A 119300-nucleotide genomic window follows, 5' to 3' on the forward strand; every position below is an offset into this window, starting at 1 on the left:
TATGTGCAAGATGTCCCAAAAAGTGGAACAAGCATTTATTTCTTTAACCATTGCAATTAGACATATGCTTCCAATTACAAAATGTATGAAAACATTTTAGCTCCGGTAGAACGACAAAATAAAAAAAAATTACAAATGTTAAATTTAATTAATTATTTAATTAATGTTAAGTGTAATTTCAGATTATCTTATTTGTACCGATTCTCTATCATCCTTGGATTCTCTGAAGTGTATTTCTTCGTCTAACAACATAATCGTTGAAATCCAAAAGCAAATTAAAAGCCTGAAAGATAAAAATATCTCAATAGTTTTTGCATTTGTTCGTGGACACACGGGCATTTATGGAAATGAGCGGGCCGATTGGCTTGCTAAAGCTGCCACTAAGCGCAAAATCGACATTGACGTTAATATTCCTAAATCTTGTTACAAGAAGATTACGAGAGAAAAAATGGTGGAGTCTTGGAATCAAAAATACCTCCTTTCAAATAAAGGGAGCTTAACAAAGAAATTTTTTCCATCCATTAATAAGAGACTGTCATGCCATCATTTTTATACTAATTACAAAATAACCCAATTTCTAACTGGTCATGATAACTTTAAAAGTTACTTGTACAAATTTAATTTGTTTCCGTCATCTTCCTGCGATTGTGATATTGGTGGGGAGGAAAATGTTGAACATGTGCTCCTTCTATGTTTCAAGTTTGTCAAAGAAAGACAGATCCTAAGACTGGCTCTTAAGATCATGAATTTAAATTGGCCTACAGAGTTTCACCAACTTATTTCCACTAGAAGTGCTTTTGAAAATTTCTGTAAATTTATTGTTGACATATGTAATCCTTCATAACTGTTAAAGTTTCTTATTTTTCTTTTTGTAATGTGTTACATACTTACTTCTGTAAGCCCCGTGTGATACTTTGTGGTGCACGGGGGATTCGTAAATGTTCAATAAAAAAAAATGTTACATTTGTACCTTTGTATTGACCTCTATAGTGAAAAAGTGTCAATGAGTAAAAAAGATTTTCTGAAACTCATCAATTAAGAACAAAGTTTCGAGGATATTTCATGTAGAGGAATACGATTATCCGACACAGGGGAAACAGCTAGTATATTCGCACTAACATGCGGCTACTCACTACTATCTTCAACGATCATGATACCCATATTTTCAAGGCTGGAAGGAGGGATTTGCTATTGAAGTATATTTGGAAGAATGCTAATTTCCGCATTTATTTCAATTTTTGTCATTCTTACATTGGGCCTCTTCCTATCCGCTTCATACAGCGGAATTCTTTTACAGAGGTGACGGGGTTTTGCTAGTTCTGGTAGAGCAATTTTACTTGTAGCGCTTTTTCTTGAAGCATAGATATGATATGTAGATAAGCAGCTAATGTGCAGATCTCGCCTTCGTTTTATCCAAAGCAGAATGATAATAGACAATCGTTGTAACGCAAAGGATGTTGCACATTTTCAAAATATGCAAATAAATGTCACATATTATAGTGCCATCTATTGGTGGATTCTAATCCTAAAATTGTTTATTTAACAAAAACGTCAAGTGCATTATTTATTGAATTATCTGTCTCTCAAATTTTATTTCATTTGGACTACCGATAGAAAACATTCTAGAACCATCTGAAATAGGAAACTTATTTCTTGCTAACATTATGTAATGCAAATATACAGTAATTTATAATACATACAAAAAAATTTAGATTAAAAATTGATTATAAGAACGTACTGATCTTTAATCCTTATTATCTATTAATCACATTGTGATTAAAACCTGTGCTGCCCGAAGGCATTCAGGAAAAGTTAAATGACAGGCACTAAGACCGCAGTGAAGCATCACAATGGGTGAAAGTCCTAACGATCCTCCTAATGTTTGTAACTAGCCAAATACAAACTCTACTCTATATGCCTCGGCGTCGGTATGGAGGTAGCTCAATCATACCAGTATTACGCGCTCCAGGGAAGCAAGAACCAGCAACACAACAGGATCTTCTCATTCTCATTTCTAAGATGCCCCCAAATGCGATATTTTCCTGCAAAATACAATTCAGAGGCATTTATACCACGTAATCTATTTCCATTTTATCAGACATTAAAAATGATAATCTCAAATGCAATTTACAGTTTAATTGTTTCTACATTATTTTGTAATTCTCCATTTAATTTTCAAGATGCTACTAATAATGAGACAACTTTAAAAAAATGGGTACTTTAATAGAAAAGTACTCTTTATTTATGTACCATTCAAATATCGGTGATACGTTGCTGTTATTAACAATAATATAGAGATTTTATTTTTAATTCAATCTTTTAAAAATTATTCATGATTTCCATTTTATGTGCTCCTATCAATTAATTTCTATTAATTTGATTTATTGTGCGGTGGTCTTCATCGATTTTGCTAAATAAACAAATATTATTTTTCAAGAATACATTTTTATTAAATTATTTACAAAATTATAAAATTTGCTAAATCCGTGGAGTAAAAAAGGCACCGGAAGGAAGTTTTTTTATTTGGAGGTGGGGTCGCAGAAGGGAATGTAAAATTTATAAAAATGTAGCTCTTAATAATGGAGTGCAGATGTGGCAGCTTTGTCAAAGACACGTGCACATGTCCTATTTCGATTCTGCCCTGATACTAAGTACAGAATCCAAGTACAGAATAATAGTTCTTCAAATGCTTTCTATAACCTATAACCACAACAAATTTATAAATACAATCAAAAGATATTTTCATATAACGTTGCGAATCAAAAAATAATGCCACTTGTAGTGAATAGCTTATAAGCCAGTTAACAGCTACACTACACGAGCAATTGCTTTTGTAATGCGGCCATGTTACTCGGCTGCAAACCACAAGGTCCCAGGTTCTATCCTCGCTCATACCAATTCGCCATACTGGTGACCTCAAACGATGAACCTTCAACCTTCGTACAGCTGTTGTGGCGCCATCTATCCACAGAAACCAAAGTCGTCAGAGTCACTTGACGCAGCAACACAAAAAGGCCGTAGCAACACAAAGCCGTGAGATTCACTTGGCGCAACAGCAACCACTCACCCACACACACTCGCCATAACGCTTGGCGCTACTCAAATGGGTACAGGAGCATTAGGCTCAATAGCTAATACATCACCACTCAACAGCCATATCGTTCGTCTCACTTCCGACTCACTGGAGGGAGAGTCTGTAGGGTATCGGAACATTTGCGCTCGGTAAATCATTCCCTACCCCTGTTGCTGTCATAGGCTTACTGGGATTTGGACCTTTGGCAAGAAAACTTGGCGCGGGTGACGGTTTTTAGTTTTCTATAGCTGCATTTCCGGTCGGGCTTATTGGTGATAATGGAATGGCGATAATTTTTGTAAAAATTTTATTTGATCTTTCATTATGAGATCTTGTACATACATTTATCTTATTCATATATCTTGCAATAAATGATAATTAATTCTATTATTAATAGAAAAGTAAGACTGTTTTTATCAGAAAAATAAATAGCGGAATTAAATGCATTTAAAAAGAAGTAAGATATAAGAGAATCTATAACTGTTTTATTCACTAATATTTGAACAATCTCATATTTCTGAATGAATTTTCTTCAAAATCGCTATTATCTTTACTCATAAAAGGGAAAAAATGTATGTGTATGTATATATATTACAATAGTTCACTTAGAAATTTTATGTTTTTAATCTCAATAGTACTCATGTTTTATGTCATAAAGTAAAATTGTCTTAACATTTATTGAAATTAGATTCGTAATGGAAAAGAAATTTAAGTAAAAAAAATGTACATAAGTGGATTAATTTGATCATGGGATTCTGATAATTATCTGCCAGTTTTATATTATAGATTTCAAGAATTCTTTTGCCTTTTTCTTTCAATACATTAGTTTGGAAAAACCTACTTTTGTTTATTTCAACTCCCTTTTTTGTTAAATATTCTTTTCAAAAATATTTTAAATCATGTAAATTCTATTTACAAAATTAGTTCTGCTTTTATACAAAGAAATGTCTTATATCTGATAAATAATTATATTTTACAAAAAAGATAAAGAAAATAGATGCCTAGAGAGGACATTTTCACGTACGAAATTTGAATACTATATCTTTGATAGAATAGGATATCTAATGCACAAGGAATTGAATTTTTAGGCTACGACAAGACATAAGTTTTGACTTCAAATTCATGTTTTAGTGATACAACTATATCAATTAACAACAACAAAAAAAAAATCTAACGGAATTGGCCAATAAATAGAATGATTAGTGCGTTCCACATCATTTTATATATTTTGTTTCCTTCGTAATTATATTTATTGGTTAAGAAAAAAAAATTAGTTTGATATTGCTTACTTTAATGGGAGTATTTTCAAAATAGTAGAAATAAGGGAAGTTTGTCATATTTGAATCACCAAAATAGTTTTTAATGAAATCTGACAGAAAAATAATTTCAATAAAGGAAAAACAGTAAATTTTTTGTAGTTTATTTACTTCTAAAAATGTAATAAACACTCTGAGAAATACGCTTTAATGTTGAAAAAAATATAGCCTATTAAAATTCTTTCATCGGATCAATTAAAGAAAATGATTCCACAAATTACATCACTAATTTTTTTAAGCTCAATAATGGAAAATAGGTTGTGATTTTCAAGCTCATATCAGCATATAAAATCTGAACTCACGTTTGATATTTTATGAACGATATCATTTCCTTTTTTATTCGTTTGTTCCTCAAGATATAAAAGAATACAGCCTTAATTTTTCTATTGATTGGTGGCTTTTTATATTAATTATTATCTTTTTGCTTTAGACTTTTCCAATTTCAATTAATGATAATGTTTATAACTGCTTTCTGAGAGCTACGATAGACCTCTTCAAATTCAGGTAATAATTTTAATTCCAATTTAAGCCCTTTTTGGAGGACCTCCCCCCCCCCAAAAAAAAAAGAATAACCTAACCTTATCTTTAAAGTATTTGAATAAAATTATACTATAATATGTACTAAACTGTGGTCAATAAAATTTACTCTCAAAGGATATAACATGCTTAATTTCAAGCGGTTGAAATTCTATCTTTACTTTGATAAAACATAACATTTATTAACTTTCATTACATTTTTTTTAAAAATAGAATGATATTCTATTAATTAAAGTGCTTAAAAATTGGTTCCAAATTAACACCTTCAACACCTATGCAGAATTACATTAACTTAATAATGCTTGAGCATATGTGATTGAGTTCATGTGACATGAACTCAATCACATATGCTCACATATGGCTTTTTGAGTTAGTCAGCAAAGATTTATCAAATATCTATTCATAAAGTTAATTCATTTCTTAGTTCAGACATAGTGCCAATAAAAATTAACTGAATCTATCGTTACCATACAATATACTTTTGTAGAAAATGAGACCAACTCAAGGACTTCTAAAAACGGCAGTTGTAACATATGAACAGAAAACTGCGAGTGATGATGAATTTCTTGCACAAAAAAATTGTCTTCACTTTTCCAAACGTGAGATTTTTTCAAATTAATGTTTCTATTTAGATTAAAGCAACATTCGTCTCTCCAAATAACATTTTTCAGAAAAAAAAAGTTTTGATTTTGCATTGCAACAAAAACAATACTTTTCTTGCTGAGTATTCCAGTAAGTCTCTGAGATGGTTTAAATGTTCAGTTCCCCAAGTTTCTCTTCCCATCTTTATAAAGACGATAGTGCAACTTCCGAAGAGTGAAAATGAACAACATTATTATTATCAATTTTTTTTAAAGCCGTAATGACTTGATGATGTACTAATTGCATTCCGAAATAAACGCTTTCTTCCACATTTGTGGCCAGTCCTTCGAAATTTAAAACTCAGCATATACCTACAAATGTTCTAGATAGAAATGTAAAATTTTGTATAGATGAAAATAAGAATCAATATATACTAATTCACTCTTGAAATTATGATAGATATAAAAAAATTTAATTTTTGCAATTTTTGTACAATTGCCTATCTTATTTAATGAAATTTTGTAATTCGAAGTATGTTTAGATGCAATATTTAAAAAAAAAAAGTGACTTTAGAAACCATGCTTACATAGTTGTGAAATTAGTTTTTATCTTAAGGCCTAATATTTAAATATTTACCATTGTAATTTCAATTTTGATTACGATAAAGGTCCAATCTATATAAATCTATACTTTTGGCAAGAAATTCAGGGGCGAAAAAAACAAAAGAACGAATAAAATATAAAGTAATATATTTTTTTAGCTTTCTTTCGTGCATAGATTTAAGACAAATTGAAAATTAGTAATATATCATTGGCAGCGCTTTTAAGAAAATAGGCAGAAATTTGCTACTACATTACTTGCGAATACAATTTAAGCTCATGATACTGTATTTGAGAATTAAACGTTTTAATGTAGCACGTTTAGATGTTGCATTTAAATTAATTATCAACATTTTCTTATTGAAAATGTTTTTTTTTTCTCCTGAGAATTAACCAGCAGCTGTTTTTAAAATTATTAATATGATTCCTATCATTTATTTTAGCCAGCCAAAAAGCTTATTTTTGGCTTTATAAAAAAAAAAAAAAAAAAAAAAAAAAACTTATTTGAACAGTTTTAACGTAAAAAATACATTAGCTCATTTCAAGTATCAGTTTGTGGAATGTATATACATAAAAGCATACATATAGAAGGAATTAAACATTATTTATATCCATTTAAATTTGAATTTAAAGCCCTTTCTATGTATTTTTTTTTTTTTCATTTTGTTAAATAAAGTTAAAACGTAAGAGATATAAAGATTAAATCCTCATAAAACTAAAAATTATAATTTATTTTATTAGATTAAATTTGTATTATGCACATCAGAGTTATAATTTTTATAAATGTCTTCCGTGTGGGAAAATTATAAACGTATTGCTTTTAATAAATACATTTTTAAAGCAAATTTCTCACACTTTATATTTATTATATTCAACACTCGTTTGAAACGTGGTAAGGTCATCAGCATTTTTCTCAAGGAAGTTTTGTTTCGTTATCAGAGACAAGGAGTATCTTTCTCATTCATAGTGAGTTGATTTCCATTTGGCGTACATTGTAAAATCGCCAAATCTTACATGCAAAGATAAAGTTTATAATGTGGTAGTCTTTCTTGACACTTGAGCGGAAAGGGGGAAATTTATCGAGCGCAAGTGACATAGATCCGTCTGTAGTGAATAGCTTATAAGCTAATTAACAGCTATGCTACACGAGTAATTGCTTTTGCATTGTAGTCATGCTACTCGGCTGTAAACCGCAAGGTCCCAGGTTCTATCCTCGCTCATACCAATTCGCCACACACTTATGAAGTCAGAGAAAACATTAATCCCAGTAGAAAAAAAGCAAAAAATCTCGATTAGTTACTAGATATTTTGCTACTTTTTTAATTTGTAAATTTTAGTGTAGTGAGTGGGATTAATTATATCTTGAAGCCGTTATGATGTAGAGCTAAATTGGCATAGTGGTTAAAGAAAATCTTAACATCTCTATATTATCAAAGTGCCTGTAAATGTTGAAATTTATCAAATGGTTATTTATCATTGAATTTTTTGATATTTCTTATTATGGTCTCTTTCAGAAATTTTAATATTTTTAGAAAGAAGTTAAAATGTAAAACATAATTAATAATTGATCAATATCACTTCTACTGTCATCAGTAGAAAATGTAAATATAAACATGAACATGTGCTTAGGTGTTTGTTGATCCGGAAAATATATTGCACGTCCCTTTGAAATAAATAAGATTTATAATACTGATCGTTTTTGTTATTTCTGAGTATGCATGGATTATATTTGTAAATGAAATTAATAATATATTAATTTCGGCTTAATCTCTTTTTGAAAATGGCAAAACTTCTGGGAAGAACCTTTCGTGCTAGAAGAAAGAAGAAACATGACATTGCTACTACATCTGAAAATGATAATTCAGCTACTCAAAAGTTCAATTCTTTGTGCAAATGGATGGCAGAAAACGGCTATAAATCTAAGAAAAAACTAAGACCCAAAAATTTCCCTGGTATGTCTTTATAATTACATGATTCTTATATTTAACATTTGAAAATGTAAAGCTAGAAACATCAAATAAGTTAGCATTCACTTATAATTTATTATGTTTTTTACAAATATAGTAAAAATAAAAGGATATAATTCTTTTTCAATGGCAATAAAAAAGCGTCAAGAAAATATTTCGTCAAATTATAAAAATATACTCAAATGCATATATATATATAAATCACATGCATAATTGAAAGCAACCAAATAGGTGAAATTTTTCTTGACGCTTTTTGGTCGTCTTATAACCAACAGACCCAAAAAACTACAAGAAGGAAATTCTTATAAATCCCTTTTTCATTTATTTTACAAATATGAAGTTTTGAAATTTTTTAATATATATTGATTGTTAAGCTGTTGAAAAATGAAACTTCCTCATTTCCTTGAAAGTAGTGATTACCAAACGTAAGCGTTGGCATGAAATATTACTTGCCTATTATATGATATAAGTCAAAAATGTCCCACAATTAGTAACCTTACTTTTTAAAATGCAAGTTTTACTTCCTAAAGGTGTGTATTAGATAAAACTTGACTTTGACATGTTAGTGGATGTGAAATCAAAACTGTATAATATCAGATCAATCTTCTTTAGAAGTTACGAGGTGAATGTTAATCAGTATTTGCAGATCTAACTGCATTTTGCTCCTTCATAACACTAAATTTGTCTATTGCACAATATTTATCAATAATAAGGAGTAAGGTTAAAAAATGTATTTAGTGAAATATTATCTTATTTTTCTAGCTGTATTATTTCATCATTTCTCTAAAATATATTTTACGTTCTATGTTTTTCTCTCTCTTAACAATTCATCTTTCTGAGATTGAAAGTCAGCCACCATCTATAACAAGTTATTGCTGTCTTAATAAGAACAGAGTGTCCTAAAAATATAATGTCATTTTACATTTTATTAATATTTCAAATTTTTTTGAATATATTTTTATAAATATTTCAAAATAATTAAAAATCATCTTTTTTTTTTTTAACAGTATTATAAATAGCAATCATCGTTTCTGGATTTTTAAATGAATAATTTGCAAATTTTTTATTTTTAAAAAATATATATATTTATATTGTCTCTTTTGATGCAAATTGTATTGATTACTAAAAGCATCTGAGTGAATTCAAATTATTTAATACAAATTATATTATTCCAATTTATAATTTAATATTTAGACTTAAATTCTCACATTTTGGTCTTTAAAATAAGCTGTAAGTGTAGAAGTAAAATTTTATTTTTGCAGTAAAGAATTATAGCTAGCTAATACACTTTGATCATAGGAATCATGTTTGCAAATTACAAACAATTATACAAATTCCATAGTTTCCATACACTATTCGATCTCCATAAAAAGCAACTGAAATTGATATAATATTATTTTTATCATTCCTTGCACATTATATGCTTTTTTTTTTTTTTTTTTTGCTACAATCAAAAAAATATTTATAAGGTATTAGTAATCAAAAAAATGCAATTATCATGAGAGCATATAATCAAATTTTGCATGGATGACATGCTCAGACAGGTACGATAGAATCATATGATTTGAATGTTTGTGTACTATTACTATTACATTTGCAAAGTTTAACAATTTATTTTCTGGAGAATGTGTAGACAAAATCATATTTGCTGATTTAGTCATCAATTTAGATCATGTTTGATGCCCTATACTTTAATATCCTACAAATAACTTACTTAATCTTCTTATCTAAAGTATAGACATGATTCCTGCTATATGTTTGCCTGTTAGCGATAAAGTATATTTAACATTTCAAGCACAATTGAGGCCACAATAGAAGTGTAATGAAAATTTCTTTCATCAGGATTGTTGATTTAATTTATATTTTAGCTGCTGTTTCATCCTATATGCTCTTTAGGAGGGTGATTCAAGTGTGTGTAACGAAATGTAACATTCAATCAGCCCATTAAGGATAGTCCTAAGGAGCAGTACTTACATTTTTACAGTCCAGAAAATGAGAAAAAATTTTTATAATGAGTGTTGCCAAAATTCCTCAGGTTATTGTCCTCTGGTGATTACTGCAGGACAATTTGAAATCATATATATGATAAACATGAAGAAAATGCTACAAGGAAGCCTTGGTGTAACCATCTATTATCTCTATGAGAGGCAGCTCATGTAATGTAGCCATTAGTATATTATAACTGTAACTTATCTTACACTTCATTGTGATAACTTTGACATAATTTTTTTAATTAATTTCTAATTATTTAACTATTAGTCAATAATATTTATATCAGGTCAATTTTAAACAAGAAATATAACTCAGCAATTATTAATTTTTAATTAATTTTATTAAAAATTAATAAACAAATTTAAACAATATTTGACTTAAATTTGAAAAGGTTTGTGTGCATGGCTATAATCAATCTAACTGGAATCCCATAATTGATTTGCTAAGAAATTTCAAGAAATCCTTGAGTCTTTGGGCTCTTTTGAAATTGGTAAGTTTAAAAAAATTTATGCATGACCAAAATGCATGTTTTAAAATCTAGTCCTACTTTAACATGTGAGGAAAAAAAACCACACAAGTAAACAATCACCAGTAATCATAAAGTATTACAATTCACAATTTATTGAAAAATATTTCTTGAAACATGTTATAAGTGTAATCAGATAAATTTTTATAGAAAATATGCACAATTCAACCTTTCTAGAAATTATGAATTGCCTTTGCTATGCATTTTATATGTTTTATTTCAAACTATTATGGTCTATTTCATCATTTGTTCCTTAATTTTTGTAACTAAATCATATGAAAAGCAAATAAAAGAATTTGCTGAAGCATGATTTATGTAAAGTTGCTTAAGGAAAACAACAATCTTTGTTTAATTATAATATTTATTTTTTTATTTACAAATATTATTGTTTACGTTCTATTATATTTTGCAGATACTGGTAGAGGTTTAATGACAGAAGAAAAAATATGTTCTGGTGATATTATAATTTCTATTCCTCAAAACTTGCTGATAACATCTGAATTAGTTTTAAAATCAGAACTTGGAGAATTTTTTAAACTGTAAGTTTTTTCATTTATTTTTTTGTTTGTTTGTTTGTTTGCCTGTTTACATTATTTTTGCTTAACATAAAATGCTGGAAAGTTTGGTATTCAGTACCTAAAAAAATTAAATTCTTTATCTTGTCTATATTATTATTCTTTATCACTTATCTATATTATTCAAACTGACTTTAACATTTTATTTTATTTATTTCTAAATGCATTTTTCTGTCATTTTTGTTTCATTGCAAGATATACAGATGGTTATATATAATAATAATTCTAAACTGCCATTGTATTCATAGCAGAAATAAAGAAAAAAATGTATATTAAAAATACATATATTAATAAAAAGAGAAATTTAAATATTGATTATCACTGCTGTCACATTTTTTAGAGAAATATCTTTATTATTACAGATATTCTCAATAGTTTTAGATCTTCTATCAAAACTTATTTTTTCACAATTAATCATCGGCATGCAGTTAATATGCAAGTAACAGTGAAGTAATGAATAATTTTCTGTTTTCCAAGGCCCCATATTATCTAGCTATGCAAGTGAAATAAATAAATATTAAAAAAAAAAAAAAAAAGGCTTTAAAAGAATTGTCTATGAATAGAATTGCGCTGAAGAAACTTTTTCATAATGCATTTGTTGCTTGTAACAGTATAAATTACAATAATTTTTTAGATTTGTATGTCATTTGCATGTTTACGCTAGTACATTTTAAAGTATAATAACATGAAAGTACTGGATTTTTAACTGTTATTGTTTAAACTCCATGCCCTTGCAGAACTTTTGGCTTAACCGCATGTTATTAGTGAACATAGTTAAAAGATTAACATGATGTCTTTGGCGAATAATCGTTGGTTGCTATAAATAAATCATCTGTGATTATTTTATTGGCAGTTAATCATGGGTATGTAATTACTAAATTGTTTCATTTAATTATCCCCTACTTCCATTTTATTCATGACTTTATGCTCTTAAAAATTGTTCAAATTGCCTTTATTATTCTAAATTAAAATATTTCGGAATAAAACGAAAAAATATTCACAGTTTTTGAAGTATATTTAACTTTTTAAGGAATTTTCTTTATTCTTATAATGGTTATATCATAAAACATAATTTGCATTTTCTAGGTACTGTCCAAATGCATCAGGCCATCAGATCTTAAGTGTGTTTCTAATGTTTGAAAGAGCGAAAGGGAAAGCATCAATCTGGTATCATTACATTGAATCAGTACCAATGTCATATAATATTCCAGCATTTTATGGACCCCAGTGCTTATCTGTGGTGCCTCCTCTCATTTATGAACAAACTTTACAGCAAATAAAGACAGTAAAAGATTCATACGATCAGTTAAATCTGATTTTAAATCATTTAGAACATTCATTTCCTTTCACCCATGGACAAGTGAATTTTGATGTGTTTAAATGGGCTTGGTGCACTGTCAATACCAGATGTGTTTTCATTGAATGCTTTAAGAATGACTGTGCAGGAAAGTCCTGTTTGTTTCATCTTGCTTTGGCACCATTTTTGGATTTATTAAATCACAACACTGATGTACAGGTAAATATTTTTCACTCATTAATGTAAAGGTGAGCATCAAAATCTATTTTGTTGTGCCAAAAATATTAATTAGAGTTGTGATAATTTAAGATCCTATGTGCCACATTTTACAGGAAGCTTCTAATAGCAGAGTTAATCCTTCCAAGTCCTAAGGAACATATGCACCAAATTTCATTCAAAGCCATCCAAGGATGTGGAATTGTATATGGTTCACACAAATACATGGACATTAATTTTATATAAGTCAATTGTACTGCAATGCATATGAATAACCTAGATAATGGGATTTTTTTTTCTAATTAATTTTGAATTTGAGTATAGTCAATAAAAATAATAGCAAGATTTTTTTTTTGTTTTGTTTTGTTTCATGTAAATTTTAGTTAAAGAAATTACTAATTTTTTTTATCTTAATTAAAAATTTAAAAATCAAAATTATTTTTTTTTCATTCTTTATTCTGGATCAGCTATAAATTAATAACAAAAGAAAAAGAAAGAAAGAAACAAATCGTGAAATTGTAAGATTAAAATAAATAAATACAAAGAGATGCTGTTTTAATACTTATTTATGAAACTATAATGAAGTTTTCAATTTTGTCAACTATATATATATAATTGAGTTTCCGTTTGTTTGTTTGAAACAAAATTCCACTCCTTGAAGGATTCAAATAAAATTAGCATCTAAAAAGGTGAACCTAATGGAGACGGAGGGGTAAAGAGGATTTACCCCCCACCCACCCACACACACCCATTTTTTTTCTATCATAGTTTCTGAATAAATTACCGCTCAAACGTTATTTTTACATGGCCTTAAAATTTAAAAAAGTAGTTTTATAGTAATCAGCTTTATTGCCGTAGTATTTTTCTTTGGGTTTTTAATCATTTTTTCAAAAATAATATAAAAAATTCTATGTTTATGTTACATTTTTTTCTTCAGATAATTTTATTTTTACTTTTAATATGTAGAGTAAAAACAAAACTTTTAAACTACAAGTGCAGCAATTAAAACGCCGTTTTTAAAATTTTTTGTAATTTTTTAATCTTATATTTTAAAAAAAATTCATGTTTTAGCACTTTTAAAACTTGAAATGCATCCAGTAGGCATATCATCTATTTTTTTAGCTTCAGTTCACTAAATAAGATTTTTTTTAAATAGATGTGTTAGTTTTGATTGCATTATTATGTGCGAAATGGCGGAACAAAAATATTTCGTTTATCCCAGAGCTTTAGAATAATAATCATTATTAATTAGGATTAAGGTTCTGAAAACCCTTAAAAATTGAATAAAAGAATTTAAAAAACGGTTAGACATAAAAAAAATATATATATTTTGCTTTTTTTTTTCTTGCAACTAAATACAACAAAAAAAGGAGGCGTAGCCCCGATACTGCAGCTAACGATGAATAACAGAGCAAGCTTATTAAATAGTCAAAATATGCGGTTGCATAGAGTTCTCGAACATTTTTTTTTCGCTGTTGTTAATTTTTAATATTGCTGTGGTGGTTAAAAAATTATGTAATTAGTTGTTTTATTTACATTTAATTATTAACAATTGAAGTATTATTCTAGGAACATTCCTAATTATTTATTATTTACAAGTTTTATAATATGTTGTTTTATAATTCTAAAAAAGCAATACATAGAATAATTTATATATATATTCTTTCCTTTTATTCAATATTATTCAGATTGTATTAAGAAAGGTTTTGACTTTTGCTATTTTGTTTAGAATTATTTTTAAATTGCAGCTGTACAATTTTTCTATACGCGATATATCAAAAGCAACTTTTTAAGCCAACAGGAGTGGTCTCACCAAAACTTTCTCGCATTTCTCTTACAAAGGTGTTATCCCAAAGAACGTCTTGCATGGAATTGGCATACAATAGTTACGAAATATTAATTGGCATGAATTTAGCATTTTTATTGAATCTATCGTGTCATCCTTGTTGAGTTATTTAGCGATTATTCCCTGCCGTGCGATTAAGAACATCCTAAAATCGAATCTGCATTTTAGATGCGTTTCTCCCAATCGATTGAGACAAAAATTTGTGTGAATCTACACTTGTAGACAAAAGATTCCGCACCACATTTTATATGTTTAAGTCGTTGCTTTTTTGTTTTATCGCTTTTATAGGCTTCTAAAACCAAAAGATGGTCAACTCCTCATAGGATTTGCTCAAAATTTCATAGGTGTCTGCATTATAGGTTAAATATTTGTACCGCATTTTATCTATCTAGCCATCTTTGTTTTGTAGCCATCATGTGATCTTACATTCAAATAACCTAACTTCCTCTTAGCAAATTTTGCTCAGCATGTGATAGAAATCTGAATATTTGGTATAAAGATCGTATACCAAATGTCATTCGTCTAGCTCAAAGCATTAGTGAGTTTTTATCACAGGCAGACAGACGGATATTTTCTAAAAATGTGTTTTTCGAACTTAGAGAGGTCTAAAACATGGAGATTCATCAAAAATTTCGAGTTCGAATTTTTTTCGATGATTACTATACTTTCTCTGTACTACGTATACGAAAAAGTAAAAAGTGATCTGCAGTTAAGCATTTTCAGTTTGTTAAAATTTATTGCTTAAAACTGCATAAATAAAATTTAAATTTAAATTAAAGAAAAATATTTGGGATTTGCATTATATAAGGGGCCCTAGAAGACTTAATACAACCCTGACGGATAATGTAATGTGATGATGTAAATAACATGTAATAATTAGAACATGTAATTACATTATTTAGGAACTATTTAACTCATTGGGCCCTCTATCCTTAAAGAGCAAAGAGTACTTGTAGATATTTACGACCTCCAATTAATTTGGCGAGTTTTAGATTACACCAAGATACTCAAGCTCCATTATACATAATACAACCATCTTGGCGATATTTCTTGTTTGCTTGGCGATTAAACTCAGATGCTGTAAATATCCACAAGTAGCAAGCTAACAACCGCAACGTAGAAACTGAAAGAAGAAATATAGATATTCTTTATAGTGTTTTGGGGAAAGAAGGAGCGGCATTTTGATATATATATATATATATATATATAAATTTCTTAATTTTAAAGTCAAATATGACGAGTGGTACTTAAAAACTGTTGTGATGCAGATACCACTTAACTTCATTTTTGCAAAGTTTATTGATATTTTGCATTTTATCTAAGAAGATGAATTAAAATTCTTAATTGTTGGTCGATATCTTTTGGTAAAGTTGATTTTAATAATAAAAAAAAACATTATATATAATGGTATTTCTTAATTTAATTTAAATCCTAATTAGTTTCCTGTTTTTCATCTTAAATTAGTCCATGCTACTTTATTCTAAAATTGTCTTTTATTTCCTAATCCCAAATCCCACCTTTTTTTTTTTTTTTTTTAAATTTAATTATTGCCAACATGCTCTCTAAAAATTTCTTTTTCTGTGTCCACTTGGACTAGCTTGATCGCTTTATTTCTTGATTAATAAAGAATGATTATGATGATTTTTACAAATGAGAATTCAATGACGAAGAAGGAATTTATATTACGTGAAGGTGGACGGTTGATGTTGCTCAAAGAATCTTTTCCACCTACGCGTGGTACATTGGGCATTTGCAGATGAATTCTTCTACACAAGAATTTTTAATTTAATTTAAATCCTAATTAGTTTCCTGTTTTTCATCTTAAATTAGTTCATACTACTTTATTCTAAAATTGTCTCTTATTTCCTAATCCCAAATCCCACTTTTTTTTTTTTAATTTAATTATTGCCAACATGCTCTCTAAAAATTTCTTTTTCTGTGTCCACTTGGACTAGCTTAATCGCTTTATTTCTTGATTAATAAAGAATGATTATGATGATTTTTACAAATGAGAATTCAATGACGAAGAAGGAATTTATATTACGTGAAGGTGGACGGTTGATGTTGCTCAAAGAATCTTTCCCACCTACGCGTGGTACACTGGGCATTTGCAGATGAATTCTTCTACACAAGAATTTTTAATTTAATTTAAATCCTAATTAGTTTCCTGTTTTTCATCTTAAATTAGTCCATGCTACTTTATTCTAAAATTGTCTCTTATTTCCTAATCCCAAATCCCACTTTTTTTTTTAATTTAATTATTGCCAACATGCTCTCTAAAAATTTCTTTTTCTGTGTCCACTTGGACTAGCTTAATCGCTTTATTTCTTGATTAATAAAGAATGATTATGATGATTTTTACAAATGAGAATTCAATGACGAAGAAGGAATTTATATTACGTGAAGGTGGACGGTTGATGTTGCTCAAAGAATCTTTCCCACCTACGCGTGGTACACTGGGCATTTGCAGATGAATTCTTCTACACAAGAATTCCAGTTTCGGCCTTTTTCAGAGGATCATCTCTTCTCGAACTCTGGTCCCACCCTTCTCGGCGGACGTCCCTCTCTCCTCTCTGCGAACTTAGAACTCTGCCCTTTAGCTGCTGGCTATCACCAGAAGAATTAATCTGCTACGCATATTAGTATTCATTATTTATTTAAGAATCTTCTTTTCCACAACTTTTTGAGTCAAACAGTTTGAGTTATAGTATAATGAAACTATTATTGTTGATCCTTATTAATGTATGCATACGTTTCTAATTACTTATAATATAATTTCATTGTCATAATTGTTATTATTTTCAATATTCTTAGGTCCAGGCTGGCTTTAATCAAGATAGCAAACATTATGAAATAATAAGCTTATGTGATTTCAAAAAATATTCTCAAGTTTTTATAAATTATGGCTCACATGACAATCGTATGCTACTCCTTGAATATGGTTTTGTTGTGCCATATAATTACAACGACAATATACCTTTTACAATGGGTAAGTACAAGTTCTATTTTAATATTGTCACGAAGATGAAAAGAATAGTAACACTATATCAAGTTTATGAGCTTTAACTCGTAACATAAAGATATGCGGACTCCATTCCGCATATCTTTACGGAATAATCTAGAATTATAAAGATTATAGAAAGTTCTAGAAGCCTCTAGAACATTAACAAATGAATAATAAGAAATTCAAATTAAAGTTCAACCTTTAAATTAATGTGACTTGGCTTGGTTTCGAACCCTTGACCTTGTGCTTTGCAAGTGCATGCTTTACATCTGAGCCACGTTGACTATGTGCAGATCTTCCTTTTGCGACAATATTTTATATATTTTTCAATAGTTCCTTTCTAAATTGCAATTTCCTTTTGTAATACATTTCATTTTATGTAAAATCTAAAATAATAAACACCTAAGATACTGTCATGTAGATAAACCTTGTGTTAACTAGAGTCAAAGATAACACTCGCTAATCTCAGCTCGAGACTTTATTTAACACTTTCGCTGCCACGACTCGCACCCAATATTCGGGTCTTCTATCTAGTTAGATGGCCCCTTCTTTGCTATCTCCTGACTGTAGTTGAGAAGGGTTCATCTAATAACATAGATGGTTTGTACAATTACATATTATCTGTAACGCACTGGCGCGTCATGCGGCAGTCAATATGTTAAGGAACTAAACCTTACATCTGTTTATATCCACAGGACGAAAGAATCTTCCAGATTTAGAAAGATGCAGAAATTATAAGAGCATTCTAGGACAAACGAGAAATAATAGGAAGTAAATCAATAACAAAACAATTTTTAGGCAACTTGCCTGCAGTCAGATACGAACTTGCGAACTGCCGCTTTCAGTTCATAGCATTCTACCACTGAGCCATTCAGTCCGTTACCTTACAATATTATTGCATAATTGACCAGTCTGAGTTCCAATAAAAAGTATCACATGCTTACAAAAGAAAAAATAATTGCCAATTAAATCGAAGTACCAGCGGAAATGGTCTCCCCCAAACTTTCTCGCATACTTTTTAGTAAAGATGTTATTCCAGAAAATGCCTTAAGAATACAATAGTCACGAAATATTAACCTTTGGCGTGAATGTAGCATTTTCACTTATTCTATCGTGTGATCCTTCGCGAGTTTTTTCGCATTTAATCCCTGCTATGCAGTTCAAAGTATCCGAAAATCGAATGTGTGTTTTAGAGCGTTTCTTCCCCATTCGACTGAAGATAAAAATTTGATTCACACATACACTTGTAGCTACAAAATCCCATGCCAAATGCAATATATTTAAATACGTTGCGTTTTTGAGTTGTCACGTTTACGTGTTTCAGAACGCACAGACCGACAGACGGTCTACCCCTTGTATGATTTAGCTCAAAATTTGTTAAATATCTACACTGTAGATGTTAAATATGAGTATCGAATTTTATCCATCTAGCTCTCTTTGCCTTGTAATTATCATGTTAACTTGAATAGCCGGACAGACAGACTTCGTATAAACTAATTTTGCTCAAAATTTGATAGAAACTAGAAATTTGGTGTTGCCACATACTACCAAATATCGTCCATCTAGCTCAACGCGTTTTTGAATCATCTTTGGCGCAAACAAACGGACATTTTCCAAAAATGTGTTTTCCGAACTCAGCGAGGTCCAAATCGTCGAGATTCGTCAAAATCTCGAGTTCGAATTTTTTGGCGATTATTGTACTTTCTCTATATTAAATATACTAGAAAATAAAAAAATAAAAAATACTGGCAGAAGATAAAAAAATTCAGATCATTGTTACTTATTAAATTTCCTTTATTTTGATCAGCACAATGAGAAACAGGTGTTGAAATATTGATTCATATAAAGACAAGGAAAAAAATTTATTTATCTACCATCTCTTCTATGAGCAGCTTTCTCATTCATTTGCTTATCGAAGGCAAAATATCTTAAACTATACCTCCCTCCCCTACAATGGGGCAGCGGTGGCCTGGTGGTAAGGTCTCGGCTTCGGAACCGGAGGGTTTCAGGTTCGTGACCCGATTCCACCGAAGAACCGTCGTGTAAGGGGGTCTGTTGCACGTTAAATCCGTCATGATCAAACGTCCTCCCGCTGGTGTGGTGTGGAGAGGGGGGTGCCAGCTCAGGTGTCGTCTTCGTCATCTGACCGCGGTTCAAAGTTACAAGGTCCGTCCTAAAATTGGCCTAGTGTTGCTTTAAAGCGGGACGTTAATATTACTAAACCAAACCAAACCAACCCTCCCCTACAAGTGGCAAGTGTGAAAGAGTTTCTGTGCCATGGAAACCTCGACTATTTATGCACTTGTTCCAAATTTATTGGTAATCATATAATTACGTCAGCCTTTTTATTTTTTATGAACCAAAAATAATGGATAATTAAAATTTGCCAAATACAATCATGGTAAATAAGTAAAAGAATTTTTATTTAAAAAAAATGTCTTTTACAATTGACAATAATTTTCATTTTAACAGCAATTTTTTAGAATATTGTGATTTCATGATCAATAACCATGTGTAGGGATTGCAATATCGGACCAAAAGTTCAATACCGGTATTCGGTATTTTTTAGATCTTAATACCGGTATTAGAAATTTTAGAAACAAAAAAGAGAGAAAACACAGGTGTTTCTTTGTTTTATTTGCCAGTTTTATTAGAGAGTGTAAATATCACAAAAAATAACTTATAAATTATAACGGTTTATAAAGAATCACAAAAAAATAAAGAAAAATCTTATTTATTTAAATCAGAAAAAAGTGTAAATATCACTATTCAGTCTATGTTACTATTACAAATTTTTTCATTAAGCCTGGAACGTAATTTTATGTAAAAATGACCAGCTGTCGAAAACTCTCTTTCGGGATCTACGCTAGTTGGTGGTCTGTTAGCAATGCTTTTTCCAATTATTTATCTATAAATCCCTCATCTTCAAATAAATCGATTTCTCGTCGGATGGTTTTGAATATAGCTGATTTCTGTATTTTGCTTTGTTGAAATTTTTTTTATCTATCGCTAATTCTAATTTTTGTTCAAGAGACAATTCATTTTCACTATCGACATTAGTGTCGTCATAATCTTCGATAACTGTACCGAATTTTTCTGATTGTGGATAAAAAAATTTAAGAAAATTTACTATAAACTTGATCAGATTTAAATTGGTTAGTCTCTTTTCTTCTTTTTCATTTTCATTAAAATCATTATAATTATGTAAATATCGTACGACTTTCTATATTACTAATTATCTGTAATGTTTACGTCTCATAAAACCGCGAGTCTTCATTGTTAAATGTAAACATCTACTCCTTTCATCTTTCCTCTCACCCCTATTTTCTCAAATTAAACCCATCCGTCCTAACGCATGCTCAAAAGCGCGGAAGGTTTTACAATCCGTTGTCACAAAGTATTTTATCACTTCCCTTGATTGTACAATGCAACTTTGTATTCACAGTCTAATTAATTTCGCCCGTTAGGGAGACATAAAAACAAAAACGTATACTATTTTGCTATGTTGGCGATCCCTGTACATATAGTGGAGACAATTTAAAAAATTTCTAGTAAATACCGAAAAACCGGTATTTAAACTTGTGAATACCGGTATTACAAAATTGTACAAATGGCTCAAAATACCGGTATTCAGTATACCGGTATTGCAATCCCTAACCATGTGGTATGGTCTCTGTTGAGATTCTTAAAACAACAAGCAGTAGTGTTCTACCCGAAATTTTCTTGTATTATCGCTATTAAATGTAGTTGAGTATTATTAACCCCTTGCCATTGGAGAATATCAGTTACATGAGTGCGATATTTGGAAATTTGTTTAGCGATAGCTTTTTAATGCTCAAACATCAGGACACGGAATGTATATTTTGAACTTCTTCATTCCGACAGATTGAAATTATAATTTGACATAGAGTTGCAATTTTAATCACAAAATCACATACCAAATTTCATATATTTAGATCATTGCGTTTTTGCATTATTACATTTACATGCTTCTGAAAATGCAGACAGGCAGACGATGAATTCCTATCCAAATCTGTCAAATATCTACACTTTCGATGCTAAATCTGTTATCTTTTTGTAATTATCATGTTGACTTATAATTTGGAACAGCCAAACAAACAGACATATCCTGATTTGTAGAAATCTGCAAATTTGGTGTTAAAACCGCATACCAAATTTCATCCGTCTAATTCAGTGTTTTTGAATGATTGTGCTCACAGACCAACAAGCAGAAATAATTCCTAAAATGTGTCTTTTGGATTCAGGTAGGTCTGTCAAAATCTCGAGTTCGAATTTTTCGCCAACTACCATACTTTCTTTTTCTATACTTTGTGTGCGAACATGTAGAAAGGCAGTAACAAAGATACATCTAAGTTTTATACATTTGAAACAGCCATTTTTCCGTCAAAGAGCTAACTTTGTATTTCTTTAAGGCTTATGAACTATCTGTCAGACAGTTAACGTTATGATAATTAGATTTTGAAAGAGGGGGGAAATTCAAGAGCCTGCACGATTCAGATGTTAAAGTAAGTTTATCTTTGAATTTAAATAATAAGAAAAAGAACTGATTTTTAAAAAAATTGAAAATTGAATTTATTGTCTCCATTTAGTTCATCTCTCGCCCTCTTCAAAATATAAAATTTTTTATCTTGTTGGATCTAAGATAAAAAGATTTTAAGTACTAGCTACTTTAATCCATTTTTATATATGCAAGACATTTTTAAAAATTCCCAAAACATATTATTCTAATAGAAATAAGAAGTACTCCTTTTTTTGACTTTACTGTACCTCACTAAAATTCAATTTAAGAACATACCTCCAAACCCACCTCCTTTTTTTTTTTTCTTTTTTAATATCCATTAGCCTTTATTTAAATTCTTAATAAAACATGCATGGTGTTTATGTATTAGAGAACTGTATAGAGTTCAAATTATATGTACAAACATCCATCATGTTTCGATCTCCCCATTACATATAGAATTTATTAGATCGAAAAAAAAAATCAATCTCTATTTTCAATTTTATTATAATATGCTTTTTCTTTTTTTCTTTTTTGCAAACGATATTATTACATATAGAATTTATTGGGCCATGAATGAAAAAAAAATCAAAGCCATAAAAATCATTCGCAAAGTTTATTTTTAATTTATTATAATATATTAATATATACCTTTTTTCCAGTCGATATTATTATTATTACATATAGAATTTATTGGGCATTGAATGAAAAAAAAATCAAACTCAAAGTTTAGTTTCAATTATTATAATATATTCTTTTTTTTTTTTTTTTGCAGACGATATAATTGCTGCTTACAAAAATTGCCAGTTTTCCTCGCACTCTCTTAATACCAAATTGCAGTTTATTTTACAGAATAACCTTAACAAGTAAGATATTAAATGCTTTTTTTTTATTTTTGTAATTAGTAATTTCTAAAAAACTAAATTTTAAAAACGTTTGAAAGAATAAAAGCTGTAAAAAAAATCAAAGCTTTAAAAAATTTTGAATAATATTTATTGATGTATACTCAAATGCAAATATAATTCAGCGGGAGTAGTCCACCCGAAACTTTTCTGTTTACTCTAATTAATGTACTTGTCTATTACTAGCCGCATGCCATTGGCAAAACATTGTTAGGGAAAAGCGTAATAACTTGTGATCTTTGACGATTTTTCTTTTTTTTTACGGCTAATTGCTGGCATGCGGTTAGAAGGTTAGATAAGGACAAGAAAACCGAATATGCATTTTGGATGCCTTTTTTCTGACCGACTAAAACTAAAGTTTGTCACAGAAATACAACTGAAATCACAAAACATTTTATTTGAGTCATTACATTCGGGGATTATTGCATATGCATACTTACGACGCCGTTAAAAGACGGTCAATCTTTTAACAGCGAAGTGAAATTTAAGCAACAAAGTAAAAATAAATAAATAAATCTGAAAAATACATTTTCCAACTTTAGACCAACTCTATTTCAAGTCAAGGAAAGCTCATAATTTAATTGAAAATATATCTGATAATTTTACAGATAACTCCATGAAACTTTTTCCTGTCTTTTTATTATGGTAGAGAGTACATTTTTTAATGATTTTTTTTGTCCGATTTCCTTTATTTTTTAGTTATTATCATGTGAGAACATGATGTTGTTTTGGTTAGGGAATTTTGAAGCTCGAAATCGCGTAGACAATAAATAAAGCATAAATCGCAATTTGCATCTATTTTTTTACCTGCTTTTACCAGTATTGCTTTATTATTACGTATGCTTCTTTGACAGAGATGCGTTTTAAAAAAGTTGAACTATGACATCATAGATGTTATTTCATCTCAAAACGAGCTCCAAAACTTTATTTGCCAGCTAGAAAAATTGAAAATGAAAGTTTAAAAAAATTATCATTATATATATAGAAAGAGAGGGGGGGATAGAGAAATCTCGTAATTGTTTCAAACCGGTTTAAACTGGTTAATGACTTAATTAACACAAATAATGCCTTAAAATATAATAATGTTCTCACATAACTTGAAATTTGCGATCGTGTATTCCATTTTAATATATATATATGTAACAAATTCGCAGCCTGTCGGCTTTTTAATATGTAACATTATTTGTTGTGAAGCATGATGCAGTTTGAAGACAGTGAAGATACTTTTAATTTTTGTGACGTCGTTTTATTTCATTTTGAAGAAGCAAGCATATGTACAAGCGATGAGCACACAGAAAAGGAATGAGGGAAGAGCTCTTGGACATTTTATCCCTGGTCTTATATAACCTATGATTTTGATAGGGAAAATATTTCTTTACAGTGCTAATGTATTATGAGATTTCGATAGGGATTTTCATTACACGGGTGGACAAGGTAGGGGAAACACAGGGAGATTTTAAAAAAGAATTTGCCTGATCAGCGGTATTATATCTCTTCACGCGTAGTGTGGGAAAGTTAGTTTTAGCTGATTCAGCAGTTTAACAAAGCTTCTCTTGAATTAATTAAGTAGGGACAGTGGAATTGGATCACGAAATAAGAGAATAATTTAGAATAATATTACTATGGGCTAAATTAAGATAAAATCTTGAAAATTAATTAAATTGAAATTAAAGTTTAAAATATCATTACATATATATATTGTAATTTTCTTATTTCGGGGCCAGAGGACGCTGTAATTTGCCTTAATAAATTCAGTATAGTCACTTTGCTGTAGGTACACGTTACTTTACATGTTACATATGAGATGCCGTTTTTGAATTTAAAGGCCTTTATTGATCATCCTATATATATATTAATTCCGAAGAAAAGACACTAAAACATAGAAGCTCTGTGCTACAGTATCTACTTCTTGAAAACAAACTTCACATTTAGGTCATGTTAAAAAGTTCAACAAAAAAGAGCCCGAGATACACAAATTCATGATTAATATTAATGTATCTTTATTATAAGACGACCAGCCGGTTCGCCAATCTTAATGCTCGTTAAAATTTTAATAATTAAATATTTTATGTAATCTCTACTTTAATAGATTCTTTATCAAAATATTCTAAAATTTCAAATTTTGATAGTCATATAATTCACTCATAATATTATAAAGGCCTTCAGTCATAACGTGATATGTATCTCTCTAATTTTCTGTTAGCTCTCGTAGAATTTATGCTTTAAATTAAAGTGGAAAGAATTAATCTGCAATTACTATAATAATATTTTTTACTGAAACAAAGCATTTTTTTATAATCTGATTACTGAAAATAGAGTCACTCAGCGTTTAAACTTTATGGGCACTAAAGAATATCTTTTTTAATTTATGTAATATCTCAAGAAGTTTTCAACAAAATTTTCTCAGATTTATCATGAGCAGATCGATTAATTAAGAATGTTTAGTTTTTAATGCATCAAACACTAAGAAAATAAACAGAATCGTTTTAAATATTCGGCCGAAAATATGTTAAGCTAGCCTGTTTAGCGTGGGGGGGGGGATGAAGCCTTACTCATTTGGCGGTGGTGAAATGAAAATTTTTTTGGAGGGAAAGTTAGTTTTTAATTAATAATTAAAATTCTAATTAAAAATTCAAAAAAAGGGGCCCCAGGTGCACATTCCCGACCTCTAAGGTATGCATGTGCCAAATTTGGTAGCTGTAGGTCGAACGGTCTGGCCTGTAGAGCGCCAACACACACATCGAGGTTTATTATAAGTATAGATTTTCTTTATAAAGTTTATTTGATTTTTATAATAAAATTTTAAAATTTCTGTATAAACATAAGTTTTTTTTTTTTGTATAAAGAAATGCTTTATAATTTGCACTTAATTATCTATTATTAAAATATTTTTTTTTCAATTACAGAAGTTTAATGTGCTCATGTGATGGCTTAAGCTGGAATTTGAAAATCATTCTAAAAATTTTAACAACAGATTGCCAAGTCAAGTAATTATCAATCATTATTATTCAATAAATAAAATGATTATATTTTCTCATTTTAAAACAAATAAACAGTGAAATATATGATATAATTTATGTCTCATGATAAGGAATATTAGATTATATCCTGTTTACTTATATATAAAAAAAAGCTTTTCAATTAAGAATAAATTAATTGCTTAAAATACTAAAAGTGTCTTCAAATTTCAATATATTCAACTAATACCTTCAATAAGCAACTTTTCATCCAAAATCTTACATTTTAAAAAAAAAGGCCAAAGAACCAATCCCCCTTCCATAACCATTGTACTGATTTGGTCAATTTTTATTTTAGAATGTCACCCGATAATCATCAAAGATCCCCTGGTCTCTACTAGTGCATTTTCAAGAAAATTCCTAAAAGTATTACTTTCCTGTATTAAACTATAAACAATAGGTTTTATTTAGTGATTGTAACTGGGTGATTTTATCAAATATCTTGTGTACTAATTTTTATTTCATATGAAAGTTCATGACTACTAAATATGCAATGAAGAGCCATTTGCCCATCTCTATTTTTGAGTGATATGTTGAGATAAATTAGAGCCAACCATCGGACCGATTTCACCAATTTGCAAGCACAGTCAGAATGCTCTTTCATTATTAACCCTTTCTAGGGCCGTGGGAAGTATGCTTCCCACTAAATTTATCAATCTTTGCATGAAATTATGTATGTTGGCATAAGTTCTGACAATTTTTTTTTTACAAAGACAGAAACTTAGATACTTCAGTTCTTCCCTTTTCCCGAATTCCTTTTCTTATTCTAATTTCAAGCCTAAAAATATTTTAACATAATATGACTAGAAAAAAAAATGGTCTTTTAAAGGGTTAAACAATTATAATTTATATTAGTATTTTCATTTACATAATGTACTTTATCAAAAACAGTCGACATATTTACAATATCCTTATTGTAGTCAATGAAGATGGCTAGAATTAATAGGATTAATTTAGTCATATCAATCAACTTTAATAACTCCATTTTATCAAAATTTTCAAGAAAATGGAAAAATTTGTAAAGTTGCTTTAGAGTTGAAATTAGTTTTCATTGATTTGGAGAATTCTGTCATTGGTTTCTCCCCCCCACTCCATCCCTCTACAGAGAGGTTCTTTATTTATTTATTTCTCTTAAAAATTAAAAGTGGAGGAAAGCAGGTGACCCTTGATGCCATATGAAACGTAAATGACACAAATGGTTGGGGCAAGGTAACTGGGACATTTGTTTTCTTTGTCTTTTAAATATGTAGATTGAAATAATTATACAAAATTTCTATTAGCTACAGAAGCTTACATCAGAATGTAATTTGTTTTAGAATGGGAAAGGAAAAAGGTTTTAATGTCAATAATATTTTCCTTTTCTTCTTACAGATTCCAAAAGCTGAATATTGATAGTTTCTTACAGCCTGAATTAGACAATGACAATTTCAACAAAATATGCACAGATCTCTTTAGAACAAAACTTAAAGAGCTGTCATATAAATCAAACTTTACCGTTGAATATTCTGATCTTCAACAGCAAATTTTACAACTTCTTACTATAACTAAAGATATTTTAATAAAAGCTATGAGATAATTATTGTTTATGCATATGTATGTGTGAAAAATTATTTTATACGAAACATTTTAAAACAACAGTACTGAAATACAGATAAAAATGTTTATACTTTTATTAAATAATTACAACATATTACACATCACAAACTAAAGAATAAACTAAAACATTGAATTTAACAACAAAAATAATAAATGGGGAAACTCTTTTCATAAAAATAAATACACATTTTTAAGGAAGATCTTTATAAATAATTCATATTAAGTTTAGAATTTTTCAGTATCTTATCGAAGCCCTAGCCAATAACCATTTTTTTTTAAATGATCGGCAAAAATTAACTAGAATTTTAACAATCAACAGAAAACTCAACAACAAATAAATTATGGCTTAATAACATATTTTTGAACACTACTTGGTGATCACTGAACAGTAAAATTTTTCACATTTTGTTTTTCAAAAGAAGTATATTGACATATCAGCAAAGATTTCTCTACGAAAAATATAATAATTATTAACATAGTTATAATACTTTGATACTGAACTACCCTTAAACAGGACACTTTGTTTTTCAAACCAAACTGCATATCCAGAAAAGTACATCTTGATAATGCAGTATTTACGATACTACAAACACTTGAACATACAACACTACATATATTTAAATAATATGTAACAGTCATGAAACGAAAATAGTTTAAATATGCCCTCTCATACACATGAATATCTTGCACAAACAAACATAGCTTAATTACCCAAATAAAGCCCTCTTTACAAAACAAAAAATAATAAACTAACAAAAGAAATGCACACTTGAAACTCTCTCATAGACTTCAACTATGTTATCGACGATTAGAATCTGAATTTGCAGAGCGCATTTCACGGGCTGCCCGGTTCCATCTATAAGCACGCCCTATAAAGAAAGCTTTCATGAGAAACACTGGACAACAAAAAATAAATAAAACATAAGGAGTGTGGCAATTAAGATTAGGTTAAAAACATGATGAAATTTTATTTTTATTTTTTTATTTTTTAAAGTTTTAAAAAATAAGTATGTTTTTGCCTCTATGACAATTAGAATTCATGTTATAGCAAACTATTGACACATAAGTGATGCTTATTTATAAGCATTTATAAACTTTATATGCATTTTCTAAAGAATGAGTTTTTTCATAATTTTATACTATATGAATATCATCTTATCTCAAAAAAATAATCAAGGTATCTTAATGAAATTTATAATTAATGGTTGCTATGCTATGCAGGATGTAATGAGCAATGGATTTGAAGTTGAATGCTTTAAAAAGGGATTTATGATGGTTTAAATGTAAATATTGTTGAAAAAATTCTAAAATTAGACAGATAATTTCATATTACATGCAAAAATTTTATTTTTGAATACAATTCTTGGACAATATTTAGTTGCACTCTAAGATATGTTATACATGTAATGTTACAAAGAAAAATGAAAAACTACAACATTTTTTTTAAGAACAATCCTAGTTTTTGTAAATAAATGCTAAAATTTAAATTAAAATATGCTTCTTCAAAAACTACATATTTATTCAAATAATTTAACTTTTATTCATTATTTTATCCTAATATTAATAAAAAAGTCATATAAATATTTGGGTTTTTTAGGGGGGGGGGTATTTTAATGGAAAACTAGATAATATCTAAAATAATCTTAATACTACAGAATGATTAGAGTTTGTTTCAGTCTCCCCCATATACAAACTGCTCATCATTTAAGCAACTATTTTAATCTTCATACTCAAAATGTCATAATATGCGAGTGATTTATTCATATTTTAATTATTGTATCTACTGTTATGTAAGAGTGACAAAATTGGGCTTTTAAAATCTTGATAATTATTAAAGCATGAAATTCTAACGAATTTTTTAAAATTCAAAATATTGATAGGATGTATTGGGTTGGCAACTAAGTGATTGTGGATTTTAAATAAGAAGGAAAATTCAAAATTTTTGCTTAAAAATAAAACTTTACTCAGTTAGACATTGTCCACCTTTGTCAATGAACTTTTACCACCTGTCAGGCAGTGTCATAATTTCATGTTCATAAAACTTCCGATTTTTGCACAAAAAAAAAAAAAAAACACCCGAATTAAATGCGATTTTACATCATGAGTGTCATTAAAAATTTTATCATTTAAGGATTCTGCATGGAACGAAATAAATGGTAATCTGAAAGAACAAGGTCAGGGCTATATGGTAGATGTGACAACACATCCCAGCATAGTTCCAATAATTTTTAGCGAGTGACCAAAGATATGTGGGGCTTTGTATTATCATACTGGAAAACAACATCTTTCAGATTTGCCAATTCTACCTTTTCTTGAACTGCGTCGCTCAGTTGATGAGTTGTTGAATGTAACGTTTGAATTAATTGTTTGGTTTCTCAATAAAAGTTCGAAGTGCAAAATTCCTTTATAATCCCACCAGATTAATGGTTTTTTTTTTGGTTTTTTTTTATGAATCTTAGCTTTTTATATCGTCTCAGCTGGTTCATCTTCGATCCATGATCTTTTCTGATGTACCTTGTTATATCCACTTTTTGTCACCAGTAATTAGTTGTTAAAATTCAATAAAATTCGTTGCATTTCAGACGCTTATCACAGATACTACTGTGTCAGAACAAGCTGTTTTAATATTTTTTTAATGCATGTATGCAATACATCGAGCCTTTCTGCAATCTCACGTGCTGTGCTATGATATGAATCGATAATAGGCTTGATATGGGTCTCAATAATTTCAACTGGCCGATCAGATCGACACTCCTTTTTCAGTGGAAAATCACCGGTACGAAATTTGGCAAACCAATTTTGACACTGCCTCACTTCTTTCAAGGCTTCATTCCAATATACGGCACATAACTTCTTATGTGCTTGCGATGGCTTATTACCTTTTCGGAAAAAATACAATAAAATATGTCTGAAATGCGCATCTTGCTCTTTTACCTTTAAACTGGGATAAAAAAAAATAACTAAACAGGAATAATAATTTAAATAAATAACTTTAAACTGGAAACTAAATAACTAATCGATACAATATTTTTTCCTAAATTAAAGGTGAAAGTCCAAACAATAAGAAAACAGTATAAATTAGGTGCTTTCAACAAGTTGACAAAACTAAAGAGTCTGCTTAAACTATCCTGACAATATCCGCAATGACTTAGTTGCCAACCCAATACACGTGTATACATAAAAACATATGCATATACTTTCAATTAATTTTGACAGCAAAGAAAACAGGTTATTATTTTTAAATTTTATTAAAAATTAATTTATATCTTTACATTATTAAACAGAGTCAGCATTAAAAAAACTATAGCTCACTTTAATTTCATTTTTTTAATTAAAGGATGATTTTCAGGAAATTGTTGTATCCATATTTTTCTTTGTTGAGCAAATTCAGCTGGATCAGTAAAATGCTTCAATGCAAATCATTGCTGTTCTTTAACCCTTCAAATAAACACACAGAATTTCATATTCTGCATTTGCACCTGAATAAATTGAATGATCAGTTGCCATCTATAATTATATGGGTGCTGTGATCTGAGCAAAATTTACCTCACTATAAATATTCTCATGCAGTTCCCTACCCTAAATGAGGTATATTCTGTCACTAACAATAGGTTTGCTACTAAGAAAATATCACCATTATTATATCTATAGGAGAAGCAAGAATTACCATATCAAATTAGATGATTCTCATCACTATATCTAAGATGCATCATCATAGAATAATCCTTCAAGTATTACAATAAATCCTGAAGTATGTTAAAACATACACTTAATGCTGTGTATAAACATCGTATTGACAATGTGTATTAAACAGATTTGAAGATGATGTATTACTAAAAGAAAAAAAAATGGTCCAACTATTCAATGTAATATTTTTTAAATTTTTATTAACTTGGATTTTAGACACAAAGAAAGGATTTTTGGGCACAAAATTTCCATGTAAATTCTTATTATGAATAAATATTGCTCCATTAAATTAATGCTATACGATTAAAATGATTAAATTAATGTAATGATTAATTAACATTCTGTCATTGTTAGCGCTAATAAGTCAGCAAAATGCTCCGCCTACAAATTTTGTAGCACCATCAAGTGGCCAAATGATATAACCCTTCAGTGTGTGTGTTCCCGAGAGTGTGGAGTGTTGAAAATAAAGCAATGGTAATGCAATCCAAGAGTTCATGTTTGATTTATATGTGATTGAGTTTTCTAAAAAACTGAGCTATCATGGGCCAAAACAGTCATAATACCATTCATATAATAAATTTCTAATTGCTGTATTTGATTTAAAAGTCTTATGAAAGATAAAGACATCCAGAAATCTAGGACACGATGACATTAATTGATTCTTATCAGCTTCCAGCCACTATTAGATACTGTGAACATACATAAATATTTATGACTATAGTAATGCAGTACATTGTAACTATTACCTGCATTTGAATAACATGAAAATAAATGAATAAAAATTCTAAACATCTAATTAGAATAAATACAGATTAGAAGACACATGCATACTAGAATTGTTTTAAATTTTCGAAATACTCTTCTAAAACAATGGTATATTCAGATCATTTTAGGGTATTTAAAAAATATTTCACATTGATTCCAAACTTAACATATAATACAAACAAAAGGAATAAAATAACATTCACATTATATGCAAAAAAATCATAAACATAACTTTATTAGAAGCGCTGGGATATAAATGTGTTATAAATGCACAATTTTTATTATTGAACCATTTATATAGAAAAGTAATTAAAAATATTAGAAGCGTTGGGACATAAATGTGTTATAAATGCACAATTTTTATTATTGAACCATTTATATAGAAAAGTAATTAAAAATCTTGATATTAACAAGTTATCAAATTAACATGCACATTTTCACATAATTTTTTTAAAATTTAAATCTACTAACCTGTTCGCATGTAATTAAGTGAAGTAAACATTCGAAACATAAATGATGCCGGAACAGTAATGGTATCTTTTGTCTCCTCCAGCATTATTTCATTGCGTCTGATGAGCTGAAAAATAAGTTTTAGAATTTCATATTCTAAACCATAGAAAAAAAAAACTATATATTTTAATAATAATAATTTATAACTAATCATTAAAAATTATAACTTGAAATCAGCATATTGTTTTGTTTTCTTTTTTAATTTATCAGTGTATAAAGCAAACAAACCTGCATAAATAAGCTGTGGATGTATTTGGGGAAATATTGTAAAAGAATAACAAAATTAAATTGCTTGTTTTTATTTAATTAAATACACTGGTTTATGATGGGCCTTTTAAAGGAAATCTTAATAAATTACAATTTTTCAATACAATTTTGTTTCCCATTAGAACTTTTGGATCCCAAATTGGTATTTTATCAAATATAGGCAATTATTAAAATTTGCAGTCACAGACCCTTTATTTGTTCCGATTTTAAAATTTGTAATGTATTATGACAATCTTTTAGAAATCAGAATCATAATAATTTCATTAACATAAAAAATTTTTAGTTTTACGAGTGATGATAATTATTAATCCTTTATTATACAAACGCTCATACTGGGCTCAGCAACTGCAATTGTAAATCACAGCAAATTTTATTAACATAAAACAAGTTTTATAATGTAAAAATAAACTTTGTTACACTTAAAAAGCAGAAATAAAACATTTAACAACATTTAAATACTGCTTGCTACATAATTATCAATAATTCTACAGCAAATATATTATTAATGATTCACAAATGAAATAAAAATAAACAAATTTGTACCTCTCCTGCTTTTTCTTCATCAAAGAAAGGCTCTTCTCTAGTAGGAGCCCATAATTTAATGTCATAATCAATGCCGCTTGATGCAAGAACTGAAATGCAATACAATAAATTCATAAATTACTTTTTAATTAACATAGCAGATTATGAAATTTGAATAATGATACTAATACTAGTCATTTAACACAAAGAATTTTTTATACAAAAATATTATTTTAATATTTAAGTATTTTTTTATACAAAGTATTTTTTTAACATAAATGTTAATCCTGTTTTAAATACTAATTTTTTTTAATATTAACAAATTACTTCATTAATCAAATAGACTTTGAGATGATAAATGTTAATAAAGTATAAATAATAGTATAAATTAAGATAAAATGATGTGATAACAAAATCAAATGTTATATTAAGACATTATTAAAAAATAGTATTAATTTTGTATGTTTATTTTTCATTAAAATGTGATATTATTCATTACGTGATGAACCATAAACAACAAAAACCGGAGAAAAAAATAACTGAAAATAATCGCTATAAAAAGAGCAAAAGAATTTTTTTTTAATAACTGCAAATGATGCATTAAGGTTTAAATTCTGTTAAATAACTTCAATAATTCTTGAATATGTTAATTCATATTTGACTCCTTATCAACAAAGCAAAGTAGTGAAACTTTTCTCTGCGGATTCTTGAAAAAAGTATTTCAAACAGTTTAGTAAACAATTGATTTAAAATCAAGGGGGGGGGGGAGATAATTTGATCATTCTTGTTTTAAATTAGAGATGAATGATTGAATTATTATTTTTAAACTAGTTATTATTAAATTGGGTTATTATTATTATTTTTTTTTAAGTTTAAGAAGATATTGAAATTAAAATACTAGATGAGGGAATTTTAGTATAAATTCTTAAATATTTTTTTAGGGGAGGGATTGTTTTTTTAATTTCATAGAATTTAATAAATTACATTAAACATTCAAAACACATTTCACTAGAACAACAGTTGTTTGTTTATTCGATTACTTATTTTTTTTTTCCTTCCAAATAATCATTAAAAATGATACTATAGAACAGATATGTTGAAAAGAAGTCACAAAACAACACAAAATTTTGAATAAAACTTTTTCTAAATAAATTTTTAAAATTCAATATTCCAGGTGAATAATTAAGATGTTAATTTTCACAGCTGTAAATGAAACAGATTAACATTACAGACACATGAGCACTTCCTTCTTTTGTACTGCAACAAATAACTTATCTGAAATCTTCATCATACATAAATTTTATAAGAGATACACATTATAATATGTTAAATGTTCATTTTTAGTTATTAAAATTTAATCAAAATAAATCTTGTGAGGCAAACTAGCAAGATTCATTTTATTCATTATGCTAGACAATGAAAATATAAATATAAAACATTTACTTGGATCAAATGGGTGTGGCTGCAAGCAATTAACAACATGGTGATCAGCCTCCATTAGCATCACTAATTCAGTAGTATGGCGATCCCAGATAAAAATATGGCCACAATCTGATCCACTCATTATAAAATTATCACCCCAGAATGTAGACTCCTTAATCTGAAATGTAAAATAAAATAATTTTTAAAATTCATTTAATTACTGTTTTAATAAGCAATACTACAAAATTTTAATATTAAAAAATGTAGCTGTTAATAACCATGATAAATTTACAATCTAAATTTTGAAATATATATAAACTGCTTTTGCAGCAGTTAAATATATCAGCAGAAATTAGAAAGGAATATTTTGATTTGAGTTCAAATCTTAAAAATCAGTTCTATATGAATAATTGACAACACAATTTTAAATTTGTATCCTAATTTCCAACTTAGTTGTGCTCATTTCTTTGCATAATAAATGAAAACTTTAATGAGTACAGAAAACTAATTTTTCTCTACACAGAAACTATAAAAGAAAAAAAATGCTAATACTTGATAATCTGAAATCTACCACAATTAATATAATGTTAATGTTAATGTTTGTTAATTTTCCATACTTCATTATAAATTCCAGTTGTGAGGCAATTTAATAATTATTATTCAGTGAAGTTTGGCTTAGTAAAGTTTGACTACAAAGAATATTAATTACCATAGTTCTTGCATTTCTATGACCAGTAAATTTCTTTTTGACTCTTGGTTGAGTAACAAATGACATGTGAGCTTCCACTTTCCTTAGTTCTTCATTGGCAGCTTTGACTTCACTGTTTAGAGAATCCATGAAACGAGATGAGATTCTATCAATGCTACGCCTGTTAAAAATTTCTCAGTCACTTATTTAAAAATGTGTATGAATCCTCATAAATCAGCATTATTAAAACATTAAAAAAAAAGTGTTTTCTAAAGAATACCGTGACTTAAAAAATAATATATAGCCATATAAGTTTATTGCCAAATAATTCAAAATTCTATTCTACAAATATAATTGTTGGATTGCAGAAATTTTAAAATTTCAGTTGTTATAAGGCATGCTGCAATGAGTGTTTACCATAATTTTTTGTTTTTTTTCATGAATTTGCTAAAAGTCAATTAGTTAAGACTTTATATTGTTTATTCTGATTCAAAATGGAATTTATCCGATTGAAAAACAGATTAATGTATAGTAATTTTAACAATGTAGTGAAAAAGAGCTTCTTTTGCAAGGTGCAAGTTCTAGTCATGTCGTGTGCATCTGAATAAAGATTATTTTGCACTAAATTTATTAAGCATTGATTCAAAATTTCAATAAATGAATTCAAGGAGTTAGGTGAGAAATGAAATTCTACAACTGACAGAGAGGAAAATGTTGAGAAAGCAACCGATATTCTATATAATTAGTGCAAGCCTTTAAAGAAAACATGAGATGTTGTAATCAGTGAGATCAGTAAGTGCCAATGCGTTCATATTGAACATCCCTGAATTTTTGGTATTCATGGTTTGGCAAAGTAACAGCGATTGATCAACCTAGATACATTTCTCAAACAGAGCCATTTAAAATTCAGATATTCTTTTGTAGATGATCTTTTATTATTTATTTTTATTTAAAGTGAATACAAATAGTGCTTTATGCCAATTTAAACTAATAAATATCACATAATATAGTTACATTTTAAATTAAAGCTATTTAATTCAAGATAACTCATTATTATAATATAATAATAAATAGCATTTCTCATAAAACAACAGCACTGTTTCAATCAAATGTATGAAATTATTTATCATGCTGAATTTTTTTCATTTATTTGTATTACATACAGAATAAATGTTTTAACAGAAATGATAAAATTAACCAGAAATTGGTGTCAAATTAATATCTTTAGATAAAAAACAATAATTTGTTATAAACATGTTTCTAAATATTATTTATTTTAAATATAGTTAAACCATTATATTTTTAAAATACTAGCGGGTCCAGGGCTGCACGCAATTTCCTCCTCAGACTATACTTGTTTCTTAAGGAATTATAGATACAAACAGACATATAATTTAAATGGTCTTTCCAATTAAATTCTATTTATAGAACAACAAAACATCACTTGATAAACACTCTGGATATCATCACAAATCATCCTTTAACTAATATAAATCATATTTACAAACTTAATGGTGATCCCACTTTCATCAAGATGATGGCATGTTTTGTTGTCTGCTTTACCAGCAGATTAATCATGTAATGCACAAGCCAACTATATTTTATTTCTGTGTTGACGAGATTTATATATATATATATTCCATTAATTAAAAAACAAAAACTTTCCTTTCTTAATTTTTTTGGTTACCATGCCAGGAATCAACCCAGGCTGCCTGATGTATTGCCTGTATATTAATATATATCTTGTGAACACAGAAAAAAAAAACAGTTAGCTAGTGCACTGCATGATTAATCCACAGGCATGAGCCCCCAGCTTAAACTGCAACATCATGACAACATTATAATATCTAAAATAAATATTAAATTAATCATGCTAACTGTAAAGTTCATACTATTAATTTCCTTTTACCTTCTACTTCCACTAGCACGTGAACTTTGCCTAGACTCATCATCACTGTCTACATCCCATGAATCCACTTCCATCATCAACTCCATTTCGCCATCATCCACTTCTCCTGAACTTTCAGCCTGAGCAGAGCTGGAACTTGAATGGGCAAGAGATCGAATGTTGCTGATAATAGGCAGCAAATTCTGATTGGGTTGAATTGACTGCATCCCAGCTTCAGTATCACTTTCAGAGCTGGCATGATCTGGTTGTGCTTCATTTGTTTGAGAGGTTTCAGGTGGTGGGTCGGAAGTCTAAAAAGGAAAATTATTTATAAATATAAACAAATTTTTAAATAAAAAAAGTCAAGTACTTGTAAATGAATGGATATGTTTAAATATCAAATAAATGTTAGCTTGATTTCTTTTACTTAAAGACAGGATGTGAAATTGCTAAATTAAAATGGCATTTTCATATTTTTTTTTTATATTTTATTAAAATAGTTAACAAATTTAGGATTTGTCCTAATGCTCTATTCAGTTTAATATAGTTTTGGTTATTATACAACTTACCTGAATGATAAACTAATTTTCACAAAATCTCCACCAGTTTAGTAATTTTTAAAAAAATTATTTCATCACTTTCAAGCTAAAGTTTTTATAAAATCATCAAATCAAAATATATAACTTAGATTTAGTTTTAATAAAAAATTATTTTAAAAACATTGTGAGACATTATAACTTTTTGCCTAATGCAGGGAGAAATGAACGTTTTTCTTGATTTAAACAGAAATATTTCTTTAATTTTAGCTTTATTTTCCACTTGCAATGGATATATTTATAGTAATTAAATCTTCCAAAACTAATTTTTACTAATCATTCAAAAATTTTGTGTTTATTATAAGTTTCAAAATTTATTATTATTGAATTTTTTTAAAAAAAATCTTTCAAGTTTTGGACTACCCTGAATCCATAAAATACTGTCTATATATCTACCAACAGCAAGGTGCACAGTAAGCTGAAAGGAAAATTCTGGCATGTAGCCATTCCTTACTAAGAAAGTACCAGTTATGTAAGAAATTTTGTAAACAGGCTATCAACATGATTGAATGAATGAGAATAGGATGATTCATAAATACAATGAACAACAATGGAAATTTGTACGGATAATTTTATTAAAATGGTAGATTAAATTTTGGTCCAAACCTATTAATGAGAAAAAATTATTTTTCTAAAAAGTATACACAAGCATTTTTTTTTTTTTTACTTAATTTAGAACAAATTAAATTAACAATATTTTTATATACATGTAGCTATTTGCTAACAGAAAAAAATTATATTTATCAGTATTTATCTATAGAATTTCAATCATTTTTGACAAACGTATTTAATATAAATTTAATTCTTGTGTTCATTTGCCAATTATCCAATAAAAATCATTTAAATGCAATTGCCTGTCAGTGGCTATAATTAAAACTAAATTTTTTCAAAGCATACAAGCATCAGAGAAGAAAAGAAAATATGTACTTTTCAACATGTACTTTAGCAATCAATATTTATAAACATAAAAAAGTACATAAGAAATTTTAAATAAAAAGAGGCTATTTTAAATATTTTCAAAGTATAGTTTTTCATCAAAATCTTGATTTTCAATCAATAATTTTTGATATTTAGCAATTTAATAATTTTTGGAGCAACACAAATCATTTATGATAACATATCTGCCTTTTCTATGTATAGAAGTAATGCGAAAAAATAAAAGGAAAATATTTCAAAACATTTTTGTGGGGGGGGGGGGGTAATTCTGACAATATGCCATTTTAATTAATAAGACATTTGAAATCAAATCCTTCAAAATCACAGATCTGTACCTACTATTCATGAAATGATAAAGCACCCAGCAATGAAGAATCACTTAATTACATTAAAATGTTGTAAATAGACAATATGCAATACATGTAACACATAACACAACCCAAAATCCTACAACTGTGCCTGAAATTAATGCTAATATATTATAAATCAACACAAATAGTCAACTATAGATAAAAATTAAAAATTTTCTAATCATTCCATTAAGCTGAAAATAAAATTCAAAAATATTTCTATTTAGATTTTAAAAAGTCATGTTCAAAAAGGTAGCCGAAAGAATACTTTGGTTTAGCAAATTTATGCATCATAATTGCATTAAATTATTTTGGTGAAATTTAAGCCTGGATTTAAGTCAGGACAATTTGAGCAGAAGTATTACTTTTTTAAAGCATGCCACGTTTAATTTTAAAAAATCCTTTTATAAAATTCAGAATTTACAAACAAACAAAAAATTAAGAATGATGAACAATAATAATATATAAATTATTCAGGCTGTACAAGTCGAAGAATTTTCTATGTTTTTATCTGTAATATTACAAAACCTAAAATAACAAACCTCATTTGGCTGTTCTTGGTTGCTTATATCAGTAGGAAGTTCTGGTAAATCAGATAAAGACTGTTCTATCCATTGTCTCTCACCAGCAACACTAGAGTTGGCAACATCCATTGTTATTTGGCCACTACTCACACTTTGACCAGAATAATGTAAGTTCACCATTGGTTCTGTGTTATGCCTGGTGAAAAAAAAATGAATATAAAACAATATTTTAACAAAACAAATAAAAAAAACATATCTCAAGACATTTTCAAAATTTCAATAATAAAATCAAAATTTAATTTCTAAAATGTATTACAAAATACAGGAGGCATGGACACAAGACAGAATTTATTTTTTAAATGATTTATTTCTCTTTAATACAACAATAACAAAAAATCTTGGCAGTAAGATTCAATATTTATTCTATTTACTAGTTTTTTTGTATGTGATTAATATTTATTAAATTATTGCTTCTATTTTTACACTGCTTCTTTGCTGAGCAAAAAAATCTAAAAGTAATTGCAGGTGCAAAAAATAATGCAATTATTCATTGAATAGTGGTTGCAATGATTATTTTCAAAAGGAAATTTTGATGTATCTTCTCCTTTATCTTGAAAAACATGGTTAATAGCATGATGTTGAAAAACGATAGGAACTGAAAATCGTTAAAATAAAGATATTACAAGAAGACATTCAGTCCTTACTTTAACTATGTGCAAAAACCATATTTTACATGTCTAAGATATTCATCAAAAAGGAAGGGGGAAAAAACAATTAAAATTTCAAATAACTTTTAAATTTTATTTTTCTGCATTTGCAATTTTACAGCAGATTATTTGTAAATAAATCAATCTATTCTCAATAATAATAACACAAAACCATTTTCAATTTTAAAACGCATGAGCATTTATTTTAATATAGTCATAAAAATAATATAAGAAACATTACTATGAAGTCTTATAAACAATGCATATTACTTCATATTAAAAGTAGTGGTCATTATTTATGGTTAAAATTAAATAAGTTTTCAGACATTCAAAAAATGAATGAATCTATGGAGAAATTAACTTTTATTTTAGTTATAAATACAATCCTGTAGAAAACATAATATCTTTAATAAGCAATAGAAATAATGGCCATTTGTCCACTGGCAGTAGTAATTCTTGCAATCATTTCACACATTTATATTATTTTGCAACAGTTTTCACTTCCTTACTGAGATTTTTGCAATATTATGTAATTAAACATAAAAATAATTTTTAATCTATCCTAAAATCTCAGTTTGGTAGTTAATACCTATCAGCATTCTGTAGAATCTTAAGTTCAAAGAATTACTTAAGGTTGTTTCTTGTGCTCTTCATTGCTGAAAAAATCTGTTAGTTTCCAAGTCAAATTGCTGTGCAATAATCATTTTGATTTAACAAAGTTGTCATTCAAATCTGGGAGAAAAAATTCCTGTACACATACTCAAGACATTATACATTTTCCCCTTGTACATATATTTAAGATATGAGAAAATGCCCGAATAATACTCATTTGCTAGTTATAATGGAATATGGTTTTAAGGAGTGGAAAAAGCAAGGAAAGTAAGCAACAATTTAACATTATTCGAATTTATAGCATAATACAAGAAGGTTTATATTTACATACAGAAAAAAACAATTTATCTTTATTTATTATCTAGAATTTAGCAAGACAAAATTTATAAATTAAGGAGGGACAGATATATTATCTCTCATGCTCTTTAATTGTAAGTCACACAAAATTAAGGACGCGGGTGAAATAAAGTACAAACATTTTTGTTATAATACAAATCATATAATAATTACTTAATAAAAAACATTACAAAGCAAGATTTTTATTTATTTATTTTGCCATTTCAAGTATCAATCTCTACAACTTTTTCAGATATGTCAGCCATCAGTTTCAAGAAGCTAATGGACCCAATCCGTAACCATACAGAGGTACAACATTTCTCTATGGTTTAGTGATATAGTATAACTTCTGTGCGACATTTATCAGCTATTTTGCTTTCAGAGAACGTATGTGAAAATATTTCTGATATATCATTGAATGAATAATACGACAAATATGACACAGGTTTTAATGATTATTCTTGAACTAAAACAAATTCGAAATCAGTTTATTTTCAGACATTAAATTTGACGTTTTCGGATTTGACATATCATTCCTTTTAGATGCAAAATCCAGCCTCAATGATGACTCTTTTGAACTGGCATGCAGTCTTGTTTGTTTCCCTCTTTTGGCATGATTAGTAAGTTCCAGTTTTCCCATATTACTTAGACTTATTATTTTCTTACAAAGAGAAAAATATGCAATAAATGAATTTTGCGGAACTTCTCGAACCCATTCAGCAAAATCAGGATTGATTTTTTTCTTTTTTTATCAATCCAATGTGTATTACATACGGATTTTGAGCAGCTCATTGATTTAAACATATCCCCTAATCTACTTTGAAACAAACCATTCAATAAGTTTACGTTTAAGTGACTAAGCCCTAACGCGATGCCACAGCAGATTGAATGTTCCGGCCACGGAAATATATTCTATTCTTTCAAGCAATCACATGTCTCCCACAAGCTCATTAGCTGTAATTCAGGATTTTCATGGGAAAAGAACAACTGTCTCACAAATTGAAAATAGTACAATCCATACAGAAAAAAAGGGGGGGAATGGTGAATTTCCTGTGAATCGGTATGCTTTCGCTTTTGGAAGCTGTAGCAACGATCTTTTATTCTTGCAGTCTTTAGAAATCAAAACTTTTTGACAGGAAAAAAAATAACAAAGAAATTTAAAATTTCCAGTCTTTTCCCTGTTTTTATGAACATATTCATATTTCCCTGTATTTTTCCCGATATTTTTTTTTTGGGGGGGGGGGGATTTTTAAATTTCGTGTGTATTCTCGGTTTTCTCTGTTCTCCCAGTGGCGTGACAACCCTGTTTAACATTTGCAAATATTCCTGTTAACTATATGTATTTAAATGCTCATTTCATTTCTATTTAACTCAATCAATTTTCTACACAAAGATAATCACTCCCCACAGAGAAAATTTGACTTTGAAAAACATTTCTAAATTAGTAGACCTGAACTGGAAACAAAGCATTTGATTATGTTAAAATGCTGGAAATTTAGAACTTAACATTATAAAATAATATTAAGAAAAACTGAAAGGCAGAGGTTTTTAAAAAATACCTTTGCCCATATTGCACATTTCTAAATTGATCTTTTTTGCCAACAAAAATTAGTAACTGTAAAATATGCCAAAATATAATAAAATAAGCTCATTTTAGAAAAGTTTAAAATAGCAAAATTAAATTATCATAGAATATATATATATAATGCAATTAATTATTGCACAGAAAATAGTATAAAAACCTACTTTTCTATTAAATCCTTTCTTCTGGATTCCAATTTTTTTTCAATGCTTTCAAAGTCAGAATCGTTAGACATATCACATAATATTTGTTCTTCATTTACATTATTTACATTGCTATCACTAGCACTTGGTTCAGATTTATTTACATTATCAAGAATATCTTCAGTATGAGTTGATGTACTAGGTTCAGAGGTGGCACCATATGAATCATTTGTGGGTTTATCTTCTACAAAGGCACTGCTTGTAGATGGTTGGTTAATGTCTGTCTTTTTAATGCATTTGTTTTTTGCAACAGGTGACTGGTTAGAAGGGTCAGATCCTTTTTCAGGTTTTTCTTTTCTTTTGGAAGGAACATCGGGGTTACTTTCATTTGAACCACTAGCTCCTTCCATTGCATGATCTTCTGCAACAAATAATTATAATAACTGAAAGTGCAATGATGTCTCAATAATAATTTTTTTTAAAAAAACATATAAGGTAATTTAAGACTTTTGTAAGGATTTTAATATGCAAAAGTACTTAGCAGAAATCACCATAAAAATGATAGAAAGCATTTTCAACCAACGAATGTATTAAAAACTCAGCCATCATCACTTCTGGTGAGAATATAGATGAGACTTAAGAATACAAATAAAACTCTTGATACAGAAATAATACCATGCATTAAGATAAAGTATTGCTATATCTTGTACCAATTGTCATAAATGGAGACACAAATAATCATACAAGTACCTTGAATTAAAATATTTTAATGTACAGCTAAAAGCCACAAATTTAAATACATGAAGAACTAAGCATATATCACTTCAAGCTTGAGAAGTCGGTACACAAGTTATAGACTTCTCAAGGCTATACCATATTCAGCTGCTCCATCAACTTTGCAAATTTGAGTTTCAGAGCAATAATCTACCTTTTATAACCTGAAGAGATTTGGCCTACCTTTTAAAATCTCATGAAATTTCTGGATACTCTCTTTGCCTCCAGAATCGAGTTTTGCCAAGCCTTAAGACCTTTCATTTCCTAAATTTTGTAGTGAAATTGAAATTATCACAACATTACTGCCCTATTCAAAGATTGCATATTGTTACAGATTTGTAATATTACTTCCCAACACGGTTAGTCCACTAAAAAATCTTTGCCATTCATTAAGTTGAACATTTTTTACCCAAAATGATGTTGCTTCTCAAACATGCCTCCAGAAATGAGCATATTGATTAGGCCAGAAACACAAATTACTTAGTCCCATAATAAAAGATTACAGGGCAGATGAAGGGGTCTGCTGAAGAACACTGCTAAAGCAGTGCAGCCAGTTGCTTTGTAGATTAGGAAAAATAACAGTGCCCATTTATCTGATTCTTTGAAACAAACATTGACAAATAATAGAGAATAGTTTAGTTATTCCTTTATACTATGCTATCTGAGTGGGAAAGTAACAGAGAAGTTGCCCTATTTTTTTAATAATATCATAATGATAATATCATTAACAACATCATATTGAGTTCTAAATATGCTGCTGGTGTTTGCTGGTCAAAATTTAATAATTTGGAACTAGAATGAAAAACTCCATTTTCTAGATTTACTGAAGAAGCATTTGAACAGGCTTTCAATATTATAATTTTCTTTCACAACTTCCACTATATCTGTCTTAAATTTGGCTTGCATATTTAATCTTTACTTCATCTCTTTTCTTTCAGAATTTACCTTCTGTTTCAACTTCAAATTCCCCTAGTTCAACTTTCATTTACTGCAAAAAGCAAAGCCAATTTTTTTTTTTTTTTAAGTTCTATTGTTGATTTCAACCTGTCTGGTTAATATCGCAGTCATCAATTGTTATCTGGTTTCCCTTTTCTTGTCCAGCTTTCATTTTCTTCTCCAATGCCATCAAAGCCAACAATTTTTCCAATTTATCCTCCAGGCATCTGAACACAGCCATTCACAGAAAAATTCAAAACCACTTCCTGACACTAGTTGATGCACCATCTAATATCTTTCACTCGTTTAAGAAGACACACATCATCATGTAGGTTCCGTATTTAAAAATAATTCAGTTTAGAATAAAATATGTTATAGTGTAGTATGTATATATAGCTTTAACATAATTGCAAAAAGTGTGAAATGCAGATATCACAGAGTTCACTAAGCTTTGCTGCAATTATTTATTTGGCCAACTCTAAATTAAACTCAAAAACAATTGCCCACCTTTTATAGTTTGGTGAAAGCTTTTGAAAGGTCAAAGTTTCAGAAAATTTTTCCATATTTCCAGAATCAGGCTTCACTTAGTATCAAAACCTCATATTTCCCAATCAAGAATTTGGAATCTAGTCTTCAAATCCAAATCACTGAAACTATATATATTAGTTTCCATATTCTCTCTTTCTATATATATATATATATATATATATATATATATACACACAAGAAATTGTCATATATTGTATGGTGATTTGTGCCGGACAAAATGTATTCTATTACCTCTTAAAGTTCATACAAAGAGTTTTGAAACACCCTGTTTAAATTATTTTTTAAGAAAAAAGAAATAATGTTTGTTTAAATTATTAAATAATAATTATTCAAATTACTTTTAATAAAAAATAAATAATGTTAATTAATCTTAAAAATAAATCAACAATTCTGAAAAATATAAATAGAAACATTAATTAAATTTTGGAAATTATTTTTAATTGCTTCATAAAACTTATTCTCTTTAGGGGGGAGGAAATATTGTTTAAAAATACAGAACACATAAAAAAGATAAATCTGTAATATATTCACAAAAAAAATTGCATGCAAAATAAAATTATTTTAAAATAATACTAAAACTAACTTCTATAAATAACACAAACTTTATTTTATAACAAGCATTATAGCAAATAATCAATAAAAATATTAATAAAAAGAACACATTTATTTAATTAACAGATTAATTCAGATTCAAAAATCACATTTTTTAGCAAAGGTAAACAAAACAAATTAATGCCAGCTAGAAATTGTTATCCTCTCCATTTTACTATTGTGCTCTTAATTAATTCAATTAATTATCATTCATTCCAAATATAAAAAGCAATAAGATAATAAGTATTTAATTACGTGTGTTGCTTTAAAATAACAACAGTTAAATATCAAAGTGAATTCAATACAATAAATAAATCATTTTTTGTTTTCTTATTAAAAATAACAATAACCTAGCATTAACTCTGCTTTTCTTTGTTCTGCTTTATTTTGCTATTCAACTCCTAAAACTAGAATTAATAGTTCTCATTCAAAATAGTTCATTTGTCATTAATATTTGATCTTTTTTAGTTTTTTTCTCTGAATAATAAAACAAGAACATTTTTGTCTTATTATTCAGTTGTTATAATAATTATTTTAATATCATGTGAAAATGTGCTTAGTTTGTCAAAAAAGCATCATAGCACTTCTTACTGCTTGTAATTATAAAAGTTAAATTTAAGGAAAATATATTAATCAATTCAGATGTACATCCACTTTAGAAACATATACAATCTGTAATCACATAAGGAGCCATCTGTATATTTATACTTGCATAATCTACTACTTATGCAACAGCAACTCTCAATTTTTCATCTCTTAAATGATTCTGAATAATGAGAAATTTTCAGATATAAACTTTTAAATAATCAGAATTATATTATATATATATATATATATATATATATATATATATATATATATATATATATATATATATATAAAAGAGATGTTGAATCTTTTTCAATATATACAAACATAACAAATAGATCTCTCTATTAATACTTTCACCATTCATATTATTATTTCAAAGATTAATGCTTTAAAAAAATCACTATAAAGAATAATGAGATATGACTAAATAAGAATTTGAAATGCATGCTTTTGCATGTTCAATTACATAGAAAATTAATAAATAGTTAAATATATATGGGATATATTGTTTAAAATAATCAAAAACTGAATAAGTTTAGCAATTAATATTGATAAACATTCTTAAACCAAAAAGCTTTCAGAAAATTGAAAAATAGTTACTTATTCGAAACATTCCTTTATAATTGAAACATAAATAGCATAGTGATTTATATGTTCAAGTTTCCACTAAATGGTATTTATAATCCTTTTTAAAAAATGGTCTATATTTTATCCCATTGTATCAGAAAGATTATTAAATCAAAACAATTGTTTACTGCAACATTTTTTATTATATATTTATTTTTTAATTGAAACATAAGTTTCAATTTTTACAAAAGACATTTTATCAAAGCTTCAGGACATTGTTTTAATCACATAAAAGAAGCTTTAGTATTTAATTCATTCATATGTTCAATTATCTTTTATTAATGCAATATAAATTTGTACTTTGTATAGAATTTTGCTATTATGGTTTTTCATTAATTGAAGATTTCACAAATCAATTCTTAATCTAAAGCAATGCTGAAAGACATGTTTTCTTTTCCATTTCATTTTACAGATTTTTTATTAATTCCTGCCGGAGAATTCTCTGGTTAAGTTGAGAGAATGCAAACAAAGCAAAAACAATTCTGTTAAGAAAGCTTTGGTTATTGCTACATATCTTAAAAAGTATTTGACGAAATTGAATAAAGTGAAGAACATTGATACTTTGGCTCTTGCTTTTTTCATTGGCATCAAAATATTTGTGAATTCTTATTTATTATTATTTATTTTTTTACATTTACTTTATATTTTAAAATACTTTTATATTTTTATATGATACTTTTATATTAAAACAGCAAAACGTTTAATGTATTAATGTAGTAATGTTTAAACGTATTAATGTAGAATAAAAATTATTCTCAAAGATTCATCATGCCTCAAAATATATTGAATTAGATTGGATTGGATACTAGGATTTTTTGGTGCAATTTTGGCTATGAAATATACTGAAAAAATTGGAACTTCATTTAACATTCTGAAATGGAAATTTTAATTATATACAATGACTCTTTAATTTTTGGCTTAAAATTACAAAATGCATTTGAGCTATTTTTATTTGTAGAACTTGGATATGTTTTCAAAACTGAGTGTTGCAATATGGGGAAAAAAAATGAGGAAATTAAATATGAAGATGGCTCCTTATATAAGAAATTTCTGTATTAGGCATTTACAGTTTTTAACTGTGCAATAATTAGTTTGGGAATTATGAGTAGTGTCTAGATACTTTATTGATGGATTGTTACTTGAAAAGAGAAATTATGTAAACAAAAAGAAAAGAATCTTATACATTGACTTACTTTCCTTGTTCCAAGAAATTTAAAATCTGGCACAGTTCTCTAGAAACTGTACTTAGAAGAGTGGGTTATTATCAGTAAGTAACGTTTTCTGTCTGGAAATATCCCATTTCTATAACTGCCAAAGGAAAATGTTCCAGGAAAAAATTGGCAAGTAAACCCAGATTGAGTTAAGTTACAAAAGGAGTAAAAAGTTTGAAAATTAAGTATTATGTTGAAATAATGCCAAATGTGAAGAGCATAATAAGAAAACAAGGGCATTTAATACAAGATATTAAGCTACTTGATACATTTTTGAATAATTTTTAGTAATTAAAATTATTTGATGATAAATAATCAGATATGACATCTTTAATTTTATTTATAAAAATATCACAATACAATTTAAAAATTAATTTGAATACAGTAAATTTTACTCAAAATTGTATAAAGCAGATAGGTAAAATAATAAAAATATTCTACTCATCTATTTTTTCTTTTTAGCAAAAAAAAAAAAAAAAAACGCTTCTATTTTCGTATTTGATGTAACATACTAATTGAATATTCAAAATAATTACTATTTATTTTTCTAATGCTAATTGCTTTGAAATCTAGTTCTAGAATTGATTTAATTTCTCACTTAAATCAAATTCCACCACTATTTTGCTTCGGTCTTCACAAAAAGCATTCCAAAAAGTGTTATTGGCATTAATTGTAACACTTTTTCCAAAAAGTTTACACTTGACACCAGCTTCCATTACAGTAAAACCTCAATAATTCTAACTGATGGGAATTGTAATAATTTCATAACCATAATCACACCATAATCAAAAACTCAATTAATATAGACTAAATTTTAAATCAAGGCTTCTTTTATTTTGATAAAATTGTTAATTCGTAATTATAAAAATACGACTTCAAATACTACCATGCATTAATATTTTAACTAAATATAATTAACTACTAAATTAACTAAATATAATCAAACTTCTAATAAGATAATTAATTAATAATAAGATATATAATAATTAAGGATTCTTTACCAATGTTCTCAAAAGAATATGTTTCCTGCTTAATAATGTGACACAACTTATTTACAATACCCCTTTTTTATAAAAATACTTGGAATTTGCAAATACTTGCATTTGTACTTTGTATAGAATTTTGCTTTTATGCTTTTTTATTAGTGTTGAAGAGTTTAAGAATAGAATTATGCTTTTATTGATTTATTCCAATCTAAATAACTTTTTTGAATTATAAAATATCACCCTTCAACAGAGATTTTTTACTAACCTAAACACTGTGAAAATTGGTGCCATTATCAACTTTGGATCACTTTTCTGAAAAATTCATTGGCATTATTAGCTCTACTAATAATAAAGAAGAATCTGTGTTTCTGTTGGTTGACATTCGACAGTACCGAATTATTACCATTAGAACTATAGCTATCAAATTTGCCACAGACGTATTTTAAGAATGGGAATGTGCATCTCAGAATGAGTATCTTAAGATTTTTAATAAGATTTTTAATTTAATCTTTATTTTGATGTTTGTTTCATAATAACCCTTGAAAGAATATTATTATAAATAAATAATTTTTACAGCATTTTAGAATTTAAAAAATTGTCTTTTAAATGATACCAATTACAAATAAATTGCCATGCATGTTCTTGATGAGTTAAGTTTATTTTCTTATTTAATTAAATTTTCTTTGCTTCATTTTCACCAATAAAATAAAATTTCATCATTTTTGTTATTTTATCAAATATTTAATCAAGTGATTTTCTTCCATTTTTGAAAGCTAAAGTAGATAAAATTGTGCTTACTATTTGCAAAATTTATATGCAGAATCAAAAAGTAAATCTCCATTTCCACAAATGACAACAGGCAATTAGAAGTAGATTATTTAGATATTTAAATTTTTAATGCTACTATCTCATAAGACTTGACTCCATTGGAATAGTTCAAATGCACAATAGCTGAAACTTGCATAAAATTATTAAAATAATATACTTTAATGTTTGCCCCAATCATTGCATGAAATTACTTTGTTGAAGGAATCATGATCATCAATACATTATTATGAAAAAGAAAAACAGTTGATTTCATGGTACCAGCATATTTCAAAGAAGTTCTCAGTTAGATTTTAAGATAATAACTCCAAAAAATAAAAAAATAAAAAGTCACTAACTATTTAATCTTATAAAATAAGATTGATTTCATCAATAACAATAAAAATTCAATAAATACTCAAATAATTAAAGTAAGAATATAAATAATATTTAAATATAAATAATATTAAGATATAAATAATAAAATAAAAACTTAAATAATTTTTTTTAAACTTTAATCACTGAATTTTATTTTATTAAGACTTATTTCATCTGCCCCCAAAACAATTAGTTTTTAAAACATCCAATGGAAACTTATATTAACCTGCATCCTCATCAATGGAGTCAGAAACAGCCTCACCATCTCCATCTTCTGACTGAGACGAAGCATGAGATGAAGCTGATGATGAATGAGATGCTTCTGATCTAGTTCGAGCTTGGCTTGTGTTTAACATCCTTGTCAAAATGTTAGTCATTGTGCGTACAATGCTCGACCTGGAGGAAGTAGCTTCTTCTGAATCTGCAATTCAATAATGTTAATATTTTTAGAAAAAAATATTTCAAAAAAAATTATCACTCAAATGCTTATAAAAGCATATTAATAAAATAATCATCACAGATATCAAATTTAAATATATGTTTAAGAAAAATTCTTTATATTACGGGACATTCTTATTTAGCTTCTTCTAAATTGCATTTTAATATAGTTTGGAAATACAAACTATTGTTCATAATAAAATTTTGAAAAATAAAAAAATATATTTTTCCTCATATTTTTATATCTCATATAAGTTTAAAGAAATTTCAATCATTAAATATAACATACCTATTCTGTATACAATTGTGGTTAAATCAAAAATTAAACCAAAATTTCTTTAATTATTATAATATAAAGAACAAGCCATCAAACCTGTTTTTCTTTCCTGTAAAAACTGCTAACTAACTAAATAAAAAATAGCACTACTATAAATAATTCTATGACTCAACAAAGATAAATACAAAAAAAAATCACACCATCTCATATAAATATAGTACATGAAGTGATTTGATTTTTTTTATCTTATTAGGTGCATAAATATGATTCTGTTCTTTTTCATTTTATAAAAAAGGTGTTTGTTTTAAAAATTGAATATTGATTTATTCAAAATATTTATTCTCTGAAATTACAAAATTTGTCCATTTTGGGGAGGAGGGGGCAACAAACAAATTTCATTAAAAAAAGTTTGATTGTTTAAATGCAATACAATTATCAAGCCAGTTTTTGATAGTCATTTGAAAATTGAATACTTCTCCTAATTTGCATGCAGAAAAACATATAACAATATGAGGGAATAATATCTGATGAATATAATGGATGGAAACACAACCCAGTGATATATTTTCAAAAATTTCTTACACTAGTATGAGAACATGTGGATGAATACTGTCATTTCTTTTGTCATATTATGGATGCTCCTCCTTCATTTCAATTGTAACTAGTTAAATCACCATTGAAGGTTTCATAAATAATGATTCCAAATCAACAACTTAGGGTGGGGGTTTTTTTCCCCCTTTTTTGTATGTTTTACCATGCTCTTAGTCATGGGTATTGAAATCATTAACTCTCCAAAATCATTTTTTTTTTTTCACGTTGTATTCATTGGGACATGATCACCATAAATGTTCAATACAACCAAAATGCTTCGGCTGCAATTTTCTTTTCAATGAAATGGAAGTTAAAAAGTAATATAACTTCCGTCTTTTCAATTCCTAAGATAATAATGGACGTAATAATATATAAGACATATTGATATATTAGCATTCTAGAACACATTAGACTAGACCTTACTACCTAGACATAATAATATACAAGCAAAAGATAATAGTTGAATATATAAAATCTATCAATAAAATTTTTCTGATTCATTTCCCCATAAGTAATACTATTAGTGCCCTCTATTAAAAATGGGGAGAAGCATATTTAAGCTCTTAATATATTAATAAAGCAGTAAGCCAATATAATCCCTATTTTTCAAATAGGTAGTTGAAATATTTATTTTAATATGCATACTAAGATAGAGAAATATGTATACTTTTTGAAAATTCTTATTTTCTTTCAATCACAATTCATGTAAACAAAGGTCATTCTTACCTCTAGATTCAGCTTCAGGTCGAGCATTTGGCCCAGTGTCAGACCAATCGCCTCTTATTCTTAACCGCTTCATCAATGGTCGTCCCCGAAAGAATAAACCAGAATCCTATTTAAAAAATTTCAGGTTAGATTAGTATACAGGCATGCTGTGTGTGATATTTTATTGCACGAAAAGAAAAAAACAAACATGAATATTTTCCTCAAATAAAAAACTATAAGAAAGATCATTTTATTTATAGTTAGAATTGTAAACAGCATCATAAACAAGGAAAACAGTAAATTAGATTTCAAATACTCAATATGATTTGAAATATGAATATGATTAACTTTGTTTCAGGTTGTCTGAAATTTAATATAAAATAATCGTTTATTTGTTGACGATTAAGGATAAAGCAAATTAAATACATTAAGAACACAAAATAAAAAACAAAGAAATATTGCGTAAATAAATATTACAATTCCATTTTAATTAAATTAAAATTAAACACTAATTTAAAGCTTTTTAAAAATGAGTTAATTCAAGAGAATCAAGGCAGAACAAACATTTCAACATACATTATTGTTGAGAAAACTTAAACATATGAAGAATAAAAAATTTCATAATTTTGAAATCTACTAATTAGCTAGTGTGCATAGCTATTAATATACATACATTATTTGAATCACTTGAGCAGCCTTCTGCTGAAAGAAACCTAGGTTTCTTTTCAAGATCGTCCTGAAAAAAATTATACCATTTCTATATTTTAGTATTATTTTAAATTATATATAAAATTATGAAACATAATTTTGAGAATGCGGTGAAAATTTATTCACAGCAAAAATAATTATATATCTCTACAAATAATAAAAATAATAACAAAATAAATACTACTAATAAATAATAATCTTATAATAAAAGAAAGTAGTAAACAAAAAAACTGATAAAATGATGTGTTTCTTGTGTATGTTGGTGTTACAAACCATATGATCTAGTAGTACTACATTTGACATACAGATACACTTTAAAGGTTAAAAATAAACACCTCTGAGCAATTTTTAAAAATCTTAATCAATTAAAATTATGCAAAATTCCATCATTTTTCTGCAATAATTCCAAAAAAATATAACTGAACACAAATGAAATTACATATCATAAAATTTTAAAAATAATCTCTTTAAAGATATAAATTTAGTTCAGCAATTTTTTTTTCATAATTTCTGACAATTCTTTGAAATACTACTTTGCATAATTTTCAGCAATAGATCTTCAACAATTTGCTGCACAGAAATATAATTACTTTTATTGTTCCAAATATTTAATCACAAGATTTCTTTCCATTATTGAAGACCAAAAAAGAAGGATTCTGTTTAATAGTTCCATAGTTTACATGGACAGTAAGAAAATGAAGTTACAGTACTCTGAAAGTCAGAAGATAGATTAACTGTACAGTTATATTCTATGATGTCATGGAACTTTATTAAAACTGTTCAATATATGTAACTGTTCAAGTTATATATATGTAATTTCAAACCAGTTATAAATATATATATAACTGGTGTTATAGAATATAACAGTTATAAAACTATTCAAATAACTTTAACATCTGAGACAATTTATTGTCTAAAAATAATTTCTTGGGGGGATTGGAAGCATTAAGTTAAACATAAGAGATTTAATTAAACACAACCAATATTCCACGGAACAAATTCGTTGCCGAAGATTGTCAATGCATATATAGGCATGTAAATGCGCGCACACACACACATTATCTAAAAACAAAAGATGAAATATATTTTATGTTTTATCATTTTATTTAATTAGAATTTAAAAATAAAAATGCTTATTATTCTTTAAATATCTGAAAAAAATTTATTAAACAAATTTTAACAACAATTAATAAAAAAATTAATTGCTCTCAATCATAATAAATAGAAAATTACATACTCTTATATCAAATAAGTAGATGTAATCAGATGAATAACTGACAAGCATTTCTTGCCCATCTCCACTGTAACATAATGAAGTTATACGCCTACTCTGAGTAAATTCTGGAACTGTGAAGCATGACATCAATGCTTGAAAGCCATTGCTTGCACAAAAACCTAATGAGAGAGAAAAAAAAAATCTATCATATATATATACATATAAAATGTAAAACATATATTTTTAGGTAATTTCATAGCTGAAGAGAGACACTTTGAAATTTTTAAACTTGTCGATTCATTCCATCCCGAGATTCATACTTTATGTCAAAGCAAGAAGAGACAAAATACATCAGCCCAAAACACAAAAGAGCAAAAGAGTATTAAAAAAAAATTTCCAGTGATTTTATACTATGAGATTCTGATAAGGATTTCCTTGACACATGCCAATTTAGGTAAGAGAAATATAAGTATCTTTTAAAAGAATTTGCTTAGCATGACAGATTTTAATCCCTTCAATCTGAGTATGGGAATTTGCTGATTAAAGCAGTTTTACATAGCTTGCATAGGATTTATTAAATTAAAAAAAGGTGGAATTGGATGAAGAAATAAAGAGACTATTTTATAATGAAAATATGGGTTAAATTAAGATAAAAATTAAGGAATTAATTAGGATTTAGATTACAATATATATATATTCAATTTTTATGATTTTTAAAGCGAATTATCTTCCAACCACTTGAATAAAAATTATAAAAAAGTATTTCTGAGTTACATGGGTAAAGGGCATCTCAAAGACTAATTTATTTAACTTTCACTGAACTGTGTGAAGTTACAATATCATCTGAAACACACATAATTAAAATAAATGCTTGTTCGGCTAAATTTAGAGCAAATTCCCTTTTGAAGATATACAAGCTTCTAATAATTTCTATCTGTTTTGTTGTACAAAGTGTGCCATAGATTTGACAAAGAACTTTTAAAAGAAGCTAAAATTCCCATAAGCCATCCTGTATATTCAATGATCCATTATCATATTAAGTATCCAAAAATAAGAATGGAGCTAAGCTGGTAGATCCTTAGGTCTTTTTTATGTCTATTCTTATATATCATAATATGCAAAGTTTATAAACAACAGAATAATTAAGTCTTAAACATATGTTATTTTAAGAACTAGTACTAAAAGTTATCATATTAATTTTTCTATATGTAGATTATATCAGAATTTACTATTGTAGGAACACTTCTTTTATAATGACAAATTTTAATTCAGCAGCATATAATTTACATAAGCTTTTAGTAAGGTATAAAATATATATATATATTTTTTTTTATTTCTAAAATTTTACATTTAACTTAAACAATTGATAGTTAAAATTTAATTTCTCTAAAAAATTTTAATGTTAAAAGAATTTCAAATGTTTCAATCGATTAAAATCTTTTTTTTTTTTTCCCTCTCTCTCTCTCTCTCTCTTTATAGTAAAAAAAAAAAAAAAAAAAACTTGTTTTAGTCTCAAATAATTTACACATACATCTAACTTAAAGACATAAATAAAAAGTAATAAATGAAAGAACTTTTATTCCATACAGACAGTTATTTGCCATTTTTTACTTCCAAAGTAAAAAAACTTCACATTTATTAAAAACATGATTATAAAACTTATTCTATTTTTCAGATCGTTAAGAAGTTTGCAGTTTCCTGAAAATCTAAGGTAGAATACATTCCAAAAAAAAAAAATGTAGAATTATTTTTTAAGCACTTTTAGACAGTCATTTGTTTATACCAATAAATTTATCCAATCTAGAAATGCAGAACAGAAACCAATGTCAGCCGGAATATGAAGATCAAATGTGATACAATTAGACTGTTCAGTATTTCACTCTTTTCATCATTGGAAGACAAAATTGAATTGATCAAAAACATACAAAATACTATGTAGAGAACACAAAACTGCAAACTGACAAATCTATTCCTCCTACATAAACCAAAAAGCATTCCATCCTTTCCCCACTCAGTCAAAATATAAACAAAAACTGGAGCAAAATAAATCGCGGTCCTTTAAGTGGCCAATCCTGCTATGTTTAAAAAAGGCCAGATGAAGTAAAAAAAGAAAAAAAAGATCAAAACCAAACAGGTATATTGAAAGTCAACACTCTGTGTGATATACTTCAAAATTATATCTGATTTCAATCACTATCTCGTGTTGTTTAAAAATCCAAATCGAAATCGTAGATGCATGATCATGGGCCAATAGAAAAGAAAAAGCTTCTCTCATATGATACTGTGAGCTGTGAAGGAACAATTGCATGATCATGTATATTTGATCATCATCCTGAACGGGTTAATACATTTTAAAATAATGAAGAAAACAACCTGAAGCATTCTGAGTGCTCAGCATCCTGCGATCAAATATCCGGACGGAGGCATCAGCACAACCAACAGCTAGTTGGTAGGGTGTCAAAGGATTCACAGCTAATGATGTTACAGGAGATTGACAATTTATCAGAATATCCTAGATAGGAAAGAGAAAAATACTCAGATTTCCTACATTCATGAGAATTACAATAGGAATAAGTAAAAAAAAGAAAATTTTACACAAGCAGATTGAATCCCTAATGGTTATTATATGAGCATAAAATTTTGAACAAAAGCAGCTTAATACCAGTTTATTTTCTATAAGTTCAAAATTATGTTTCTGTTAGGAAACACTTCGGTTAGACTAAAATGATACTACATATTTCATTTGCAAAATATAAATACATAATAGAGTTGCATTATAAAATGCAAATTACTTTTTCCATCAATTTTATAATTTTAATTTTACGAAAACAATTCAAGCATATACAGGATGCCCCAAAATGCTGTTCACCAACTTTAAAGATAGGTTAAGGCATACAGAATCAAATCATTTTCGCAATAAAATATAGGGCTAGAAATGCCAGAAGGGAGGGGATAACTATACATGGAGTGCTTTCATACTAAATTAAAAGGGCATAGAAGATAAAAAGTGCATTATTGATTTAATGGAATATAAATTTACAATAAAAATAACAGCTTAGTTGCATAATGTAACATTCATAACATATGTGATAATAGTCAAATAATATATAACGTCAACAGCAAACCTTTGAAGTACTTAAAGAAATGTTTAAAGAACTTGTTGTCTAATGTTATACATGCTTTGAATGCAATTATTCATTCACCTGAGTTGCACTCATTCATGAATTTCTGAATTTTGCAGCCTCAAGTACTCTTTATAAAGAGATCTCTACATTAGGTCTTTTGATAAATTCTTTTAAACCATTAAGCTTGCACTCACTCCCATCAAAAAGGCAGTAGTTTTGATTGATAGCCTACAAAACCAGTTTGAACTGCATTCTGATGCTTCTCTCTCCTTGGCACAGTTCGTAACGGAACAGCTAGAAAGTTCCTATTCAAAATCACATGCAAACGACTTAGCTTCGGTTTGGCCAGTAGAGGTCATGGAATTCATGAAAAACCTCAAGTCAAACAAATCGCCAGGATTGGATCAAAATTAGTAATCACATGATTAAAAATCTCCCACCTAGGTTTATTTTATACTTAAAGTTTTTACTAAATAAACTGTTATTTTATACTTAACGTTTTTACTAAATAAATTTACTAAATAAACTGCTGGAAAACAGCTGTGATTGCCTCTGTTCCACAAACTCTGATTTGTCATTACCTCAAAATTTTCGTCCAGCTCACTACTTAGTAATTTGAGCAAAATTACAAATCTGTGCATCTCAAATGCTTGAATCAATTTCTCAGTTTCGAAAATCAGCAAACAATACTATAATTTCTGACCAATTCAGGTTTAGAAAAAATTTGTTGTTACTAAAAAAATCACCAACTTATTCATGTTACAGAACTGATTCATGATGGCTTTGTGAAGTCTGAAACAACAAGTGCAATTTTTCTGGACGTAGCCAAAGCCTTTGATAAAATTTGGCATGAAGGGCTCTAATTCAAGTGCACGTGACTTGGATTTCCGGCACAATTTGTCAACATTTTACACTCATACCTATCTTCTTATAATTTTAAGGTATGAGTAGACAGTATAATTTTGTCCTCCAGACCAATTCTGAGCAGTTGTGCATAAGGACATTTGCTCTCTCTAGCGCTTTTTAACATTTATGTTAATGATTTACAGAGAGTTAGGAATTGTCATTTAGCAGTTGAAGACTATACCGCTACTCTTACACAGCATAGGGATCCACAAATAGTCACTACACTATTATAACAGAATGTGATCCTTTAACAATGTTGGCTCATCGGCTGGGAAATAAAAGTCAACCCAAATACATGTGCATGCCTCCTATTTACTAAAAAAACTGGTAATTCCCAATCTAAACCCTTCCAAATTTATGATCAGTTTGTCCCCTTTATAAATGAGTACAAATACTTTATTATTATTTTTTTTATTGAACAATTATAAATCCCCCGTGCACCACAAAGTATCACACGGGGCAGTGCAAATACTTAGGGTAAGTTTTAGAGGCTAAGTTAAGCTTTAATAGTCATATTAAAGTGGTCCTCCTAAAGCTATGAGTATGAGTGTAAACAGTTTAACTGATCCATGAAGTAAACTTCGATTAGGCTCAAGCTCTGCTCTACAAAGCTTTTTTAAGACCAATGTTGATGTATGCCTCCCAATTTTTTTTTTTTTTTTTGGGGGGGGGGGAAGGTTCATTTCCTCCCAGAACATTAAGAAGTTGCAAGTTCTCCAAAATAAGCTTCTAATGAAGATTGTTAATACACTCTGGTACATTGTAAGGAAAATACTTCATGATGACCTTCAAATTCCCCAGATTTGTAACAAGTTACTTCAAATGCCAGCATAAGATCCGTCTGTAACCAGCTCTAGAAAAAGACCTAGTACTGCAATTGACAATTCTTACATTTCCATTTGTAAAAGGATTGAGAATTTACCATGTTATCAATCTCGTGGATTAAAATCTCTCAAAATTATTCCTGTTTCGGCCTAAGATAGCTACGATGAGCTACACGCATGAAATTTCTGGATTTTTTTTCAAAAATAACTCATTAAAATAGTTAATTCAGTCCCCATAGTAAAAGGTGCATGCAACGTTATTCCATTCAAGTTCTCTTTCCCCATAAATAATCCAAATATTATTTTATATTAATAATTATATCATAAAAATATTAACAATTTTACCAAATTTCATGACGTTAGAGCTTTATGCACTCGTCTAACTAGTTTCAATCAATTTTAATCTTTCCCTAAATTTACAAATTATAATTTACTATTCTAAATTATGATGTGAAGGTGCTCATAACTATTTTGTTACACTGTAGAGCTCTGAAACATCACGATATTGCCGTTTCATATTTCAATTTACTCTAAACTCAATCACTATGTTATTTATTTATTTAGATTACTTTTTTATTTTAGTAATATTTTTGAAGATGCCATTTATTTGTTAAAACTCATGACTGCAAAGCATCCATGTTTGCACACAATTTGAAAATTACATTTGAAATTGAACAATTATACTTGACAAAGTATTATTATCCTAATATTTTATAATTTGAAGAATTTTTATTTTTTCTTAATTTTAACAACTTGGCTGAAAAGATTTTAATGAATTGCCTTCTCAGCCCTGTGGCCCTAGACTAGAGCCTAATCTAACTAATTGGAAATCCACTACTGATTGTGCTATTGAAAATTTGTAATCCATTAAATTTATATTATACATTTATCTGGTCCATTTTCTTTTTCTTTTAATTCATTGATTAAGAATTCCTTGTCAACAAGCCCTTTTTATATTTCTGAGCCCAAGCTCTATTGAAAAAATGACTTACTTCAGTACACTTAAAGTTATCCTTAAAGTTCACAAACTCTCAGAATACCCAGTATACAATGTAGTTTTAAAAAAATGCATATTAAAAAGAATTTTTTAAAATTATTTTTTTTAGTCAATTAGCATAAGATGTACCATCAAAAAACTCCCAGTACTTGGCCAGAAAAACAATTCAACCCATACTAGCCTCAATTTATCTTAGTTTTTCAGGGAAATGCTGTTAAAAAGATGTTATAGCGTTGTTTAAAAATATGAAGATTATATTACACAAATTCAATCCACATAAATAATAAAATACAAAGATTCCACTCCAAAAGATTCCAACTTCCTTCATGTAGGATTCATCCCAAGTTAAGAAGTTTTGATCTAAATGGATCATTCTATTCTTAAATGTTTACAATATTTACACATATATACAAAAACAAAGCACTGAGACAATGCTTACATCTTTACAGTCCTCTTTGCTACAGGAAGTTTTAGTTCTCAAATCAAACCATCGCACACTTCGATCCTCTCCACAGGACAAAAAGGTGTTGGGATCGTTTGGAACAGTCATTATTTCATAGGCTGTTCCTCTATGACAGTTGAATTTGTTATTTAAGCTTGTTAAAGGTCTTTCCAAATCAGAAAAAACAATAATTCCATCACCAGAACAGGAAACCACCTACACATAAAATAAAAATTAATTAACAACCTATTTTTGTAATCAATTTATTATTAAACAAAATCTGTCATATATTTAAAGAATAAGCAGTTAAAAATCACACAACAGATATTGACATCTGCTAATAACTAAAAGAATGAAACTGATCTTTTCACAACAGAAAAGATACTTACATGTGAATCGCCAGTATTTGGCAGAAATTTAGCACTGAATATATTAGCACGGTGACCAGTAAGAATATAAGCTAGGACCTGAAATAAAATATATATTATCAATAACAATAAATGTATCAGTTATTTACTTAATATGAAGTCAGAAACAATATAGTCCACAAAGAATAGATTATTCATATTAACATTACAAGAAAATGCTTGTGCCATTATTATAAACCCATAAATTTGACTGCAAATCAAGAAATATGTAACATATATGGTAAACTTTGGTAGATTGGTAATTTTATATATTAAAAGATATGAATTATTTTACTTTCATAAGTTATTCAGTATTGTGGTGCTGAATAGCTTATGAAATTTTATTAGCACATAAGGTACTTATTGTAATTTTATTAGCACAGAAATTTGGATATGTGCATGAACACTGGTGATACATATTAAAATTATTGTCAATAGACACTTATTCACAAAACCCTTCAGTTATCTTCAAAAGAAAGTGGTGGGTTAATATGTTGAGTTCAGCTTACAAATAAATTTATTATGTTACCAAATATCAGAAGTAAGTCAATCTCTCTCTCTCTCTCTCTCTCTCTCTCTCTCTCTCTCTCTCTCTCTATATATATATATATATATATATATATATATATAAAACAAAGTCGTAAATCATGTTAGTTACACCATTTATAACTCAAGAACAGATGTAGCGATTTTAATGATATATATATTATATATTGAATTCGTCTCAGCCCAGAATAGTTGAATAACCATTAAAATATCGCAAAAGTTTACGGGGGAAAAATTAATCTTGATCTTAAGGTATTTTTTTGGGAGTTGGTAACAATGCAACAACTGTCAAATAGTTCAAAACGACTAACTAAATGATTTGTTTTGTTTTTACCAATTCACTTACCTTTTTTAAGATATCCTTCACAAAATAAATAAAAAAAATATAATTGAAAGCTCAATAAAGATAACAATACTATTACCATACAGCATTTTCTTAGTAAACTGTTAAGATAAATAATCGCAATTCATTCAAAATGATAATTATTAAATATCCGTGTGCACGCCAAAGTATTTTTCAAACTTCTTAAACAAAAAGCAGAATTTCAGTATGCTTTATAAATCAGTGATCCATTGAAACATGTGGAATTCATCATATTCAAATAAAAAATCTTATTTCCTAGAAACTTCTCCGCACACAGTAATAAAAAATTCAAACATAAGATAATAATATTTGATCTGTTGCAGCGTATCAAATTTATTCTCCACGTTAAAAAAAATTCTGGAAAGTGATATCCTTTTTCTGAGAAATGTTTCTGGATAGGATCATAAATAATTCAAATATTTGGCTTTGAAACGTTACAATTTTAAAATAATTGCCACTACTGAAAAGGAAACAGTTAATGGTATAGTGTGCACATCATTTCATGCTGCAAGTCAAGAGCTCAATTTTCTTGAAAACGATAAGCATTGGGACACGACAATTACTGAAGCAACTATTTCTGAATCTCCATGTCAGATATGCACATCATTTGCTATCATCCTTTCGACATGCTTCCTATCCAATCCACGTGACCTGTGGAACAAATACAAGGATAACATGTCAGAAGACATTTTACATCAAATTCATGTAAGTACAAGAATTCTCGATATTGAGGTAAATGAGGAGATGCATAACCAGGCTTTGCTGTTGATTGAAGACATGTGTTACCCTAAGCGCAGCAGTTTATTAGTGAAGTTAGGAATGCCAGCACCAGATCATGGAATGAACAATGCATTTAATTGAGAATTGGAACGTAAATGTGGTCGACATGAATTAGACTAATCAGTTCAAATGAATGTACCCCTGCTGAACTCCTAACAGAAGGAAGTGTATGATACATTAATGAAGGCAACTGATGATGGAAATGGTGACTTATTTTTCCTTAATGCCCCTGGTGAAACTGGGAAGACATTCCTCATATCATTGATTTTGGCCACTGTTTATGCGAGATCGAACATTCCAGTAGCAGTTGCTTCTTCTGGCATAGCGTCCGCATTGTTGGAAGGATGCGGTACGGCTCATTCAGCGTTAAAGTTGTCATTGAACCTACAAAATTCTGGCAATAACATTTCGAAAACAAAGTGGCATGTAACATTTTGAAACAGTCCCATATGGTGATTTTAGTAGCATCTAAAATCACCATATGGGACGAATGCATGATGGCGCACAAATACGCACTGGAAGTACTGGAGCGGACATTGAAAGTTCTGCGCAATGACTAGAGATGCTTTGGAGGCGCAATGATTTTAGTGTCTGGCAATTTCCGCTAAACACTGACAGTCATTCCAAGTTCGACTGCTGCCTATGAAATAAACGCTTGCCTCAAATCCTGAAATCTGTGGCGCTATGTGAAGAAACATCAACTGACAACAAACACGAGAGTTGCATTGCTGAACGATCCATGTGCTGAAGATTTCTCCAAATAATTATTGACCATCGTTAACAGCTGTGTTCCTGTCGACGAATAAAGTAAATTGATTTCATTTCCTCAGAATTTTTGCAATTTTATTTCGTCGAAAGATGAGCTCATCAACAAAGTGTTCCCGAACATCACTGGTAACCACAAAAATCACAAATGGTTGAGTGAGTGAGTAATTTTGGTGGCTAAGAACAAAGATGTGGATGACTTAAACTTCATAATTCAGAATCAAATCGTTGATATTCTGTATTCATTCAAATCTATTGACTCTGTTACAGATGAAGATGAATTCACCAACTCTCCATCTGAATTTTTAAACTCCTCAGATGCCCTTGGCTTACCATCGCACAATTTATAGCTGAAGGTTGACTCGGTGGTCATGATGCTTCGAAACCTAAACCAACCAAAACTGTGCAATAGAATGTGTTTGGTGATTTAAAAAAAAAAAAACTGATTATTAAAGTGATTTATGCGACTATACTCAAAGGAAAATTCAAAGATGAGGAAATTCTCATTGAGAATTCCCCTGACCCCAAGCAATATGCCCTTTGAGTTTTAACAAATTCAATTTCCAATTCATGTTGTATTCGCGATGACAATTAACAAATCACAAGGCCAATCGTTGAGTGTTTGTGGTCAGAATCTAGAAAACCCATGTTTTTCTCATGGTCAATTATATGTGTCATGTTCACATGTTGGTAAACCATTCGCTTTATTTGTTCTTGTACCTGATAACAAAACAAAAAATGTTTTATATCAGAAGGTGCTTGACTCAAGAGAATAAACCCAAATGTATATATAAATTGAATAAAGAAAATTCTTTCTCACAAGCCATTGTAATACTTATTTTGTAGTTTTATTGAATTTTTTTTTTTCCCTTATATTATTATAACAAGTCAAATATGATTAAAATCGGAACAGCCGTTCTTGAGTTGTAAATGGTGTAACTAAACTGTTCATAGATTGTTCGGCAGTACAAAGTTTGCTGGGTCAGCTAGTCTTAAATAAAAAAAAGAAAAATGGAAGCATAATATTATTATTTTTAAAAATGGTATCAGCAAATTAAATAGTATACTTAGAATGGATGAAATCAATATAATAGTAAGTAATAGTATTATTAAGATTAAGAAATAGTACAATTAACAAAGTAATAAATAATTAATTAGTAAGCCAAATAAGAGATCTGAATGGGTTTGATTTATAAATAAAAATATATAAATTTAAAAACTTTTTCTTCATAAATAAAGAAATTACAACTAAAAATTCATTTTTAAAAAGAATTTCATAAAGTAATGAGAAAAACTGAAGAAAAATCTTACTGTATAGTCATTTCCACGAACAATTGATAAATGTTGATCATCAGAGCCTGACAAAAGGTATTTTCCAGTATCATTCCAACAAATACTGTTCACCTAAAATTAAAATATTTGCTAAAAATAATTATATCATTAAAATAACTATTTTATTTATGTGCCAAAAGAATGTTCATTCTATGGAGATGCGAGAAAACAAAATAATAATAATAATTTAGTTTATGATAATACTTATTCATAAATGCAAAGACAAATTTATGAGCTTTTGAAATAAAATATTTTAAAATGATGTTTAAAGGCTAACATACAATGTGTAAATTCATATGGCATTTATATTATTTTATTGCATGGATGATTATAAACTCTGCAAAATACTCAATTAGATTGATCATTGGGAAGATAATCATTAGAGCTACAAAGTCTAGCATATAGTCACGGGTACTAGATGCTCAACAAGAAAAGGTTTTCAAAAATCTTACTTAGTTTTTAATTAAAAATTTTAACAATTTTCCTAAATAAGTATATAATGAGAAAAAAAACATTTTATATTATTTTGAAATTTAAATAATTAACTTTTTAGTGATGTCAATATGATTTCTAACAATTGTTATTGAATACATATAAAATAAAAAATTTTATGCACATTAAAGGTGGTATAATTAAAAAGATAGTTTAAATTAATAATTAAAAAAAATAGCTTGCATCAGCAACAAATGGCTAAAATAGTTATTCATGATGATAATTGAACATGAAACAGTTGTAAATAGATAATTGACAATGTACTTAGAATGAATAAATAATAAATAAAAAATAATAATTTAAGGAGAGCAAAAGTACTTTTTAAAAATAATTTTTAACTATAGTCCACCTCACGATTGTTGGCGTTCGTCTTCAGACAAGTCCATTTCAAAACCGGTTGGAAACAAGAGGAGCCAAGGTTGCTATAATCATGCGTTGCCGAAAGAAGTTTCCTTCGTGAAGGGTCATTATTTGTTTACGACAGGCTTTGCGAGTGCCTTGCATTTATTGTTGCTTTTCTGACTTCTTATATTTATAAACTAAATCCATCTAAATATCAGTGCCATAATGCCTGGGAATCGCATTGTTTCCAAAGAAAGGAAAATAATTATGAATGTTTTGAGGTATTTTGAAAATGAATGTTCTCAAAACCAATTAAATATCCCACTTTGTCAACCGATAAAAAGAGCTGCAGAAGCGACCGGTGTTTCGACTAGAACTGTAAATCGTATAAAGCGGGAAGTAAGGAATACTGGCGATGTAAAGTCTCCCTCGAAACGAAGACGCATCGGAAAATTAATTTGTTCTACCAGTTTGGATGATTTTGACTTTTGTGTTATTAGACAAACTGTCAGCAAATTTTAAGCCAGAAATGAAGTGCCTTCTTTACGAGCTCTTCTGCCAGCTGTTAAGGAGAAGATCAATTTTCCCTGGAAAGTGGAAACACTAAGACGTGTTCTACAGAAAATTGGATTCAAATGGAAGCGATCAGTAGATAAAAGGAAAATTGTCATGGAAAGGCCCAACATCATGCAATGGAGGTACAGGTATTTAAGAGATATTAAAAAATACAGGGATAGCAAACGAGTGATTGTCTATTTAGATGAAACTTGGATAGATAGCAACTTATCATTTGGGAAGTGTTGGCAGCTCGACGAGATTGGAGCTGTAACCAAACAAACTGCTGGGAAACATTTGATAGTTGTTCATGCAGAAAACCAGGATGGTTTTATAGAAGGAGCAAGCTTAGTTTTTCAGTCCGGAATAGCCAAAGGAGATTATCATGGTCAAATGAACTATGATAACTTTTCCAAGTGGCTGCAAGAAAAGCTTCTTCCTAATATTCCACTACATTGTGTGATTTGCATGGACAACGCTTCTTATCACACAAAAGTGTTAAATCCTGTACCTTCTAAATATTGCACAAAGAAAAAGTTATCACAATGGTTAGAAGAACGTAATATTCCATTTGATGTTAATATGCGTAAGCCTGACTTATAAGATTCAGTTGCATCCCACGCCCCTCCATCCAAGATGTTTTGGGTGGATGAAATTTTAAAAGCAAATGATCATGATGTCTTAAGAATTCCGCCATATGATTGTGATTTACATGCCATAGAAATGGCATGGGCATCCACAAAAAGATATGTGCGGGATAGAAATGTGAATGGCGAGCTCAATTTAACAACGCTAAGAGATCTGACCATAAATGGACTTTTAAACGTGACAAAAAATGAATGGAAGAGTTTTTGTGACCATGCAAAAAAGGTTGAAAAGAAATATTGGGAGATTAACAATCTAGTTGAACAAACTATCGATGAGATTACTTTCGTTGTATGGGATGATTCAGAAGCAACTGTCTCTGCCGATTCTGATTTCGAATATGACAGCAAGTCCACCTTAAGCGGCACTGAAATAATATTCTAAACACAATTTCTTTGAGCGCTTCAGTAATCTTGTCAGTAAGGAATCCGACTAGTCATTAATTCCATAAATTCTTCAGAGATTTTCCTTTTGTGTTCAAATCATAACTCCTGCATTAACGTTAGTTTTTTACATTAACATTAAATTTACATGTTTTTAATACTTTTTGTTATACATCTGCTTCATCAACATTCATCTGCTTTGTGGCTTTTTTTTTCTGCATGATTTGTATCCTGGTTTTTCAGAATATATAACTTTCTACATTGACGGTTCTTATGATGCCTAAATATTTTTGATGCTTCAATATTATAAATTGTTAATATTCAAATTAGAAATTCTTTGTTTTTCATAGAATTAAGACAAAAATATCTCTGAAAAAATTATTGTTTGATAGCCAATGCGTAATAACATGAAATTTCATCTGGCTAATATAAAATTTGATTAAATAATATTGAATTTTATTATATGCGATAAAGATTTTTCTGATAACTTTTTATCTATGAATCTGCATGTATGAATTTTAGTATGTGATCTTTATATTAAATTTGCAGATTTATAACAACTCTGAATTAATTCCCATTCATGAATCACGGAAGTCGAAAAATTGAAAATGTAGAGAAAAAAAGCTTTGGAATTTTGCAAAAATTGAATTTTGCATTGCTGAAGATTTGTTCTCACTAACTGCTTGTAAAGCACTCTTCGAACTTTTGAATGACATTAGCACTTTTTAAGTTATTGTGTTAAAATCATTAAGGATTCAGTGATTGGATATATTTAAATAATAAAAACAATTCAGAAGTGAATACAAGTTTTAATTTATAAATCGAAAAACCAAAATATATTCTAACTATAGGCGATGTATTGACATGATTTTAAAAGGATAAAGAGAAAAAAATTTGAATTACCAATTAATTTAATTAGCTAAGTGTCACTGTAAATTAAATGCCTGGAAAATTTAAGAAAACTGAAAAATATCCGAGTAATTTTTACAATTTGAGGGATATAGTATTGAAATTTTTTTAATGGCATGATAATAAATAATAAATAAGCATTTCCCATACCATGACAGGTTTCAAGAACACTATGCGATCTTCCCTCTTAATTTCAGGGTAAAGTAACATTTCATTGCATTCGTAATTTGCATTGAATCGGCGAAGCTAATATAAGTATTATTTTCTAGCCGACATTTAGTAATTGAAAATTTGTCCAATTTTTCTTATTTTGTTGCAATCAATTTAAGCTTATACAAATCAAAAATTTGTATAGTTTAAAGACAATAGAAACGACATTTATGTACTAAAAATTAGAGAAGCAACAGCTTTTTCTTTCAATTAAATTATTTCAATAAAGTTGCAACACATATTTAAAAAAAAACCTTGAATTACTTTTCGGAAAGAGGTACTTGAGTATTTCACAGAGTACTTGAGTATTTTACTGTTTTCTCTTAACAATGTAATCGTATTTATCCAAATGCCATCGAAATTGCAGAATAAAATATCACGTTCGAGTTCCTTTCAAATATTACCGATTTGAAGCCATATCTAGGGGGAGCGGTGTCACCCTTCATCTCCTCCTCTCACTAAGTTCCACTGAATCTATATAAAGTCTGAAACTGTATGTACAAATACCAGCTATCTTGATTCATTATAGTAATGCTGAATTAATTTAATCTCATGATAATTAATTAATTAAACCATAAGATAAATGATTGATTCAGCCATATAACTGCAGTATTATTTCTTTTACGACTTTTTATTTTCACAAATATCGTATCATAGAAGTTGAAAAAAATTTAACTGAATACTCGAGACAAATCCCCCCACTAATGCGCCAACTATGTAAACCTTGATTTTCCGCTTGCTTTTATGGCCCTCCCCATTTCCTGCTAATTCGATGTTTCCGACTCTACTGCCGAGCGCCAACAATACTGAGGTGGACTATAGCATTCTTTCTAAATATTGTGTGATGAAAAATCCTTACACAAAGAAATAGTTTCAGCAGTTTAAATCATATCAGATAAACCAAGCCAATAACATAAGCTATCTAGCATAATTTGGGATAGAGGTTGAAATACCCATTAATAATATTTTTCCTTTAATTTATAGCCCTTATTTGGAGCATCATATTAATTCTATTTTGCAAGGAAGAATAAAGTTTCAATTTATGTATGAACCAAAACTAAAAGTTCGATTACTACATTTTTTTAATCTCTCTGATAAATAATTTATCAGAGAGATTTTTAGAGAAATCATTACTTACGCATCCATCATGAACAGGTATTTTTCTTTGAAGTTGTAATTTCTGAACAAATTCTCGACTATCTGAAAGGAAAAAGGATAAATATAATTATATAATAATACAAGTATCATAATAGAAATAAAAAAATTATTTTAAGCACGATTCAAATTAAATTTCAATATTGTAAAATGAGATTGCAAATTTCATTTTTGGGAGGAAGGAGAAAATTTCAAGATGAAATAGACACTCACGATCCAAGTCAACCCATATTATGAGACCCTTCTTTTACTAAACTGCACAATTATTTTTACATTTCAATAAATTTCAATTAAAAAATTTATTGCTTACTTTAGATTATTTTTTATTTTAATAACTTAATTATAGTTACCCCATTTGTACAAAATATTTAAGCAGATACACAATGTTTATAAAAATTCTTACAACAAAGTGAACCTTAAAAAAAAGAAAGAAGCCTGACTAATCATATTTGACAAAGTATTACTCTAAAAATTTTTAAATAAATAGAATTTGCATTTCTTAAAAATTGTTTAATTTATAAGCAAGGCATTTTTTTAAATAAAACATGCAACTGCATAGTCAGTAATACAATACTACACAAAAATTAAAAGGATAATAGAATAATAATATGAAAATGTAAAATATTTATTTTAAAATTGTTTTTAAAAAATACAGACTTATAAAAAAAATAGATGAATACAAGAATTTTATCAAGTACTGCAGATCACAAAATTTAGTTATTTGAAAACAGTAATGTCCTGCAAAACATATTTGAATATTTTGACAGAACTTGGAAATATTCATAGAATAAGTAAAATTTTTCTAATTTTGCAGACGATTTATCAAACAAAAAACACAAATTATATATATAAAATTTTACCAAAGATTCTTATTTTAAAAATTTATTATCTAAAATCAATTTTTTAAAAAAAACATTTTTAGTATTGTGAAATTTTTTCTGACATATTTAATAATTATTTTATAACAGGAAAAATTTATACTTTTTAGCAAACAGTAAATCTTTTTATTTGTATTTTTGCAATTCACTGGATGTTTAATAGTGAAATAAAATGTCATTTTGCTTGTCTTCTTGTAATAATATTAAGATTTTATTACAATTTCCGATTATAAAATGAGCATTTTTCCAATGCGAAAAATTTATTTAACAATTTTCGGTGTATTAAGGGGGGGAGGTATTAAAGGATGGAAAATTGAAAGGAGCACCATTCAGTTTTCATCATATAATTTATAAATAATACAAGAACCAATTTCTCAAAATATATCATAATTATTAAATAAGACAAACATTCTTAGGTCTTAAGCTTATTTATAAGTGAATTAAACTTTTGAGTGTTGCAATCTTGACAGATACGCACTCCATAGCAAGAAGAAAAAAAAACAAAAACGAAAGTCTTGCGCAAACGAAACTTTTATCCCCCATAACAAAGAAATACAAACTGATATTATTAAACGCACTTTGACAAAAAAAAAGATATAAATAAAAAATATCTAAATTTTAAAAAAATATTTACTTTTGGCTGCATCAAACAACTGATATGGTGTTGTGCGCCCATAAGGCATATCCAAAATGCAGGAAAATAAATTTTTCTTGTTCATATTTGCAACAAACTTAGGTATCACGAAGAAAGAGATTACTACGATTTTTTTCAACTAATTAAACAAAACAGTTAGCCTGGTGAAGAATCTCGCACAATTTTTGATAACTCTTTGTTTATAATTCATATCTTAAAGTAGGAAACCCAAACTTTATTTAGTAAACAAGGCACCAATGTCAACATTTCTGTCTCCGGCCTTTTAAACTATTCACTTCATTTCAAGTATTAAATTTTGCGATTTTTAGGGTTACCATATAAAGGTATTTATCGCTTTTTAGAAATATAGAGAATCAGTAATATTTTACAATTATGAACCATATTATGATTTAAACATTTATGACAAATTCATAAGTATATTTTAAAAAAGATAACGAAGAAATTTTAAAAATAGTTCAATCTTTTATTTCTGAATTTTTGCAAATCACCGTGTTCTTGTGTTTGGCATCACTAAATTTCATTCTTTCCTCAATTCGCAATTTGGTTTCAGGTTTCGCAGAGTTTATAAATATAAAATTAGTAAAATAAGGTAGGATTGCGGAATCTTTATATTATTTTTTTTTATAATCAAATAAAAAGCGCAGGGTTATTTTTCTCTGGATTATCGTGGATTAAGGTAAACTTATTTGCATTTCATTTTAAAAATACTCAATCTATTTAAGACATGGAAATTGTAATAATTTTATTTTTAGTCTGCTCCACATGGCATAATTATTTTAAATTTTTTGGAACTGAATTATTTGAGTAAAAACTTGTGCACTTATTAGTATTATTTTTGTTTCGAAATTTTACTTTATAAAATTATTTACTTCGCAATTTTCTTTTGTATAACCAATTTTCTTGCATAACCGCTAAATTTCATTGAAATCAATGTTTTTTTTATGCCAACCATTGTAGCTTTTATTTCCTTTTTAGTTACTTTTTTTTTAAATCTTTAAAAGCCTTTGCTTCGATATAAATGAAGATGCCAAAGAAATGTGAATGTATATATACATTTTATATGTGATATGAATTTATGAAAACTCTTGTGCTATGCTGAATCTGCTTTAAAAAATTTTTTAAAAAAACACTTTAAATTCTGTTTATCTATTTCATTAACAGGTATTCATTTTTAAGGTTCTAAGATTTATTTAACCTTGCAAATATAATCTGTTTGAGTAATATTGTGTAACAAGGTTATGTTGCATGCATGGGTGATTTTCATAATAATAATGTATTTAAAGAATTATGAATTTTATTTTCAAAAATTTTCAAAAAACACACAATTTTCAAAAATTGTGTGTTCAAAAAAAAATTTTATTACAAAATCTTGTATTAGATATAAATAGTAGATGGCAAAATATACTGATACTAGTATTTCATTCTAATTTTATTTCTCAATAAACTTATCTTAATATATATGCTTTAAGCCAGTGTCCAGTAAGTTTTTTCCCCTATTCAATTCTGTATATTTATTTTTGAAAAAGAAAAACAAAAAATATTCCATTTATTACTCTCTTCTTGAGGGCCATGTGATAATTCTGTATTAGAATTACCTTTCATCTAAAGCTAAAGGCAATCTTGGAACTCTTTATAACTGGCTTTTATAAAATTAAGAATCAAATGAACACAGGGAGTATTTAGAGGATTTTCCTGCACTTGTATGTAATTGAGGTAAAGATCGGTAACCTGCTACTACAGAGCCACGTTTTTTTTTTTTTTTCTTTTTATATGCTTGTGGCGGTTTTTAAGTTTGTAATTAATATAAATTATTAAATTTATCCAAACAAAAATTCTTAAATAACATAATACTCTTATTTTGTATTAAATGTATATTTAAACTCTATATTCATTTTAATTAGATAAATATTTGAAACTCTGTAATATTATTTGACTAAAGAAAAATGATAATTTATAAGTTTTTTTTTTTTTCATTATTCTCTTTTCCTTATTTTTTTCCCTTTAAGTATTATATTTTGTAATTATAATTATGACTATTGAATCAATATGTTAAATAAGTGAATTATTATATATATTGTATAAGTACTTTTATACAAAATAAAAAATATATATATTCTTAATTTTTGCAAAACAAGCAAAAGTCCTACATTTAAACTCAGCTTTTAAAATGTATATTTTATCATTCAAGCTGCTGATTTGAAGTTTTATTAATATTATTAGTAAATATAATTTTGAAAATGGCTCTTTACAGCAAAAAGTTTACTTACTTTTAGTGCAGAGGTTTGCGAAGAATCCCTCGTATGTTTTTTTTGTAATATTACTGTAATAATTATATTGAAATTTTATTTATATATATACATTAATTTCAGGGGATTTTCGGGTCACGAGGGGTCAATACTGTTGGACAAAAGTCTGGATTCCTCACAGAAAAAATCCCTTATTTTGAATCCTTGTCTGAGGGTGACCCTTGAGAAAGTCTTCAGGCCGTATTCTTATTTTATTTGGTTTAATTTTGATTCTGTTTTCCTATTAACTTGGTTTTTATTATTAATTATATATATATATTCTTGCATACATAGAGGAAGTATTGTAATTGTTCGCCAATACCATGTCGGGCATTTTATGCAGGGGGGGAGGGTAACATCTTTATTAGGAAGTATGCAAGAAAGTTTTGGGGAGACTATTCCTTCTGATTTAGGTTATCCTGTAAATAAAGTAATGCTGCATACATTAGAATAATTAAAAAATAGCTAATTTGTCACAGTATAATGTGATCAACCAGTAAATTTGAATCCTTGTTAATTCTCTTTGATATTTGTAGAGCAATTTTAAGACTTATTGATCTTTAACATCTTATTGATTCTATGATATTATTTTTCATTTTATTTTGTAAACTTCTCTCTGGTATTTTTTTCAACTTTTTTTTTCTTTTTATTTTAGTATAAATATGGATGCTTCTCAAGAAAATCAGGTAAGATTCTTTTTTTTTTATTTAAAAAAATTAATTTATGTCAAATGTATATTTATTTGTTATGTCGAATTGGCTACATTCAAAATTGTGTATATATTATTAGTTACATATTTGATAATTACTACATTTGAAAATGTGTTTAATATACCTCACTTACTTTGTCTAATGTGAACATATTCAAAATTATATTTCATCATAATATTGCATAATTTTATCTGATGAGATGAAAAACAATATTACTGTTTTTTTGGTATGGGAAAGAGAGTTGAAAAGGAGTGTGATCATTGACTATGATTTGATTGGTGTGACATCCTATCATGTTGATGGCTTCCTGCGGCATGTTTCACTTAAATTATTTATTGATACATATTTTAGTGTTAAAATATACATATCTATGTTTTTAAGCTTGTGAGTCTTGTCTATGTATGCTCATCCAAAATAAATAATGGTGACTTACTAGCATTCCTTAATAACCTAAGGCTATATGGTATAAATAGTATTGAAATGAAAGGCTTCATTAAAGTGAAATTAAACTATGAAGTCTTATAAGAATAGTAATAATTGCACATGAATATGACTGCATTAAGGGAACCATTAATGGGTATCCTTTTCTTCATTGTTTACTTAACAAATATCTTTATTTCTTATTGTTCATGGATTTTTTTATAAATCATAGTAAAGTAATTAAAAATATATATTCATCTATGTTTATTTAATTTTATGTAGATATTTATCAAGATCCTGTTATTGTTTCAGTATGCTTTAAGATCTATTTATCTCTCATTCATTCAAGTAAGAAAGGGAAAACGAAAATACTTACAGTTTAAACATAGTGTATATAAATTTTTTGGCAGGAACATATAGCTCCCAAATCATATCCATGTAGAATTTTTATAAGAGTAGCAATTGCAAAAGAATTTGAATGCATTAGGGAAAAACATTACAAATAGGAATGCTTGTGACATATATTTATTCTTGCTTTCTCAGGAACTGCTTAATAAATCAATATCTTTTATGACAGATAAGTTAAAAAATATTTTTGAAAGAAGTCTCATCAGTAATTTTGGAGTAATAAGATTCATTTGTTGGATTAACTAGGCATAAAGGTTGCATATTTTGACCAGAATGATTTCCACATTTCTTTGGCTTCAGTTAATTTTTTAGTGTTACTTAAAGCATTAATAAACTCCGCAACTTAATTGCAGGAGAAAATGAAAATCTTACATCCTTCTTATATACTACTGTTGTTTAAGTGTTGCCAGAAAGGAACCTTCCATTAAATTATAGGTCTTTATATTGGTGATGATAGGCATATTTGTTCTTTGAGAAATCAAATTTGAACATCTTTTGCAACATTTGTGCATTTTGTAAATTTAGCTTTTCTTAACAATGATAACATGCAGATTTTATTTTAGTAAAATGTGTGTTTGCATCTTGTCTTTCTCCATTCATTATTACAGGATAATTACATTTTTGAATCTGTATACTTTATAATTATTATTATTTTCTGAACAACCTAAAAGAAAAACAAATCTTTAAGAATAAAAATATTTGTAAATAGTAGATCTGATAGTGAAATTAAAATGTATAAAATGAAGCTTATTCTTAAAAATAACTATGTCCATTTAATTTGGATATTCGTCTATTTTATTTTTAGATATAGACAAATAAAAATTAATGAAAATCTTATCATTTTATTAGTTTTTTTATAACTTTTTAAAAATATATCTTGCAAACTATATTTTATAAGTTTCATATTAATTTATTTTCCTCATATATTTTTATTTTTATCTATTTAGAATATTGTATAAAGAATTCTGTAAAATTAATTAATGTATGTTTTTTTTTCTGCTTTTAAAAAAAAATCAATATGAATCTCTTTCCTAGAATAATGCTGCCAATGTAGACTCTGGAGCTCAGTTGGAAACCATTACAGAACCTGTCCAAGAATCTATTGAAAATAAAGGAAATCAGGCTGAAGGCAAAAATGAAAATTCTAAAACAGATGATGATTATAATGATGATTCATTAGATGACATCTGTGTTATAGATGCAGCAACATCAATACTTGATGAAACTTTTTCTATTGATGATCCAGACTTGGTTATTCCTGACCATATAAATGATGCTTATAAAGATATTATGATTGTTTGCAGTACTACTGCACAGAACATTAGAAAAACTATCTCAGAAGTTTTGAGTTCTCGGGAAGGAGTTGTTATAACTGAAGTAGATCCAGCAGCTGAGCTGGAGGAAAGTTTAAATAAGAAAATTGCTGATTTTGAAAAAATTGTTAGTGGATCTTTTGAATCGGATGAAAAGGCTGAGGCAAATAGTGGAAACTCAATTCAAGATAATAATAATATTGAAATTGTTTCAGAAGAAAATAAGGATCCTGCAAATGTTGATGTTAATTCTACAGAAATTAATGCTGAAAAAAGTTCTGATATTTCTACAGAAAGCACCAAAGTCACTGCTGATGTTTCAAACAATGTCACTGTTAAAACAGATTTAAAAGATTCTGTTTCAGATGATAAGAAGAAGGAAATAATTCCTGAAGCACTTCCAAATAATACAAAATCAATCCCAGCAACACAAAATCAGGCAAGTTTGAACTCTAAATTATTTATTCTAATTTTTTTTTTTTTTTCCCTTCTTCTTTTAATTGTAAGTAAAGGAAATGAAAAATTTTGCTAATTAACATTTTTGATGAATGTCATAGCTGTATAATAGTTCTGTGTTCATACTTTTAAAAGATATAAAGTTGCTGTCAGGGGTGATTGTATTCAAATTTTATTTGAAATTTCAAATTTTCAACTTTCTTAAATCTGCAATTTCTAGTTTTTTTTTTTTTTTTGAAATTCTAAAATATATTAAGATATTGTGTAACTTTATATCAAGTTCCACATTGAATTCAAATACTTGTCAGAGCAAAACTATAAAATTTCATTTTAAAATACGCATGTATGAATATGTACTGCATCTTTTTAAATTATTCAAAATTGTTTTGAATTTTTTGTAATCATGCTAGTTTTTAAAATTTTTTAAATGGAGCCACAATCATCCCTGATTTTTACCATTAGCACATTGAGCATGTGCTAATGATCAATGTGCTGGTCAATTACCATGCTGTATAATGATGAAAATAAATCCGAATTTCTGTGTAATTGGATCATTTTTTTAAAAGATGTGGAGAGTTGAATAAAATAAGCTAGAATATTCTTGCTATGACTTTAAAGCGAATTTAAACAATAATCCAGGATTGTTTTGCATTCAGGAAATGTATAATCTTTATTTCAAAATTCAATCAGTCTTTAGAAGACTTTAAAAAATTAGAGAAATGGGGAGTCTTGCAGATTATTTTTGATTTACTGATGGAAATTTTTTCACTAAAATGTTTATTTAAAAAAAAAAAATTTGAGGCAAAACATTATTTCTTTAATCTGAACAGCAATAGCAAATAAAACTTGCAAATAATTTTTATGTTTAAATGCAATATTATTTGTTTTGGTTATTTTAATTTTGTTTTTTTAATGGATTAAAGGGTTTTTTTTTTTCATGGAAAGTTAATAAAATTACAATATTTATTCTATTTAAATTTTTATCCATTTGGGCAAAGTGAAGAAATTTTGATTTAATGAATGGTGATTATTTCTTCTAAAGATTTCTAGATTTTAAGAGAAAAGAATTTTGTAAATAAGAATATCTTTTTGCAATATTTTAAACATTTTGTAGAATTTTTTTTACTATCCCATTTTTAATATAAAATGTTGTTTTAAAAATTAAATTTGAAATCAAAATTGTGTGTTACTATATTTTATATTTAACATAAACTTAGTTACAGATCCAAGATCCTTCTTTTGGAAAAAATTTAATGAAAAGTAATCTGAAGATTCTTTTATGTAAATATGTAATATATTTACATAAAAGAATCTTCAGATTACTTTTCATTAAATTTTAGAATATTCAAATACTACGTATTATGTAAATATAAGTACCGTTATTGAATATTTAATTTCATTAAAATAACTAACAATTACTCATTAAAATCATAAATAAATATTGAAAAATTTTCTTGGGTTATGTTTATTTTATTTGTATATGTTTGTGTTTTATATAGCTTCAGTTTGATTAATTCTAAAGAAAAATGCTTTAGGAAGGGTTTTCAATGATATTAAAGATGCTTTTTGTGTGAATTAGTTCCAAGTTAGGACCTTCCAGCATTTTCTATTTGGAAGAAACTGAAAAAACAAAACTTACAGTATATTCCCTATGGAAATATCTTTCTTCAACAGAATTTGTCCTGAGCCAAATACAAAAAAAAAAAATGTATAAAAGCTCATGATCCTTAGATATGTCTTAAGTCAATTGCCTTTCATTTCTCTCTTTCTCTTTTTTCAAAAAAAAAAAAAAAAAAATGAAAAAGAAAAAAAAACTTTTGTTTGTTCTCTTCTAAAAAATCCTGTGTCAGAGGTTTCTAACTTCAAACCACTTAATTGATATTTTTTAAAAATTATTTACTAATACTTATGGCTCTCATTAAGACATTAATTGTTATCTACCCCCTTCCTCTCAATTTTTATAGATTTTGCTAAATTCTTTAACATAGTCTCAATAACAGGAATCATTTTACCAATTATCAGAGCCAATTTGATAGTTTTGTCACTTCAAAATATAACTGTTCTTTTATCGGCTTGCAAAATGTCAAAATTAATTAATGATGGTAATTCCGGAAATTCGACCAGTTGATAAGTTTGGGAGCTTTAGCTTTCATCTTGCTAAATCTCATGGAAAAAGATGAAAGAAGAATTTTCAAACAGTGAATGAATGGTTTTGAAATTTCTCTCATATATAGATAGTAGTTAACAGAAGGGCACCTCTCATTTATATGATATTCATATCACTATTGGTAACATTAATATAAATAAAAAAAATTGTCAAAATTGGTATAGTGTTTGTACCTGGAGAAATAATCCTTTAGGTTTTCCAATTATTTTAAATATGTTGGTTGTAGACAAACAAATGATCATCAAAAGTGGCTTGTAACATTTATTTGAACATGATTGTATGGTATTTTTTTTATATGTTCTCACTAATGCTTCTATTAAAATATTTTCTTTGAGCAACTAAATAAAATTTAATAAGCTGACAATTAAATTACTGTCTTTATGTATCAGTATCTATAAAATATCTGTTTTATTTTTTTAAAAATGTATTTATATTTTAAGTATAATGAAATTAAATCACAATGTTGCTGTTGTTACATTAAAAGAATTTTTATTCAACATGTTCTTGTCTTTATATGATTTAAAAATAAGCAAGATGTTTTTATCATTTTCCAGTCATCCGATTCCCTAAGAGAAATGCTTAAGAATATATCTATTGAAGAGGAAAAAGTCTCCAAAAAGCAAAAAAATGTCAACTCTAAAAAGAAAGGAGAAAAGACTATTGGTAAAAATAATTAATTACTATAATAATTAATTTTTGTTTTTATTCTCTGATTTAGTTATGTATATATGTGTTGAAATTATATATATATTTTTCCCTTCAGATCAGATATTGAAATCACTAGGGAACGGAACAGCTGAAGAAAAGCTACATTTATTATGTAAAAAGCATTTAGAAGTAACAGAAGAACTTCGTTTGCTGGACCCGAGATTTAAGCAACTAGAAAGACAGATTATTACTCAACAAAGAGAAAAAGAACAGTTGCAAGCAGAAAATAATCGACTTATACTTGCCAAGTCAAGATTGGAAGGCTTATGTCGAGAATTACAAAGACAAAGCAAGGCTATTAAAGTAAATAATGCATTAATCTCTTCTTGTTTTCTATTAATAAATATGTAATTTTGGCAAAATACTACAAATCTGCTCATCATTGTGATCTGTTTTTCTTTAGTTTTTAATGTTAATTTAATAGATTAAAATTTCATTCTAAATTTTTAAAAATAAATCGAATTATTACGAACTGCTTTCAAATGATGAGGATGGCACTTGAAACTTCATACTTTCCATCACTCTCCAGCTCTACAGAAATGAAAACATTTAAATCTCTATAGTTTCAGCTTTTCCCAATTTTGCAAAAGGGGAGAATACAGTACACTCCCGATTATCCGCGGAATTGGGTGGCGCGGCCGCCGCGGATAACAAAAATCGCGGATAATCCGAAAAAAGCTAAAAACGGGTATAGCAAAAAAGAAAACAGTCATTCCAACTTTGAAAAATCGTTTTATGTACAATAAAACTTAAAATAAACAGCAGGAAATGTTTAACTAACGCTTAATATTTTAGTATATCACTCAAAACTAACCTAAAATGCATTTTGTTAATGAAAACAGAAAAGTGCTTAGTATTTACGAGAGGCGTCAAGGATACACAGAAAAATTAATACATATGTACTGTTTTAACACTGTAATGTATTATGTAATTACAAAAGCATAACTGTAAAACTGCACCTTTATAAAAAAATCAGTAAAAAAAAAAAAAAAAAAAAAAAAAAAACTTTGTGCGGCAGGCGCGGATAACCCGCCCGCGGATAATCGGGAGTCTACTGTATAATAGTCTGACCTCCATAAATTGATAATCAAATTTTCTAAAGAAAAAAAATCCAATGCTTTGAAATTTCCTTATGATTAGACCAGTCCCTTACATGTTTCTTTTTCTTATCACTTTTACCCATTTCAATATTAATTCATAGACCTTGCCAAGATTCTTAGTATTTAAATTATATCTTATCTATGCCAATACTTTCAAAAGTTTTAATAATTAAATCACTTTTTTTTTTTTTTCAAAATTTTTAAAATGTACTTTTTGTTGTTATTGAAAAATGTTGTACTTTTTGAAAAAATTTTCTTTTTACCTTGCTTCTTGCATTATTTCTTGAAGTGAATTTCTTTGTCACAAAGCAAAGTATTTAGCAACCACATTCACTATAAAAGATTTGAAGCAAAAATTTCATTCAAGTTAATAAAGGAACTTGTATGACTTGTAGAATCTAAGAATAACATATGACTTAACGCACAAAACAATATGCAAAAATTGAATGTCTTAACAGGCGATGTTTTGAGAAGAACAAGTGAAGAGACATGACATCACGTGCATGCATGATTGATCTATTGAGTATCAGTCTGTATTGAGTAGTTATTTAAAGTGGATCAGTATTTCTGCATGGGAGAAACAGGCCACATAGTGTTGTTGAACATGACTTTCAAAGATTTGAATAAGTTCCTGTGAACTTTCATTGATTGAAATTGTTTCTCTGACAAATATTATGGGGCTAAATTTTACTGGCAAGGCCTTCGATGAGCTTCAGAAGAATATAACTAGAACCACAGAACTTATGGAATGCATTCTGTGTTGCAGCAAAAAAATTGCAGATGAGATTTGATAAATCATTAAGCAGATTTGGAGAAATAGTAACACCAACAGAGCAACAGCCATCCAATCATATAAGAGAGTTGCTAAAAACATTGGGAATTGTGTTATACAATGAAATCCATCACCCTAATAAAGCAGTAATACTGTGTCTCATTTTGTCAATTTTTGAAATGTAGCTAAAAATACATATATCTTTAGACAACTTTCTTGTAAAAAATAAAAAATGTGCATTATAAATATTAAATTACATAATTATAATTTTTTAAATTTTTTTTTCATAATGCAACACAGTGTTTTGTTTTACACAGATAGTTGTATGTGGGGGGGGGGAGTTCCTCTTAATGAATATTTTAAATTACAAGTAAAATTTGGGTGTGATTTATGTTTGTTAAAAAAAATTCCAGTGTACTTTTTTGCAATTAGCTTTCTAGTTTTCTGTTTAATTTCTATTGCTATGGAAATAGGTTAAATAGTTCTTTTTATTATTATTTGAGTTTTATCAGTATCCTTTCTTAAGTATGAAATGGTGCTTTTCACTGAAGTTAATATAGATAAAAATGTTATATGAAATGCAGAAATTTATTTTCTAATAAAACTTTGATGTTCCTGATAAACTGAGTATTTTATGAAATTCAAATTTTTATTTTATACCTATGTTATGTCTGATTTGCTTGTTTCAGAAATTTTAAGGAAAGTTATTTGCATATTTTATTTCTACTAAAAAAAAAAAATTCTAAGTATTGTTTTACAGAATTGCTATCTCAAATTTAGTTATTAAATTTGACTCATTAAATTTAATTTTTTTAAATCTCATTTTGGTTTTAAAAGTTTATTCTGTGTTTTGGATTATGCCTAAAGTAAATTTGAAATTATACTGTAAATTAATTCCTTTGGGGGAAATCAATAAGAAATTTTATTAACTGGTAATTTATTATATAAAAAATTGCATTTTATTCTCATTTTATTTTATTTTAAAATAGGAAGAAAGTTTGCTTCGCATCAAGGCAGAAGAAGAAAAAAGGAAAGAAATAGCTAATAAGTTTCAGTCCACTCTTAATGATATAAGTGCTTTAATGCAAGAAAATTCCAAGAAAAATGTTACGCTGAGACAAGAAAATGCAGAATTAGCTACTAAACTAAAAAGTTTAGTTGACAACTATGAAGTTTGGGAGCAAGTAAGAATTTTTTTCATATATAGTTAAATTTGCATGTATATGAAATTTCAAATTAAACTCCAAAAATATAAATAACTTTTGAATTATCAAATATATATATATATATCTTGAGATAAAGGGATTTTGAAAATTGCAATGTGTAATATATTTAATTCTATGAAGGTGATAAAACTTTTTTGATTATCGAATTTTTGCTTTAAAAAAAAATATTTTATTAACTAAAACGGGCTTGTAAATAGACCAGAATTCAATTAAAAAAATTAAACATGCATGATTAATTGTCAAATCCAAAGAAATAAATGCTATAAAATTGCAATTTTTTTAATTCTATTTTTAGCTTAAGTGATATATGTTTAGAATTCTCTTAATTAATCTGTTATTAGTAATTAAAAAATAATTAATTAATTGAATGAAAGTTTATCTTGCTTAATCTAATGTATATTTTTTATGTCAGAATTTATTTCTGCATTTGGGAAATTTAAAGAAAACAGTTTTTATAAATTCATGTCAAATTACTTGTATTTTTTCAGCATATGTCCAAGATTGTTCAACAGAAGGAATTAGAAACTCAACTTGCTAAAGCAAAACATGCCAAAGTTAATTTACTCTTAAAGCAAGAAACCGAAAAGTTCCTTCGAGAAAAGCAAGCTCTTCTAGAAAACTTAAGTGAATTACAAAAACGGTGCACCTTACTTACAACAAATGAGTTGCAGTTACGAACTGAATTAGGTGATTATACCTCAAAATATGAAGAATTTCAAAATGTCCTCAGCAATAGCAGTAAGGTTTTTGCTACTTTCAAGAATGATATGGAGTCGGTAAGTTTTTTCTATCATCAGTCTCTTCAAAATAGTATGTTTGCTTTTAAATATTGCTTTGAAGTTATATATTAACTATTGTGTAATACATCCTTCGCTAGGATTTAAATATGTTGTTCCATATTTCAGACTTCCAAAAAAATCAAGAAACTAGAAAAGGAAACAAATGTATACAAACAAAAATGGGAAAGTAGTAATAATGCTTTATTGGAAATGATAAATCATGTAAGTTTTTTGTCAATTTTATGAAAAATTTTCTTGTTCAACATTTTTAGTATAGTATATATCAATATGATTGAACATCTCACATTTGATCATAAATTATATATATCTTTCATTTATTTTATGCATACTTATTATGAATTTTTTTTTTTTTCATTATGAGAAAAAAATTTGTTTTTTTCTTATTTGTAATTAATTTACTGCCATTTAATAGCTATAGTGAAGTTAAAAAGAAATAAGATTCTTTCTGAGATGAAATTTTGCTTTTGAAAAGGAATTCTGCTAATGAATCTTTAACTCAATTTTAATGCCAACCATAAGCACTGTTTCAAATCATATATTTTTATTTTATTTAGTTGACTAATATGTAGCATATAGATAATGATTGCAGCAAGATTACTTGTAGATGAATCTTTCAGTTATTCTTATTTTGTAAATGATAAAGCATTCTCTTGTAAATGTTTTTATTATTATTATTATGTATTATTCAAATATTTTCTGGCAAAAATAAAAACATACAGCAAACTGGGGTATATAGTTGTATGTTAGAACAAAAAGAAATTAAATTGAAAACTTTTCTTTTATTAGATTCTTTTTAATGGAATAGACGTTAAATGGATGACTTTTATTTTTCTAATTTTCTAAGAGAAATACTTTTCTATATTTTAACATAATACTATTTACAGAGTGGCATATTATCTGTAAACTACAATGATCGTAATGCAAAAATCATTCAAAACAATTTTCATGGCAAAAAAAAGTAGGTGAGCTACTATATTTCAATCCATATACCTAGTCCATTAAATTTGATGCTTATCTCAAAAGAAGTTTTGAATTTATAATTAGGTTTTTAATTAATTTGAAGATTAATGAAATTTTAATGGGGTTTTTTTGAGGGGGGGGGGAGTTCTCAAATAAAATATTTTTATGCTAGCATTCTTTTTGTAAAATAGGGCATTAAAAAAATCATTATATACAGATTGCAGTTGGCAATGTTGTGAAGACTAGCACTTTATCATGTTATATTTCAAGCTAGAGATTAAATTCTGCTTTAATTCATCGTCAACACATTCACTTTCTTTAATCTAAATATCATTATTTATATTATATCTTGCTGTTTTATTCTAGGTGCAGAAATTTAATTTATTCTAGAAGTACTGTGATAAAATTTTAATTTCAGGAAAATGCATGAAGCCAAGATTGAAAAATATTGTTTCTCTGTCCGTTTTCTTAAAATCCTCTAATTTGTGAAATTGACAAAATTTATTTTACTATATAGTATATAATTAATATAGTGCTATTTTATTTTAGAAAGAGAAACAAGATAAGGAGTTTGCAAATGCTCAGCAGAGAATAGCAACTTTAGAAAAACTCTGTAGGGCATTACAAGCTGAGAGAAATGAACTGCGGAATCAACTTAATACTCAGAATGCTAGTAAGGGTTTTTTTTTATTATTATTATTGCTCCCAGTACTTTAATTTGTTTTTAACTAGCCACAACAACTGGAATTATTTTATATGATTTGATTATTCAAGTATTAATTTAAATAAAGAATAAATTTTATAGTGCCTCGATTGTGTTCTGTATATTTATTTTGCTGTGTTTGTTTAAAAAATTGTAGAATAAATAAGGATTGCTTTTCTGCATTTTATGCTATATACATGTATATAGTATGATAAGTGAGAGCATACACCTTGTGATTTTTCAGAAATTTTAATTCATTTAAAATTAAGCTGAATTTTATGCATTTCTAAGTGCCAAAAAATGTCTTTAACTATCCAATTTTATATTCATGCAAATATATCATTATTGTTGCCCTGAAATTCAAACCATTTCCATTATGGCAGAATATATTTGATTGCAATATTTCTTTCCATTTGTGAAAAAAAAAAAAAAAAAAAAAAAAGGATCATATTTAATATCTGAGTAATTTACAAGATGAATAAAAAAAAAAAAATTAATTTACAATACCTCAAAATTTAGAAGTCAGATGAATTGCACATTTATGTTTTTAAAAGTACTTTGATGTCCTAGCCTTGATTTCCATTAAAACAGTTCATGTATTCAATAAACAGAGCATATGTAAGACAAAATAACATGGCTTTAATGAATGACAATTTAATGAAATCGTTTACATGAAAATATATCTAAATGATTTAGTTGAAATTAAATGTAATCAATATCCATTGTGAACCATCTGGTCAACACAGGTTGCAGGTCCTTGGGTAATTTTACTCTAGCTTGATGCTTGACTAGTGTTCAGCTGACTACTCCACTACCACTAATGAAGCAATATTGACCGGAGCTCTAGCTTGACTCTGAACCAAATGGAAATTAAAGTTCAATGTCATGGGAATTATTATTACACAATTCTAATAATATCACTTGCTGCAAACATTCTGTTTTTTAGCATCTTTTCAGTTTCACTTTACTTCTCTGTCTAAATTCTTATAATCCAATATTAACATACAATGCCACTGTTGTGATACAAAATAAATGTAAAAAAATCATTGCTTTTTATTCAGATTTTGCTTTTATGTTTAATTTAATTTCTGTTATTGGAGGCTTTTGATTTCAATGATGTTCATCACATCTGTGACCGCACTAATTATGTAACTCTAATTCATAATTATTTTCTTTTCTTAAAATGATAGTCAAGAAGTGAAAAAGTTATTAGACATTATTGATACTATTTGATTGATATATTTTGTTAGATAATAATTATAATCTATATCCTTTCTGTTTTATAATCTTCTTTTTATTTATTTATTTTAAGATTCTGAATCTGCAACAACTCCGGATGTGCCTTCTCTTACACCTGAAACTGGAGTTGCTTGATTACCTGTTCCTACTGTTAAACTGTTGTAAAAAGATGTGTTCTTTCTTTTATTTATGAAATAAGCGTGTGCATGTGTTTGTTTGTTTGTAGTTGTTGTGTGAATATTTAAATAATTAAATATGACGGATTTGATGGTTAATACCAATATTATAACAAGTTTTTTTGTTTTTTATGCTAGTCTTATCACTTGAAACACAATAAGGGTTCATTTTGTGTATTTATGCATTTTGAATTATGTAAAATAAAATTATTTTCAATTGCAAAAACAAAATCTTCAGATTTCATTTTTCAAACTTCGAGTGATACTAAAATCATATTTCATGTAATTGTATAAAAGAAGTTTACTTTTTTACTTTTATTTGAATAGTTGTATTTTGTGCAACTATAAAAAAAGTATTGTTTTATTTATGCATTTAAAGAATTCTGCTGGTCAGAGAATTTGTGTTTTTCAAAATCACTTTTTTATGTTTTTCCTCTGATATCTTTCTCTACTTTTTGAAACTTTAATGCTTTATATTGATTGCTTACTTTTATATTCTTCAAAATTCGTTTAAAAAAAATTTTTTTTTGTCTTAGTCTGGTTTATTGATATTAATTTTCCCATAATATTTACTAAAACTTGTATAAAATGTTAAGTATAATTAATATACAATTTTAAGAGTAACATCAATATTGTTACTTTGAACATAAAAAAACCCAGTAATCTTACATTTGATTTAATAATTTATTACAAAAGAGTCTGTATAATTATAAATTTCAAATGTAACTAATAATGTCTATATTAGTTATTTTTATCCATTTAGAGAAAAATGACTTTTTTTTAAATTCAAATCAAATAACCTCAAAAATTTCTGGTTTTATTTTTTGAACTTGACTTACAAAATGTTAATTGGAATTTGATGCAAATTTGTTTAACACAGCTAATTTTTACTTTTGCAATTTTTTGATTTTTTTTGGAAATCATTAATGAAAGAAAATATTTGTTTAATGTAGAATAAGAATAATTTTTAAAAAGTCTTGATATAAATAATTTTCAAAATTCTATCATTAATGAACTTGATGGAAAATATTTATTTTTTTGACAAATTTTGAAATGCGGGTTTTAATTCAGTGAAGAAAATGTTATTTTCAGGACTTCATTTATGCATAGTTTGATAATTTTTGTGAAATATATATTGTTTAAAAATATTTTGTTATTTTCATCGACTATTGCTAATGTTTTATGGAGTTTAACTTTTAAAATAATTAAGGAATCTCTTATTATTGCTATAAGTTTCTTAGTGGATTGTTATGTATTATTTATTTGTAATAAAATTTGTGACACGAGAATGTATTGTTTGCTTTTTCCTACTTTTAAAAATTAAACTTTGGTAATAATGAAAGCTTTTTTTTATTTGAAAAACAATTTATCAGATTTGTACTATAGTCTGTATTTTCTGTAGGCAGTTCAAGGTCACATTTTCTACCTCGTTATTGGTTGTCTAGTATTAGTAATGCAGTAGAAAATGGGACCTTGAACCGCCTACAGAAAATACACAGACTATAACATTATTAAAATGCAATGCTAATACTTAGAAAAAAAAATTTTTAATTAGTAGCTGTGTTTTTGATTTACTTTTGAGAATGATATTTATATCAATTTCAAAGTCAAATTTTTGTTACAAATAATGTCCCTGCAGACTAAATAATTTTAATTGCAAATTTGAAGAAAAAAAAAAAATATCTACCCTGTTTACTCTTTAAAAAAACATTAATTTTCTAAAATACAAAATTGAAAGCAAATACACATCTTTGGCACATTTATTGAACAATGAATTTAAACCATGCAGGAAAAAATAACTTAATATTTAATTTTTCCTCTTAAGAATATCATAATAAAAAATACACGTATTGATTATAGTGGTCATAATTAAAGCTCATCATTTATTTAGGAATAAAATCATTATCTATAGTTCTTTTTATTGGAAATCCATCAAAGTGAATGATTTAATTAGTTGAACTTAGAAAATTTATTTGCAGAATGTAAAATTAAGAAATGGGAATTAGTATGATCAAATTGCATTACTATTATATTTGATGAAATTAAAAGGAGTTTTAACTTTAAAGAGCACAGTTTAGGTACATTGAATTAAGTAATTTTGGAGTTTTCATTTTAACTGTTTCGGCATTCAGAAGTTTTCAATCAACAAAAACATATTGGTTTTAATATTAACAATCAATATGTTAGTCAATAATATATTCAGTGTCCTGACGTTGTTAATGTTATGTTGTTAATTATCCTCATATAGGAAGATGATTATCAGATTGTTTATTTATTTCTAATTTCAGATATTCTTTGAAAGTGCCAGCTGTGGGGGATAAATAATGTAATATTTTAAAAATTCTTTTGGAAAAATGTTTCTTTTTATATAACTGAAAATATTTAAAAGGTCAAGAAGGGTGTTTTTGTTTCTAGTATAAGATTTCTCCCTCCCTCTCTTTATTTGTTTACTAAATTTCTAATATTTAATGTAATAACTTTTTTTGTTCAAATATAAATAGAATAGTTTTTATTCTTATTCATTGCAAACCCAAGGTAATTGCATTATTTTTTTAATGTACAAAAAGCATTATGTAGAAGATTATGGAATATATATTAAACTTTTTTGCATGTAAAAGAACATTTTATTGAAATATCCATCATAATAACTTGTTACTTAAACATCAAATGTTCAATATGCCTTATTTAAAAAAGAAAGTTGTTATTCCTTTTGAATCTTTTGGGAGACATATTTTATATGGTGCTTGCCAACCAGTTTTTTTTAAGTACTATTCAAACACCATGATCTTCATAAAATTTATATTATATTCTGATATTCAAATACATCTTAGATGAACTTGTTTTTTTATTTAACTTTAAACTAGAAATACGGATGTTTTTTCCTCACATTTTTTAAAGAAAATCATTAATTAAAAATTACAATTCAAATATTCAAACAAGTCCTACTTGTCCTCTTGTTTATATGATAAAATAAGAAAATATATGATAATTTCCACCCATAATATTCAGTTAAAATCAAAACAATATGATTAAAACTGAATATTTGGTCGATCTTGAATGGAAAGCAACTAGATTTTCTGTTCGAATCCAACATAATTGATTACATGTTTAATAAGATGGCACATGAAGTAACTGATATTTTGTATGTGTTCTTTCTATTATTCTTCGCCGTCATTGTATGCTTAGTTTAGAAATTCTTCTTTAATTAAGTTCCTGCAAAAAGTTCTTCTTTATCATCATAGTACACTTTGCAACCCGGACACAGGCGATGAAACCATGATTTCCTTCGTTTTTTCTTTTTCTTTTTTTCGGGTTTATTGTCAGGCTCTTGTGTGGAGTTTAATGAGATTTCTGTGAAACTGGAACTTTCAACCAACGTTTCATTCATTTCATTATCCTTATCTAACCCTAAATTTTTTGAAAAATCCTCATTAGTTTGTTCATTGTTTATTTCCTCATATTTTAATAATACATCTTGAATTGTTTGAAAATCACTTTCTGACTTTTCGTATTCCATATCTTCCATTTTGATTAACTTAGCCTCTAATGGAATTGATTCGTTTTCTGTCGTTCCATCTGGGAGTGGAATGTCCTCGTTTGGAAAATATCCAGAGATTTCACATTTGGTATTTAAATCCAATCTTTCCATTATAGCACATACAGAAGAATTCCTTTTATTGCACTTGAAAATATCGGTCTTATTCCCTAGACTTTCAGCATTTTTACTTTCTGATGTATTTCCTATTTTTATTTCTCCATTTTTAGAGCCTTTTTCAATATCAAACTTTTCTGGATTAAATGTTAATGTATCGCCATGGTAGAATTTTGCATCTTTGTTTAAGCTTTCTGTTTGACTCATTGCTCTTCGTTTTTGAACATCTGAACACATTTTATAACTTATGGACAAAGAGGAATTTCTTTGCCCCAAGTAACTGTCACTTTTGTTAGACAGGAAAGACAATCCGACATTAATGTCGGATAAAAAGCCAGGATGATAAGTTAGAGATTTTGCAAATAATAAAAGGCCTCTTTTTAATGGACTATAAGTGTCTTCTGTGAGTGAATTGTTCGTTTCTGAATTCTCCGCTTTCTGTAGGGTATCGCTTAGTTCCGATTCATTGCATGAAAAAGAATATCCTTCCGAAAATGAAAATGGCTCTATTCCAGCTTCTTCGTTAATATTTTTGTCTCTGTTCATTACACAATATGATCTTTCGGAATCTTTTTCTGTGGAATTAATTAAAAATGCGTTACTAGCGTCAGATGAGACAGTTATATGGCTATACCATGATCGGTCAGAGAAGCTCATTTGATATTGGTTGAGTCCAGGATCACTTTTAGCAGAAATACAATGAGAAATTGATGAATTAATTGTCGAATCGGAATGACTTCTCCGAAATTTGGTATTACGATTTTTATAAAAGTTGAAACGTGTTATTTTGTTTATTCCTGGATCAAGCAAATAGTAAGCTCCGGTTCCATGGTTTTCTGTATTTGATAAAGAGATTTGGTTAAAGCTACCTTTAATCCAGCTACTGTCACTTAAGTTCTGATTACTTGATTCCATTTCAAAATCTGATTCGCACCGTTCATTGCCTTCGTCGGATTCCCAGTTACTTTTCTTGATTTCTGGTAATAAATTATAATTAATTTCTTTATTATCCGTCCTTATTTCATTTCGCGCCGTTACGATTGAATCGCCTGATGAAGAACTTGATGACGTAGAAAGTTTATTCGTTTTAGCTTTAAGAATGTACTTCTCAATTATGTTCGCATTGTTTCTCACAGAAATTATGCTCTCTGGACTTTCGTCATTTAGAAAAGATTTTTCGTTTTGTTTTTCCTTTTCTTCATTCTGAAACATTCCGATACAATCACCAATTGAATATTCTAAATTCGAAGAAAGCTTATCGATCTCCTTTGCATCATTCTTCTGAATTTCCCAGAATTCTTCGTTGGGAGTTATGTTCGTGAAAGAATCGCAATTTATTGCAGCGTTTTCGTTTTGCATTTCAGTGTGTTTAGATTCATTGTCGGAAATTTCTTTTACTGGTAAGTTATCATTATTGTTTGATGAGTCAGGTATATCAGAAGAATTTGAGAGGTACATTGCATTATTTAGCTTGTGTTTATTTCTATCTATTTCGAAGCAAAAATTATTTTTAACTATTTTGGGTGTATTATTTGTATCTTCAAACGACTGTTTTCCAGCCTGATTTGTTTCTTGGATATATTGTTCCATTACTTTATTTTCAAAATTCCAAGCTTTTTCTTTCTTTATTTGCTTATCAAAAGTTTCATTATTTAAGATTTCTTGATTGTTTTGCTTATTACTTTGTAAGGAATTATGAAACATGCCACTTCTTGAACTGTCCTGTTCATTTGAAACGTAATTGAGATTGATAAATTTGTTCCATGGAAAATGCATCTTCAGATTATCTCTGTAACTATCAATCTCATTCGAGCGCAGCAATACTTTAGAAGAATCGCAAAGGCTTTTATTCTCAAATTCATCCTCTTCTGGTGAGTAAATTGTTTGAGGAACATAGAATTGCCATAATTTTCCAAAGCGCCGATCTGTTCTACTCCATGATCTTTGTAGAAAAGAGGAGACAGCTGCTATTTTAGCTGTGCACCTGCTTTTTGGATCTAAACAAAGAAATAAAGACAAAAAGTTTTGGAAAGAAATGAATGCATTCGAGGTAATGAATGATCCTCTATTAGCTTCAATGAGAATACCATAATGGAGATTTGCTACCCTTTGGAGTAATTCATCATTGCTACATGTTTCTGGCATAGCATGCCCTGTAAAGATTTGAAGCATCATCACACCACATGCCCACATTTCTGCAGCTATTGCATTAAAATTATTGGACGAATCGCTAAGTTCTGGAGCTCGATATAAGGAAGGGACAGCTACATTGCATTTCATAGCTCTCGCAGCTAAAGTCAAGCAACTAAAGTCACCAATGACAGCTTTATCTGTCTGACTATATATGAATACATTCGCATCGTTAAGATTCATTAAACATAAACGTTTGTCATGTAAATAATCCAAACCCCATAAAACATCTTCTGCATAAGACTTCTTTCTTTCAAAACAGTTCGGAGCCCGAAGGAATTCATCCTCGTGAATAATATCTCTTAAACTCTTTTCTAATACGATTGACATGTAAACACTCACCTTTTCGCTAATTGACACGACATCGAAAAGTGGTGCCAAGTTTTCGTGCTGAAGTCGTGGCCAATGATAGGCTTCTCCTTCTCTGGGTGATGCTACTAATTTGCCAGAAACTTCGCGGCCATTTCGGACATCTTCAAATATAATATTAGTGATAAAATTTCCAGTTGCTTTCAAGCATTTTAATTCGTAATTTTTGCTTCCTCTATGTTTCCATAAATATCTGATTTCAGATGCTTTAAAAACCGTTTTATCCATCTTAATAATATGTTTGCAAAGAATAGATGAGCAGTATCGTTTGATGTCTTTCCCTACTGCCAACAAACTAATAAAAATTTGAATAATTTGATAATTTTATTTTCATTGTAGCTTACTCTGTGAAATAATTCGATTAAAGGTGAATTCTACTTGAGAAAAATAATAAAATATTTTCAGTTTAAAACTGACTAACATCTTTAATTGATAAGATCAACTGCAATGTTTATTTAAAATTTATTTATTCCAATTTAAATCAAAATAGGTATATATTGAATATTAAAATCACATGATGAATGAAACCGCTATGGTTCAATAAAAGTCTGGAATAATTTTAAATACCAATTGATATTTATTTCGGCAATTAATCAATTTCATAATTTTCCACATAATATAAGAAAATTATAGATTAAAAATATAAATAACATCTAGAATTTCAAGATGTAGCTTAGTTTCTTCATCATATCTACTTTTGTTTTGTTTTGCCACTTTTTTGATTAAAAAAATTGTCTTGGTTTTTTTTTTAGTACACTGATAAAAGCAAGTTTGTTAAGGGAAAAAAAAAGGGGTGGGGGTTTAAGATAAGTTCTTTGCTTTTTAATTTTTAGCCTAGAATAATATCTCATAATTTAGCGTTATAATTATTAGGAATATTAACCAATTTTTCTTTAAAATATTAAATTCAACTGAAATTTTAATTCCTTTTAATTTTATTCCCTTTTAAAATATTCAATTCATAATTTCTTGTCTTAAAATATTATCCGTTCGTCAATAAGTGCAGTCTTTATCTTTTGACGAATGTTTTCTGTTCTGTCAGAACAGCTTTTAGAAAAACAATATCTTATGTATTATTGATTAAATTCAGAGACTTAAATTAAATAAAACTCTAACAGATAATTAAATTGTGAACTAATAACTAAATTAATAAAAAAATTTGAGAACTTTAGACCATTAAAGAGTGAAAATCGATCACAAAATGCTGATTTGACAAACATGAAAGATATGTCAAGACCGATTTTGCAGTAAAATAATTAGATGACTAATAGATATATGAACATCTAAAGATATTCTTGTATGTAGAAAGAATATCCTTGGATGTAGAAAGAAAGATAAAAAGTTTTTAGACATATGAATATCTAAAAAAATTTTTTAAAGCGATTCAAATTTCTATTTCGAAACGTCGTATCAGAATAATATGTGTTTGGCCAAATGCATCATTATAATAATTACATTATCAATATTATAATCGTCAAAATCACCCTTTCTTTATTACCATCCTGGCAAACCCTCGTTCTTTATTAATATTCACTATTCAAGAAGTAATTGTATACCGAATTTGGTAGCTCTAAGTCTAGGCTTGAAGTGTGTTAATGATAATTGAGCCGTAGAAAATGTGGTGACGCTTTATAAGCCAGATAACAGCTACGAGACATGAGAAATTTCTTTTGTCTAGTGGTCTTGTTACTCGGCTACGAACCCAAAGGTTGGGAGTTCGATCCTCGCTTATCGCCAATAGCAACATTGGTGACTCGATGACGCAAAAATACGCAAACCTTCATACAACTGTTGTGGCGCCCTCTACCAGAAATAAATAACTGAAAAAAAAGCTGATAAAAAATCAGCCAATAAATAAATAAAAAAGAAGCTGATAAATAATCAGCCGACAAAAAAAATGAAGCTGATAAAAATAATCAGCCAATAAAAAAAAATGGATAAGGCGCAACAGCCAATATACCACCACTTATAACAGCAAAAACAGGACAAAATATCGTTCGTCTCACCTCCGACGCACGGGAGGGGGAGTAATGTGGTGACGCTTTATAAGCCAGATAACAGCTACGAGACATGAGAAATTTCTTTTGTCTAGTGGTCCTGTTACTCGGCTACGAACCCAAAGGTTGGGAGTTCGATCCTCGCCTATCGCCAGTAGCAACAAATACAGAAACTGTTCGTTTCAGTCTTCTCAAACGACCCCTTTTCGGCAGTTCTGTCTCACTTAGGGCTGAAACATGAAAGGATGTGCGCCATTTCCGTAATACTTTATTGTTAAATGTGAACTTCTCCTCCTTTCCTTTCACCCCTATTTTGCCGAATTAAACTCATCCTAACGCATGCGCAAAGGCGCGGAATGTTTTAGAATCCGTTGGCAAACAATAGCATCCTCTCTCCTAAGAATATCTTGTTAAACATTTGGTAGTGGAACAGATCCGTACAGACATTCCCGTGCAGGTCATAAACGTCCAATGCCTAGCTCTTTGAAAAAAGGGGGGAAGGGAGTGATTAGTCTAAGTTTCCTAAAAACATGTTATCTACTGGCAAGAGTATTTGGTGGGAAAATGTATTGGTATTTTAACTAAATTTTGTTGCTTAAACAAAAGAGAAAAGCTTATGTCAGTTTGTTTCAGTGTGTATGTGCTAGCTCTATACAAACCAGACATTCTGACTTATGTCTATCAAATTTGGCAAATATATACTTTAGAGGGTAGAAAAGTGATTTTCGGAGCGTTTTTCAAAAAAATATTTTTTTAATGATACCAATTTTTTTTACCTTATAGTTTTTCTTTCTATATTTAATACATTTTTTGAAATATTTTAAACGTATTTTGCAACAATATATTTTATTGTTGAAAAGAAACTGAAAACCGATCGCACGAATAGTTCATCTTGTATTTTGTCTTGTTGTTACGATATTTCATCATTTTTTTCTATTGTTGTTGTTTTTAATGGCACTTGTCACAGACAAGCCCACTGCCTTTAAGCCAAGGGTGCGTCTCTTGGTTTTCAGCATCATCATCTAGGGCCAAGAGTACGACTTAGCTACACACACGTCACAGCCCTTTTTCCTGAATCAGAGAACGATCACTCCTGATTCAGTACCACCAGTGGCATTACTGTCGACATGGAGGACTTTGTGACCACGGCAGATTTATACGTGCGCCAGCCACCACACACACACATGGAGAGTCTTCGGCCGGCGGGTTCGAACTCACAACCTAAGGGATGCGAGTCCAACACCCTACCAACCAGGCTATCACGTCCCTTTCAAATTTGTGGTTTAAACAAGTTTTTCTCAGACAGTTGAAACAAAGGTTTGACACAAAACTGTACTTGTAGTCACAAAATCCCATAATTAAGTTGATATATTTAAGACATTGCGTTTTTGATTATTATTATCGCTTTTACTTGATACTGAAAGTATAGACCGACAACAGTCAACGCCTTCTTGAATTTGGCTCAAAATTTGATAGGTGTCTACACAGGCTATGTTAAATCTGTGTACCGAATTTCATAAATCTAGCTTTCTTTGTTTTGTAGTTATCGCATTAACTTATATTCGAACAGCCGCCCAGGAAGACTTCTGAATGGATTTTGTTCAAAATTTGATAGAAATTTGAAAATTTGGTTTTAAAATGGTATACCAAATTTGAACAGTCTAGCTCAAAGCATTTCTGAGTTATCTTTGTCACAGACATAGACATATAGATAGACGAACGTTTTCCAAAACTATGTTTTTCGAACTCGGCGACTAAAGCGTGGAGATCCGTCTAAATGTCGAGTTCGAATTTTTGACAATTACTGCGCTTTTCCTGTACTATGCATATGAGAAAGTAAAGAACTGTTTCTAATAAGTAATATTTTTGGGTTCTTTTACAATTTCTAAAATCTTTTGATATTATTTATTGAGTGTACCCCTTTTTGAGTTTTATCCGACTGCCTTTGATGCTGAAAAATCCCATTTTCATCTTATGTCAATCAATCATTAAAAATAAGAAGAAAAATGTTTGAAAATAAAATTATTATCATTGAGAACTTAATTTTTACTTTCTTGTATGCAAAGGGAAAGTATTATTATAATCATCAAAAAATTCGAACGAGATTCCGACGAATCTCCGCTTTGGAGACTTCACTAATCCGAAAAATAGATTTTTGGAATTATGTCTTTCTATCTTTGAACACGAACGTTTTGTGCTAGAAGGATAGAATATTTTATATAGTTTTTGTTCTAAATTTGTAGATTTCGTCAAATTTTGAACGAAATCCATTCATAGGAAGTCTGGCTATCCAAATATAAATTAAAATGATAACTACAAAGCGAAGATAGCTAAATAGAAAAATTCTTGAACACAGATTTAACATCTAAAGAGTAGGTAACTATTAATTTGGAAACATATTCTGAAAGGGTTCACTGTTCATCGATCTTTATTTTCACAATTATTTAAATACGATAATTCACAAAAAGCAAAGTCTTAAATATATGAAATTTGGTATTTGGTTTTGTGATTACAATTGCAGTTCTGAGTGAAATTTTCGTTTCAATCATATGGGAAGAAAAAGTTCCAAACAATAAATTCGGTTTTCGGATACTTGTGTACTAACAGCATCCCAAAGAGGGAACCGCCAAAGATCTCTCATTAATTGACCTTTTCGTAGCTATTGTTCTCCAATGGCATATAGTTAATAATGCACAAGTATATTTATTAAGGAATATGTGAAAGTTTCGGGATACTAGCCCCACCTCACCCACTGGATGAATTTTAAAATTGTTTTTATACAATAATATGTTTCAAATGGTTGGGGAAAACTTTTAAGATTTTAATTAATATCTAATTAAAGGTCTAAATGAAATTATGGAAATTCTTTCTTAGTTATTTTGTGGGTAGTATGTGCTTACTATCCATCCAATTCAATTGATCTAGATCCAATGGCATGTCCTATAACCTTTTTTGAATGATATTTGCAATTTACGTATCACATGACACAATCAACAGATATGATCCTAGCCTATAAACCTTATCATGTTATTAGAAATTCAATAATTGATTCCTGAAAATGAGATACCATTAATATTCAATAAGCATCATTTTTAACATAACAAAGCGTGTTTAAAGATTTTAAATGATTAAAAAAGCAAAGAAGTTATTATTATTATTATTACGCACGTCGATAACCCTAATCTCGAATTAGGTGCAACTGCAAAATATTAAATATTTATTGAGCTTAATTCTTCTTAAAATCCATATTTTATGACAGAAAACAAATAAAAATAAACTACCTCGGCAATGTAAAAAGATATCTTCGGCATTCAACTATAACAAAAGGTAGCTCTTGACTGTAAACAATTTCGTCGACATTTTCCATCTTCAGTGCAAATTTAAGTTACAAAGTATTGATTGACCTTGTATATCGTTTACTTAGTAGACTAATAGTAATAATGTGTTCTTTCATAAAATATAATAAAAGTAATGGATTTTCAGGAAAAACATTGTGCATTAAGGGAAAAAAAAATACGAATAATAAAACTTATTGTTTGTTGATTGGCTTGCCATTTTTAAAGATAATATAGAAAGCTAATTTATTATGGACCATTTCAGCTGTTTATTAAAGACGGTTTTTCATTTTTCAACACATTAGCGTTTCTATCGAAGAAAATCTTTTTATTGATTAAGTGAACTTCGTTGGTTTTACAAATATTGCCAGTCATCGTTTGGTAAGCAACATTTACAATAACTCTCCAATATGCAGATTGATTCCCATACTTTTTCGACTTACAACATATAGTTGGCTGTTACAAAGCTACTGTAGGGGAAAAAAAAAAATAGCAGTATCTAGATTTTACTACAAAAAAATGTAATTTTATGTTCTTAATCAAATAAATCTGACCAAACGATAATTAAATCTGACCAAACGATTATGCTTAATATTATTATGATTGGAAGGAATTTAGCTCCGTAGGAAAGAAGAGAATTTTCTACGTTTTCTTTCATACTGTGATCTTCAACAAAATATTAGAATATCTCGATTTAATTTCATATATTTGAAATTTTTTTTCTTATATTAAATGGTATCAAGAAAATTTTAAATTCACCAGAAGACTTTAGAAATAATGGAATTTAGAATTTTATTTTTTTCTCTTGAAAAATATCAGAAAAAGTATCTTTAAGTTTGGACATAAAAAACTCTTTATTTCATCTGTTTCTTCGATTTTATTTGAGTTGAAAAACGAAACTAAATCTGTTCTGGATGCTGAGAATGAAAAATGGAAACTCATTTTGCGGTAAAAATTCTGTATGAATTATGATGATTATTGTTGACAAACAATTTGAAATTAACTCTGAACAAAAGACTATGAAATAATATACGAACAGCGTAGAAGAAAAAACTGATGATTGGATATAAATCTAATAGCAAAATTTAATTTGGTTTAACCAGCTTAACTGAATAAAATGAAATTTTTAAGCTATGTGGATCTTTACCACTTCTGATTTAATTTCATAGGAAAGAATAGAAGAAAATAAAATCTATAATAGAAAAAAGAAGAAGAAAATAGTTGCCTCTTGAAAAAGAGCCATTTAAAAAAAATCCTGCTTTTTACTTTTGATAGCAAACCAGATACAAATCAGTTTCTATTGAGTGAAGATCCGGGCAGTATCAACTTTATCTAAAATGAAGATATTTGATTTCGAAATCATGGAATAGAGAATTATAACTTCTCGATATTCAATCAATCGTATTCAAGAAAAATTTACTTTTATTGAAAGAAAGTAGAAAAATATATGCAAAATTATATGAAACGTGAAGTTTTCATTTAAATTACCTAATTTCATTCAAACCTTTAAAAAATCTTTAAATACATTATGAATCTATCCGATGCCTTAGCACCTGCTGATTCAAAGATCAAATACCAATCTAATTTTATTCCTTCGAAATCCAAATGGCTCCTTAAGAAAAGATCCATGAAAAAGTTTATTTTAGGAATTCTTAATTGGACAGGTCTCCTCGTAAATTCAGGCAGACGAGATATAATCGTTTATACATTTTTCATAATTTTAACTCTGATAAATGTGGGTGACTTTGTGGTAATAGTTTCCAGTGTTGAGCCTGGCAATATTTTTACCAGAATAATGTTGCTTTCTACAATTAGTTTCGTTTTAACCTCTGTTACATGGCATTTTTTAAAGCATAAAAAGAAGATCTTATCCAAATTGTTGAGTAAACTTAATGAAAAAGATTTATTCACGCTTTCAAAACTTCAGATTTTCTTGTTATTTGTCATATTTTGCATGCCTATAGCAATGGCCCTTCTAGATGTGTTTCAACCAAAACCAAATCCGAACCTCATATATGGTTACGAAGTAAATCCTACGGCGAGTACCATATTCGAATTCAGCAAGATTTTATTGAGTCTTTTCATACATCCAACTTGGGCAAATTTTGTATTATTCTTGTATTGCATGCTCTGCCAGTATATTTTTGAATTACTGCATCTTCTAACAAGAGAGGTAAAAAATTATGCCCCACAAAAGTTTACAATGAAACGTCAAATGGATATTTTGAAGTGTCAATCAAAAATCGTTGATGCTATTCATTTAATACAAGCTATATTCTCCATACCAACCTTCTTAATATCCATTGCACATTTCACAAATTGTATCGCTATTCTAGGTGTAATTGTCGTCATTATTCCATTTGGTATGAATTCTACGATGACGATAGAATATATTTTAATGTTAGTGAATTCATCTGGAGGTCTCTTGGCCTGCTTGTGGATTGCAGGAAGATTGCCACAGGAAGCAGAGAGATTAACAGAAGCTTTTCGCATGAAAATAAATCAAAGATTACTTTCTGTAGGTAAGATCGATAAAATATGCATTGAAAAACACTTAGCAAAAAAATCCAGTTTTGTTTTGTCTGGATGTGATATTGTTTTTTTTAGAAAAAGTTCTATTATTGCCTTGGCAGGAACGATTCTTACTTATACGATTCTCCTTGTTACTAAGGTTTAAAGTGAAACTCTATATATAAATATAATGTAGATCACACTTTATATTAAATAAAAATTTAGAAAGTATTGAGTGACTAATACTTTTCATTCAAGTAGAATTTAGATTTGATTGTTAAAATTTCTGTGTATCATTCTATTCTAACATGCTACGAGGCTTGTTTGATAAGTCCGAGTATAAAGTAAGATTATATATAATTTAGATATAAAACATTTTGCATATATACTCGATATAGTCTCCTTTAATGTTTATACTGTCGTTCTCCCACAGTATTTTACCCGTCTAATAACTTTTCGTTCAAACCTTTCAAATTATCATTATTTCTGAAATCACTACTTCATTGTTCTATGGAATTTCTTTCCTAACTACCATTCTTCATGGTAGGGAAAAAATATTAACCCAAAAGGCAATATCGAGAGAATACGGTGGAATGCGGAAGCCATAGTGCAAATCTAGTAGTTTTACAATCGCATTACTAGACATATTCTGATGTATGTATTATCGTGTTAAAGGAATCTTCATTTTGATTAGTTTATGTGATTTTATTGCTATCTTTTTATCTAAAGGATCTAGAAAGAAGCATAATATTGTGAGATAATTGTTTTGCCCTTTTCTAGAAATGTCTGAAAAAATCACATCTTGAGTAGCCTAGAAGATTATGCTCATAATTTTTTCACTTCGGGAAGTCAGGATCCCCCTGTTGATCTGTTGTCTTGATTGCTTCTTTGTTTTAGGCTGATAGTAATGAATATCAAGTTTCATCGATTATTACAAAAAATACACAAAAATTTCTCCGGATTCTGTTGAAAACTTTCCTGGCAGCTCATCCTCAATCCAGAATAAGCTATCGAGGGCAGCTACCATGCCGAGATTATTAAATATTATTATGTTCGTTGTTATTTGAGATTCTTATAGCTTGGATCAGTTTTTGAATGTGCATCCTTATGTCATTAATCAATTTATCAATGATTTTTCCCTGATTTCTTGAGCATGTTCTGGACATTCACTGTCATTTGCTCATACGCAATTGTATAGCAGGAAAGAATGGTGGTACAGATACCTTGGGCACCTCAATACAACATTTCGTAATTATTTTATGTTTTTAAACCCACCAGGAGGGCAGAGAAATAAAAGCTAAGCCACGGGGAAATATTTACCCTCTCAAAACCATTGCTCAATATGACCACTTTCAAAATTTCAAAACTACATAAAACTGTTCTGATTGATGATCTGAAGGTGAAGTTTTATTGTAATATTTATCAGGTTTGGATTTGGTTTACTTTTTTCAAAAAATAATATCCCATCAAGCATAGAATTATTTTTTATCCATTTTTCAGAAATCGCAGTGCCTGATTTGTTCAAATAAATGGCAAACATAACGTAATTGATGCACCTAAATGGAACTTTGAATTAGACTCTTTAAGAGTTATGATTAATTAACCAGATGGCATGGTTTCCCCTAAACTTTCTTGCATATTCTCTAATAAATATATTCACATATTATAAATAGCATATCATTGGCGAAAAATAGTTTGGAAAGAGCTTATTAGAGTGCGATCATCTTTCTCGATTCATTTCTAGGATATAGTTAATACACAAACGTCTGAAAATTGAATGCGTATTTTGGACAGCTTTTTTTCTGAACAATTAAAATCAAAATTTGACAAAGAACTACATTTATGGTCAAAAAATCACATACTGTATTTCATATATTTATTTAAATTATTGTGTTTTTGAGTTTACATGTTTGTGAAAGTACTCACTGATAAACAGTCAAATACTTTGATGGATTTAGTTCCAAATTGGATACATATCTATTGTTACGAACCTATGATGCTGCTTCCCAGCATAGTTGGTTCCATAGGAGGTCCCAGAGCTTGGCGACAAACGAATTTGGTGACTTTGGCGTCAAAATAGATTATAAACATCGAGAATTTTCCCGATCCGTCCAATAGGAACCGAGTTACGCCTCGAACGTTCCTGATTGGTTGAGAGGCTTCTAGCCCTGCCTTCTGAGACCTATAAAAGGAAGCAGCCGCAGCTGCCGGGCAGTCGTGAACCAGATCCGTCGTCGTAGTCAGAATTGACGATAAAGAACTGGCCTTCCAGAGATTAGCAGAGCAGCGACGGAGTCAAGCTAGTGCTGAACTAAGCTGTGCGCTACTGTCTGCAGTAGAGAGTCTTGTTGTATGCTGCTGTTTGAGCTGTTGTATGCTGCACGTCTCGGCTGAAGATAATCGTCTTCTTTGCTGTATATAGTAGTCGTCCTTATGCTGTCCTGTGTGTCTTCGTGTAAATAAACGTCGTTGTCTTATTTTCTACTGCCGCCTGCTGGTTGAGCGTTCTCCACACGATATAACTCCCACTAACGAACCCGGAAATTTCGTAACACTATGCTTTAGATGTAAAATCTGAGTATCTAATTTTATCAATATAGTTCTCTTCGTTTTGCATTTATCATGCTCACTTATACTTTGACAGTTGAACAAATATATTTCATTGAATGGATTTCGTTCATGGTCTTAAAACCAAATGTGCATATTTCTTTGAAATTTTGAATAAAATGCTATTAAGAGGAAGTCCGTCTGTTCGAATATAAGTTAACACGATAATTACAAAACGAAGAGAACAAAAATTCGGTACACAGATTTAATACACATAATGTAGACACCTGTCAAATTTTGAGTGAAATCCAATTACGGATTGACTGCCTGCCTATCTATCTGTACTTTCAGAAACATGTAAACGCGATAATTCACAAATTCAATGACTTAAATATATCAAAGTTAGTATGGAATTTTGTGCTTGTAAGTGCAGTTTTGTGTCAAATTCTTGTTTCAATCAGTGGGGAAAAACGTATCTAAAATAAAATGTCAGTTTTTGGATACTATTAGAGCATTTCAGGGATTAATCGCCAAATAAATCCCCAAGGATGACAGGCCAGATTCAATAAAAATGCTAAATTCACTCCAAAAGCTTATATTTCGTAACTATTGTACGCCAATGCCACGTAAGGTGTTCAGGTGTTCTCTGACATTGCAAGTTTATTGGCGTGTGTACAGGAAAATTTTGGAGAGACCTTTTCTTTCTGATTATATTAGAATATGATCAAAATAAGATTTTACCTTATTACTATACTAGCCACTTTAATTATCATAATTAAATATTTTATGTAACTCCTATTTTAATAGCTTCTTCATCAAAATATTTTTAAGCTTCAAATTTTGATAGTCATAATTCATTCATAATATTATAAAGGCTTTCAGCCATAGCGTAATATGTATCTCTCTAATTTTCTGTTGGTTCTCGTAGAATTTATGATTTAAATTAAAGTGTTAATGATTAATCTGCAATTAATATAATATTATTTTTTACTGAAACAGAGCATTTTTTAAATAATATTATTACTGAAAACAGAGTCACTGAGTATTTAAACCTCATGGGCACTAAAGAATATCTTTCTTAATTTATGTAATATCTCAAGAATTTGTCAACAAAATTTTCTCAGATTCATAATGAACCGGTCAATTAATTAACAATGTTTAGATTTAAATACATCAAACTCTAAGAAAATAAACAGAGTCGTTTGAAATAATCGGTCGCAAACACATTAAGGCTTCAAAACCAAGTTCGTATCCTTTGAAAATAGAGTTGTCAATAATCAGAACACAATGCACATGCTTGAATTTTCAACGTCAATTATGATAACGCAAATGCGTGAATTTTCTACGCCAGTAGGGGTAACGCTACGCAGATTAGAAATTTTTAATTTCCTTTATTCTGTTTTATTTTCATTCAAAAGTACTTCAGAATGAATCTGAAAGATCGATTCATTAACAATGCTTGATTTTAAATGCATCAAACACTAAGAAAATAAACAAAATCGTTTGAAATAATCGGTCGAAAAATGTTAAACCTTACCTCCTTAGTGTGTGAAAAAAAATTGAAGTTTTACTCATTTGGCGGTTGGGAAATAAAGATTTTTTGATGAGAAAATTAGTTTTTAATTAATAAATAAAATTCTAATTAAAAATTCAAAAAAGGGTCCCCAGGTGTACATTCCCGACCTCCAAGGTATGCATGTGCCAAATTTGGTAGCTGTAGGTCGAACGATGTGACCTGTAGAGCGACAACACACACATATTGAACTTTATATAAGTATAGATAGATTAACATTAATAATACTTTCCTTCATTTTATACTTATGATTCTTTTCTCAAGAAATATATAGTTAATAGAGAAAATTATTTAATGCTGAGGAAAACGAAAATTTAAAGTTTACTGACTTTACATTTTTTCCCCTGACTCGTATTCTTGTGTATTTATTTATAACGGCTTTCTTTTCTGCAAGTTGAATTTTTTATAAATAATTATTCTTTTTTCAATAAAATGCTTAAATAATCATCGGTTACACTCTAATGTCTGTAAATTGATCTGCATTTGTATTCTGCCGCTAAATAGATAATTTATATCACTATACAATATTTTCAGCTTGTTACATTTGACATTTCATAGTTAATGTTTTAATGTTGATTATGATCGAATTCACGAATAAAATTTTGATCTTTTTTTGGGGTGGTCAACATTTCTATTGTTTGATTTCCCTTGTTTTTTCCAGGTTTTATTTATTTTTTTAAATGTCTGATCTTTTTCTTAAGTAAGGGTAAAAAGGGCTAGTCGTAACAATTTTTGGGAAAAAAAAAATTTTATAAATATATTTTTTAAATTTTTATGAATATATTATATATTTTCTAAATATATATTTTATAAATATATAATATCTTTATAGTTTAACTATACATTCATTATATGCATTAAAAAAACATTCAAAAAAATTTGTTAGTTTTAGGGACTGAAATATTTTGATTCAAAATTTGTCAGCTGTTACAGTTTGCCCCAGATACAGGGCGAGTTGGGACAATAAAAACAAAAATATATAAAATCATTTTCTCTTTACTATTTCTAGGTAAAGTAAGTGATACAATTGGTAATTATTAATGCTTGGCATAATGATGATAAATGATACGAAGTTGTTTATAGTAAAATTAAGATAAAGTTAATTAACTAATCAACATAAAATTCAGTTTCCACCAGAAATGCATTTAATGCGAGCAAATGGTAAACTATTTCCTTTAGCACACATTTTAAATATTAAGCATTGAAAACTTTTTTTTTCATCAGAATTGCTGGCAAATGCTGTTCTGTTTGAAATGTCTTGACATCGAGACCGGAAACACGATCTCACTGAAGAACTGCCATGTAAGTGAATTCTGGTATAAGCAGGGCCGGCCATCTAGGGGGTGCAGCGGATGCTATGCACCCGGGGCCCTGTGATTGAGGGACCCCCAACATGATCAAGAACTAAAATAATGCTCTGACCGGTAATAGTGGGATGGAAAGAAGGGAGGAAGAAATTTAATTGGAACAATAGATGGTTTTTGAAATATACGGATATATGACAGTTTTGAACACACACGCACTACATTTATGTCGATTGCTCTCCCATTATTAAAAAATCACCACACAAGAATAATTCTGGACTCTTTTTCCTTTTATTCTGGTCATCATTGCTTAGCAGCACAGCACGCTGCCTTGCCACCGCACACACACTCGCTCACGATACACTGAAGTGTTTTTCCCTTTGCCGCAAGAGGGCAGCACAGTGACAAGTCGGAACATACCGCCTGCCTTGACATAATGTTGTCAACACACACACACACACACACACACACACACACACACACACACACACACACACACACACACACACACACACACAAGGAAAAACTATGGAATATCACAATTCAATGCACAATGCTGAATAAAAACACACAAATTCAGATTTCAAACACTACACATTACAAGGTAATAACATTAATCACACAATAAAGAACACTAATATAAGATTACGCATCAATAGGAAAAATACAAATTACATTAAATCACTATACAATATTACACTGATTAAATTCTATTATCCATAGGTAATTTACGCAATTTGGAAATAGCTCTTTTGAAAACAAGTTTAGTGCAAGTGTGCAACATATTATAAAGTATGTTCATTTCCCTCACCTACTAGGTTAATTGTATTTAAAATTTGATAATTCATACTATAAAATATTTAATATTGTTAGATGTAATCATGTCCATGCCAAGGAAGTATCCCTCTAGGTGTCGAGACTTGACTTCAAAAAAAGAAAAAAGAAGAAAAGGTAAATTTCAAAAAGTCACGAATATGTCTCTTTTCTTGTCTACAAAGTAATTCTGGCAATGAAATTGCTTCGACTTCAGAAGTTACAATTCAAGCTTCAACTGACGAGGAATGTTCCTCACTAACTACACAATCTTGCAATGAAAGAGAGGAAACTGTGAAACCCTTTAAAGAACCATATGTTTATACAAATATGATTGAATCGGAAAATAACGACGAAAATGACACTAACAAATGTGATCAAGTGCATATAAGTGGTTTATGACCAAGCATTATAACTGTTAAGTTTAAAATGTTTTCTGCTAAAAACAGACCTGTGCGACACAAAGAAGTTTTTGCTAAGAATGCTGAAAGTAGATTATTTTCAACTACTTGCTACTTTTTTTTAAAAAAAGTGCAAAATGGTAAAATGCAGCTTCGCAGCTGGTTGATTTATTCAAAAATGCAAGACTCGGTATTTTGTTTTTGCTGTATATTATTTTCCAAGGAAATGAAATTCCTCTATTTATAGGTTCCACGATTTATAGCTGTCTATAATAACTGGAGATAGCTATCACTTGTAATTTAAGGTCATGAGCGTTCTATTTGTCACTTCATTTATTGCTTGGAAATAACTACTGAAACGACTAAATTTACGCTCGACTATTAATAAAACAAATCAAGTTAATATAAATAAGGAAACGGAGCGACTTAAATTGTTATCTCAAAGAATTGTAGATGTGATTTTACTTTTAGCATGTAATAATCTTCCTCTTTGTGGAAACCATGAAATAATAGAAACTTTTTATTCGGACTATTAAGTAAATACGACTGTGTGCTTATGGATATTATGCAAAAACAACAAAAAATAAAAAATAAAAAAATAGAATTCTGCATGATTTTGCACATACATTACAAGGACAAATTATTCCTACATTAGGAAATAAAGATCTTAATAAAATTAAAGACTATACAAAAGCAGCCACATATTACAGTATCCAGATGGATTCTACAGTTGATTTTTCGCATAAAAAACAAACTTCCGGTTTTATTAGGTACTAGCCGCCTTTGGAGACCAGCCGGTTTGCCAATCTTAATGCTCGTTAAAATTTTAATAATTAAATATTTTATGTAATTCCTACTTTAATAGGTTCTTCATTAAAATATTTTAAAACTTCAAATTTCAATTCACTCATAATATTATAAAGGCCTTCAGTCATATGTATCTCTCTAATTTTCTGTTGGTTCTCGTAGAATTTATGATTTAAATTAAAGTGTTAATGATTAATCTGCAATTAATATAATATTATTTTTTACTGAAACAGAGCATTTTTTAAATAATATTATTACTGAAAACAGAGTCACTGAGTATTTAAACCTCATGGGCACTAAAGAATATCTTTCTTAATTTATGTAATATCTCAAGAATTTGTCAACAAAATTTTCTCAGAGACATCATGAGCAGATTGATTAAATAACAATGTTTAACTTTAAATGCACCAAACATTAAAAAAATAAACAAAATCGTTTGAAATAATCGGTCAAAAAATGTTAAGCCTAACCTCATTAGTGTGTGAAAAAAAACTGAAGCCTTACTCATTTAGCGGTGGGGAAATGAAGATTTTTTTGGCGGAAAGTTAGCTTTTAATTAATAATTAAAATTCTAATTAAAAATTAAAAAAAGGGACCCCAGGTGCACATTCCCGGCCTCCAAGGTATACATGTGCCAAATTTGGTAGCTGTAGATCAAACGGTCGTTTCTGTAGAGCGCCAACACACACACATTGGCCTTTATATAAGTATAGATTGATACAGACATTTTAATTTCAAGAATGGAGCGAACTTAGGCAAAGATGGCTTTTGGGCCATAAAAACAACCCAACTCAAAGCTACCAGCTGGCAAGAAAAAGGCTAACTTTCATAGATGTTCTACTGGTTGAAAAACCATCTAGTACTGATAGCTTAACGCTGATTGTATCTTACCAGACAACAGATGACCCCCGACCCAAACCATTCCCATTTGTACTACTGTTCATTCAGTTCCGTATCCTTCAGGAAGGAACGTCGCAACATATTGACCAAAAGGCCTTTAAACTATTTTGTCATAACCGGCTATAAATATATAACAACGAATTATGTTATGAATTTGTAAATTTTTTCACTATAATTTTTCAAATTCAAGTCATTATAAGATTCCTCCATCAGATTTATGATTGTCAGCGCTACTTATTTTCTGTACGTGCGATTTCTACAACAATTCTTTGTCAAATACATATTTAAAATTTTTTATTTTTTTGTGATAAAAAAATATAAAATTCTTACTTATATCTAAAAAACATTGCATTTGTTGCTACCATAAATACACGTTTTCAGCGTGTTCTGAATTTGATGCTTGTAATGAAATTTTGTGGCATTAAAACGCAAAATCAAAAATTAGGTGTGTAGTTTTGTCAAACTAAATAATAAGCTCATTATTTATTTGTTTTCACACTTGAATAGCCTCTTAGCCGACGCAATTCCAGAAAATTGCATCGTTGCCCAGGGAACACCACGTGGAGGTGGGCTACTTTCGTTCCCCGCCCAGCCACCCTCCATCGCTGCATCCGAAGACAGTTCTGATCTGAAAACTGCATCGGGCAGCCGACGACAGTTTTGATTTTAAACTGCGTCCTTCTGCGACCGGTATCTCACTGGAATATCCAAGGCTAAGCAGAACTGGTAGATCTCGAAGGATTCTACTACTGGCACTCCTATAGGAGCCATCCGTGCAGGCAAACCCAGAGCTGAACAGAGCTTGTAGACCGTATAGGATTCTACAACAGGGATATCAGACTTAAAAATTACAGATGGAGCCAGTTTTGCTGGAAGTTCTAAAGCCTGGCAAATCCTAAATACCATGTAGGAGCGAACCACTGGAACGGATTCTACTCCAGTCGCAGGTGAATCAGATGGTATATAAACATCTTGATCCAAATCGGGATCGGAAAATAGATCACCGATTGAGGGTAGGTGAGGGAACATGTAATATTTCAACAGTTCCTAGATCGTCCAAAAGACAATCCATTCAACGATGGCCGTAGCCTCATTGAAATGTTCAAAAAACGCACTAAGCATAGCTCAGCAGAAAAAGTCACACAACGATCAGTTGCAAAAAGAGAAATGATTCTTAACAGAGTAGCAGAAGGAGGATTCATTGTTTCACCTATTATATTGTTTGTATTTTGTGTCTTTGTTTAACATTAAACAGTAATATTTCTGTTAACAACAATAATAAGAGTGATTGTTGAAATCTTCTACATCCAATAACAATTGAAGTTTAATCAATGATTATTACTAAGTTCACAATGGAATAAATCTAATAATCAAGCATAGAATACTAGAGGGGTGGGGGGGCAAAGAGAGAAGATAATATTTAATTAAATTATGTGGATTTTAATCTATATATGTTTTTTCGAATATTAACTAGATTTTTCATAAGGAATTTAAAGCGAATACTATCGATCGAGATTAAAATTGAATAAAATTTGTAAAAAATGTATTGAGTAAAATTTCAGAACAATATTTCCTTTTCACTGAATAATTTTCTGATCTATGCTGTTTTTCAGGCAAATTATCATCTCATATTAGGAATATAGTAATTAGTTAAGCAAAAGAATGGAAGGTAAAAGAAAATGAAAGTAAAAAGAAGAAACGTACAAAACTATACCGAAAAATAAAATATACGCGAAATTAATGCACAAAAAGTTGCAAATTTTTAAAGTCTCGTGCATGAGCGTTTAGTGCTTCGTTGTATAATGGAGAAAAACGAGTATGCATTTTGGGCGCAGACTTGTCAACCAAATGAAACTCAAAACTCCACACCAAACTATTTTAATAATAAGATCAATTATCGGATTTAATTTATCTAAGTGGCTGTTACCACGTTTAGACGCTTGTGAACGGGCAGACCAACAGATGGCCAACCCATTAGCGGATTTGGCTCCAAATTTGAAACATATCTATACTTTAAATGTTAAATCTGTGCATCAAATATTACTCATTTAGCGTTCTTCGTTTTGTTGTAATTGTGTTAAATTATATTCGAACCACTGGATTGATAGATTTTCTCTGAATGCATTTCGTTCAAAATTTGATAGAAATTTAAAAATCTGAAATAGTGACCATATACAAAATTTTACCCATCAAGCTGAAAACGCTTTTGAATAATTGAATTCATTCATAGGAGTAATTTTTTAGAAAAATATGTTTCTCGGATTTTGGATGATCTAAAACGTAGTAAAATATGGAATTCGATTTTTTTTAAATATTATAAGTGCAAACTATAAAATTATATTTAAACTATTGTATCTAAACTATATTTTTTAACTGTTATAAGTCAGGGCTAGGCATTCTGTCAACCCATTTTTATTTGATTGAATGATGACTTTTCAATAAATTGGCACGATTTTGTCATGTTTGACAAGCAACTGTACATCAATCTTAAGTCTTACCGAGTCTTTAACTGCTGTGCCTTACTATGCATATAGCGAGACCGAGATAGTCTGATTGCTCTGGCGTTGGATTCGCATTCGCTCGGTTGCGAGCTCAAACCCTGCAGGCCGAAGATTCTCCGTGTAACTGGTGCAACTAAGTAATATCTGTGCGTGGTATAAACTGTAACCCATGCAACTCCGTGTACATGGCATAAGTTTTTCGTAGCCACAAAGTTCTCTAAATTGAGACAACACCACTAGAGGTATTGGACCAGAGGTGATTGTTTCTCTGATTCAGGTCTAAATTACGATCTGTGAATGAAATGTATGAATGAAGTACACCCCGTGAAAAGGGTTGTGACGTATGAATAGCTAAGACGTATCCTTGGCTCTAGATGGCACTACGGAATCAAGAGACGCTAAAACTCGGTTTAAAATGGCTGCCTTCGTCAGCTGTCTTGACTATGACAAGTGCTATACGCAATAACACTGTAAAAAGTATCCAGAAGCTGAATTGAATTTTCAAATATCACAAATAATGCTCAAAACCTGGGAAATGAAATGTAATCATCCATTTTATTAAAATTTAATAATATAAAATGTATTAATTTAATATAATTAGTATTTTGTAGCTTTTTTCATGTTCTGTTAACCTAATCTTTAATTAGGAATCTGTTTTATTCATTAAAAAAATTAATATTTTGAAAAATGCTGATATAAATAATTTATATACCTTCTTCCTACAATTACCCTTTAAACTTTATACATTAATTCAGTATTAAACCCTTAGAAACCACAAAGACGTCGTAAAAATTGAAATTTCTTCTAAGTAAGAGATTGAGAGCTATTGAAGGTATTTGTATAGCTGTCGTCAGGCTCTGTCACAAGACTTTTAATCACTGACTTAGTGAAATGTTTCTTGAAATTCTTTACCTGCGAAATATAATCTTCATGATCCATGTTTACAAGACTTCGTATTTGGCAATTTTTCTCCGTGTGTAAAGACATGTACAAGCACCTTCTTTGGCGTCATATAGCAGATTTTCCATTTGATATCGATGGCGAGGCATACTTTGCGATTTTTCTCCTTGTTCAACACTTTCATCGCGAGGAACGAGATAACTCGTCGTTCAGGAATATTCACTATACGCGAGGGATAAGATAACTCATCCTCTACTCAAGGTTTTTATGTATTATTGCAGCGTCTTATATATAATTATTATATATCAGAGAGAGCGGCGCAGGCTCTTAGCTCAGAGGGTGGGACAAAGGCGCGTCATTGCCACGATAAAAGTGTTAAAAATATATGCATGCACATTTTTTTTTCTTTTTTTGCGTCAGTATTTCTGTTGGTTACATAATGCACGATGGTATAACAGAATTTTGTATTTAGCCAATTATTTTCCACCATTGTAAAAGCATATGTTTGCACATTTCTTGGCTTCAGACTGTCAACTGGCAATGTGATACCGATAGGGTTACATGATAAATGCATGATAATTTGATTATTATTTCAAAGTGACAATCTAAAGAAATAGATATTGGATACGGTCCACATATAATCAAACAGAATGCACTCGAAGCTTAATGATTAACAGCAATGTGACATGGTATCGTTTTTTTTTTCCTTTATTGTTCCTTAATGTAATAATTACATTGTAAATGCATATATTTGTAAAAGATTATTATAAAGGTATTTGTACAGGATTGCTTGTTTCATTTTAGCCCATTGACTGCAAGGACCTAAATTTTTTTTCCCCGTGTTAGAATTTCGTCTTATTAGCAAGAAATGACAAACAAATATAGTTAATCTCTAAAAGAGGTTTTGATTTTCAAGATTAGGAAATACTAAATACTAGAGAAGTAATATTTGATAAATATTGAAACGTTTCCATTCAGAGTTTCAAAATACTTTTTTAAAAGAATACGCCTTTTTCGATTCATTCAATGAAAACTATTTTAAACTTTAAATAAATCAAGAAGCACAGAGTTATAAAGGCTGACGAAAAATAAATGATTGCCGAAATGGCAAGTCTTTGCTTGTAAAATTTGATCTTTCTTGTGTGATTTCCATAAAAATGGTGTTTATTTTTTTCGGAAAATAGTTTGATCTCATTAGCTAACGTAAGCAGGGCCGGCCATCTGGGGTGTACGGCGGATGCTATGCATCGGGGCTCGCGATTGAGGAGGACCCCTACATGATCAAGAACCAAAATAATATTTTGAACAGTAATAGCGAGATGAAAAGAATAGAGGAAGAAATTTAACTGGAACAATCGATGGGTTTGTAAATATACGAATTTTACAGATATATTACAATTTAGTGCAACATACTATAAACATAAAAAACATTTAGGGCCCCAATGGCTTTTTGCACCCGGGCCCCTTCATGGAGAAGGCCGGGTTTGGGTATACGCTCACTCCCCCCCCCTGGTGTAGTGCGAAATAGGCTTGCCAGCTCAGATACTATCCTCCTCATCTGATCACTGTTCAAAATAACATGGTCTGAACGAAGTTTCATATTGGCATGTTACTATAATACATGTTCCATCGTCATAATTGCTACACGCTTCTCCGCAAGCTAAACCAAAACCATTTTTCTTTTTCAGCATCAGAATGGTAATTAAAAATCCTCTTATTCACTGTTCTTTTCCTTTATCTTCACTTTTGTATCCCCTCCCCTATTTTGCTTTCATTTCCTACTAATTCTTTCATAATTTTTTTTCCACTCCTTCTTTTTAGCCGGGTAAGTTAGAATTTAGTTTTTTTTTTTTTTTTTTTTACTGATTGAGCCTCTGTTAAGATTTTTTCAGAAATTAATCCTTTGGAACAAATTTGATTTTTGAGGATGCAGGTTAATATTAAAAGCAGAAAGTCGAACTACATGACTCAAACAGAAATGAAGATAAATCTCCAATATTGCATTCGTAACATTACCCAAGATCCACAACTGCAATCCGGGAAAAGAGGATAACACCTTTTTTAAAGTACGCGAGAAAGTTCCAGGATCACTTCCGCTGGTTAAAAAGTTGCTTATAATGCAGGGAAGTTAACTAACAACTGCATTTCTTTTCAAACGCAAAACTGGATGGCCATAAAAACACAAAACTATAATGAAATATCTTTAGTACATTATTTCGTCTTGATGCTGATTAATTCTATGAACATAAAACATTTATATCGCCACTGGTATTTCATAAAGTATGGCTAAATTTGGGCGTAGACCATTGGCACAGCAATTAGGAGTTAAAGGAAAGGATATTGATATTCCAGGCGCCATAGGGTCAAAACGTTAGTTGGCACACTTTTTGAGAGTAACGTCATGGAAAAGTTCAATCACGGAAATAATGTCATGTATCAAACATCAATCTTTCTCTGTGCCGCTGACATCGGCTTAATTATTTTATCTACTATCTACGAGATGAAAATAAATGGAGATGTTTAAGGGGGAGGGATATTTTTCTTAATTGTGATCAGAATTGAATTATGCATCAAAATGTTCCAAACTGAGAACATAATTGAGGATGCATGCTTCGAATAATGATGTAAAGCAGCTGCCATGATATTGAAAATGAAGTAATCGCGTCACAAAGCGAAGTAGACATCCGGTTGGTTAAAACATTTAACCAACTGAAAAAAAAAAAAAGATAATAATGATATAAATTAATTTTACAATGATTTAGGTTTAAAATTAAAAATCCCCATTCTGCAAAATAAATTGGATATTTCCTTTTCATAAAAAAAAAGAAAGAAAAGAAAAGAAAAAGGAAAGAAAAAAGAAAATGAAATCCAACAGTACTTTTTTAAAAAAAATGTCTATGGTAAATATTTGTTAGAAGGAACCCTAAATCAATCTGATACCAAGTAATAATATCAACTTAGCGAAATTTTGATACTTGGAATGCTGATTCCTTGATTGAAAGCTAATCAGTTTTTTTTTTTAACCTGCATTCTTCAGAAGCTGCCATCACGTGAATCAGCATCAACACAATAGGACTTTCTCTATAAAAAAAAACTATATTTTGATCATTAAATTTTAGTGTATGGTAATACGACACACAGCGTAACTTTGATGTAATTCAGAAGAGAACTAAGACTTATTTCTACTTATGTAGTGCAGAGATTAAGGTCCCTTCTTTAACCCTTTATGGCGCAATGTTCTACTAAATGAAATACCCAATTTCGCTTGTTTCTAAAATGGTTAAATTCAACTATAAATGATATATACATATATATAATTACGATTTACCTTTAAGCTTCTTTTTTAAAAACAGATGACAATTGAAATCGAGCCTGATCCATAATTTTCAGCTATAGGGTGTTTGAAAAAAAAAAATACCCATTTTTGCGAGAAAGTTCGTTAATTTTTTTTCCTAGCAAAAAAATAATTGTTGGGAAAATAATTTCAATGTTATTTTGCAAACTGTGTCCTAAACTATTTATTCTATATATTTTTTTAACTTTCAGGGGTGTTTGTGGGACCCCAAAAAATCCCCGGAAACTTTTACGGACTTACTACCGACATTTTGGAGTTTCGAGAAGGGGGGGGGGAGAAATGAAAAATTACGATTATGAAGTATTGAATGACCTAATTATAAAAGTTCAATGAATTACTTTTTTTTGCAAAATTAATAACCATTAATTTTGCAAAATTAAGACCTTTGAACCCAGGTCACGTGATCGCACATCTGGTTGAACGAAGTCTCTCCCTTTTTTTTCTGCCGCGCCTACTTGCCGAAAAGAATCCAGAAGAGAATGTCCGAGAACCGGGGGAATGAGTCATAACTCGCAATAAGGAAAGAACAAAAAAGAAGTTTTTTCCCCCTTTTCACGCATTATCACTGCCTTTGGAGAAAGAAAGGAAAAGTTTTCACCACACACACTGACCTTGCGTTTTCTGCTTTCAAAGCAAACAAAATTACCCAGATCAAAATAAATAATTCATTATTATTCCTACTTCCTTTTGAACGACGATCCCCGGAATTTCCGGGTATCGAAGTTCACAATCCCCGGAATTCCGGGGTTTCCCCGGACACAAACACCCCTGAACTTTTTATAGAGAAAGCATGCATATGATCGTTGGATGAAATGAGGCGTTTCATCAGCAAGAATCGTTGCGTTACTCGGCGGGCCGCTATGCCGGAAAGAGAACACCTGGGTCTCCATTTCCCATTCTCCCTCCCCTTTTCGTGGAAAATGAGCTAATTCAAAAAATATTATTTGGGAACGCCAGAATTCTTGGAAATGACTACCCTTTACTCTGGAATTGAAATTTTGTTTTCTTTTTCTAATTAGTAGCTTTGGTCATCTTTACGTGGAGTTTTCTCCTCATTAATTTGAATTTCGTTAATGTTCGTTTTATATAAAAGTGTAAATATTTTTTAAATTATATATATTACAGCTTTTCTTATTTTAAATATATCTATTAATTTTTAATGTAAACTAATTGATGCGTTGAGAGCTAGTCTTTCTGTAACACAAAAAATGCATCGCATTGCCCTTCAATATTGAATTTGTGCATGTCTTCTTGGATCATGCTAAATCTGCCATGCAAGTATAAAATAAGCTCCCCCCCCCCTTAAATGCTAGACTAATCATTTCCGCATTTCACTGCAATGCTCGCCTAGTCACGCTTTTCAGAGCTCTATAAAAAAAAAGGTAATAAAAAGAAATCGCATAAAAAGGTAAGTGAAGTCTTCATGAAATTTAACCTGTGTATTAATAGGTTAATATATTCCTAATATAGGTCATCTGCAATTATTTTTTCTGCTTGAGTTTAAAATGTAAAGGGTTGTGCGCCTCTAAGTATTAAAAAACAAATTTAGTTTCTCACTTCAACATTTTTTTTTCAGATTCACTTTGCCATAGGAAAGTTGTTACAATGCACGTTTCACTTAGTATCAACTGGTTTGGCTGAATTCTTTTCAGCGTGTACAAATGATGCTATGATTACCACTATTTTATTTCCCCAAGTATTTTTAAGCTTCAAATTGTTATCATAAAATTTATTTTTATTTTATTAGTCGCATAGTGTTTTTGATTATTGTATATTAATCTTCTTAAGTCTCAGAAACATCATAGACCGATTAAATTTTTTTTGACTAACTTATCTTCAAACAAATCTTGATTTAGAAAGTAGATAGATAACAACTTGAATTTATTTTGCATATAAACAAGCTTTATTGTTTTCAAAAATGGAAGAAAATGACAGTAATTGATAAAATAATGAAAATGATTTTAATTTTAGGACAGCTTTCTTTTATGCATTAAAAATATTTTCTTAAATCTGTCGACATTTAAGAAAAGATTGTACATCAATTGCTGTAAATAAGATGGGTTTAATCCCAAATATTTTCTCCGCAATATTGCCAAAAGTTACAGCAGAAAAATGAAAAAAAAAAAAAAAAAAAAAATCTACAGTGCATAGTAAAATGCTGCAAAAATTAAGCACCTTAGCAAAAAAAAAAAAAAAAAAAAAAAAAAAAAAACTTTTTATTATCTTACGTAAATCTGCGCATAAAATGTTTGCCTTATACATTGTTTTTACTGAAAAATGTTTAATTAAAAAAAAAAATTTAATATTTATATCTGCAACACCGCAAAAGAAAAACATTGCTGTAAAACTAATTTTTGGTTTTGAAAAAAACATATATATAAAAAAAATAAAATTAACTTTTATAAGATTAACAATAAGGAGCTCAGATCTTTTTCAATATTTCTTAAAGTTAGCAATAACTTAATTTAGATGGATATATCATTTCTGAAAATATCGATACTGATGTAGAAGCCTATGAATAACCAAAACTCTAATAATAAAATTTGGCATTTGATTTTTACATGTGCAGCAACAAATAAAATCCGATATGGCTGGGATGGAAAACAAATTTCCTGCTATGCAAATGCACAATATTTAGCAATTTAGACCATTTTATTACTTACAAAACTAAGAGCTAAAGTATTTCAGAATGGATACTATCATAGAATTACCAAAAATTGATAAAATAATGCTTCAATTAAATTTTTTTTAATAGGAAAGAATAGTGTTTAGAATTACAGTACACTCCCGATTATCCGCGCCTGCCAGTTTTTTTTGCTTCCAAGCAAAGAGAAAATAATTCCAAAGCAAGAAGCAAACACAAATGACCGATTTCTTCAAAAAGGTGTAGTTTTACAGTTAATGCTTTTGTAATTACATAATATATTACAGTATTAAAACAGTACATATGTATTCATTTTTCTGTGTATCCTTGACGCCTCTCGTAGGTACAAAGCACTTTTCTGTTTTCATTAACAAAATGCATTTTAGGTTAGTTTTGAGTGATATACTAAAATATTAAGCTTTAGTTAAACATTTCCTGCTGTTTATTTTACGTTTTATTGTACATAAAACGATTTTTCAAAGTTGGAATGACTTTTCTCTTTTGCTATACCCATTTTTAACTTTTTTCGGATTATTCGCGGCGGCCGCATCACCCAATTCCGCGGATAATCGGGAGTGTACTGTATTCAGATTATAAAAAAAATTTAGCAAAGGGCTTTTTAAACATTTTACATTTCGAAAATTTTAATAAAAGCCTGTTTTTTAATCTGTATACAAAAATAAAAACTCTAGCATCAAAAATTACAGAAAAATATGACTATGTTTCATGAGAAAATAAAAATTCCGCAGTATGAAACCGCATTACTTTTTAAAAAACACTCAACAATCGGAGAATCTTATTCAACTAACTGCTGTAAAGGTTTGAATTTTAAAGTATTTTTTAAATCACAAAATTAACACGATTC

At 28.7% G+C, this 119300-nt stretch overlaps 3 protein-coding genes across 10 annotated transcripts; 2 read left to right on the plus strand and 1 right to left on the minus strand.

Annotated features, from left to right (window-relative positions):
- Nucleotides 1–7714: 7714 nt before the first annotated feature.
- On the plus strand, nucleotides 7715–27464 carry LOC129975072 (SET domain-containing protein 4-like). Of its 3 annotated transcripts, XM_056087963.1 has the most exons (8): nucleotides 7715–8059; nucleotides 11005–11131; nucleotides 12254–12683; nucleotides 17341–17515; nucleotides 22825–22915; nucleotides 25858–25938; nucleotides 26267–26334; nucleotides 27340–27464. In XM_056087963.1, the coding sequence occupies exons 1-7, from the start codon at nucleotides 7888–7890 to the stop codon at nucleotides 26307–26309; spliced, it is 1119 nt and encodes a 372-aa protein (XP_055943938.1). In that variant the 5' UTR covers nucleotides 7715–7887; the 3' UTR covers nucleotides 26310–26334; nucleotides 27340–27464. The 3 variants fall into 3 exon arrangements, 1 of the variants encoding a protein (XP_055943938.1); XR_008785006.1 differs by lacking the exons at nucleotides 22825–22915; nucleotides 26267–26334 and having other exon boundaries at nucleotides 27340–27404; XR_008785007.1 differs by lacking the exons at nucleotides 22825–22915; nucleotides 27340–27464 and having other exon boundaries at nucleotides 26267–26333.
- A 150-nt stretch (nucleotides 27465–27614) lies between these two features.
- On the minus strand, nucleotides 27615–71455 carry LOC129975070 (DDB1- and CUL4-associated factor 6-like). Of its 4 annotated transcripts, none has more exons than XM_056087957.1 (18): nucleotides 71173–71455; nucleotides 69644–69705; nucleotides 64949–65041; nucleotides 61165–61242; nucleotides 60773–60991; nucleotides 56855–56993; nucleotides 54503–54660; nucleotides 53231–53293; nucleotides 52579–52684; nucleotides 50773–50967; nucleotides 43121–43517; nucleotides 39738–39915; nucleotides 37335–37624; nucleotides 35447–35606; nucleotides 34759–34915; nucleotides 33337–33425; nucleotides 32488–32593; nucleotides 27615–28433 (listed from the first exon to the last, which is right to left on the minus strand). In XM_056087957.1, exons 1-18 carry the CDS (start codon nucleotides 71255–71257, stop codon nucleotides 28363–28365), a joined length of 2646 nt encoding a protein of 881 aa, XP_055943932.1. In that variant the 5' UTR covers nucleotides 71258–71455; the 3' UTR covers nucleotides 27615–28362. The 4 variants fall into 4 exon arrangements, with proteins under 4 accessions (XP_055943932.1, XP_055943934.1, XP_055943931.1 ...); XM_056087959.1 differs by having other exon boundaries at nucleotides 35447–35558; nucleotides 43121–43520; XM_056087956.1 differs by having other exon boundaries at nucleotides 43121–43520.
- Nucleotides 71456–71721: 266 nt separating this feature from the next.
- On the plus strand, nucleotides 71722–87309 carry LOC129975071 (alpha-taxilin-like). Of its 3 annotated transcripts, XM_056087962.1 has the most exons (11): nucleotides 71844–71869; nucleotides 73563–73679; nucleotides 74134–74164; nucleotides 76052–76768; nucleotides 79507–79615; nucleotides 79716–79963; nucleotides 82522–82716; nucleotides 83247–83534; nucleotides 83664–83759; nucleotides 85068–85191; nucleotides 86534–87309. In XM_056087962.1, the coding sequence occupies exons 3-11, from the start codon at nucleotides 74141–74143 to the stop codon at nucleotides 86593–86595; spliced, it is 1863 nt and encodes a 620-aa protein (XP_055943937.1). In that variant the 5' UTR covers nucleotides 71844–71869; nucleotides 73563–73679; nucleotides 74134–74140; the 3' UTR covers nucleotides 86596–87309. The 3 variants fall into 3 exon arrangements, with proteins under 3 accessions (XP_055943936.1, XP_055943935.1, XP_055943937.1); XM_056087961.1 differs by lacking the exons at nucleotides 71844–71869; nucleotides 73563–73679 and adding an exon at nucleotides 71722–71782 and having other exon boundaries at nucleotides 86534–87307; XM_056087960.1 differs by lacking the exon at nucleotides 73563–73679 and having other exon boundaries at nucleotides 71722–71869; nucleotides 86534–87306.
- The last annotated feature ends 31991 nt before the right edge of the window (nucleotides 87310–119300 follow it).

Source organism: Argiope bruennichi, chromosome 7 (assembly GCF_947563725.1).
Source record: "Argiope bruennichi chromosome 7, qqArgBrue1.1, whole genome shotgun sequence".
Lineage (NCBI taxonomy): Eukaryota > Metazoa > Arthropoda > Arachnida > Araneae > Araneidae > Argiope > Argiope bruennichi.

Excerpts from the sequence above, each read along its gene's own strand:
- LOC129975072 (XM_056087963.1), top strand. The coding sequence starts at position 7,888 with ATGGCAAAACTTCTGGGAAGAACCTTTCGTGCTAGAAGAAAGAAGAAA. Across the intron at positions 11,132-12,253 it reads CTTGGAGAATTTTTTAAACT|GTACTGTCCAAATGCATCAG; the intron begins GTAAGTTTTTTC and ends TGCATTTTCTAG. Across the intron at positions 25,939-26,266 it reads ACAACAGATTGCCAAGTCAA|AATGTCACCCGATAATCATC; the intron begins GTAATTATCAAT and ends TTTTTATTTTAG.
- LOC129975070 (XM_056087956.1), bottom strand. The coding sequence starts at position 71,257 with ATGAACAAGAAAAATTTATTTTCCTGCATTTTGGATATGCCTTATGGG. Across the intron at positions 56,994-60,772 it reads GCAAAGAGGACTGTAAAGAT|GATATTCTGATAAATTGTCA; the intron begins GTAAGCATTGTC and ends TTTCCTATCTAG. Across the intron at positions 50,968-52,578 it reads ACCTGAAGCTGAATCTAGAG|ATTCAGAAGAAGCTACTTCC; the intron begins GTAAGAATGACC and ends ATTGAATTGCAG.
- LOC129975071 (XM_056087961.1), top strand. The coding sequence starts at position 74,141 with ATGGATGCTTCTCAAGAAAATCAG. Across the intron at positions 74,165-76,051 it reads ATGCTTCTCAAGAAAATCAG|AATAATGCTGCCAATGTAGA; the intron begins GTAAGATTCTTT and ends TCTCTTTCCTAG. Across the intron at positions 85,192-86,533 it reads ACTTAATACTCAGAATGCTA|ATTCTGAATCTGCAACAACT; the intron begins GTAAGGGTTTTT and ends ATTTATTTTAAG.